Genomic DNA, 144,179 nt, shown 5'->3' with positions numbered 1-144,179 from the left:
GTACCAAAGACAGAAAGTTGACATCCCAGTTGCCTTACCAATAAACTCAATCCAAACCTGAGTGGAGACACAGCTAGTCACAGTATCCTAGAACACAGATCCAGAATGAGGGACGCAAACGGAAGCAGCTCCAAACTAATAACCTCTGGATGATCTAGTTAGAATATAGACAATGGCAACAAGGCATCTCTACCAGCCATTCTAGCTTTTCTTCCCATATAATACTCCATCTCCCAACTCCTTTTCTTTTCACTGATTATCACCCATGCCTGAAACACTCTTACTTCTTCATCTTTGCTTTCTGACTTTCCTGGCTTCCTTAAAATTGATGTCAAATCCTGCTTTCTTCAAGATTTTCTTGCTTCCTCTTCCCATGCCCCTCACACCCACATTACTAGGACTTTCCCTCTGAGATCACCTCTGATTTACACTGTAAATATTTACCATGTACATGGTTATGTGCATATGCACATATGTCACACCACATTACACCATGAGGATCCTGTTTGTGCCTTTCTCTGTATCTCCAGCACAGGAATTGGAATGTAGTAAATGCTTAATAAATGCTTGCTGATAAAGTTGTTGATAATAATGATGAGGTCATGTAAGAACAGGTAAATCAGGTAGATTTAGGACACAATGGTTCTCTTATACCCTCTGAATAATTGATGAATTTACTTTATCTTTCCATAAAAAATATTACTATCACATTTATTCAAGAGAAAGCAAAATGACAGAAAGAAGGAGGGGCAGGGGATATTGGGGTAAGATGAGCAAATAAGGAGAATAAGATACAGTCTTATATAATAAAAAGAACACTGGACTTAGAATTAATTTGAATCCTACCCATATCATTTACTGGTCATGTGACTTTGGGTAAATCCATTTACTCTTTCCAGCCTCATTTTTCTCATTTCCTAATTTGGAAAATAATATGCACACTACTCACCTCATTGAGCTGTTGTGAACAAAATACTGTTTTAAAACACTTTAAAGAGCTATAGAAATGGCTGTTGGTTTGTTTTTTAAGATAGAGTTTGTGAAATGATATGGCCTGGTTGCAAGAGCTATGAGCTGTTAGGGTTACGTTTATTTATAGTTACTTGTCTACAAATAGTACAAAAGACTTTTGTAAACCTTCACTCATAGTTAGGGATCACCAGCAGTAACATCAATAACAAATAGGAGGGGGGCAGAGCCAAGATGACGACAAGAACGGATCGTGTCTTAGGCGCTCTCTCATAAAACTCATAAGCTAAGGACTCTAAATTTTTGAGAGACAGAATCCACAGAGGGACTCAGTGAAGCAGTTCTCCTACTCAAGGTAACCTGGAAAAGAGCTGAAAGGCTCTTCTCCCTGAGGTTAGAAGGGGGACCCACCACAGGGGTGGCCCGCCAGAGCAAAAGAACTTCAGCCTCCCGGCTGACAGCAGCTGGGGAGTTTCCTGAGCTACACTCCTGGGAAGCACAGGGCACAAATTGGGGGAAGGGGGGAGGACCTCTACCAGAGCAAGCACTTGAAGCCCAGCACAGCAAGAAGCCTGGCCAGCACAGCTTCACAGTTCCAGTAAACAGAAGCAGGTGGAGCCAGTAAGCAGGAGCCCCCAGGGCATAAGCCCATTGAGTTGAGGGAGGGGAGTGAAGAGAGACAGACTGCCGAGCTCTGTCCTCTGCCCCTGGAACAGGACTCTGGGGCTCTGAACACATTCAGATCCTGATCACAGTCTAGGCCCCCCATAGAACAGCAGGGCCTCCCCCTTCAGCCCCATAGCAGAGAGGGGTCCATATGGTTATTCACAGACCAGGAGAGAGGACAGAGCCTCACACACTGAGACCATTGTGGGAGTGTCCCAAAAGCTCAGGAAGCACCCCAAACACAGGCTCAGGCTGGGAAAATGAGCAAGCAGAGAAACAAGAGGAACACCATTGAGAAATATTTTGCATATGAGCCCAAGAAGGATCAAAATACTAAGTCTGAAGATGAGGAAACACAAGCTCCTGCATCTAAAGACTCCAAGAAAAACATAAATTGGGCTCAGGCTATGACAGAGCTCAAAAAAGACTGAAAATCAAATGAGGGAATTAGAAGAAAAACTGGGAAAAGAAAGGAGAGAGATGCAGGAAAAACATGAAAATGAAATCAGCAGCCTAGTCAAGGAAATCCAGAAGAATGCTGAAGAAAATAGCATGCTAAAAACCAGCTTAGGTCAAATGGATAAAATAGTTCAAAAAGTTATTGAGGAGAAGAATGCTTTAAAAAGCAAAGTTGGCCAGATGGAAAAAAAGATAAGAAAACTCTCTGAGGAGAACAAATCCTTCAGACAAAGAATAGAATTCAGGGAGACTGATGAATTTAACAGAAATCAGGAATCAATACTTCAAAACCAAAAAATGAAAAATTAGAAGAAAAAAATGTGAAATATCTCATTGAAAAAACAACTGATATGGAAAACAGACTTAGGAAAGATAATTTAAAAATTATTGGAATACCTGAAAGTCATGATCAGGAAAAAAGCCTTGACATCATTTTCAAAGAATTACTACAGGAAAATTGCCCTGATATTCTAGAAGCAGAGGGCAAAATAGAAATGGAGAGAATCCACCAATCCCCCAGAGAAAGAGATCCCAAAAAACCAACCCCTAGGAATATTACAGCCAAGTTCCAGAACTCCCAAGTCAAAGAGAAAATATTACAAGCAGCCAGAAGGACACAGTTCAAATATCGTGAAACTGCAGTCAGGATCTCACAGGACTTAGCAGCAACTACATTAAAAGCTCGTAGGGCTTGGAATATAATTTACTGGAAGGCAAAAGAGCTTAGAACGCAGCCAAGAATGAACTACCCAGCAAGGCTGAATGTCCTCTTCCAGGGAAAAAGATGGACTTTCAATGAACCGGGGAATTTCAAATGTTCCTGTTGGAATGGCCAGAAATGAACAGATGGTTTGATCTTCAAATATAGGACACAGGTGAAGTATAGAGATTGGAGGAGAGGGGGAAAATATGAGGGACTTCATGATGAACTGCATGTATTCCTGCATAGAAAAATGACACTGATAATAGTCATATTAACCTTCTCAGTCAATAAAGCAGGTAGAAAGAGCTTTTATAGTTGAAGCACTAAAGAAAGCTGAGTTTGAAGATAAAATATGGTGAAAATGGAGTCAAAAGAAAAAAGGGAAATGTAATGGGAGAAAGAAAAAGGAGAGGGGAATAGGCCAAGATATTTCATATAATAAGATTTTTCTTTATTATAATGAGCTATTGCAATGATATGGAAGGGGGGAAGGCAAGGGGGAATGAGGAAATCTTCGCTGTCATCAGAGGTGGTTAGGAGAGGAAACAGCATATATACTCAATGGGGTATAGGCATCTGGAGTAAGAAGGAGGGGGGGACAGGGGGAAGGGGGGGGATGTGAGTGATGGAGGAGAGGATGGACCATGGCGGGAAAGTGGTCAGATATAACACATTTTCTTTTTTACTTCTTGCAAAGGGCTGGGATTGGATGGACTGTACAGGACCATAGAGCCAGGTGGATGATGGGCCTAAGAGGTGGTATGGGGGCTCGGGGCCTCTTGGCCCCAGGACCAGAGATCTGTCTGCTGCGCCACTCAGCTACTCTACAGCAGAGTCAGAATGAAAAGGAGAGAGAAAATATAGTACAGGGTAGTGGAGAAATATGAAAGGAGGGAGTTGCAATCAGCAATAGCAGCGATGGAAAAATATGGAAGTAACTATTGTGATGGACTTATCATAAAGAATGTGACCCACCTGCAACAGAGTTGCTGGTGTTGGAACAAAGACTCAAGCACAATTTTAATTATTATTATTATTTTGGGGCCTGGGGCCGCATAGCAGGGTGATTGTTGGGTGTCTGAGGCCAGATTTGGATCCAGGTGCTCCTGGCTCAAGGGCCAGTGTTCTGTCCGCCACCCAGCCAGCCCTACTATTATTACTATTTTATTTTATTTTGGGTCTTTTTTTATTTTTTTATTTTTGTTTTTGCAGGGCAGTGGGGTTTGGGTGGCTTGCATGTCACACAGCTGGGTGATTGTTGGGTGTATGGGGCGGATGTGGGCTCAGGTGCTCATGGCTCCAGGGCTGGTGCTCTGTCCATTGCGCCACCTGGCCATACCTACAATTATTACTATTATTTTTTTTATTTTAATTTTTGTCTCCCCTTTACTTTATCGCTTAAGTGAGTCTATATTAATGGGGGAGGGGGTATTTCGTTTACTCTTAAACAAGAATATTTTATTAATGTATAAAAAAACATTTGTATAAAATGAGAATAAATATTAAATAAAAAAGTGGAAATTACAAAAAAAATATAACCAATAGGAGGCCTCAGAAGGTATACCTAAGTCTTTTGTTAGACTTCCATCTCTACCATGTAGTTCACCATAGTGCATGGATCAGTTTCAGGAGGTCCATGAACTTGGATGAAAAAAAAATACATCTTTATTTCACTATGATAGTTTCCTTTGCCTTCTTACATATTTTATGTATTTAATAACATTATGAGAAGGGGTCCACAGTCTTCACCAGACCTCCAATATGTCACAAAAAAAGTTAAGAATCTCATATAAGAAGTTGCATAGCCTTCAAAGTTTGCTGAACTAAGAAGCCCAAAGATCCTCTGAAGTAAGCTTTACAGTAGCAGTTAAAAGGCATCTTTTCCCAATGAGGTAGAGTTAAATTATCAACTAGTATACAATTCCTCAGGAGTTTTCCCTAACTGCAAACCAATGCTAGTCTCCAAATCTTGACATGAACATCAAGTCCAGGTTCTTTGCTCCTTCCTTATCAATGCTGGTCCTATATGAACCAGGTATTTGAACCTTTTTAAAAAACACCAACAACAAAAACCACTTACTAGACTTTACCTGTTTGGGTTATTCTATTTCACCTAGGAAAGTGAAGCTGGTGACTTTGCACAATCCTATCTCTCCTAAATCCAAGACATCACATTCCTGTTGTCATTGATTTTAAAAACAACAACAAGGTGTGGCTAGGTGGCATGGTGGAAAGAGCACCAGGAGTCAGGAGTACCTGAGTTCAAATCCGACCTCAGACACTTAATGATTACCTAGTTGTGTGGCCTTGGGCAAGCCACTTAAGCCCATTGCCTTGCAAAAACCTAAAAAAAACCAAAAAAACAAATAATTTCGCCTGGAATCCCACCTGTTTCCATCATCCCTGACTTCCTCTTCTTTTTGTATTTCCCTTAAAAATAACAAAAAAACAAACAAACATTAAACTAGTTTGCTTTACTTTCTCTCTGTTGATTCCCGCTTTGTGCTGTGTTCAGTCTTATGGTTTCTGCCATTCCTTGAACTGTGCCTTGGAACCTCCAACCTCATTTAAACTACATTAAGGCACCTCTGCCATTAGGGCTTAATAAATTCTTATTGTCTTAACTTTTATTTTAAAACAGTACTAATTCCCTTAGCATTCCCTTAAAAGGTCACTTTCTAATTCATTAATTGTTCTTTTTCTCTCCCTTGGCTAACTAAAATTTCTCTAAAACTTATGGACACAAATACCCAAGCCAGATGTAGAAGAATCTGCCCAAAGCTAGGGAGGTTAATTCTGGAATCTCTTATGATATTCTTTCTTAAAACTAATAATAAAAAATTTAATGATAAATAATTAATAAATGCTTGCTGATAAAGTTGTTGATAATAATCTTTTCTTTTTGACTATTTTTCAAATTAACAACAGTTTGCAATGGACTGTTCAAAGTTTGTTTAACATTGAACTTAAAACATATAAAGATTTATAACATATAATAAAAATAAAAAAAGTTTCTTCCTTCAAGAACTTTAAAATAGAGAGGAACAAATGTACATTCAACATCAGTCTTTATAGATAAGTACAATAAGGGTACACTTATATCTTATAGTTGGAATAAATTCTACTAGTCTAGCTTAATCATTTTACAAATGAAGAAATTGAAGTCCAAAGAAATGAAATGACTTTTCCAATAATAACTAATTAAGAAAGAAATATTTGCCAGGAATTGAGATGGGGAAGTAGAAAGTGATTGGTAGTCATCAGAGAAATAGTTCTGGATTGGATGAGCCTATAAACTTCCATTATTATTTAAGGGAGAGGTGTGGCTTGGCAAAAATAGGGAAGATTTTTCCTTTTTAGAAAATTAAGATGACTCAAAAACTCACAAATAAAAGAGAGTTAGTCAGCAAGTTGGAAAACTTGACTTGAAATTCAAACACATTCATTAACTATCTAATGGACCCAGGGTACTTAGGGATGAAAACCAACATAATCCTTGTCCTCAAATAGTTTACAGTCTAATGAGGAAAAAGAGACGTACACAAAAAAACAAGACTTAGTTTAGAGTATCATAAAATATTACACTTATTTTGTTCAAAGAAACTCTAGGGTAATTATCTAAAAATAGTGGCCAGGGACATGATGGGACTTGAAAGTGTGCACACTGGTTGAGGCTACAGGGCCTGGAAATCTATACCAATCTGTGTCCTTTATCTGCTCTCAGTTTTTGCGTTAGCTTCATCACTCTGGAGTCACCTGTTTTCTTAAGCTCCTCAGTGCTTTATTCGAAAACCCCTCAGATTATCAAAGAACAAACAGACCTTTAGCTTTAGTCTCAAGTATCCCTTTACCAAAGGGGAAATAAGGGAAGTGTTCTAATTGGACAGTGTATTGAAACTCTGATCAATGTAATAACCAATCATGATTCCAAAATACCAACAATGAAGCATGCAACTTACTTTGATAGAGAAGTGATTGATACTTAGATGCAGGAGACACATATTTTTGAATATGGCCAATGGAGACGTTTGCTTTGTTTCATTGTGTATATTTGTTATAAAAGTTTTCTTTTTCTGTCCACACTTCCCCTTTCCTACCCCACCCCTTTCCTTCAGTCATGTTAGTAGGAGAAAGAGAAAATAAATGCCTATTAATCATTCTGATCAAAAGATGAACCCAGATCCCTCTTGACTGCAAAGATAGTTCTCTTTCTATCATCACATCTGTGGGATCATGGGTGGAATAGGAAAGGCTCATGGATGAAATTTTAATTGAGTTTGATCTTGAAAGGAAAAAAATTATTTCAACAGACAGATGGCAAGGAAATCTGTTTTAGGTATTGGTGAAGATGTGTTCAAATGCATGAGGACTGGATGAGGGCAGAGAAAGATCAAGGAATGATAGCAGTTGGTTCAGTTGCATGGAACATAATGGTAGATGAGAAGTGGAAGAAGCTGGAATTGGGAAAATCAGTTTAAAGGAGATAGTATTCCAAGGGAAGGATAATAAGGATCTGAACTAGGGTGGCAGCAATGGGATTGAAAAGGAAGCAGAATTGATGGGACTTGGCAATTAACTGGAACTATCTGAAGCCTTTCCTAATTCTCCTTAGTACTACAGTCTCACTGCTTTCAGTCCAAGATTATCTTCAGTTCATCCTTGGTTATATCTTACTACTTGTTTGCATATAGTCTCTCCCATTAGACTGTGAGGTCCTTGAGAGAAGGAACTGGGTTTTTTTTACAATCTTTCAATGTATTCTCAGGACTTAATGCCTGGCCAAAAGTAGGTGCTTATTGGTTTAGAAAGGGAGGAAATGAGTAATCTTTAGATTATAGTGACTGAAGAGAACAGATAGATAAATGAGATCAGTTGAGTCATTGGACTGGGTCTATTAATACAGATCACAATTTCTCTAGCATTTTAGTGGATAACTTTCTTGAGTTGTGATGGGAAAAAAATAATCTGGTGGCTAGCCTTCTAAGATGATGATTCCAAATTTAGGCAATAAATAATAATAATTGGGTAAAAATAATACTTTATAATAATTAAGTAATTAATAATAGCAATAATATTTTATAGCACTTTAATTTACAAAATCCTTCACAAATATTATTTCATTTCATTCTCACATCAACTACAGAAGAAGGAAGTCTTCAGCCAAATGATATACCATATTTGAAAACCAATTAAGTAGAACCTGTCAGAATAGCCAAATTAATTGTCACAAAGTCCATGTATTTTTAGCATAATTGCTCAAACTTTTACTGAAAGTCTATTTACTTTTATTTTATACAAGTTAATATCAATGTATAATAGATCTAGTGTTGCAAAGGATCTCAGAGGACATATAGTCATTCCCTCTCATTTTAAACTAGAGGAAACTAAAGTCCAAGGAGGTTATGTGATTTGTCCAAAGGTTTGAACTCTTGTTCTCTTTACTATATCTAAGTTACCTATTTTCTAAGGGGAGAAAAAGAAAAAATAATTATTTTATTAATATTATTGCTATTAACTGTGTTAAGCATTTTGCAAATATTATTTCATTTGATCCTCACAACAACCCTAGTAGTTTAATGCTATGACCCTATTTTACAGTTGAGGAAATTGAGAGAGAGCCAGCAGTTAAGTGATTTGCCCAAGATCACTAAGGTTGGAGTTTAATCTCAGGTAATGTTGATTCCAGGCCCAGTGCTCTATCCACTGAGCTACTAAGCTATCTCTAAGACCATACCAGAATAGAAGCAGTGAATTGGAAGGCCAGAAAGGCTGTCACAACAGACCTTACTGAAAGTAAAGGAGGAGAAAGAAAACCTATTTTTTTTTTAAATTGCTGTAAGAATTTACAAGCACAGCCATCTGGAACCATTTAATACAGAAGCCATTACTGTATTCTAGCACAAAACATTTCATATTCATAATGATGATCCTGAGTCACCAAGAAAAGTTTATATTATGTCCTAGATAAGCTAAAATGGCATGGGAATACCTTTGAAAAAAATAATAATAGCTCACATTTATACTGCACTTTGTTTGGCAAAGCACTTTGCATATCTGTTATCTCTACTGATTCTCAGAACAAACCTAAGTCAGTATAACATTTATTATAACCTCCCTTTTCAGAAAAGGAAACTGAGGCTCAGAGAGATAAAGTGATTTGCCTGTGCTTTGGTGGTACAGTGGATAGTCGAAGGAGAGAGTCAGGAAGACAAGTTCAAATTCAGCCTCATACTCATACTAGCTGTGTGATCCTGGGCAAGTTACTTTTAATCCTATTTGCCTCAGTTTCTACATCTGTAAAATCAGCTTTAGAAGGAAATGGTAAACCACTCCAAGATCCTAGAAAATCCAAAAAAGGGTCATGAATTCAGACAAGATTGAACAACAAACAGCATTAAAATGATATATGCATATATATATATTATATATTCATAATATGGATATTTATACATATTTACATAAATATATTTGTGTAAGTGTATGTATATTTTTGAACAGTGTCCTTTTTTCTTATGTTATTTGGACTTTTGGCAGCTATGATTTTTAACTTGCAAGGATGTCATAGCCCATGATGGATGATGGATATGTGTATAAATTACATGTGGCTTTTGGGATCATGGCCAATTGACTGAGAGTTTTCCGTTGCAGAATAAAGAGTGAGAGCCTTGGGCTAAAACTCAAGTCTGACCCAGGGAAACTTATTTTTATTGCCTCTATTACCTCTCACCTGCCTTCCTGAGAACTAAGGCTGCTATTAACAGAACTCAATTTTTAATAATCCACAAGGGCAAATGAGGCTTTCCTGAATGACTCATATTCCCTCTTCTCCAAACTTAGATTTGATAGCCTCCACTAAGTAGAGGAAAATGGAGTCGTCTGCCCAGGCCAGCTGTGTAAGCGTTATTAGGCAGCCGGAGGTCGGGAAGGAGATGGGACAGGCTTTCTTGGTTTGGGTGGAGTTTTACTTGCTAGCAGTCTTGGAGAGCCTCTTGTTAAAGCAGAGGTAGTAACTGGAAGGCTGCTGATGTGAAGCAGGGAGAGGAGAAATGAAAGAAAGAGAGAAATGAAAGAAAGGAGAGGTAGAAATGAAGCCTGATTGACCAGGGCTGCCAAACTCTATGACCAGGGGTGCAGTCCTGCTTGAAAATGTGCTAGAAATGGGGCTAGAAAAGTCATGTGGAGAGAACCCTGGAGCCCTGAAACTCTGAGTTTGGCTTTTTTTTGGAGCCAGCTGCTATGTCTCTCAACCACCTCACCCACCCTGGGTGCCCTCTATGTGAACTCTGAGGATTTCCCTCTTCCTTTAACTCCTCCTACCCCAAACCAGTCATTACTGACACGGGTAACTGGACCAGAGTTATACAGAATTTGGTGCTGGCTTATCTGGAAGGACTAACTCATCCACAAGTGTTTAAGGGTGAGTTTTCCGGGGGCTGGTGGTGCAGTGGATAGAGCACTGGCCCTGGAGTGAGGAGGACCTGAGTTCAAATGTGACCTCAGACACTTAATAATTACCTAGCTGTGTGGCCTTGGGCAAGCCACTTAACCCCATTGCCTTGCAAAGAGAGAGAGAGAGAGAGAGAGAGAGAGAGAGAGAGAGAGAGAGAGAGTTAGTTTATATCTGAAAGCCTTTGCCTACCCTTTATGCAAGTATGAGAAGAAAACAGGGAACAAAGAGAGCCAAAGGCAGTATTCCTATTCAGGATCTCAGACAGTCTCCCAGACCTCTAGATAGCAACGTAGTAATAAGAACTGATTAATAGATTGGCTTAAAAAAATAATAAAAGCTCAAGGGAATAAGTCCTAAAGAGGGTGCAGTATTTGCAGACTTGGATACAAAATTTGATATGTTCCTTTCTTTCTTCTTTCCTTCCTTTCTCCTTCCCTCCATCCACCCATTTTTCTTTCTTTATTTATGCTTTCCTTTATTTTTTCTTTCTTTTCTATTTCCTTCCTTCTTTTCCTTCCTCTCTTCTTTATTTCTCCTGTTTTCCTTTCTTTCTTCCTTGTTTTCCTTATTTCTTTTTTCCTTTCTTCTTTCTTATCTTTCTTTCTTCCTCCTTCCCTCCATCCATCCTTTTCTTTTTTCTTTCTGCCTTTTTTCTTTCTTCTTTTTCTTCCTACCCTATTTCCTTTCTTCTTTTCCTTCCTTATTTCCTTCTTTGTTTTCCTTCCCTTCTTCTTTCTTGTGTTCCTTCTTGCTTCCTTTCCTCCTTCCATCCCTTTTTCTTCCTGCCTTCCTTTCTTTTTTCTTCCTTCTATATTTCCTTCCTTCCTTTCTTCTTTATTTCTTCTTTGTTTTCCTTCCTTCCATATTTTCCATCCTTCGTTGCTTTTCTTTTTTCCTTTTTCTCTTCCTTCCTTTGTACCTTCCATTCTTCCTCCTTTCCTCCATCCATCTCTTTCTTTCTACCTCCCTTCTTTTCCTTATTTCATTTTTTCTTTCCTTCTTTCTTTTCTACCTTTCTCCTTTTCTCCCTTCTTTCTATTTATTATCTACTCTGTGCTAAACAAACCTTCGTAAGACCTATGCAATGATCCATGGACAAACATGACCTTGAAGAACAACTGAATTTGAAAAGCACTTATCATAAGACTAGTTATCTCAGATTATCCCAAGCATATTAGTGGGTGAAACTGTAGAAAGATGAACAAAAGATATGTTGGTATTTCTATGATTATCTTTTTAAAACTGAAATGTTTCATTTTAAACTTCATATTGAGCATCAGTGTAGTACAATAGGAAGATCACAGGATTTTGGAGTCAGGATGAATATAACCTTGATGAAGAGACATGAGCTTTTGGGCATATTTATCTCTATAAAATGAAGGAATGGGACTCTGGATGACCTCAAAGGTCCCTCTGGGCTCTAAAAAGTAATGATTTACATTTTAATTAATATCAAAGCAAAAATTAAAATAACTTCAGTAATTCCCTTTAGTTCTTTGGTAATCTGTCTTCATCAGTAGCCAGTTCACTGTGCTTGACCCTGCCACTACAGTACCTGTTGAATTGAGTAATAGAAATGGCACCTGAGAAAAGGAACTTGGAAAAAGTAATCTATGGGGCAGCTAGGTGCCACAGTGGAGCAACTCTAGAGTCAGGAGGACATGAGTTCAAAAATGGCCTCAGACACTTCACACTTACAGTGTGACCCTGGGCAATTTACTTGACCCCAAAGCCTCACAACAACAACAAAAAGTGCTTGGAATTAACCAGATATACATGTAGAAATTTGTAATGTTGGTCACAACATTTTAAATTACACGAATTTATCTTGAAAGCATATTAAAGAGGGAAAGATTTAAAATGATACAAAAGGAGGGCGGAGCCAAGATGGCAACAAGAAGGGATGGAGTCTTAGGAGCTCTCTGATAAAAAATCATAAGCTAAGGACTCTAACTAAACTTTCGAGAGGCAGAACCCACAAAGGGACCCAGTGAGGCAGTTCTCCTACTCAAGGTAACCTGGAAAAGAGCAGAAAGGCTCTGATCCCTGGGGTCGGAGGGGCAGCCTGCCAGAGGGGTGGCCCACCAGAGCCAAAGAACCTCAGCCTCCGGGAGGCAGCCCCAGGGCGCTGGGGGTCTCAGCTCACAGCAGCGGGGGAGTCTCCTGAGCTGCACCCCGAGGAGCACGGGGCACAAAGTGGGGGAACAGCGGGGGACCTCTGCCAGAGCAAGCACGTGAAGCCCAGCCCTCAGGGCACACAGTGAGCAGCTTGGTCTTTCCCCAGCCCTGATCCAGGAAACAGAAGCAGGCAGAGCCAGTAAGCAGGAGCCCCCAGGGCATGAGGCCATTGAGCTGAGGGAGGGAAGTGAAGAGAGACTGCAGAGCTCTGTCCTCTGCCCCTGGAACAGGACTCTGGGGCTCTGACCACATTCAGATCCTGACCACAGTCTAGGCCCCCCCAATAGAACAGCAGCCCACCCCCCACATCAGCCCCTTGGCAGAGGGGGGTGCTTATCGTCATTCACAGACCAGGAGGACAGGGCCGCACACACTGAGACCCTTGTGGGAGTGTCCCAAAAGCTCAAGAAACACCCCAAACCAGGCCCAGGCTGGGAAAATGAGCAAGTAGAGAAACAAAAAGAAGACTATTGAGAAATATTTTGCAAACGAGCCCAAGAAGGACCAAAATACTCAGTCTGAAGATGAGGAAGCACAAGCTCCTGCATCTAAAGACTCCAAGAAAAAACAGAAATTGGGCTCAGGCTATGACAGAGCTCAAAAAGGACTTTGAAAATCAAATGAGGGAGTTGGAAGAAAAACTGGGAAAAGAAAGGAGAGCGATGCAGGAAAAACATGAAAATGAAGTCAGAAGCTTAATCAAGGAAATCCAAAAAAATGCTGAAGAAAATAGCATGCTAAAACCAGCTTAGGTCAAATGGATAGAACAGTTCAAAAAGTTATTGAGGAGAAGAATGCTTTAAAAAGCAAAATTGGCCGGATGGAAAAAGAGATAAGAAAACTCTCTGAGGAGAACAAATCCTTCAGACAAAGAACAGAATTCAGGGAGACTGATGAATTTAACAGAAATCAGGAATCAATACTCCAAAACCAAAAAAATGAAAAATTAGAAGAAAATGTGAAATATCTCATTGAAAAAACAACTGATATGGAAAACAGACTTAGGAAAGATAATTTAAAAATTATTGGAATACCTGAAAGTCATGATCAGGAAAAGAGCCTTGACATCATTTTCAAAGAATTACTACAGGAAAATTGCCCTGATATTCTAGAAGCAGAGGGCAAAATAGAAATGGAGAGAATCCACCAATCCCCCAGAGAAAGAGATCCCAAAAAACCAACCCCTAGGAATATTACAGCCAAGTTCCAGAACTCCCAAGTCAAAGAGAAAATATTACAAGCAGCCAGAAGGACACAATTCAAATATCATGGAGCTGCAGTCAGGATTACACAGGACTTAGCAGCAGCTACATTGGAAGCTCGTAGGGCTTGGAATACAATATACCGGAAGGCAAGAGAGCTTAGAATGCAGCCAAGAATGAACTACCCAGCAAGGCTGAATGTCCTCTTCCAGGGAAAAATAATGGACTTTCAATGAACCAGGGGAATTTCAAAGGTTCCTTTTGGAATGGCCAGAGCTGAACAGAAGGTTTGATCTTCAGATACAGGACCCAGGTGAAGCATGGAGATTGGAGGAGAGGGGGGAAATATGAGGGACTTAAATGAGGATGAACTGCATGTATTCCTGCATAGAAAAATGACACTGATAATACTCATATGAAACTTCTCAGTTAAGAGAACAGGTAGAGAGAGCTTTTATAGTTGAAGCACAGGAGAAAGCTGAATTCGAAGATAAAATATGGTGTAAAAATGGAGTCAATAGGAAAAAAAGGGAAATGGAATGGGAGGAAAAGGAGAAGGGGAATAGTCCAAGATATTTCACATAAGATTTTTTTTTATTCCAATGAGCTATTGCAATGATATGGAAGGGGGAAGGCAAGGGCGAATGAGGGAAACTTTGCTCTCATCAGAGATGGCTAGAAGAGGAAACAGCAAATATACTCAATGGGGTATAGACATCTGGAGTAAGAAGGAGGGGGGAGCAGGGAGAAGGGGTGGGGATGTGAATAAAGGAGGAGAGGATGGACCATGGGGGGAGAGTGGCCAGACATAATGCATTTTCTTTCTTACTTCTTGCAAGGGGCTGGGAATGGAAGGCCTGCCCAGGACCACAGGGCCAGGTGGATTCTGGGCCTAAGGGGTGGTATGGGGGCTCAGGGCTTCTTGGCCCCGGGACCAGGGATCTGTCTGCTGCGCCACTCAGCTACCCTACAGCAGAGTCATAGTGAAAGGAGAGAGAAAATAGAGTACATGGTAGTGGAGAAATAAGAAAGGGGGGAGTTGCAATCAGCAATGGCAACGGTGGAAAAATATGGAAATAACTTTTGTGATGGATTTATCATAAAGAATGAGATCCACCCATGACAGAGTTGTGGTGTTGGAACAAAGACTCAAGCACATTTTTTGTTATGATTATTTGGGGGAGGGTGCAGGGCAAGTAGGGCTAGATGGCCTGCCTGGGGCCACATAACAGGGTGATCTTTGGGTGTCTGGGGCCGCTTTTGGACCCAGGTGCTCCTGGCTCAAGGACCAATGCTCTGTCTGTCACCCAGCCACCCCTACTATTATTACTATTTTATTTTATGTCTTTTTTTTCCTTCTTTTTGGTTTTTGCAGGGCAGTGGGGATCTGGTGGCTTGCATGTCACATGGCTGAGTGGTTATTGGGTTTACAAGGCTGGATATGGACTCGGGTGCTCGTGACTCCATGGCTGGTGCTTCGTCCATTGCACCACCTGACCATACCTACAATTATTACTATTATTTTTTTTATTTTAATTTTTTTTCTCTTGCCTTTACTTTTTCGCCCAAGCAAGTCTATCTATATTCAAGGGTGGAGGGGTATTTTGTTTACTTGTATACAAGTATATTTTATTAATGTAAAAAAAATCATTTGTACAAAGTGAGAATAAAAATAAATTTAAAAAAAAGAATCTTAAAAAAATAAATAAATAAAATGATACAAAAGAACCTAGATAATATTACCAAAATAAAGTGACAGTGAATATTGTCACAGATGACCCATATATCTTTTTTTTATCTCTTTAAGAGAATCTCTGTAGACTTTTAAGTTTATAACAATATTAAGTGAATTCTTTATGAGAAGGAAAGACACAGACTGTCACAAACTGCTATACCACACCAAATCTTCACAGTCAAAGTTGGCTAAGAGGCACAGAGAAATTGCTTTGTATTGTTTTGATTTCATAAAAAGTATGTGACTCTGTCAAACAAAATTCAGCCTTAAAGGACCTCCTTAAGCTGACTCCCATTTTTCTAAGATCAATACAACATTCCATAACAGATATAGCCATGGAGGTATCTTAAATCACCTATCTACCTCTACCAAGCCAGAAATATATGTCTCCTAAACATGTTCACCAGTATCATGGAGATTATGCTTTTATGGGAGTTCTTTTGTGTTTGGGTTTGATAAGCTGCCACTGAGGTCACTTCCAAATCTAAAATTGTGTGATTCTGCACATAGAAAAAATTAAATGTGGTCCCTTTTCTTCAAAGATTTTTACAATTTAGAAAAAGACAAGACTAACAAAAAAGACCTTTAATGGTCCCAGACAAACACCTAAAATTATGTTACAAATAAAAAGATGATCAGCAATGATGGTAGTAGTTCCCCACAAAGATGGGCAGTTAGAACTTTTTTTTTCCAAAAACATTCTCTTTTTTGGACAAAAATTTTACTTCAAAAAGGACAAAAGGGTGAAAAAATCTGTATTCTGGTTGGCTATCAACCACAAAGTATTTATTAATCTTATCTTAGTGGCTCTCATACCAATTTACTCAAGCACAATGATGCACCCCAAATTAACTGGCAATTGGTAGAATGTTGATATCCATTTTTCTCCCTTTCATCAGTGATTTATCATTATCTGGACAAAAAAATTTTAATTTCATATATGTTTAAGAGAAAGATAATTTGCTAATGTTGAGAAGGTTCGCCTTTAGGATTCTTTCAAATTTAAGACAGGTATATTGGGGCGGCTAGGTGGCATAGTAGATAAAGCACCGGCCCTGGAGTCAGGAGTACCTGGGTTCAAATCCGGTCTCAGACACTTAATAATTACCTAGCTGTGTGGCCTTGGGCAAGACACTTAACCCTGTTTGCCTTGCAAAAACCTAAAAAAAAATCTAAGACAGGTATATTGATCAGGCAGTTGCTACAGCCCTAATTCATTTCTCACTTCTTTGTCCAAGATTGGTGTTGCATCAGAGATAAATAAAAAATAAACATTTCTTTTCCTTCAGTCAAGCCAGTTTCCTTCCTGTTCTTTCCTGTATACATATTTCAATGTTTTGCTTGTTATCCTCTTTTCTACAAAGTTCCTTCCTTTCTACCCCTGCAAAACTTTTTTAATCTTCAAGGTTCAACTCAAGGATTACCTTCCCTATGAACTCAATAGTCTCCATCTTCTCTTGACATCAAAAACATTTAAATACATACTCTATTGTATAGTCAACTAGTTGTTTCATGAATATCTTTTCTTCCAAAATAGATTGTATGTTCTTCAAAGGCAAAGATTCATGTCATATTTTTTTTCTACCTGTAGAATCCTCTGGTATAGTGTGCATGATCACTAAAGACTTCTTGTTTAACAAATCCACTATGACTGCTTTGTAAGTATTTTGTCTATCTCTATATCTATCTAGCTATTTATCTATCAATATAGAGAGATATATTCATTCTGACTCCTCTGTTAGAATATAAAGTTGTTGAGTTTAAAGATAAGATAATTTCACTTTTGCCTAAATAACTTTTTGGAATAGTGCCTAGCGCATAGAAGTTGTTTAACAAATGTTTATTGACTGATTCACACACATACACACACACACACATACCCAAATAAATACATGTAAATATAAACATGGTGTACATTTGCACATGCCCAGGTCATCTAAAATGGGGCACCCATGTGGTAGATGCTAGGGACCTGCTTCTAGGAAATGGCATATACCACGTGGATGGGAGTAGCCACTATGTTGGGTGATCTGTGCATGTGTGAAGCAACACTTCACACAGTAATCGGTAGAATGAAGAGAAGGCATAAGAGTAGGAGTTAAACTGACAAGTTAGATTTCTTGGCCTTCAGTTTTCTCATCTATAATCTGTTACTGTTAATCCAAATTTCCTAGAAAAGGTAGGACTCTGTTTAAGACTGCCTCTAATCCTGAGGATCAGAAAGAAACATTTACTTACAGATGCACACAGTGAGTATATTTTACATTAGAGAAACATGCTCTGGGAACATTATGGGATATATTCACAATATCCTCTGACCCACCCTGATATTGGGCACCTCTCTTGGACTTCTCAATCCCCCCCCTCACTGATCTATCAATTAACAATTCTTCCCATTCTACTTCTACCTTAGTCAGGTTAAGTGACATAGGCTGTAGCAGTACCCCTGGAGGTGAGATCCTTTAAGAATGGAGAGATAAGGGTTTCCAACCATCCAGCAAATACACTTTTTTTTTTTCAGCAAATACTCTTTATGGATGCTTTCATGCTTCTCTTTTTTCAATACTAGCATTTAAATAAACAAAATATCTTGGGGTTCTTCCTACTCTTCTAAGGAGAAGGAAGACCACTAAAGGGAGAAGTTACTATGTAACACTGAGCACATCACTTGTCCATTTTGGGTCTTTTCTGTCTATAACATGAGCAACATAATACATTTAAGATTGTTCCATCTAGAAAAATAGGCATAATAAAACCCTTGATGTAAGGCAAAATAAATTTTTGTTTGTAAAACAATTTGGTTTGAAAAGTGTTCCAGCTGTATCCTGAGAAAGAATTGTGGAGTTTGAACAAAGACCAAAGACTATTACCTTTAATTTTTTAAAAAGTTATCTTATTGTGTAATTCTGCTATATCTCATACTGTAAGTTTCTTCCTTAAGGATATAATTTCTCTCTCATCACATTCAACTTAGATCAATGCATACTATGAGAATGATGTAAATACTAACAAACTGCCTTCTTTGGGGGGGGGGAAGCAAGATTGAGGGGAAAATTGTAAAACTCAAAATAATAAAACCTTTCTAAAATTAAAAAAGTAAAATAAGAAAAGTGTTCTAGGATACAAAGTATTTTTGTAAGATAGATACCTTGCCCTCATTCTGGTATCCTATCACTATGCCTATGTCCTTAGAATTGCCTTCATCTAGCTAGTACTGGAAATATCTTTATTTTTAAAGTATCTCTCTCCATGGTCTTGGATATGGATTCCTAAGTAGAAGAAACAGGTAGCATAACCACCCCAAAAAGTCTCTGCAATGTTTGATGAGCTCATTTAAAGGCAGGGATCCGGTTGAATAATAAAGGTATTTCTAGGAATAATTCTAGATTTTACTTGGACACATTGATAAACACTCTTGGATTTCAGTTTTCTCATCTGTAAAATACGAAGGTTGAACTAGACAATCTCTAAGGTCCCTTCTGTTATAACACAGTGGCTCTATAAAAATATCAGACTTCTCATGGAACAATCTTATTTTAGCATTCATATACATATATATATGTATATTCAGCTACTGTACAACTAGAAAGCACAAGAGAGAGAGAGAGAGAGAGTCAGAATCCATTTCACAGATGAGGAAACCAAAGTTGAGAGAAGGAATTTAGGCAAATGGAAAATTCTGTGTTCTATGTTACTCCTCATTCTTTGTGGCCAGGATGCTTGTAAGTTTTTTTTTCTTTTAGGACTGGACACTTGATCTCATTAGTATAGAGTACTCCTGGCGATGAATGTCCTTTCCTCTATCAAGGCAGATCAGCACTTCTCTGTAATTTAGAATGTTAGAGACTTGAGAGGTACTGAGATCATCAAACAGTGTGTGTAAAAGAGTGGACTTGAACCCCGGTCTCTCTTCTATACTGTACTGCTTGGAGTATTAGGGTTAAGTGGGATTAAAGTTACAACAAGAGATTAGTTTTATGACACTTGACTCAACATTACACCCCTCAGATAGTCAAAGATGACCAAAAAAAAAGAAAATATTTGTTCCAAAGAAGGTTGGGGAGATAGTCTTACTAATGCAGTGTTGGTGGAGCTGTGAATTAGTCTAACCACTTTGGAAAACAATTTGGAACTATAATCAAAAAGTCACTTAAACTACAAATACCATTTAGTCTAACAATACCACTCCTAGGCAGATCAAATAAAAAAAAAAACAAGTTCTCCTGTGTACAAAAGAATTTTTATCAGTATTTTGGATGCTCTAAAGAATGCAAAACAGGGCAGCTGGTGGCACAATGGATAGAACACCCAGCCCTGGAGTCAGGAGTACCTGAGTTCAAATCAGACCTCAGACACTTAATAATTACCTAGCTGTTTGGCCTTGGGCATGTCATTTGCCTTGCCAAAAAAAAAGAATGCAAAACAAAGTGGGAAACCATTATTTGGGAAATGGCTAAACAAATTCTGGTAAATAAATGTAATGAAATTTTGTTTCCCCTTAAAACATGATGAAAGTGATGACTTCAGAAAAACCTGAGATTTGTATGAATTGATACAGAATTAAATGAGCAAAAACAGGAGAACTATATATAGAATGGGAGGAGGAGTACAAGGAAGAGAAGAAATATTTACATGGTACCTACCACACACCAGACACTGTTAGGTATCTTTACCTCATTTATTCTCATTTAATAAAAAATAATGGTGATATTGTGAAGAAAATATCTCTAGACATCTTAAGAACTCTGATCAATACAATTGGCAGAAAGATAAGGTATTGGAGATGCAGAATAACACATTTTTAGACACAACCAAATATGTGTATGTTTTGCTTGTCTATACTTAATTGTTATGAGAGAGGTCAAATTGAGAGAATAGTGATAAGAGGTGGGGAAAAAAAAGAAAAGAACATAAATGTAAAAAAATATACAGAAGAGAGCAGAGGGAAACAAGTAGGACAATGTGGGTTCCTGCTGGACCCTGGTTTTCAGTTGTGTTCAACTCTTCATGAACCCATTTGGGGTTTTCTTGGCAAAGCTACTAGAGTGCTTTGCCTTTTCCTTCTGAAGCTCATTTTATAAATGAGGAAATTGAGATAAATAGAGCTAAGTTATTTACCCAGGATCACTTGAACTCAGGAAAAAGACTCTTCTGCCTCCAATACTAGAACTCTATCCACTGTGCCACTTAACTGACCCATGTATATACTACTGTATTTGATTTAATATGTACTTACATACTGAAAGATATATGAATTGAGTGAGGGTTTGGAGTCAGGAAAACCAGAATTCAAATTCATGCTCAGCTATGTGACTATGGATAAGTCACTTAACCACTACCTGCCTCAGTTTCCTATGGTAATAGCACCTGATTCCCAGGATTCTTGTGGGAACACAAGAAAATTTTAAAGTATTATAAAAATACTATTTATATATTCTATTGCTGAAGGACTGGACAATGAGTACTTAGTCCTTATAAGCATACACAGGAAGGACTGCTTTATACAATCTGCCATTTGTATTTTGGAACATGTGCAAGCATTCAATAGTAATTTCCTCTCTCCTTTTTTGTGGAGAAAAGGAGTGATTGGCCACTAAATTGAAATTGAGTGCATATATTCAAGAAACACTAGCCTGTCAAGCTCTATGTCTCTTTTTCCTGCCTTCAGGAAAGTTATTAAATGCCTACATATTCTTTGAAGTTTAAGTGGGGTGAGGATGGAGTGAGGTAATTGCATCAGTCAGCCCTCACTGAACATCCTTAAAAGGATTGGACTTGATTGACTCATGGTTTCTCATACCAATAAGTACATAAACAAATAAATGTATGAATGAATAACTAAATAAATTGAAGGAGAAATGAATAAATAAAGAATAAATTACATATATATATACACACATACATATAGGCCTCAGACACTTAATAATTACCTAGCTGTGTGGCCTTGGGCAAGCCACTTAACCCCATTGCCTTGAAAAATATAAAATATTAAATAAATAAATAAATAGATTATATATATATATATATATACATATGTATATAGATAGATAGATAGATAGATAGATAGATAGATAGATAGATAGATAGATATACAAATAAATAAAAGTTATCCACTCTGTGTTCAGGGATAAGATATGATCCTGCAACATAAATTTTTCCCTTGACTCTACTTTTGGTAGTTTGGAATTGCTTCTCATGCTTATATATCTATTATTTATGCATAATGGAAGCCCCTTGAAATAGATGGTATCTTTCCATTTCAAACTAGATTTAGGATATAGCCCTCTATTGTGTTTAATTATCATGGTAAGGAGATAACCCTGTGTTTTCTAAAACTATACAAGTGGAATCCAAGTTTTAGCACATGTAACAGTTAAAAAAGACTTCTAGTTTGGGTCTTGATGATTGACTTCATGTATGCATGTGTGCCTGCATGTGTGCATGTGTGTGTTTGGGGGAGTATAAAAACTAATCCATCTCATTATATTTGTATCTAATGGAATTGTTGGGAACAAGGCACTTTGTTTAACCTTAAAGCACTATATAAACATGAGGTAGTATTATATTGTTAATTATATATATATAATACAGTATGAAACTGACATGGCATTAATTACATAATTAAATATAATTATATACTTTGATAATTCAAGGATCTGTAATTTTGTTGATGTAAGTACTTCTCTCCATTAACACACCTTACAGCCTCAGACTTCCTCTACCCCTTATAATTTAGAAGATGGTCTTTGATCATTTCTCTAGCTAAAAATAATTCAGCACCATGTTAAGCCTCCCTGAACTTAGCTAGGCTAGTCCTTGGAATGTAGGCAAGGCAGTTAATCAAAGGGCTCATACTCAGTCTTTCCATCTTGGTAGAATCCACCTGCACTGCATTCTTTTAGCTCTTTTAAGATGAATAAACAAATGAATAAACAGATCAGCACCATATAAATTGAAGAACTGGAGATAATAATCTGTAATTGGGATAATCAGAGGAACCCTCCCCCCCTTCCCTCTCATCTACTTTAGATGGAGAACTCCCTATGAACATTTCTGCTGATCAGCCTCTTCCAGGGGGCCTTCGATCAGAATAATAAGTAGTGTTTATTTAGCCCTTTGAGGTGGGCAAAGTACTTTACAAATATTATCTCATTGTATCTTTACTTCAAATCTTAGAAGTAGGTGTTATTCACATTTTACAGTTGGTGGAAAGAATTTAAATGCCCAGAGTCATAACTAGAAAAGGTCTGAGGTCACATCTGAAATCAGGTCTTATTGATTCAGATACACCTATCTGATTAAAGGACATGTAAAATCAGAGGCCTTAAGTTGATCCTCATGTATCTCTTCCCCTCCTCCACACGGTGGGACAAATATTACATCAAAGAAGTTAGCCTGCTGAGTTAGGAAGAACAGCCCAATAAGTAGACTTTGTTCCCCCTAGTTTTTTAACATTTTTACTTAATATTTTGAGTTCCAAATTCTGACTTTACCACCTCTCCCCTCCTTTCTCCCTGAGATAAGCAATCAGACAGAGGTTTTACACGTGCAATTATGTAAAACATTTCCATATTAGTCATTTTGTACAAGTCAACTCTAATAAAAGAAAAAAAATCAAAAGTGAAAAATAGCTTGCCTTCAGTTTGTATAAAAGCAATATTAGGTCTTTCTCTAGAGGCAGTATGTTTCATGATTAGTCCTCTAGAATTGTCTTAGATCATTTTATTATGGAAAATATCTAAGTCTTTCACAGTTCTGCATCATACAATATTGCTCTTACTGTATACAACATTCTCCTGATGCTACTCACTTCTCTTTGCATCAGTTAATATAAATCTTTCCAGGTTAGTTCAATATTATCCCATTACAATCACAGAGCACATCATGTTTAGCCATTCCCGGGTTGATAGGTATTCCTTTCATTTCGAATTTTTAGCCATCACAAAAATTGCTTTAATTTTTTTGTACAAATAGGTCCTTTTCTCTTTTTTTGGATGTCTTTGTAATATAGACTTAGAATATACACCACTTTTGTTGGGACTATAAGCCTCCGACCTCCTTTTATTTCATTTGGGAGAGGGTTGACAGGGTTTTCTTCCTTCTCATTCCCCTTTAAATATTTCTTTTGTATGGTTGCATAGCTTTCTAAAAGAAACTGTTAAATTCTTTTGGAGAGATTTTAGACAGAACCATGCCCGAGTTTAAAGAGGTTTTTACCTGGGGTGGGGGTGGGAGAGTTGGGGGGGGCAGTACACTGCAAGGAAATGAAATAAAGAGCCAAATACAATGAGTAAAAGAGGTCAGGCTTCTTCATGACTGAAACAAGAGTTTGAGTCTGTTAGAGAAGCCTGAACCATCTCTGAACCAATACTGTCTTATTTATTTGAGTTTAGTATTTCTACTAACAGTATTCATCCTCTTTCCTTTATGTCCTTAAATTGTAAAAACATCCCGTGGTAAATTTAAGTTTTTGACAAGGAAAGAAATTAAAAAGCCACCTTCTGAAAAGTCGTCTCTTCCAGTCCTCCTAAATCTTAGGGTCTTTCCTCTGTTGAATATCTCTAATATATCCTGTTTGTTTGTTATTGCCTCCATTAGGCTGTAAGCCCTTTAAAATAGCAGGATTTGGTTTTTGCTTTTCTTTGCAAGTCTGGTGCTCAATATAGTGTTTAGCACATACTAGGGCACTAATGTTGTTGATTTGAGGACTTAATATTACCATTGTTATGAGCCTTTGTTATCCCAATGAAAATTTTGTGCTAGCATTGATAATATCCCTTTAACAAGATTTAAATTTGACTTAGCCTTACTGCATGTTGCTTCCTCTGGTTAGATGGTAACTGGAATATTGTGTTTATGCCAGTTTCCTTATAATAACTACATTTTAGAAAGGATATTACTTGGCTGAAGAATGTGAGAGGACAAATAGAATGGTGAAGATCCTTGAGATCATGTCATAGAAGGATTCCTTAAAGGAACTGGAGATGTTTATCCTTGAAATGAGAAGAGTATGAAAGTAATTTTTGAGTATTTGAAAAGTTATGTAGAAAATAGACCTGTTCTGCTTGACCTGGGAGGCAGGATCAGAAACAATGGTTAGACATTTCAAAAAAAGTGAATTGAGGTTTGAAAAAAGGAAAATCTTTACAATTAAAGCTATCCCAATGGGGATCCCCCTTCACACCAATTTTTCAGGCAAAAGCTGGAAAACTTAATCTAGTGATGGAGGCATCCCAGTTAAGTATGTCTCGGATTATTAGAAGGCCCTTGATGTCCTTCCCAATTTAAATTCTGTAACACCATATTCATTGATTGACAATTTACTGAGTTTTATATATATATATATATATATATATATATATATATATATATATATATATATATGTAAATTTGATCTTTAAAATAAGGCTTCTATGGGGCAGGTAGGTGGTGCGGTGGATAGAGCACTGGCCCCAGAGTCAGGAAGATCTAAATTCAAATGTGACCTCAGACATGTAATAACAATCACCCAGCTGTGTGACGTTGGGCAAGTCACTCTTAACCCCATTGCCTTAATTAAAAAAATAAAATAAAAAATAATGAGGCTTTTCATTACAGAGGCTGGAGAAATTTCCTACCTTTTCAAAAAAAAATTAACATTGTCAATCGAGGTCCTTTAGCACCTGTTCTTCCTTGTTCTGCTTCTAACTGTAGCATGAATTCCTTTTCTTCTCACAGAATCTGGAAGGAATCAGTGATTCGTTTCCTTCAGGGAATAGACAAGAATTATAAATCTACACCATGACCCTGGATTCGATGAGTAAATCTCAGTTCTCTTTACACTTAGATGAGTCACTTGCCTGCTTTTTAACCATTCCAAATTCCCATTTTGGACTTTGGATCGATGGATAGACAGAACCTTCACTATATCTAGCTGAACCCAGATGCACCGCACTCCTCCTCAGTCATCTTCATGCATCGCCCTGTAAAGACGTTGAGGGCTCTCTTCTCATTCTCTTTCTCTTCTAATTCTGGATCTATAAACAGAAATCAAATAGAGTGCTACACAAACATGCCTCCCTGGACACCACTCTCCTTTATCACCGGTTGGAATGTAAAGTTAAAGAGAGAGAGAGGGAGAGAGAGAGGTTCTATTTTAATCCCTGCAGTTAGCATATAATAAGCTCTCCGTAATTTTTGTTTTGTTTTGCTCATTTGGGGTGCTCGGTTTCTAAGAGATCTCTGAACCCCCCCCCCTTCAAGCGCTTGGCCCTGGGAGACTTCCTCAAGGTCACAGACTTGGTCCGTAGCAGAGCCAGGACTAGAACCAAGGTGTCCATCACGGAGGCAGGCAACGTCTCGCAAGCAGCGGCATCTCCGGCCGGGGGGACTTGTTGCCTGCCCGCTGTTTGTTTACACTCTAGAACCCCCGTCTCCAGCGGGCTCTCTGCTCCTCCCCATCACGGCCGCAGCCTGGCCCCGGGCTGCTGAGAGCCGGGGAGGCCGGCGTCCGCACGGTGCGACCCCCGGCTCCGAGCGGGCCACAAGCGGAACGGGGCATGCTCCGTAGCCGGGCCAGTGGCCCTCGCCGGGCCCGGAGTCCACCCGCTCCGAGCCCTCCGCCGAGGTGGGCGTTCCCCGTCCTGGAATTTAGAACGCCGCGGCAGCCAATGGGAGCGAGCGGCTGGCGGGCTCGCAGCGTCATTGGAGGTGTTGCGAGGGTGAGGGTGTGCTAGCGCCGGGGGGAGCTGCGGCGGGTCGGTGCGGGTCACCCGAGAGGCCCCGTCGCTGCTTGCCGCCGCCGCCGCCGCCGCCGCCCGCCAGTGCCTGCGCTCGCGCCGCCGCCGCCGCCGCCGCGCCTCCAGCTCCCTTGCGTTACTTTTTTTGCAGCCCGAACAGGGGCCATTATGCCGAAGAGAAAGGTAAGCCTGGCCGCCCCGGGCTGATCCCTAAAGGGCCTTCCCCAAGCTTGGCCGGGGGGGCCCCGGGATCCCGGCGCCCGCACAAACGGCTTTGTGGGTGTCGGCGGCTGCCGCTGCCTGTTGCAGCTCTCCATCCTCCCGCTCCCCCTCCCGGCGCCTTCTCGGCGGGATCCACACTTTCTCCGCAGCGTGGGGGAGGAGGGCTCAGGCAGCCTTCACCCTCCGGGGGGGACCCCAGCACCGTCCTCCCCTCCCCCAGCGGCCCTCCCCGCAAACTCCCGGCTGGAGGGAGGGGGGGCAGAGGCAAACACACACACACCCACAAAGCGAGGCTCACATCCGGGGGGCGGGGGAGGATGGGCCCCTCCAGATGTGGGGGTGCTGGCCCGGCCGCGCGGCTGGAGCCAGGGGAAAGCCATGTTTAAAAATCAGCTGCGCCCTCCTCCCCTCCCCCTCCCCGCCGCTTATGTGACAGACCCGTATGTACGCGCCCGGCGTGTCAGGCGGGGCCCCCGCCCTCGGGGACGGGGCGAAGCTCCGGGGCGGCGCGGCCCCCGCAGCCCGGCTCTTTCCCGCCCTGCCCCGGGGTCGCCGGCGCTCCCTCCCCTCCCGGCCGTACTTTACTTTTCCCCCGGTGGGGCCCAGGCCGCCGCAGCCCCGCGTCCGGAGGGCAGGGATGCTGCCTCGCCAGGCGAGCGGGGCACCAGGGCAGCGGCGCGGAGGCGGCCCCGGGCCAGGGGCGGCCCGCGGGGACAAAGTTGAGAGTCTCGGCCCGCTTTGTCTGGTCCCCGGGCCAGGGGGGACCGTGGCGGATGCGGGCGCAGCGTCCGGACCTTCTTTGTGCGCGCACACACCAGGCGCGCAGACTGCGTGTCCATGGGCGTCCCGAAATCTGGCCCCGGCCCCGGCCCCGGGCTCCGGGCTCCGGGCCGGCCTCCGCAGCTCCCAGGAATCCAGGTCGGGTCCGACTCGCAGGGAACGGGACCGGAGGTGGACCACCCGTATCCCACCACCCAATGCCGTGGGGAGGGAGAGGGGCGCAAAAAGGCTGGAAACTACCTTTGAGTGTGTGTATATATATGTATTATAATATAATATAAGTTGATCCGAACTGGCAGAGGGAGGGAGTTTCCTCTTCGGACAGTTTCCAAATGGAATACAATCACCAATTCAGCCCCTATCTGTCCATCTTCATCCAGCCCTCCGGTGGTCTGTCACGTTGTAATCTTAGGTCTATGAGCGGAGAAGCGCCGGAATTCATTATCAAATTTAAGGGTCAAATTTGGAGCAGAAAAGAGCCATTTGACCAGAAGTGTCAAAATAGTCCGAGTAGTCCACAATTGGGCTCCCAACCAGATTGAATTGGAATTGGGAAATTGTTTCCATGGTATACATTGGGAATTGGGAAATACTTAAAAAATAAAATGAAACGCAGATAATGTTCATATGTGGTCTAAATCAATATGTGCTCTGCAAGGATCCTTATGTTCAGTTTAGTGACTCGGTTTCCATTTGAGTTTGATAATACATTTTAGTAGACGAGGAAACTGAGGCCATCGAGATTAAATAACTTTAGGGGCAGCTAGGTGGCCCAGTGAGTAGAAGAACATCAGCCCTGGAGTCAGGAGTACCTGGGTTCAAATCCAGTCTCAGACACTTAATAATTACCTAGCTGTGTGGCCTTGGGTAAGCCCCTTAACCCCATTCGCTTTGCAAAAAACAAAAAAGTAGAAAGAAAAGAGAGATTAAATAACTTTTCCAGGGTTACAAAGGCAGTGTAGCAAAAGCTGAGATTTGAACCCAGGTCCTCTGATTACAAAGCCAGCATTTATTCCATTTCACCAGAGCCCTCCCAAATATAATTTTTTAAATAATACAGAAATTTTGCTCTTAATCAGAAAGCTTCAGTGACTCTCTGTTGTTTTTAGGATAAAAGACAGACTCCTCCATTTTGCAATTTGAGTCCTTCACAATTTTGCTTCCTTTCTAGACCTTTTTACAATTGAACCCTCTTAAGGTTTTTCCCTTCTCCAACCAACTGGCCTATTTCTCAACCATGCCATTCCATCTCAGTCAAGCCATTTGACCAACAAGGCTTACTGTGAGGGCTTGCTATGTTCTAGGTGCTAGAAGTATATGTTCTAATGTGGGAAACATAACATAGAGATAAAAGATAAAGTGAGACTAGATCCATACTGTTTCAGATTTCAGAGAGAAAGGCACAAGGGATCCATCCAGGGCCTTCCATGCAAGGTGGGATTTGAGGTGAGTCTTGAAGGAGTTCAGGCAGGGAACTTAAATGGTGGAGGTGAGTGGGTATAGTTTTCCAGGTCTGGAGGACAAAGGCATGGGGATTGAAGATAAATTTTGTTATGTGAAGAATTTTGCTGGTTTGCGGAATGTGTATAAAGGAGTTAAGTGACTAGAAAAGTGGGAAAGATTTTCTATTCTGGACTCACTGGAGCTCTTTAAGTCCTTCCTGTTTCTATGGCTTTGTCCCATTGCTGAGCATACACTCCCTCATCTCCATAACCTAGAATTCCTAACTTGCTTCAGAGCTCAGCTCAAAGCGCTGTCTTCTCCATGATTTCCTGATTATTCTAGAGAAGTAAGAGCTTTCATCCTCACACACTTCTTAGGTGTTTGCCTTAAGACTTAGAAAATCTACCTTACAGCTTTTCATTGATTTGGACTTCTTTTATCTAATATTGCTTACATGTCGCTGTATCCTGGCAGTTTGTTCAGCTCTGAGGTAGCAAAGACAAAAATAAATTTAGCCCCTGTCCTCAAGGAACTTACATTCTAAAGGAGGAGTATGCATGTACAGAAGAATAAAAAGGAAAATTGAAAGAACAAAAATACCAACATTTGGGTAGATCTGGTTAAGTTTCAAGCATAGCTGGTACCTGAAAATCTTAAAGGAAGAAAAGGAATACTGAGAGGCAGAAGTAAAGAAGGGTAGTTCCCAAGCATAAAGAATGGTTTCTTTGAATGGACAGAGGAAGGAGCTAGAATATAGGTTTCAGGGAATGGCAGTAGAAAAGGGTCATAGCATTTCTAATGAGGGAAGCCTTATGAAGTAAGGCTAAGTAGCTGTGAATGAGATTGAGGAAGGACTAAAATACCAAATTATGGAGTTTGTTTTCTAGCCTACAGGCACTGATTAAATTATGTGCTAGTTATGTTAGTTAGTTATATGCTAATTTAGGAATATTTATTTTGGCATCTGTATGGAAGATAGATTAAACAAGATTATAAAAAGGGAGACCAAGTGAGACATGCATAGCATAAAGGATAAAGACTCGGGTTCAGTGATTTACTTAGGCATATCACTTGGCCTCTCCTTGTCTCATCTCATTTTCCTCAAAAACTGCAGAAAGGTGGGGGGGTGTATTGGATGAGCTCTAAAATGTCTTTCAGTTTTATATCTGTGATCCTAATTTGCCTTGCAAAAAAAAACCTAAAAAAAAAAGAGGGCTTATATGAGTAAAGAAAGTGGACAAATGTGTTGAGTAGATAGACCCAACAAAATTTAGCAATTAGTTGAAAATGGGGAGGGGGAGGAGATGAGGGAGGAGGAGGAGGAGAAAGAATGAAGATGATATGAAGGTTACCAACTTGGAGGATGAGAGGGTGTTGATTCCTTCAGTAGAATAGTAGAGTTAAGGGGCGTAAATTAAGAGTTTAATTTTGATCATGCTAAGTCTGAGTTGGCTACAGCACATCTAGGAAGAAAGGTCCAGCAACAACAATAATATACAAGGAGTTTTGGAGAAAGATTTAGTTCATTTGTTTAGTTAATTGAACCTATGAGAGCTAAAGATACTTCCAAAAGAGCTTGTTTAGGACTAAGAAGAGGTCTCTCTGAGAGAGACCTGTGTTAAAGGATAGCACAAGATCCTTGATTATTTATGGAAGAGGTCAGATGAGTAAGAGGAAAAGCAGAAAGAGAGAGTTGTCACAGAAAAACCAAGGTAAAAAGGCATACCTAAGAAGGGGTAGGGATGGCCATAAGTTTCAAAAGTTTCTAAGAGACATCAAAGAGCATAAATATCAAGAAAGGGATGACCAATTTAGCAGTAATGGGATTCTTGTAAGCTTCACAGTGAACATTTTTAGGTGAATTTGGGAACTTTAAGTGAGATTCCAAAGTATTGAGGTGTGTATGGGTGATGAAGAGATGGTAAGTATAAGCGGTGCTTTTTTAAGAGTTTGGCAGTAGAAGAGAAGAGGGATATAGCATGATATAGTGTAAGGAGATGATGGAATCAGACAGAGTTTTTCCTGTGTTTGCTTTTTTTTTTAGTGGATGGAATAGGCAGAAGCCATTCTTTTGATTGGGAGAGTTCAGAGATGAGAATGCAAGCTCCTAGAGGAGATGGGATCAAGGTTGAAAGACTGACATCCAGTCTCCGGCTTTCTCATTTTATAGATAAGGAAACAGGTCCTAGGAGTAAATGACTTACCCAAAGCAATATGTGACAAAAACCAGATTTGAACTCAGGTTTTCTGACTCCATTTTCAACTATATTTTATAGATAATGAAACTGGATCCAAGAATGATTAAGTGATTTTCCCAATTTCAAATAAGTAGTTAACTAATAGCTAAATTAGGATTCGATGACTCTTGTCCTAAGGCTATGAGCTCTACAATTTAAGATTCCCCCCCCTCCCCACAATCTTTCAGAAAAGCAAGATGTGACTCTAAATTCTACAAGCATTTATCAGATGTAAATCATGCACTCAACCGATCCTTGTATATGGCATCTTGGAGAGAAAAGAAATAAAGAGGTCCTTAATGTCAAATTGCTCATAGAATCATTCAGAATTTAAAGCTAATAGTAAACAGTATGGGCCACTATATGGTTGTATTCAATTGTGTATCATATTTTAAATACTTTTGACAGAATAGGGAAAAGGAGGTGGAACTTTAGTTAAGCCATGAAGGTTGGGTAAGATCAGGGTAATACCCAACTTGGAAAAAATGATAGATCTGAGTCAGTGGTACAAATGGATTTGAATTGTGGCTCAGCTCTCTGCTACCTATGTGGCTGTGGGGAAAAGCAGAAACTTCCCTATTCCTCAGTTGCTTCACACTCTTAAATAAAAAGGACTGGACTGGATGATCTTTTAAAATGACTTTATTTTTGATATATCTTCATTAATTTTTTGTTTTTACACTGCCTAGATTTTCCCCTAGAGAACCATCTCTGATAATAATTCAATTTTTAGATATTTTGAACTTGATAGAATAGAGAAGTTGTGTGAACCTATGGGTCTTTATTATATGTAGTTTTTTTAAAAAATGATTTTTGCAAGGCAGTGGAGTTAAGTGACTTGCCCAAGGTCACACAGCTAAGCAAGTATTAAAAGTCTGTGGTCAAATTTGAACTCAGGTCCTCCTGATTCCAAGACTAGTGCTCTATCCAGTGTGCCACCTAGCTGCCCCTATATAGCTTCTTTTTAAAAAAGGTATTAATTCAAAATTAGTTTAAAAGTTGTCCTGCTTGAGGTGGCTAGGTGGCGCAGTGGATAGAGCACCGGCCCTGGAGTGAAGAGTACCTGAGTTCAAATCCAGCTTCAGACACTTAATAATTATCTAGCTGTGTGGCTTTGGGCAAACCACTTAACCCCATTGCCTTGGGGGTAAAAATTGTCCTGCTTGTCTGTGACTTGCTCTGAACTTCCTTCTATTATTTTATGTGCATTTTTAAAATTCTTAAATGAGCTTTTTTCCCCTTTTGTCATCACTTGGCCCCAAGTGTCCCAAATTCCTCTCTCTCAATCTTTATAAAAAGAAAATTTTTCCTTGTAATAAATCAGTACAGTCAAGGGGGAAAAAAATCCACACATTCACCATGTCTAAATATGTATGACTCATATTACATTTTCAGTTTATTTCCTTGAGAAAGTGTGTTGCATGTTTGATCATTGGTCTTTTCTAATATTAATTAGCCATTACATTGATCAGAATCCCTCTCTTGAAAAATTACTTTTCTTTAAAATTTTATAATCATCACATAAATTGGTCTTCTCTGACTTCATTTTTCATTTCAACTTTCTCCAGATTTGTCCCTTTCATCATTTCTTACAATAAAATATTATTTTATTATATTCATATGCCATAATTAGTTCATCCATTTCCCTAGTTGATAGACACCTCCTTAAGTTTCCACTGGTTTGCCACAAGTACTGCTATAATATTCTTTCATATATTAATTTTTTTGTTTGATCTCTTTGGGATATATACCTAGTATTGGTATTCCTAAGTCAAAGGATATGCATGATTTAGAGATTTTTTTTGCAAGGTATGGTTCCAAATTACTTTTTTGTAATGGTTATGATAATTCACAGATCTAACAATGATTCGTTAGTGTACTTCTCCTCCTAACCTACTTCCCTCCTCTTCCCCAACAAACGTGATTTCCCTTTCATGTCATCCTTGCCAAGCTGATGGATGTAAGGTGGAACCAGTTTTCTTAATTTTCATTTCTCAATTATTTGTGATTTGAAGCTTTTGTTCCTGTGGTTGTTGCTAACTTGTATTTCTTCCCTTGACAACTACTTATTCCTATCCTTTTAACCATTTATCTTTTGGGGAATTGTCTTATTTGTATTAAATTCTCCTATACATCTTAAACATCAGACCTTTTAAGAGAATCTTGCTGTAAAGATTTTTTTCTTCCAGTTTTAATTGCATTGATTTTGTTTGTGCAGAAACTTTTCAATTTTATGTAATCAGAATTGTCCCATTTTCTTTCCTGTGATCCTTTCCAGACATTGTTTGCTCAAGAACTCTTCCCAGATTCATAATTATAAAAGAGATCACCTTTCCTGCTCCTATTTTTTTTTTGTATGTGATATAAAATTTGCCACATCTAAGTCATACCCATTTGGAGTATATTGTGGTGTTTGGTGTAAAATTTTGGCCTAATCCTAATTTTCTGCCAGTTGACTTTCCTGTTTTCTCAACTGTTGTTGTTGAGTTATTTTAATCATATCCAACTCTTTGTGACTCCTTTTAGAGTTTTCTTGGCAAAGATAGTGGAATGGTTTGCTGTTTTCGTCTCTAACTCATCTTACAGATGAGAAAGCTTGAGGCAGAAAGGGTTAAGTGACTTGTCTAGTATTATACAGCCAATATTTCAGACACTTGGACTCAGGAAGCTATGCCTTCCTCCCTCCAGATGGGGCACTCTACCCACTGTGTCACCTAGCTGTGCTATTTTTCTAGTCGTTTTGGCCAAATAATGAGTCTTATGCCAGGATCTATTCTTTGGGGATTTGTTGAAAGTTTTGCTATAATGTTTGTTAATTTCTGCAGCTTGTATTAACTAATATGTTTCCCTGACACAACTTCCCTATTTTTAATCAGAATCAAATCATTTTAATGATTATTTCTTTATAGTATAGTTTGATTTCTGATGCTACTAAGCCCCCTTCTTTCCAACATTTTTTCATTAATTCCCTTAAGATAATTTTTTTTTTAGGTTTTTGCAAGGCAAATGGGGTTAAGTGGCCTGCCCAAGGCCACACAGCTAGGTAATTATTAAGTGTTTGAGACCGGATTTGAACCCAGGTACTCCTGACTCCAGGACTGGTGCTTTATCCACTGCATCACCTAGCTGCCCCCTTAAGATGAATTTTATTGGGTTTTTTTAGCCTTACAAAATAATCCTTTAGCAGCTTGATTGTCATGCCATTGAATAAATGAATTAACTTAGGTAATATTATCATTTTTGTTATATTAGCATGGCCCAACCATGAGTGATTAATATCTCTTTGATTTATTTCTGTCAAGAGTGTTATATATTCATAGTTTCTGTTTATTTCTTGTTAAGTAGACTCCTAAATATTCGAGGTATTCTCTAGTTATTTTGAATAGAACTTTTTCTATCTCTTCTTGTTGGGTTTTGTTGGTAGTAGATAGAAAAAAAAGATTTATGTAGATTTATTTTCTATTTTGCTACTTTGCTGAAGTTACTATTTCTTTCAGTTAAATTTTAGCTCAATCTTCAGGGCTTACTAAGTAGCCTACACATCATCTTCAAAAAGAGATAATTTTATTTCTGTTTTGCCTATGCTCCTCTTATCTGCTTTATAATTGCCTTATTGCCATGGTTGGTATTTCTGGCACTACGTAAAAAAATATAAAGGCCACTATTGCCCTTCATCTTACTAAAAAAGTCTCATAATGTTTCTCCATAACACATAATTATGGTTCTTGATTATTGAAAAATACTATTTACTATGTTAAGGGAAAGTGTGTTTATTTCTAGAAATGGGTGTTGTATTTTTTAAAAGTTTTTTTCTGTACCTGTTGATATGATCATATAATTTTTATATTTTTATTAATATGAATGTTATGTTTAATTATCTTAATATTTAGACAGCCCTATATTCCTGGTATAGATCCAAACTCATCATAATATATAATCTTTTAGATATGTTACTATAGCTTTTTTGCTAATGTTAACTTTTGCAACAATAGCCATCAAAAAATTTTTGTTTAGTTATCAAGATTATATTTTTATCATTGAAAGATTTTGGTAGAATCATTCCCTGATTTTCCCACTTTTGCATACTGTGTAAGTAATATTGAAATTAATTATTCCATGAATGTTTAATAGAATTCATTTGTCAATCATCTTGTACATTTTTTCTCTTTGGAAAAAAATTATTGTTTGTTTGGTTTCCTTTTTTGAGAATGAGCTAAATTTTCTTTCTTCAGTTAACCTGAGTATAATCTTTTATTGATATTTTATGCTTTTTTTATCCATTTAGATTGTACAAGATATTTTCTAATAATTTCCTCTATTGCCTTTACAGTTGTTATGAATTTTTTCTAATCATATTTATCTGGCAATTTAATTTTCTTTTCTCTTTTTAAGCAGGCTAGCTCATTGTCTTTCTGTTTTAAAAAATAGTACCTAGTTTTATACATCAGTTCTTTTTTTTTTTTTTTTTCTTTTGCTTTCAATTTTGTTAATCTCTTTTATCTTCAGAATTTCTATTTTGGTATGTAGTAGAAGTTTCTCAATTTGTTGCTTTTTTTAGTTTTTTTGTAGTGCATGCTAAATTCATTGATCTGGTTCATTCTCTTTTGTTGATGAAAGGTTTTAGAAATACAGATTTTGTTCTTAGAACTGCTTTGGTTATATCCCAAAAATTTTAGTATGCCATCTAGTAATTTTGTCATTTTTTAATGAAATTATCTATTATTTGTATGATTTGTTCTTTGACTAATTCTTCTGGATTAAATTATTTGATTTCCATTTAATTTTGAATTCTTTCTTTCAAATATATTTTATTAATGATCACTTTTATAGCATCATAGCTGGTATACAATGTTTGATAATTTTTTTGTATTTATGTAGTTTTTATGTCCAAACACAGTCACTTTTAAAAATGTCATCGACAATATATATGTATATATATATATGCACTCATAGATAGATATAGCTATAGTTATATGCCTATACATATATATGCATATGCATGCAAATATTCACACAGATGTGCATATTTATATTATACACATAATTTATAAATATTCTTTCTATTAAAATTCAGTAACTGCAGAAATGTATAATCTAATTTTTCTAAAATTCAACTCAAATTCTGAATTTCTTTCTTATGTATTTTAATTAGATTTAGATAAATTGAAAGGATATTTTGAAGTCTCCAAACATTAGTTTTAATGTAATAAAATTTGAAAATTAAATTATTAAACTTGATGTAGTAATTCAACTCATTAAATAAATGTGAACATAAGTGCATATAGTGCATATACATTATTTATGTTACTTATCTATTGTTCCTTTAAACATAATATAATTTCTTTGTTTATCTCTTTTAATTTTTTTAAACTTTTTTTGGTCTGACATCATGGTTGCTACCTCTGAGTTTTTTAGTTCATCTGAAGTATCATAATCTTCCAAGCCATTATTTTAATCATGAGTCAATATGTTTTCAAATGGGTTTTTTACAACATCCTATTTTACATTCTACTTTTTTAATTTGTTCTGCTATACTTTTTTCATTTTATGAGTGAGTTTATCCCTTTCATGTTCTTGGTTATAGTTAGCCCTCCTTTCATTGTATCATTTTATATCCTGCCTCTTTACAAAGAAGTGGTGACAGGAGCTTGCTAAGTATTAGTGATCTGTAATTACCTATAATATGTAATCTGCTTTCTCTCCACAGCTCCTCTTCACTGTCCTTTTCTTGTGTTTCTCTTGTGACTATTATTTCCCCAATCTCCCTGTCCATATTAGTTTCCCTATGAAATTCAGTATATTTCTATATAAAATCATGAGGGCTGTGTGTGTGGGGAGGGGGTATATTCAACCCTCCTTTGTCTGATTGAGATAAAAGTTGGGCAATGTAATTCCCTTTTTTCCTTTTTCCTACTGTATTTCTTCCTTCCTCCTCTCTTTTTCCTTTTCAAGAATACCTGAAAAGAACGAAAGTATCCCCGGCCCTCTGTGACCTTTAAAGGAATACTGATTTTTCTCCCTTATTAGAATAGAAGCAATTAATCACCTAATTATTAATCTTTATTTATTTTTCTAGCTTTCTTGATTCTGGATATTCTTGTTTCAAAGTTTCTACTCAGATCTGATCTTTTCACCAGGAATTCTTAAAAGTCATCTTTTCCCATTAAATTTGAATTCCCTCCCCACTCTTAGATTAGACTTAGTCTTACAAGTTAAGTTATTCTTTGTTGTATATTAATGAACTTTTCTTTTTGGAATGTTGTATTCCAAGATTTTCTCTCCTAAAGCACCTGCTTTGTATAATCCTGAATCTGATTCCCTGGCTGCTTGAAATATTTATGAATTTTGGCTTAACTTCCCTAGGAAGAATCAGCATTTAAGTAGTTTATATTTATTTCTTTTTATTCTTATTTGGTGCTCTTTTTTGAATTTTTGACTAATAAACCATGATCTCACTATGCCTCTCCAATATTTAAACTATTGTTTTTTCAGTTGAGTTTTATTTTTCATGACCCCATTTGAGTTTTCTTGGCAAAGATATTGAAGTGCTTTGCCATTCTCATTTTTATCTCATTTTACAGATGAGGAACTGAGGCTTTAAGTGTCTGAGGCTGGATTTGAACTCAGGAAGAAGAATCTTGCTTCCAGACAAGATTCTGTTATCCAAACTAGAGGTCCTCATTCTGTCCACATTAGTCCAGAACAACTTAACTTTGTTTATTTTTTTCCCCTTTAATATGTTCTTTGGCGATTTTTCCCCCCATCATACTTTGACAAATAGAGGCTCTATTATTCTGGCTTAAATTCTAGAATCATAAAATTATACATTTAGAGCTAGAAGGGTCTTTAGAAGCCATTCATTTGAACCCCTCACCCCTTCCAACAGAATTCCAATCAAGACTGTATAGGGGGGCAGCTAGGTGACGTAGTGGATAAAGCACCAGCCCTGGAGTCAGGAGTACCTGGGTTCAAATCCGGTCTCAGACACTTAATACCTAGCTGTGTGGCCTTTGGGCAAGCCATTTAAGCCCGTTTGCCTTGCAAAAACCTAAAAAAAAAAAAAAAAAGACTGTGTAGGTAGTGTCCAGGCTGATTTTTGAATCCAGATCTTCATGTCATGAGGAAAATTGTGTGCTGTAGAAAATACTGCAACTAATTTGCAAAGAAGGTAACGCCCTGTTACAATACATGGGCTTCCTTACACAGATGTATTTACAGGTCCAGACCCTATCCTACATCCTCCTAATCTTGGACTTTATAAGCCCCTCAAGACTTTACTGAGACCTACAGGAATTGTTAAGATCCTTCCATAAATGCTGGAAACTTTCCCATAGGTTGATAGTAATTTATGTTCCTATAAATCAGAATTCTGGAAAATGCTTTGGTTTTGGTTTGTTGTTATTTTTCTTTTGCCAAAAGTCACCAAAGATGATGTTGCCTTATATTGTTTTGTCTATCACTTTGTATCATATTGACGATCTTATGTTTTGTTCTTTCAGCTCTCATTTGAGTTTGGATCTCTCTCCCTATGAATATGCTATTCTTAGTTATCTTAATCGAAAAGATTATTGTTCTTGATGGAACATTTCTGAAACCCACACTTCAGGAGACAATGAGTGATGACTAGCTTTTCATACTCTCTGAATACCTTTTATTCTGGGTCTGTGAGGTTTAAGTGATTATCAGCCCTAGTATTTATTTGCTAATACAAATAGAAGTAGGGAATGTGCATGCTCTGGTGGTGACTGGACTAGAAAGGGTCTGGGGAAACTTGTGTGTTCAGATAACAAAAGCTGAACAATGAAGTGTTGAGTTCTAGACTCTTCTAGACAGACATTTATGAATGCCTGTTGTATTTTCTTCTAGTCATGGGAGCATGTACAAAAATCTAACTGCTGGGGTGAGCAACATAAAGCTCTCTTGTACTTCTTGCTTCCCAGCCCAACTCTACCCCCCTCCCCTTTATTTATAGAACAATCAGACTTTTCTAATGTAGCTGATCATGAATGATTGGATGAAGTCATATACATAATCAGAGAGATTTTAAATGAAAATAATGAGAAAACACTTAATAACTTTAAATATAAAACAAATTATTTTAATCAATTCAACAAATATCTATTAAGTACCTACCACATACAAGCTTTTGTGCTAAATGCTTAGGAACACAAACCCAATCCTTGCCTGCAAAGAGAAGCAAAAGGCTATAGTGAATAAATTTTGATATTGAAATTTGGCCCATGTGCTTGAACTGAAATAATTTGGACCCTTGGAGCTTTTATAGTGAATATTGCCCTGTTTTAGTCATTAAGCAACAATGATATATGTAGTACCAGATTAGACCTATAAGATGCCTTCTCCTATTTAAAGTTTTGAGATACAAAAATAAAAAAACATGAAACAGTTCTTCCTGCCAGGAACATATAGTCTAAACTGTGGGTCCAAATGTGTCCACAGTGCTGTATATCCTGCGTGTGTGTGGGTGTGTCTCACACACCCACACCCACACACACACACACACACACACACACACAAACCACAAGGCAGATTTTGGTACATCAGCTGTCCATTGCCTGCTAAATAATATCTCATACTTTTTTGTCTGGATTTCAAATCATTTGTAATCTAGTCCTGACCTATTTATATGGCTTCATTCTTTGCCCATACAAATTTTATCTACTCCAGTCAGGCTGTTTCATTGTCCTCCACAGGATTGTTGATAGAAAGTCAGAAGGACCTTCAAGGCCATTGAGCCTAACACTATTGTTTAAAGAATGGGGTAAGAGTGAGGGAGGGGAAGAAAACTAAAATTTTAAGGGTCTGCTATGTCAGTCATTTTGCTAAATTCTTTACAAATATCATTGCATTAGATCGTCACAAAAACTCTGAAAGATAGAAGCTATTATGATTCCCATTTTGCAGTGGAGAAAACTATTGCAGCAATTAAGCAATCTGCCCAGGGTCATTGAACTTTTTAGTGTCTGAGGTCAAATTTGAACTTGAGTCTTAGGAATTCTATTGCCCTACCTTCTATTCACTAATGAAGCCTATTAAAGTTAAATGTCTTCTCTTGGTCACACAGTATCTGTAGTGGGATTTGAACCCAGGACTTCCAGTGGCTTTTCCACTATAACATCATTGTAGTTTTTATCACATAGTTCCCCATTTCTTCCTTGCTATTTCAGAATCCTGTCAATACATGTATCAAGACTCAGCTCAAGCTTTACTATTTCCATGAAGCTTTGTTTGAGAAATCCATTCCTCTTAACTGTGGGAGAGCATCTGTCTTCCACTGGTGGCTTTTAGCAAATCCTGTTTTGTGTTTTAGTTGTTTGTATGTGCTTATATTTCTTGCTTCCCTAAGAAGGTTTTAAGCTCCTAAAGAAGAGGAACTATGACTTTATGTCCCACAGAGTAACTAACACAGTGTAAAAATTGAACTCTCTAATATATATTATTTTTAAGTGAAGAGTAGAAAACCAGAGTGATTCAAAAATAATTTCATATTTTATATATAAAATGACTCAGGAATCTTAGAACAGTATTAGGCTATAAAAATGATACTAAGACTTTGGGAGTCCGTCTATATTAGTAGTTATTACTTGCCATTTGTATCTCTCTGGTATCAATATAAAATATGTATATACTTTTATCCTTATGGGTTTTTTTCAGTATAGGGAATTCCCATTGTGGGCATCCCCTCTGATGCAGATCACCACTCATTTGAAAATCATAGTCTTGTAGCATTACTTAAGAACTTGCTCATGTTCTGACAGAAAGTATCTGATTAGAGCTGATGATTCCCATCTCATACAAGTGGTGTGAACACTTGTGTTGATTTTTATGACTGGTAGTCCTAATGAGTCTAAGTAGTACAGGGGTTGGGGAGGTAAACAATGAAGGGAGCTGTGTGGGTAGATAGTAAGTTTTGGGAGAGGGAGAGGAATTTGGGAGGCAAAGAGAAGGGAAGGGGAACAGAATGAACAGGTTGTAATAAGAAAAGAGATAAGAGACCTTGAGTTATTCCACCTTGAGTTCGACGAATAAAAAGAATAAGAAATAAGAATTTACATTTTAAAAAGGCAAAAAATCCTTTTTATCATAATACAAATAAGAGCACATTTTCAGCTTCTATGATAAAATGAATGGGAATCAAGCTAGTTAAATATTAGCTGGTTGGCAACCTTAGTAAGAAATGACAGTGAAAATAATTTAGTTCATTTGTCTAAAATTTTGCCTTTACAAAAGTACAGATATTTGATATTGACTTCAGTACTTACAATAGCAAGATATCTAAATATACATCTATTTACTGATTCTAATTCCAGGTCCATGTTATATGCTATATAGTAAGACCACCTCATGATTTTTGGGTGCCATAGTAAATTCACAGAATTGGATTGGAGATAATAAGATAAACATTTTTATTTTGTTGAGTAGTAAGATTCTGGTACCTTTAAATTAAGATTTTTTTTTTAAATAGGACTACCTATATTAGGAGCTTCTTCTGAATTTGTTGAGCCAAATCAGTATAATCAATCAGTTTTTAATGTGGTATGTCTAGGATATTTGTTTCTGTCTTCAATTCAGTGTGTATTTCTACCTGTGTCCTAATTTCTGGTTTTTCTACAAATTTACATTATCCAGGAGCATTATAAACTACTCTTTAGCCTCTATTAATTGAATTTCCCTCCTTAAAGAGTGAATATGTATGTACCTATGTATGTATGTAATGAAGGTTGAGTAGTACCAGGGGTGGGGAGGCAAAAAATAAAGGGGGGGGTGTAGGTGGGTATTAAGTTTTCATATAAACATATATATATGTATATAATTAAAAACAGATGTCAAAGATTTCAGAAATTAGCAGATTGATAAGGAAAGTAGGTGGTGGTAGTAGGAATGAGAATAATATGTATTTATTGTGCTTGGATATCATTCAAGAAATGATGACCTGGAGTTAGGGAAAACTGAGTTCGAATCTGGTCTCCATGTATGTATGACCCTGAGTAAGTCACTTTACTTTTGCCTCAATTTCTTCATCTATAAAATGGGCAACAATAGCACTTACCTCCTAGGTTTATTTTAACAATTAAATAATACAAGTTTGGAAAGGACTTTGCAAACTTTGAAATGCTTTATAAAACACTTTTGACCATGACAGCCTGTCTAACAAAGAAACTTTTAAAAGTTTCCCTCTATCTTGTGTTGACCCCTATAGTTTCTACAAAGGTGGTGGCAAATTGCCAGGAAAAAAGGAACAGAATGTCCTGAGTATCTTTAATTTGATTGCTGATACTTAACATGAGATCTTCATTTAGTGGATGTATTTCTGGAGGAGTTGAATCATTCTAATCTAATATATACATTCTTTCTATTAAAAAAAACCAGGGGGGCGGCTAGGTGGCGTAGTGGATAAAGCACTGGCCCTGGAGTCAGGAGTACCTGGGTTCAAATCCCGTCTCAGACACTTAATAATTACCTAGCTGTGTGCCCTTGGGCAAGCCACTTAACCCCATTTGCCTTGCCAAAAAAAAAAAAGGCAGGAAAAAAATGTTGCAACTCAGTAGGATAGGTCACTAATCCCCATTAAAGAGGCAGAGAATGGAGTTGCCTTTTTTGTATATCCAAAGGCAATAAGGAACATTATTTCAGAGAAAATGTATTATCTTATATTTTAGTACTGATCATAAATATTTGCAAAGTGATCACCATGAAACTAATTGCAACTTGTATACCAATATCAGTTGCTGAGGATAAAGAAGTAGAGAAATTCAGTGAAGAACTTTGTAAGACCTTCTAATTTGAATCAATTCATTCTGCAGTATTCAAAGGTGTTTAAAAATGAAGAGCGTAGGAAAGGAAAAAGAAATGTGTAGATTGTAAAGATGTGTAGATTGTAAAGAAGCCTCATGCCTTTATATCATTTCTTTTTTTTTTTAGGTTTTTTTTGCAGGGCAAATGGGGTTAAGTGGCTTGCCCAAGGCCACACAGCTAGGTAATTATTAAATGTCGTAGACCGGATTTGCACCCAGGTACTCCTGACTCCAGGGCGGGAGCTTTATCTACTGCTCCACCTAGCTGCCCCTCATGCCTTTATATCATGTATGTTTTCTTAGAGAAAAGAATTAAGTTTTGGATGTATTGAACACCAAATAACATTGCAAAAAAATAAAATAGCTCATATTTTGATGAGAAAAGATTTGCTTACTGATAAGGGAGTCACCTCTGAATCAGTTGTCTGTGCATAATCAGACCTCTGACTCACAGTAAAGATCATAATTAGTAAACATTCAAGGAGAAAGAATAAGAAAAAGATAGGGTGTAGAGTTGAAACAACTCAGTCCTTAACTACTTTATAAGTTATCAACTAAGGTAAATGTACATCAGAAATTATATTGACACGATCATGATAATTTTATACAGAAGCTAAATCTAGTGCTATAATAAAGAGGTCAAAATAATCCCAAAGGGCCTTAGTCAACAAACATTTGACTTATTTGCCAAATAAAGAAAGATGTTTGCCAAAGGGAACACTAGGTTAGAATATAAATGTATATATAGAATAAAAATAGAAAAGTTGGTGATTTTTTGTTTTGTTTTTGTTTACCATCAAGGACAGTGTAGCCACTACACAGAGACTCAATATAATACAGATGTGCTTGTAAGAAAGGTATAAAAGTAAAATGAAAAAGAGGATAGGAATTATAGGCATGTTGAGACATATGAATATAGAGAGAAAATTTGTGCTGAGGAGAGTGAGAAAGGATTGACATGCAAGTTACTGGAAGGAAATTAAGATACAGAGCTTGGAACAGGTTTGTATACTTATTAATACTCTTCAGAATGGAAGCCTAGAAAACAACAAAACCCCTGCCTTTTTTCTGGTCTGTACAAAATCTTTATTTGAGTCTTCTCTGTATGAATCAAAGGCATATCTGATAAGGGTAGCAGTAAAAAACAAGTTTTCTCAGGATAAAAGGAGACATTTTATAAAGTGCTTTGTAAACCCTATAGCACTATATAAATTCTGTCATCAAACAGTATTAAATAGTGGCTCATAATTTTACCAGTTTACAATTGATTAAAGGGTTGATTATATATATTTCTTTGCTGAGAGAAAGGTGAGGCTAGAATGAAATTGGAGAATTCAGGAGAGAGGAGGTTTGGAAAGGCTTCTGTGGGAAGGAAGGAAACAATCATTCATTAGTGCCAAGAATTGTTTAGCGCTGTATATATATCTCATTCAATCCTGCACTAACCCTGGAAGGAGGGAGCTGTTATTAAGATCCCCATTTTATAGGTTCAGAAACTGAGGCATAGAATAAATGAAGAGGCTGGATTTTAACTCCTGTTCTCCTGCCTCCAAGCCCTAGTACATTGTACCACCAAGCTACTACCTCAGCAGTAGGGCATGTGAGTGTGAGATAACGAGATGATTGGAAGGGATTACTGTATGGTATGAAAGAGCCAGTAAAGATGAAATTAAAAATTTAACCCTGTCATCAGGATTGTAAAATTTCTAACAGCTGGAGGAAGAGAAAAGGTAAATGGTAGGCTCAACAATGTGGTTACAGTGGAAGGTTCTATAAAGTTCCAGAATAACTTTTACCTAAATATTTTTGTAATATGTATTAGCAGCTTTGCCAACGCCATATATAGAAAGTTCTGGAGAATTGGCTTCGTTCTTAGGAAAGTATATTAAATTTGTTATGTATTTAAAAGGAAAAGCAAGTTGTGAATAATAGAGATTCATAATTTCACATATGCAGTTAATCTATTTCTTTTCTGCTTTGTACATGGAAATAATCATTTTCTTTGGTATTTGTTCAATTCATAATTAAAAAAATAAAGGAGGGGGATAATGTGAGAAAAGGAAAATATAGTAAAGTTCTAGAATTAGAAATTAAATTTAGTAATATTTTCTTCAAAAAGTATTTTCCAGTATCAGATATTAAATATATTAATAATTGTAAAATGTTGGAACTGACATGGACCTCAGAGGTCTAACCCCTTTATTTTGAGGATATGAAAATTGAAAGTTAGATAGATGTTAAGTAAGTATCTTTTCTTGAATCATTCTGCTGAAGAAAAACCACACATAGAACTTGGATAAGGACAAGCAGTATATGCAAGTTTATAAAGAAATTAATTCTATGTACTAAAACTATTAATTATTATTAACCTAATAATTTAAAACTTAATATATTAGTTGAGAATTATTGATAATGAATGTATTCATTAAAATTATTAAGAAGTAATATGATCTGAGGAAGAAAACTAGAGTGGGAGGGAGAAAGATTCTGTGCATAACTCTACCACTTAATATACATATTGAATAAATTTATCGCTGTGGGCCTCAGTCTTCTCATCTGTCAGTGGGGACAGTAAGGTCCTGCCTCCCACACAAAGTTGTTGTGAGAAAACTGAGATAATATCAGTGAAAGTACTATGGAATTGTTAGGTGTTAGATAAATATAAGCAATATCTATTGGTGGTTGTGTTTAGAATTTCATGTAGCTGATTTTATCTTTTAATGACTGCCAACAATTCCTCCTTTCTGAAATTCTTAGACTACCTTGGTTTCTGTGTCATCATAGAATTAATGGGAGATAGGGCTAAAAGGAATCAACTCACTTCACTTTCTTGGCATTTGTACTTCAGATACTTTGGTGAGAAGGGCAGTTTGATTGCCATGAGACTCAAAATTCAGATGGATCTCTGCTCTCACAGATTTATCCTCTAGCTTTCAAAGTATCCTTGCCTGCCAGTCTGTGTGACCCTTACTCATAAGTGCTACTCAGATTCCCTCCAATGTCGAAGGTCTTCCTTAATTTATCAAGATATTCTTTGCAACTCCAGTTCTTAGTATAGTGTCTGGCCTGTAATAAGCATTTAATAAGTGCTTGTTTGATTGATTGATCTCAAGGAAATCAATAGTCATGTGGCCAGTCAGATTATTATTATTTTCACTATAACATTCATTTAAAGATATCAGCACCATTCTTGAAATGCTCAGTTGAATTTTGCATATACCTTTTGGCTCAAGGGCCTTCTCACCCAGGCTCTGGGTTCACATGAACCAGATTCAATCCTTCAGTCACAGAGAGCTGATCAGTTTCTCTCTTATGCAGTTTTTTGCTGCTGCCCAATAGTTTTACTCCAAAGAAAACTCCTAAATAAAATTTAGGAATAGTTTATGTCTATATCTTCAAAAAAGATCAGTTTCTCTCTTATGCAGTTTTTTGCTGCTGCCCAATAGTTTTACTCCAAAGAAAACTCCTAAATAAAATTTAGGAATAGTTTATGTCTATATCTTCAAAAAAAGGGAATAACAACAACCCTCACTCTTATATTCAGTATACAGGATGAATGTTAGACTTTATATTCCCATCATAGAAAAATGTATAAAACAGATAAAGAAACAAAGCACTTAAAATAGCTCATTTAATTCTCCCAACTAAGTAAAGAAACTTTGGAACTGCTGATCAAATGTTCCCCATTTACTCTGGACCTGAGCCATATAAGCAATTCAAGTTGGTTTTTGCTCTCTAAGTAAAACACTACACAGGAATCATGGGGACATGGTTCTTTCTCCAAGGAATACACTGTATGAGAAAAAAGTCTCCTCTCTTCTCTCTTACTCTTTCTCCCCTTCTCTTCCCCCACACCCAGAATGGTACCTGAACTCAATTTTCAAATATGGGGGCTACCCAGATGCTTCCCAAGAACTCCCCTCCTCCAGTTTGAAGGCTAGATTCCAGGATCATTTTGCCTCAGAAATTCAAAATATTCTCCCTTTCCCCCAACCCCATACATATGGTAACTTGAGATTCTATAACAGTGTCTTTGAATTTTCCTCTCAAGAATTTTGTATTTTGATCTGTTGTGCGAAAGAATGGGGAAATATTCCTCCTTACTGTCCTACTGCATTCCTTATCCTCATCTCTCCAAACTACACCAGCTGTACTGCAGAAAGTAATGTGGTCATGTTCAAAGGCAGTAGGGAAGAAATAGTAGATAGGAAGTATTTAAAAATTCAAGAGGATAGGAGAATCTTTGAGGTTGCAGTCTCCCAGAGAAGAAGGGATCAATCTGAACAGAAGGAGAAAGCTTGTCTCATCAGAGACCTGCGTAAAGGAATGGAGAGTGGTGGATGATGGCATGGTGTTTTCCTCTTCATGTTTGACCTTATATTATGAAACTTCAACAAAAATTTTGATATACCCTCAATTCCCTAACTCTCCAATACTTCAACCTCCTTAAATATTGTGACCTACTTCTACCATCCAGTTGGATCTAGACCCTCAATTCAGCCAGGCAGTTCTTTCATTCCTCCCTAATTGATTCCTTGTCTTATACCTCACTGAAACTATTCTGAACATTTTTTTAAGCTGTGTACCCAACCTTTTACCTGATTAAGAAAATTGAGGCCATTCATCATGAGTGCCCTCTTCTCCCATTCTGTACATCTCAAAACCTCTTTATATGATCCCCCATTTCTCTCCTCCTTTCTACCAGTCTCTGACGATAAAGTAACTTTTCGTCTCCTTTCCATCTCCTGCAGGTATACTTGAACTCACCCCCTTCTGTCTTCTTGAACAAGTTGCAATCTCTCTCTCTCTCTCTCTCTCTCTCTCTCTCTCTCTTTCTTTATCACATCTTCAGCATACTCATATCTACTGGTTTTCTTTTCTGTTGTCTTCAAACAGTTCTTCACTGTTTTTTAAAAAAACAAAACCACTTTTGACTAGACCCTTCCATCCCCTTATGCTTGTCTTACTGTATTTCTCCTTCCCTTTCTCAATCAAATGCCTTGACCTTATAACTTGAACAAAACTCCTCTTTCCTAACTTAGCAATAATATTTTTAATTTTAATTCTTAATTTATAAACCAAACAAGCATTTCCATAACACACTAGAATAACAAAAAGATAATTATGCATGAAATTGCAAATCTGTTATATGTAACTTGCAATACCTTTTAAATATGTAATAAATTTTTCATGTAAATTTCTTTTTTTCTCCCCTTTCCTGCCCTAGAGATGGCTACATCAGACAATTAACATTTATATATATGTATGTATATATGTATATGTTATATACATATATATAAATTATTCCATACTTCTGTTTTTCAATTCTTTCTCTGGACACAGATAGCATCATACTTCAAATATTAATGACTTAGTTACTTGAAAGTTGTTTTTAATAATCTTTTAAATGCTAAATCAGATGGTATTTTCTTTTCTTAGACTTTGTTTTTCCCCACATATCTGCTCCATTTAACACTCTTGACCACCTTCTCCTTTTGGATATTCTCTCTTCTTAGGTTTTCCTGACAGTACTCTCTGAGTTTTCTTCCTTCCCCTCTATTTTCTCTTCTTCAGTGTTCTTTGCTGGATTAACATCTATATCATACTGCTAAATGAGTATTTCCCAAGGTCCTGTCCAAGGCACTTTTCTCCCTCTACACACTCTCTCAGCAACCTCATTAGCATCTAAGCAACCCTCTTCATCTGTGTCCAGTGTCTCACAGATGTACCTATGTAGCCCCAGTCTCTCTTCTAAGCTCCAGGCTACATTCACCAATTTCCTATAGAAAATTTCTTACTAGATGTCTGGGAGATATTTCAAACTCAACATGTCCAGAACTGCACTCCCTCTTCCTCAGTTCCTCCTTTTCCAAACTTCCTTACTTCTGTTCATAACCTTGGCATTATCCTTGTCTCCTCATCCGTCATCACCCCCTATGTATAATCTGTTGCCAAATCGTACATACAAATCTTCCTGCATAACTTCTTTCACATTCAGTCCTTTTTCTCTACTCATATATATAGCTACTTTTTAGTTCAATTTCTCAGTACTTCTCACCCAGTTTATTGCCACAACTTGCTAATTGGTCTTCCTGATTCAAATTTCTCCCCGCTTCCCCATCCTCCACCTAAGCTGCCAAAATAATTTTCTTTAAGCACAAATCTCATCATGTCATTCTCCTAATCATTCAATCTCAGTGGCTCCTTATTGCCTTTGGGATCAAATATTAACCTCTATCTAGATTTTAAAATCCTTCATATCCTGGCCCTAGCCTATTTTTCTAGCCTTATCGGTCATTATTTTTCCTCCTGTACTCTGTGATCTGACCATACTGGACTTTTCTCTCTGTTCCTCACACACAGATACTCAGTCATCTCCCATTTCTGCTTTTGTACTGGTCTGTTTCTTGCCTGGAATGCCCTTCCTCATTATCTTCAGTTCATAAAATCCCTCTTCTCACTGTAGATGCAGCCTAAGTTTCTGTTCAGAGGTTTTCCTGACCAGCTTCCTTCCCCCCACCTCCGCTGCCAGTGCCTTTCTTTCCAAATTATTTTGTATTTAACTATTTTCTATTTATTTGAATTTTTTTCTTTGTTCTTAATTCTGTAAATATTTTTATATACTTGTCATCTACCCCATTACATTGGAAGCTTCTTATGATTGTAAACAGTGATTCATTCTTTACCTTTAACATAGTACATGGCACAGAGTAGCTTCTGATTGCCTGATTGAATGGTTGGTTGATTGATTGATTGATTGATTGATTGAAGTCATTAAGAGAAAAGGGTACCCTAAAGATCCTGAGCAAGCCAGTGAAAATTTCTTACATCCATCAGAAATACTCTTATGGTTCTACAAAGGTCCATGCTCTGTAATCTTCTCAGGCTGATTGAGGAATTAACAAAATTGTTCTGGGTACTCCCTAATCATCCATCACTCCACTTAGATGCAGATTAGTGAGATCTGACAGATTCTACTTCTGCCCATTAGAACCTGTGTAATTTTGGGTAAATACTTTCACCTCTTGGCCTCAGTTTACTTATCTGTAAAATGAGGAAATTGTACTATATGACCTCTACTTAAGCTCTAAAATCCTATGAAAGAAGTCATAGAGACCAGTTTCCCTGAACTACCAATAGATAGTTAATATCAGTGGCAAGTACAAGCTAGATACAGGTTTGGCAACTTTTCCAAAGAAGAGATTAAGTTATACCTAGGGCATTCCAGGTGCCTATTAAAGTTTTTTTGGAATGATTGCTAATTTTAATGTCTCAGCACTTTTAAGTTGATGCCCTGAATTTACCTGGCAAATCTTCATTTATTCCCTCCCTGGTGAGAAAGAGTTAGGGTAAGAGTCAAAGGCTTTTCTTCTTAGTCCATTATTAAAAAAGCAAATCCTTCTTCTAAATTTTTCTCCTTCATTAAGCCCTTATTTCTTTCTTTACTACTTCCCCTCAAATCAGGGCTAGGGGAAACAAGGTAGGCACTTTAAATATATTATTTAATATTTTCATGTATTTTAATGACATATTTCACTGTCCATAGCACACTATTGCCACAATTGAGAGCCCCTCTAAAGTACACAAATGCCTGATTTCAACTCAGATCATCTTTATCCTTTTTATTAAAAAAAAATCTTTATGCTTATCCTTTTACTGCAACTGTGAATAAATATCATTTAATTGAGTGATTCATTAAATAAATATTTATTAGACATCTAAAATGGCTACTTCCTGAATTAGAAACTGGAGAAAATACAAGTAATGACAGTAGCTTACACTTGTATAGGCTTTAAGATTCACAAAACATTTTACCTCCATCTCATTTAATCTTCACAATACCCCTGTGAGCTGCAAGCCATTGTTGTTGAGTTATGTCTGATTCTTCATGGTCCTGTGAACCATACTGTCCATGTGCTTTTCTCAGCAAAGATACTGGAGCCGTTTGCCAGTGACTTGCCCCCATAGTCACACAAGCCAATGAATGAGAGTCTAGATTTGAACTCAGGTCTTTCTAACTCCAGGGCCAGTTCTCTAGTCACTGAACCACCTTGCTGCCTTCTTCATGCCATTAATAAGCTTGTTATACAGATGACAAAACTGAAGTTTGAAGGATTTTAGGCACTAGTTCAGGGTCACACAGAACATATCTGAAGTAGAATTTGAATCCAGATCGTTTTGACAATAACTCGAGCACAAGTTTCTACCTTGTACCAGATACTTTCTTAGACACCATAACTACAAATATAAAAGTAAAAGTAAAATAGTTCCTGCCTTTAAGGAACTTACATTCTATGGGGGGTGGGGGTGGTAGAAGAGCTTTACCTTTTGTGGGCAATGACTCTTGAGCTGAAACCTGAAGGGATAGAGACATTCCAGTAGGTAGAAATGAGTCCAGGAAGATCATTCTAAGAATGGAGGACAGTTTATACACTAGGTAAATACTAGACTACTAAACCTAGAGTCAGGAAGACGTGAGTTCAAATTCTACCTCAGACACTTAGTAGCTGTGTGACCTTGAGCAATTTACTTCACTTCCCTTACCTGTAAAGTGGAGATGATATTAGTAATTACCTCCCAGGGACATTAGAATCAGATGAGATAGTAATTCTGATATACTTAGAAAACAGTACCTACCACAAAGTAAATGCTAGATAAATGTTTATTGTTTATTATTTATTATTATTATTATTATTATTATTATGCTTATTACATAAAGGTAGAGTCAGGCAATGGCATATAGCATAAGGAAAGCAACAAGTAGACCATTTTGATTGTAATAACTTTTTTTCTTTCTGTTTTATTTCATTTTCAGTTCTAAATTGTCTTTCTCCTCCACTCATTGAGAAGGCAAGAAATATAAGCTCCATTTCAGATATGAAGTCATGCAAAATATATTTCTGCATATTATCCTGTCATCTTCAAAGAATCATAGTTTTGTTTCCTGCTGTCTATGATTATTCCTTCTATTTCTTTTTTCTTATTATCATAACTACTATGTCTAGTAATTGAATATCATTTTTGAATCTAGTATACTGAATCACCATTATTGATTAATAATGGTGATAATAGATATTCTTGCTTCACTCCAATATTTTTGGAAAGGTTTCTAGCTTATCCCCATTAAAGATAGTGCTTACTCTTAATTTTATATAGATACTATTTAACATTTTAAGAAAATGAAATATTTATGTTCTAAGATAACAAGTAAACTTTCTAATCACCAAATCCAAAGGCTTTTATTTTTTCATACTGTACTGACTACTGACCACCTTCTTCTTTCCTTCCAGGTTTGTTCATCCAATAACCATTTAAGTAACTAGTGGTTTTTCTAATATGATACCCCCTTCTTAGACTCCTGTTGATTCTCTTTCCTCCTCTTGTTTTTTACTAAGAGTGGGGATTCCTCAAGGCTCTTATTTCTCAGTATCCAAGAACTGTTGGATTCTTAAGACCCAGAGTCTAGGTCTGAGGACTATACAACTAAAACGTAGCATTTCTTATTCCCCAGTGCTCCCTGGAATTTTGAATTTCTCTGCCCTAGGAATCAGTATACATTATAGAACATCTTTCAGGTCAGATTATGATTGGAGCAGTACCTAAGCCATTCTGGAGGAATCTAGAAAGACTCTTTCTAATATGTTATTTGCTGGTCCCTGGGGTCGAAAAGAAAATAAGGAAGGGAAAAATTAGAGAGGAAGATCTTTGTACTAAAGCTGTGGAAACAGAAGTAAACAAAATAAGTGACTTGCCCAGAGTCATATTGCCAGTTAGTGGCTAACTGTTGGATTTGTACTTAGATCTTCCTAACTCAGCATCACTAGCTGCTTCAAGAAAAGACAAGAAGGGGGAAAAGCTAGTCTATTATGTGATTTTTTTCCCCCCAGGAAGCCCATACTGAAAGCCAGAAGGGATAAGAAAATTTAATTTTTTCTTTCTTGTAGCCCTGCTCAAGACTGTTGCTCACAGTCTCCCTTGCAAGGAAAAAGAGATCACCATGACAATGTTTTCAGACTACTAGAGGCATCCCATTGCCATTCCTTAATCTTCTCTAGTTTTATCCGCTCTAAGGAAGAAAGTTTTTGATTTTGTTTAAAATAAGGATGCATGCCAACATTTAATCATTAAGGTATCCAATCTGCTCCCTCTTCTTCCCTAAAAAAGAGAAAAGTTGCCATGTGGTATAACAACTTCATTTGTAGATTTATTTTAAGGTTTGCAAAGTACTTTTCTCATAATGATCCTCTAAGGTATAGCATTTATTTATTTATTAAGCACTTACTATAAGACAGACACTATTCTAAACTCTGAGCCCCTCCATGCACAAAATTTCCCCACAAAAATCATGCAATACAGTTATTTAAGAAGGCTGAATTAGGTGACTTATGGCTCCTTTTGGCTTTAAATCTTAATCTTGTGATTTCAAAAAAATCCCACTTTACCCACTAGTTTGCAGAGGCTCAGAAAAGTTAAATGACTAGCTTGAGTTACCTAAGTGATAAATATTAGAATTAGAACTTGAACCTTTACATTGCCTCAGGATAAAATCAGCCTCCTATGTTTGGCATTTAAAATCTTTAAAATCTAACTCTTGTCTTGCACTCCAAATTTACTCCATGTCATGCACACTACACTCTAGGCAAACTGACCTGTTTGCTGTTCTTTGATCTTGTCCTTCCATTCGTCTTTTCTTTGCTTTTGTACAGTCAGTCTTCCATACCTGGAATTCCCTCCCTTTTAATAGTTGCCTTTTATAATCTCTGGCTCCCTTTGAGATTTAGCTCGTGCCATTTTGTGTAGGAATCCTTTTCTTAGATGCTTAAAATTATCAAGTTTATATGTATTTGATGCCTCCCAGTAGAATGTGCTCCTTGAGACCAAATACTGTTTTTCATTTAATCTTTGTAAACCAAGTTCCTTACATATAGTAGGGTATTGCACCCAGGTTTTCCTGATTCTAAATCTAGTACTTTATAAACTTATTTCTCTGGCTTTTAACATTTTATCAATGAGCCCAGCCATGTTTCACTTCCCTTTGGCTTCAGTTCTCTCCAAACACTCTCATCCTTCACCTCTACTACCATATTGCAATCATAAGAAACCTCCTGCCCCAGGATCACTATTTTAGAAAGAACTCCACCCATACTTCACTTTACTCCTAAAATATTGAATGAAAATAAGAGCAGCTCTTCCTTTTCTTCTCTTTCTCATTACCCCCATCATCCTATCCATTCCAAATAGCTGTTCTAGCCCTTTTTTCCTTTTCTTTTCTTTTCCCGTTTAACTTTTTAAAAATTCTTTTTTCTTAGATGATCATGCCATAGTTTTGTATTGGTCTGTTACCTGTTCTTGTTACTATAAGACTTTTTAATAGTGGAACATCAGGCAATGAATTACCTCTGTTTACATCCCAGTCTCTCCAGAGAACTCTTCTACTTCTATCTTGTGAAAAAGACAAAAACAAAATTCTTGAAACCTTCTCATTCTCCTTTGACTAAGTAGAATATTAGCCCTTGTGATCCTCTCCCATTATCCCAGCTCTTTGAAATTTGATCTTCAGAGATAAGGTGTTATGAGATTATGTCTGGCTTTATTTTTCCACTTTAAATTATAATAATAATAATAATAATAAGCATTTATATGGTGTTTTAAGGATTCCAAAGTGCTTTGTATCTGTTCAGTTTGTTTCCCTCGGCAGTTTTGTAGATATTTTTTATGACTTATCATGATTAAAAAATTCATCACCCAGGGTTCACCTCTCTAGGTCTTAGCTGTGGGATAATCTAGTGATGAGCCCTCTAGTTCAGACCCATACTTGGGGCTTTTCCAGCTTGGTAGGACCTTAGAGCTTTCACTGGCTAGCATGGTTTTCAAGAACGTAGGGTCATGTTCATCTAATAATGAGGCATCTCCAAGGAGGACTTCAGTGGAGGGAGAAGTAAGATTCTTTTGTCAGTGCCATCAAATCAAACTATATAGCTTTGGTTATAAGGAGATTTTGGCAGATTGGCATAGGGAGAGGGTCTGCTAACTTTCTTGGTTAGCAACTCTAGATACAGAGTTGTAACTTGAAGGGAGAGTAAAGCTATTCATTACATTGTTCCCCAAAACCTACAGATTCCAGATATCAACTGTGTTATTTTATATCCCTTATATAAGAGGGTAGCTGTTTTATTTTACTTTGTTTTACTTTTCACAGCACAATGTGTTTTTTCTACCTGCAAAGGATCACTCTTCTTGAAAAGTAAATAAACTATTAGGCCCCACAGGGACTGATGTTAAACTGAGGTCCTCACCATAGCCAAGGGCTTTCTAGAGAGGTTGCACTAGATGCTTGTTTGTTGATAGGTTAATGTGTTGTAACTGAGGTAGCTACTTCTTTTAACCTTCATCTTAGATATCATAAAAGAAATGCAGTAAACTCTGTTATCTCTCACATTTTTCATTGTGGAAAGGAATAGGAGAGAGCATGTTTTAGTGGAAAGAACACTGAACTTGAAGGCAGGAGAAACCCAACTTCACAGCCTAATTCTTAAACCGTGGTAATTTGCAAATCAATGAATTTGAACTAAACCTCAGTTTCCTCATTTGTAAAGTTGAGATATCTGTTAAGCCTATTTCTGAAGGTTATTGTGAGGAAAGATTTCATAAATCCTTAAAGGACTAGATAAATGTGTTGTTTTTGTACAACATGAGCAATATAAGAATTTGTTTTGCTTGACTATGAATATTTGTTGCAATGATTTCATTTTTCTTTTTTTCATTGGGGGTGATGATTTGAGAAAAAATAAGTGTTTTGTAATTGAGAAAATAAAATAAAATTATTTTGCATAGAATGATCATAAAACTAGAGCCTTTCTTAAGTCCTATCTCATCTATTTTTATGAATGAGAAAATTGAGACTCAATTAGGTGAGGTACCTTATCTAAGGTCACAAGTGAACTCAACCTTTGGTAGAATTGAGATTTAAACCCTGGTCCTCAGCCTCTTAATTCAGTACCATAAATATTTTCCATTTTACCATGCCATCCTGGGTTAGAACACAGAAGAATATATTTAGTGCTCAAATTATTTTGGCCATAACTCATAGTCTTAAAGATGATGATACAGTGCCTCTGGGCCATCATTACGAAAATAGTTACCATTGCACTTTGGATGTATAGAAATACTTCTTAATAAAGCAGTATAGTCGGTAGCTACTTAGTTTTATAGTTGCAACTGTCTGTAAGGAATTAACTAATTAACATTCATTTTAAAATGCTTCTTTAAGAAATGTTGCTGTCGTCTATTTTTTTTCTGCCAGTAACTTGTGTTCAGTTCATAGTAAACACTGTCATGCTAACCTATCACTAATCCATCAACCAGAAGGAAATTGCAAATGTTACCAGCATCAGTGTTATGGGGAAAAAAATCACCTGCTGCTTCTTTAAATGCATGTCAGTTACTAGATACCAAGTTTTAAAATTGGGTGGATTGAAGGATAGGAATAGAGGCTCAGTCACTATGCAGCAGCACAGTGGTACATGGTGACGGTGACGGTGAACTGTCCAATCAGTCAACAGTCAATCTGGATATATTGAATGCTTATTATATGTCACTGGCACTGTGCTGGGCACTGGAGGTACAAAGACAAAAATGAACAGTTCCTGCCCTCAAGGAGCTTACAAGAAACAACATGTGCCCATAGAAATATATTCTATAAATAAGTTCAAGGTAGTTTAGGGAAGGAGAGTGCATAGCAGTGGGGGGGGGGGGGGCAGATTTCAGGAAAGATTTCTTATAGAATATTATGGTAAATGGCCTAAGGATGACACTAATGAACTATGTTAGCTGTTGGGACCACACAGACAAAAATGAAACAGCCCTGTTCTTAAGAAGCTTTTGTTTTATTGTAGGCAACAGTATTTATATAAATATGGAACTAGGCCTGGACCTATAATTTCATTAGTAAAGGGAACCTCTGAATGCAAAGACTTTTACAAGTGCAGCTCAGCACTTTTTTAAAAATGGCTTTAAAAAAGATAGCTTAAAGTCTTAGAGAGTTAGCTCAAGCACTGAAAGGGTAACTTCTCCAGCATCACATGATCAGGAAGAGACAGGATTTGAACCTAGAACTTCTTAGCTCTGGGGCCATTTTCCTATTTGCCCTGCCACAGCTGCCTCTCATACAGAAATATGTATAAAATAAATATTAGGTTTTATTGGAGGTAGAGGAATCAGCAGATGGGAAAATCAGAGAAGATTGCCTGTAGAATATGACAAACTGGAAGGAAATGAGGGATTCAGAGAGGCAGAGGTGAAGGGACTTGGGGGAGTAGGGATGTAAAAGTATTTTAGGCATGTTCCAGTCTATGCAGAGCTATAGAAATAATGAAGTATCATGGGTGTGGAACATTAATAAGACCAGTTTGATTGGACTCTTGAGTGTAGAAGGGAATGTACTATCAGACTGGAGGTGGAAACATTAGACAACAGTTTGTATTTCCTCCTATTTTCTCTCTGGGTGACCTAATCAGTTCCCATGGGTTTAGCTCTCATCTTTATGTAGATAACTCAGATCTCTATATCAAGCTCTAGACTATTCTCCTTCACCAATTTCCTATTAGACATTTCAAACAGGAGGCATCTCAAATTCGATACATCCCAAACTGAAATCATTATTTTAAGAGGAAGTCTGAGATATGAGGGTAAGGAGAGAACATATTCTGGGCATGTGGGATTCATGATAAATGTCAGTCAGGCAACCCAAGGGGACTCTTCTTACCTTGTATATAACTTCAATTGGAAATAATCTTGGAATAATGATACTGGCCTACAGAGACCCCTTCACTGAGGACACTTGTCTTCTACAGGTGTCCCCCAACATAGGACCCTGTGTATCCAAGCAGCCTACCACCTACCCCCTCTGTAATAACATTTGGGGGTCATTCCTATGAGGTTATCCCTGATGGCAGGGCCAATGCAGATGTAGCATGATGCAGTTGGCCCTAAACCAAGAAATCCCTATTGAAGCTCTGTCTAAATACTATGCTTGGGGGTCTGCCCAGGAGCTCTTCAGTTAGTCCCTCCTCCTCTTTGACAATTGATACTACAGTTGCTTCTACAGCTTTGAAGTTGACTTTCTTCCATAACTAAATCTATTCTTCACACAAAACCATGATCTGAGCTCATTCTTTGGTCCTGAGACCCCTGGATACTAACTTTCTTCCTAAAACAATTTGACCAGCCTAAGACCCTGGCTTCCTGATCCGGATCCTCCCCCTCAAATGACCCATATCAACCGGGCCTGGTTTCTGGGGAACCTACAAACCTATCTAGTTGTTGACTTCACAGACCCTGCTCTAAAATTATGACTTCCTTTCTTCATAGTCTTGAGTAATTCCAATTTTCTTCTACTTCCTATTCTCTATACAGAACAAGCTTCCTTCTCTTCCTCTCAACTCTTAGCTATAGCAAAAGACAGATGTTATTCATTCATTCATTCTTTGAATGAGCCAAGTACCTGGCTCCTAGTAGGCATTTAATAATTTTTTTTATTTATTGCTCCAATAAATAACCTTTCCCTCAACCAGCCTAGATAGATTACTTCCCAGTCATCAGAAATATTCCTCTTGCATCCCACCCCAACCTGTTCTAACTGAAATTCTAGCACTGAGGGGTTTCTTATTTGAGTTAAGTGAGACTTTGATGATCCCCTGGTAACTTGCAATTACCCTGGGAGGTGAAGTCCATTAATCCACTATTAACTGCAGTGATTGGCTGGCAGTCATGTGGAGCAAGTCTCTTCTATAGCAATTAGCAAGGAATAACAGAATAAAGACGGATGGGGGTGGTGATAAAAAGCCCAAGTCCTCCTGTTTGGTGAACAATGTGCAGGTATTGGGAACCAAGACAAAGTAAGGACCCTATTTCCCATCTCCTCCTTCTCTGGCTCCCTAAGCTCTTCCTATTTATACTTCTTTTTTTTTTAGTTTTTTTTGCAAGGCGATGGGGTTAAGTGGCTTGCCCAAGGCCACACAGCTAGGTAATTATTTAAGTGTCTGAGGCTGGATTTGAACCCAGGTACTCCTGACTCCAGGGCCGGTGCTTTATCCACTGCGCCACCTAGCTGCCCCATACTATTTTTTAAAGACAATAGAATATACTTTCTTGGAGGATGAAAAAAAAATCTTCAGAGGCACAGTCCTCCTTCCAGGCTCTCAGTTTCATAGCCATGGTATCATTTTTGTCTCCTCGTTTTGCCTCATCTCTCTCATTTAACTGTTCTATCAAACCCCTGCTATCTATTCACACAGCTGCCTTAGATTAAGTCTTGATCATTTCTCACCTACTTTATTTTTTGAATAGTTTTTCTAATTACATGTAAAATAATTTTAAAATCAGTTTTAAAAACTTTGTAATTTCAAATTCTTTCCCTCTCTCCCTTCCATTCTTCTTCCCTGAAAGTGCAAGTCATTTGATACAGTTTTGACATGTTCTATCACACAAAATATATTTCCATATTAGTCATGTTGTCTCTCTTTATTACAAGTTTCCTAACTAGCCTCTTTGTCTCAAGACTCTTCCAGTTCCATCCATTTTCCACATAGCTTCCAAAATGATTTGACCAGGTCTCTCCCCTTCTCAGTTAATTCCAATGGCTTCCTGGAATTCCCAGTTGATTATAGAATCAACTATTAATTCCTTTAAATTTTTAAAACCCTTCACAATCCAGCAGCAGCCTATTGACTATTATTCTCTTAATACTCTGCATTCTGGCCACAGTGACTTTGTTACACACACACACACACACACACACACACACACACACACACACACACACACCAGTCCTTTGCAGTGGCTATCCCAGATGCTTAGTATGATCCCTGTTCACCTTCACCTCAGAATTCCTCTCTTCCTTCAAGATGCAGCTCAGGCCTCACCTTCTTCCATAAGAAGCCTTTCCTGATCACTTCAACTGCTAGTGTCCATCTTCTCAAACTATCTTGTATTTAGTTTATATTTTTTTGCATTTATTCTCTTTATATCACTTCTATTCATACTTAAGATGTCCTTTTTATCTCCCCCAATGTAGTGTAAGCTCTTAGGGAGTGGGGATAGTTTCATTACATTTGTATTCCCTAATACCTAGCACATATAGTAAGCCCTTTAAAAATGGTAGTTGATTTGATTTCATCCTGGCCATTGGAGTTTATTAAGAGATGATGACTTTCTGCTCCAAATTCAGCTTAGAGTTGTGTATCTGACTTTGCTAACAGAGCTCACTCCCTGCTCTTTTTAGAGCCATGATCTGTGAAAGTATACAGGGGCATCATGAACGGTGTCCCATTCAGCTGAGCTAACCAGTTATAGCACATGATCTCTGAAAAAGAAATTCTTGTACTATTAGAGTTTGTGATTTACAAGAGATATACATAAAGCTATGAGAAATAAAGATATGGGTTGCTATATAAACATGAAGTGAATGACTACTGATACATTCTTATTATGTATACAGGTATTGATAAAAGTGCATAGTAAAATTTTATTTTTTGAATCATGAAGACTTTGGGAAATATTGGGCAGGAGAAAGATATGGGATATCACTACTAGCCAGAAAAGACTTCATGGAAGAAGTTTTTTGAAGGAGGAAGGGAGACTGGTTGAGCTGAGGGAAAAGGAGGGTATTCCTAGAGTTTCCTAGCATAAGAGAAATTGTTCTGATTTGTTAGTGAAGTCAACAGAACTTGAAAACAGGCTTGAATGGGGTTAAGTGGACAGATATAGTACATGTTTATTTCAAAGCAAAGGATTAGGATCATGGATCTGGTACAAAGATAAATAGAAAGTCTTTAGTGTCATCATCAATTCGTCTCCATTAAACATCTCTAGGATTTCAAGCTATTGTACTTAGTGCTGGTCTGCTTACTGTGTATATTCTTGTGTAATAGGGATTTTGAGGATTGATTGACATTCTTGAATTGTAGTTCAACTCTAAGGAATGATAGCCCCTCTGAAATAGAGATCCCAGACAAACCTTGATACTCTAGCAAACCTTGATAGAGCTCTGTTCTGTATACTACAGGTCTGAGCTCCTTTATACTCAGAGGCTGAAGCCCTAGAGCAGTACTATTGTTTCAGAGTTCTAGGGAAAATCTAGGATTGGTTTACTGGTGTTGCCATTTTTTAGTCGTTTTTAGTCATATCTGTTTCTGACCCCATTGAGGGTTTTCTTGGCAAAGGTACTGGAGTGGTTTGCCATGTCCTTTTCCACCTCATTTTCAAATAGCCAATCAAGTTAAATGACCTGCCCAGAGTCACGTAGCTAGTAAGTGTCTGAGGTCAGAGTTCTATTCATGGAGAGGAGATTTCCTGACTCCAGACACAGCACTGTATCTCCTGTCCCATACAACTGTCCTGTTTCTGTATTATTATGTAGAAGCCCCCATCAATAAACTTCTTAATAAAAGTCAGACAGTAAACCTAATTAACTTTTAAATGAGACATTTATTGAGATAATAGAGTAAGAAAGTTAGTACAAACATTCCCATCCCAAAAGCATGGACACATTCTTCACGAGAAAAGTGTGTTTATGCTTAAAACTGCAATATTAGTGATGCACATATATGGCAAGGGAGTAACTTACAAATGCTGTCTTTTTTATGGACTCAGTCTTTCTTGAACTCACAATTAGCATTCTTTGGTGCAAGGAGCCTTGCCCTTAAAGCTGCTTCCCCTCTCCACTGTGTCTCTCTTCAGAGATTTATATGTTGCTGCCTACTGGTCCAGTCTTTGATCCTAACTGATGTATTCTTTGCCAATGGTGTGGCCTCTTTAATGTCATTGTCAGTAGTTGGAATAGTGGGGAGAGTGAAAATCTCTCCTCTCAAAAATGATTTCCTTTAGGCATTTGACTTTAACTCAGCTGCTTGAACTTCTTATAGCTCCCATAGGCTCAAAACTGTTGGAATTTCTCCAGTCATTCGAAGCAGCTAGGTGGTGCAATGGATAGAGAACTAACCTTGAGGTTAGGGGAAAGGGAATTGGAATCCTGCCTCAGACACTGGAGACCTACTAGTTGTGGGACTTTGGGTAAGTCCCTTAACCCTGACTGCCTCACATCTAGGGCCATCTCCAGTCGTCCTAGTTCACATATAACCACTGGATCCAGATGACTCTGGAGGAGAAAATGAGACTGGTGACTTAGCCCAGCATTCAAATTCAGTTCCGTGTGTTTGGTTGTGGCATCACCTCCCAGATGTCATGGTCTTCTTTGATAATAAAAGACAAAAAAAAATATCCAATTATTCAAGGCCCTCAGAGCCATGATTAACTTGTTTGGTTAGAAAATTAGCAGTTCCCTTCTTGATCCAATCAAAAAGATCACACATGATAAATATTGTGATTACACATTTAAAACTTCATCCTGTTTGATTGAATTGATTTATTCGATCTTTGATTCAATTGAAGCAATAACATAAATTGATGAAAGGAGTAAAGGAAGATCACAAATTCCTCCCTCATGCTTATATCTTCCCCTTTAACCTTTCCTGTCACTCTTTCCTGCTGATTTAAAATCATATTATTCTAGCAAAGGTTTTTCTAAGTAGAATATAGTTAGTCCTTGCCATGGGTGGAGCAGCTAAAGTCACAAATGATTATTGTAATTGATTGGAGGTAAAAACAAGGGAGAATATAATCAGCAGTCCCGTGTCTATGTCTCTCAGTTTTCCTCTATTGTCACTCTGAATCTTTTTTTCATTTACCTATGTGCTCACACACATACACACATACATAGACAAACATGCTTTGGTGAGGTGTGGGCAGTGGACTTCTGACTGCAGAGGTAGGTAAGATGAGCAAGCTGTGGCCATCATAACTTCCTAAGCCTTCTTTCTCTGGACTATAGTTAAATGTTTCAACTTGGAAAAAGGGGAAATCCTTTCTGTCACTTACTAGACATATCCCTCTTCTGTCTCCTTCAGTTTCTCCCTTGAAACATTGATAAATTGATGAAGAAAAAGAAGAAATATTAGAAAGTCTAGATTCTTTATTATCTTTATTGTATAAATGGGAGTATGAGGATCTTAAAATGAACAATACTGCTTAGGCTTGATATGTTCTATTTGCTCTATTCAGTCATGTCCAACTCTTTATAATTCCATTTATGGTTTTCCTAACAAAGATACTGGAGTGATTTGCCATTTCCTTCCCCAGCTCCATTTCCAGAGGAGGAAATTGAGGCAAGTAAGGTGTAGTGACTTGTCCAGCATATTTATTAGTTTTAAGCATCTGATCCCAGATTTGAACTCAGGAAGATGGATCTTCCTGATGATCCCTCTATTACATCACCCTTCTATTAAATCTTTCTATTACATCACCCTTGAGTTGGAGCTAGAATTCAGTTACTCTCATAATTCCTTTGTCCATGACCAGACCTGTGATTTTATTGGTATAGGGAGCTCCTGAGTAGGAAAATTCCTCAACAGTGAAGTTTGGTAGCTATTGTCTAATTTATAATAAAATTGCCTGGGAAACAGAGCTTAAGTGGCTTTTTCAGCTAATATGTGTAAAAAAGTAGGACATGAATACAAATCTTTGTAGATAGTATGTGTCAGAGGCAGGACCTGAACACATCTCTTAACATTTTTTTTGCTTGTTTTGTTTTTGTTACTTTTTAACACTTTTGATATCCCTTCTCTATCTATCTGCTCTTAGGAATCAGGATAAGTATAAAAAGGAAAACTGGAAGAATTGGATATATGAGAACATATATGTGCTTACTAAATTTTTTTTTCCAGAATGTGTATTGAGTTAATCTTACTCAGAAAATTCTAGTAGTTTGTATATACTGAAATCTTATGTTTCCTTACTTAAAGAAAAGTAACTTACAATAAAATAATTTTTATTTCAGTCTCCCGAGGGTGCTGAGGGCAAAGATGCAGCTAAAGTAACTAAACAAGAGGTAAGTTTATCTTTCACACACCATGTTCAATTATTTGAATTGGCAATTTCAAAGATGTCCCTTACTAGATGAAGTAGATTAATGATAGCATATTGGTTGATGGTACATCAAGTAGAGATAAATGGGCACAGGTATGCTGGTAAATGTTTAACAGCCAACTCTTCAACAGATACATATAACACATTTTTAAGTGTAATCCACATTATTAATATTTTCTCCATCACTTTCTTATGTCTAAATAATAAGCAAAATAATAATTCAAGTCCTGGTTTTTGTAATGTTTGCCAATTTCCAAGTTGTAAATGCTCACACTGAAAATGTAAAAAATAGCTTTCAGAAGCCAGTATTAGCTGGCCCCAGCATGCTCCCTATAAGAAAAGTCCTATTTTCGAGACTTGCTTTACTTTTGTGATCTCTAGACAGTAAAGTTTAGTGGGGACTTCAATATGACAATAATAACGAGTGTTAGCATTTATATAGTTACTGCAATGTAATAGGTACTGTGTTAAGCATTTTGCAGATATCTCATTTGATCCTCACAACATCCCTCAGTGGTAGGTGCTGTTGTTATTCTCATTTTATTGTTGAGGAAAATGAGGCAAAAAAAGGTGTTAAGTAAGATCCTCTGCATAACAAAACTAGTAAGAGTCAGAGGTCAGATTTAAACTCAAGTCACCTGAACTTCAGGCCCAGCAATCCACATCCACTGTGTCTCTAGCGCAGATCTATATGATGAGCTTTCTACTTTTATTTGGTATGCCTGCTTACCACTCCACTCCCTATTATGTTGAAAGAGGGTATTAGGATTTCCTTCTGTGCAAGAAGAAAACATAATAGAAAAATTCTTCAGGGAGGAAAAACCAACTTTTCTGCTGCAAGAAAATGGGAAAGAAGTGAAATTACTCTTTTAAGGCTTTTTATATTTGCCCAAGGGCATGCACATCTGAATTGAAAAACCATATAAAGTCATAAAGTAATGGAAATACTCAGTTTATAAATGGGAAAGATTCAGTGTTTAGGCCTGCTGGATAGGAAACATTCCCAAAAAGCTTGCCATCAAGATAAATGTCTCTGAATTAGAGGGAAAATATAGAGTCAAATCTAAATCAGTTTTGAATCAAATAATGCTTGAACTTAAACTTCATGGGGGGGAGGTCACATTTTTTAATTTCCTGGAAAATCAATAGATAAGACTGAAGCAGTGAATCAGATTATAATCATGGAAAAAAATTTATCTGTTGCTAGTTACCATAGCGTTATATCAAATGTGGAAAAAAAACAAAGTTCCTGCCCTTGAATGTAGCACCTAATAAGACTGAGACAAAAAGCACCAGATAGCTAAAGACAAGCCCATCCTAAATAGACTTCATAGGCTTACATAAAAACTTGTACTCATAAACACATATTTTTGAATATTCATATTTGAGTTAAAGGAAAAGAAATGAGTTAATGATGGTGAGCTTTTTATGAGTTAGTCTCAATATAAATATAACTGCCTGAACAGTTAAACTCCTACAACTTGTTCCAAGAAATTGTAGTTTCTCTATATCACTGATAATTAGAGAAATGAAAATTTAAATAACTCCAAGGTTCCATCTCATACCCATCAGATTAGCTAAGATGACAAAAAGGAAAATGATAAATGCTGGAGGGACTATGGGCAAACAGGTACATTGATGAACTATGTGGTGGAGTTGTGTCTAACCATTGTAGAAAGGAATTCGAAACTAGGCCTAAAAAGCTATTAAACTGTGCCCCTGTACCTGCCACTATTTTTTAAAAAAGGACCCATATATACACCAAAATATTTATAGCTTCAGATTGGAAATTCAGGGAAGGATATGTAACCATCAATTCGTGAATGGCCAAGCAAGTAAATATGATAGTATTTATTGTGCTATTTGGACATGGCCAATGTAGGGAATTTGTTTGGTTTGATTATACATTTTTGTAACTGAGCTTTTGAGTTTTTGTTTGCTTGGTTTTTGCTTTCTCAGTGGGAGGGTAAGGAAGGTAGGATGAAGAGAACATGAATCTTCATTTGAAAGTAAAATTTAATTTTAAAAATAGAAATGATGGAGAAGATGGTTTCAGGAAAACCTGGAAAGACTAGTATAAACTATGCTGAAATGACCAGAACCAAGAGAACTATATGATAACAACAGTATTGTAAAGAAAATCAGCTTTGAAAGACTTGGAAACTCTGATTACCACCTTCTTAAAGAGAGATGATAGGAATCAGAGTATAGGTTGAGACAATTTTTTTTAGATAGCCAATGGAGAAATTTGTTTTAACTCTACAGTTTTGTAATAGTGTGTTGGTTTTTCTTGCTTTCTTAAGGTGTAGAGGGAGAGGAAGTTTCGTTTTTTGATTTGAAAAGTAAATTTTTTTACAAGTTTAAAGAAATTAAAGTATTAAAGATTCAGAAAAGGAAAGGAATTCAAAGCTCATCTAATTCAACTTCCTTGTTCTTCTAAATGAGAGAACTGACTCCGAGAGAGTCTGAGTGACTTAGATCACATTTGATTGTTCATCAAGGACCTCTGTGACCAGCCCCCTATGAATCTCTAATAGTAATAGAATTGTGTAGTTATTTTATTCACCTATTCAGTTGTTCACAAAACATTTAATAAAAAATACCAGGCTAGCCACTTGTCCTTAGGCTGTTCTAATTGTGCTCCATCAAAAATGAGGTTACTATAATAATAATCATCATCAATAATTATAAACTACAGAATATTAACAAAACACAGAGCCCATCAGTTAATAGCCAATAGCCAAACAAACTGTTATGGAAAAAACTAACTCCCTTATCAAAGAGAAGGAAAAGAATCAACCTATCCATAACATATGATGATGAAAGGCAGCTAGGTAGTGCAGTAGATAAAGTGCTGAGCCAAAAGTCAGGAAGATTTATCTTTGTTGGTTCCAATCTGGCCTCAAACACTTACTAGCTATGTGACCCTGGGCAAGTTGCTTAACCCTGTTTGCCTCAATTCCTCATCTGTACAATGATCTGGAGAAGGAAATGGCAAACTATTCCAATATCCAAGAAAACCCAAATGCAGTTGCAAGGAGTCAGACATGAAGTACTGAACAATAAAACCTATATGACAAAACGTTAGAAACTTGCCGATATTTACAAATCAAGTAGATAACACTTCTCTGAATGGGGTAATAAAATCTGACAGCATGTACTAACTTCTTAGATTTATCACATTGAATTGAAAATCATTTGCCTCCAGATGGAGCTCATGAAATTGCTAAGATCCAAAAGTGGAATGTAAAGACTTTCCATATTTGATATCTATATGAATTTTACCAATTATTTATTAGTAAAGGAAGTGTTAAACAAATGATCTTACAGATTTTTTGTACAGAAATGAAAGGGTTTAATGAGGGAAATTTAGGGATCAAGTCAAGAAATTATGGAACATTACTCTGTTATCCCCTAAGGATCTTGGATTTAGCAGATCATTGTATATTATCCAAGGAAAGAGTGAAACTGTATAACATCACTGTAGACTGATGAGTAGAATAATACTTAAGAAGTAAACTTTCCTGGACCAACAGATGGCAATTCCATATTCCAATATAGACTTCAAAATATCCTTGAGAACTCAACTAATAAACCACTGGAGCCAGAACATTCATTTTTAAAAATTATATGTAGTTTTCATTTTTAAAATAAAACTTCATTGCTATTTTTTTATATTACCTTCATTTTTCATTGTATTCCTTTCTCCCTACTCCTAAAGACTTTATAATAAAAAAATTTTTTAAAGAGAAAAAAAGGAAGTTCAGCAAAACTAACCAATCAGGGCGGCTAGGTGGCGTAGTGAATAAAGCACCAGCCTTGGAGTCAGGAGTACCTGGGTTCAAATCCAGTCTCAGACACTTAATAATTACCTAGCTGTGTGGCCTTGGGCAAGCCACTTAACCCCATTTGCCTTGCAACATCCTAAAAAAAAAAAAATAACCAATCAATGCAACTAGTCTGACATAGGACTTGTTCCACATCCATAAGGCTACTTACCTACAAATATATCTAGGAGGTAGTTTCTCATGTGTCTTTGGGACAAAGCATAGTCATAATTACTTCACATTCATCATTCAGTTTTGATTACTGTTTTCTTTCCATTGACATTGTAGTTAAATAGATTGCACATTTATTAAGAACTTACTGGGCACTGTGAGAAACTCTGGGAATACAAATAGAGGCAAGAAATGACATCCCTACAGTCAACTGAGGGAAGATGACATATAAAAGGAAGCTGAAAAAAATAGGGAAAGCTTTTGGAAATAGTGGTCAGGGTAGGTGTTAATCAGGAATTCAGTCTTAGGGTAGAGGATAGCAGGACAGCTAGTGTGAAAAAGAAACATCATCATCCTTTATGTGTTTTATTAACCTGGTTTGTTCACTTTGTATCAATTCATATATCTTTATATCCTTCATGTTGTTCATTTCTCATAGCATAGTAATATATTCTGTGACATTCACAAACTATAGTCTGTTTAGTCATTCCCTGGTCAGTGGGAACCTACTTTGTGTCATACTCTTTATTACTATAAAAAAAATGACCTATTAATATTTGGTATATCTAAGTAATTTCTTTTTTTTAATCCTTGGCTTCCTTGTGGTAGGAATTCTGAGTGAAAGAGTATAGATATTTCAGTTACTTTCTTAGAAAAATTCCCAATTGCTTTCCAGCTTAAAGTAGAGCATTACTATCATAAAGACCTAACTGTTGCCCACAATCATCCAGATAAAATATTGACCCATAAATGTTTAAGAATGTTTTAAATAGATTTCACCATACCCAATGTTATTAATCTCTGAACAATACAAAAGGAAGGGAATAGAGACTAGGGCTATGATTCTTTGATATGGAAAACTTCTACAAGAGAAATTTCCTCTATGAATGCATGTCTTCTGCAAGCTATATTCTTAGAGAATTGTAAAGAGCCCTGAAATGCTAATTGATTTCCCCAGAGGTACACAGACAATACATGTGAGAACTGAGACTTGAATACAGGTCTTTATGACTCTGAAACTAGTTTCTATTTACTAATACATTCTACCTCTCATGAAAAAAGAAAAAATTTCTAAATACAGAGATATAACAAAAGAAATAAGAATGATATGAGAGTAGGCTAAAGTAATGCACTCAATATCCTCAACATTCTATCTTATCAGATGCTTTTAGTGCGCTCAAAGAGTTTGTTTTCAAAGACTTTTATTTAATTGCAAAAAGAAATTATTTTTTCCAATTGTGCATGGACTGCATATAAAAGATAAAATAGCAGCATAGTTATTTGTCCCCGTGAATTACTCCATTTTGGGGAGAAATGAGGAATGAAATTATAATATAACAAAAATAATTGCACACATGATTTCATTTGAGTCTTACAGCAACCATATGGGGTATGTACTATTATTTCCGTTTTACAGATAAGAAAACTGAGGTTTAGAGAGGTTAAGGGACTTTCCAGGGTCACAGGAGTAAGTGAAACTGGATTCAAAGCCAGTTCTTCTGATTCCAAGTTCAACACTCTATTCATAGCTCTGTAACATTCCTGATAAGTAGTCATCCTGCTTTTGCTGGAAGACCCATAGTTAGGGAGAACACACTTCCTCTAAAGGCATTCCACTTTTGGGTAGCTCTCATCATTAGGAAGTTTTTCCTGACATCAAGCCTATTTCATTTCAGCATCCTCTCATTGCTCCTAGTTCTGCCCTATGAAGTCTTTCAAATCAATTTTGCCTATGTTAAAAAGAAAAGGTCAAATTCACTTAAAAGACTATAAATATTGTGTTGCTGATCATGGTTCTGGAAGAAGCATTAAAGTTTTTAAACTCATCCCCAAATTAAGTAAAAGAATAGTTAATGCTGTGATTTCCCTGAAAAAAGCTCAAAAATTTAAGCCACCAGGCAGATCTCCAAAAGCAGCAGCAGATGACAGTGTGAGCATTCCAAAGGGGGCAACTGAGATCAAGACTGTGTCTGCCTGTTATGAGCAAGACTGATTTGAAAAGTAGAAAAGTCACTCAGAAAGCCATTTTTCATCTACACAATGCTAAACAACTGGTTTCACTGTTTTTTTAATTCTATTCATCTGTAGTGTATTTTAGTTCCTTGAATTGGTCAGTTGTTACGGCATTGAATATAGTCATTGCCTGTACATAGGGAGATCTTCCACCATGAATTCCTTGGGATTTGAATAGTGGCATTGCTAGGATAAGTATATTCCCAATGACCTTCATAATAAATATTCATAAACAGATGATTTTGATTTGGTTCCAAATACAGGTTCATGAATTGGGGTCCCATTTATTCCAACTGTCATGAATTCTCTTCACCCACTATAATTAGCCAATCTCTCAGCTAACTAACACTTATTAAATGCTTACTTTATGCCATTGTGCTAAGCACTAGGAATACCAAGAAAGGCCACCCCCCCCAAAAGAAGTCCCTGCTCTGAAGGAGCTCACAGTCCAAAGAGTCCAGGATGTCAAGACTATCTATTTTCTGCTGACTTTGTGATAGATTCATCACAGTCAACTCTTCTTAGTGTTCTTTTTATCCATAGATGATTGGCACCTCAGCAGGGCAGCTTGGCACACAGATTTCTCCAGGGAGTACTCACAGGACAAGAAAAATACACTAATGTATAAGGAGAGGCACATAGGAATATCCAAATCCCAAAACTATATTACTCTATTGTCATGAGGTACCTTGTCTCCCCTCTCTCTTAATTACCATCAAGTTTTACTTACACACACACACACACACACACACACACACACACACACACACACACACGCACACAGAATAATGAAGACTTAGTTTTATTTTAAATTTTTAAGTATATTTTTCTTTTTTTATTGAACAAAAATGTATTATCTCCCTTTCCTTCCTATCTCTTTCTTTTACAAATAAGGAAACTGAGTTTCCCAGTTTTAAAAACAACTACTAAAAAAGAAAAAAAAATGAAGCCTTGTAACAAATAAGTATAATTAGGCAAAATAGATTTAGCTGTTGCCCATGTGAAAAAAAAATCTGGCTCATTCTACACCAGGTTCATTACCTCTTTTTCAGGAAATAGCATGCTTCATCATCAGCCTTCTGAAATTGTGGTTGGTCATTGCATTGAACAGAATTCTTAAAATCCTTGATTGTTGGTTTTGAAACTCTAGCAATGGAAACCTTGTTTCTCCCTGCATTTTTGTACTAGTGAAAAGCAACTTCAACATGGGAAAAGAAGATGGTACCCCCACCCCTTGGGCCTTGGCCAGTCTCAGCTTCCACCTCCAAAAACTCAACTACAGTGGTTCAAATTTTACTTGGAAGCAAATAGAAAATCAACCCATACCGAGAACCAGAAATTAAGAGATCGTCTTGTTTACTGGACGAATTCTCTATAATCCATAGAAATCAAACCTAGTAGCAACAAATACTATAAAATGGAAATTCACTGAAATTTTAAAATGTTGACATTCATTGAACATTTGGTATATTTTAATTGACACCTATAACAGCCAAACTACAATACTATGAAAGACAATGGAAACCCTTGGATGTTTATCACAATATATCTTCCCTTTGTGGCTAACACACTGAAAATATGAGTTCATATATTAAGCACTATCTGTGGGAACTTTGAAGGTACCTCCTATAGATTTCAACTTAACATAATCAATTAATCAACGGTTATTTAGAATGGTTTCTATATTTATAGGACCCTGCTAGCACTGAAGTTTGAGTACAGACCCTGGAACCAGGAAGATTTGAGTTCATATCCAGCCTTAGATGCTAACTATATGACCTTGGGCAAATCATTTAACCCCTATTGCTTCCCCCCAAAAATTATAGGTAATAGTGATATTTTTTTTTCTGCAAGGCAATGGGGTTAAGTGGCTTTCCCAAGGCCACACAGCTAGGTAAGTGTTTGAGGCCAGATTTGAATTCAGATCCTCCTGACTTCAGGGCCACTGAACCACCTAGCTGCCCCAGTAATAATGATTTCGTTAAGAACTGTCTGGAAGAGGGGTGGCTAGGTGGCGCAGTGGATAAAGCACCAGCCCTGGAGTCAGGAGTACCTGGGTTCAAATCTGGACTCAGACACTTAATAATTACCTAGCTGTGTGGCCTTGGGCAAGCCACTTAACCCCGTTTGCCTTGCAAAAACCTAAAAAAATTTAAAAAAAAAGAACTGTCTGGAAGGACCAAAATTTAAGAATACCTCAAAAATTCAATTAAATTTTTGTATCTGTTGATGTACTTGATCCTTCTAGTATTTTAACCTATTCTCAAGACTTTCCTGATCTAAGAAAATGTTGATGACAAACAAAAATTTTAATTGATGACTTAGGTATTTTGAACTCCTCATGCCCCCCCCAACCCCACCTTTTCAGAATATTAGAAATATCTGATTAACATTAGGGAGAAACTCTCCCTAAGTTAATTTACCTTTTCAGTTTCATTCCAGTCAAACTACCAAAAAATTAATTCATGGAACTAGAAAAGATATACCAATTCATCTGGAAGTAAAAAAAAAAAAAGGTCAAAAATATCAAAGGAATCAGTGAAAAAAATTAAGGAAAGTACCCCCAACAATTCCAGATTTTGAATTATATTACAGAGTGGTAATCACTAAACAATATGGTACTGACTAAGAAACAGAGTGGTAGATGAGTGGAATAGATTAGGAGCACAATATACAATAGTAAATGACCATAATTTTGGGGGAAAGCACTCAACTTTTTTTTTTTAGGTTTTTTGCAAGGCAAACGGGGTTAAGTGGCTTGCCCAAGGCCACACAGCTAGGTAATTATTAAGTGTCTGAGACCGGATTTGAACCCAGGTACTCCTGACTCCTGGGCCGGTGCTTTATCCACTATGCCACCTAGCCAGCCCTAGAACTCAACTTTTGACAAAAATTTGCTGGTAAAATTAGAAAGCAATTCAGCAGAAACTATTGAACAACATCTCACACCTTATACTACAATAAGTTCAAAAAGCATAAAGGATTTAGACATAAAGGGGTTATATTATTAAGGAAATAGGTACTTGTCAAATCTATGGACATGAGAAGACTTCATGACAAAAGACAATGAGGACAAATACATATATATATATATTAAATAAAATAAATCAATATATAAAAAATCAATTCTACTACATTAAATTTAAAAAAATTTACACAAACAAAACTAATGTAGTTAGAATTAGAAGGAAAACAGGGAACCAGGCAGAATTGTTCGAGACAAGTTTCTCTCTGATGAAGGCTTGATTACTCAAATACATAGAGAACTGAATCAAATAAGAGCCATTCTCCAGTTAATCAGTAGTCAAGTTTTCAGAAGAAATCAAAGCTAATAATTGAAACATGAAAAAAATACTCTAAATCACTACTAAAAATGCAAATTAAACAACTCTTTAGATACCACCTTACATCTGTCATATTGGCTAACATAACAAAAGGAAAATGACACATGTTAGAAGTAATGTAGAAAAATTGGGATTAATGTCCACTATTAGTAGTTATGAATTAGTATAGCTATTCTGAAGAGCAATTTGGAACTATGCCCAAGTGTCTATAAAACTGTATACCCTTTGATCCAACAAGACCTCTAGTAGACCCAAACCCAAAAGAGATTAAGGAAAAGGGAAATGGACCAATTTGTACAAAAATATTTATAGCCAATCTTTTTGTGACAGCAAAGAATTGTTAATTGATAGGATGCCTGTCTATTGGGGAATGAATTTGAACAAGTTGTGGTATATGATTTTTGGGAATGTTATTTAATATAAGAAATGATTAATAGTATGATCTCAGAAAAATCTGGATTTACATGAACTGATGCCAAGTGAAGTGAGCAGAAACTGGAGAACACTGTATGCAGTAATAGCAACATTGAAAGAACAATCAACTGTGAAAGACTTGTACTCTGATCAATTTAATGATCCAAGACAATTTTGATGAAACATGCTGTCCACTCTAAAGAGAGCTGATAAACTCTGTGGACTGAAGTACAATTTATAACTTGATTATTTTTGCTTTTATTAACAACATGACTTAAGGAGTGACTAGGTGGTGCAGTGGATAGAGCACCAGCCCTGTAGTCAGGAGTACCTGAGTTCAAATCCAACCTCAGACACTTAATAATTACCTAGCTGTGTGGCCTTGATCAAGCCACATAACCCCGTTTGCCTTGCAAAAAAAAAAAACTAAAAAAAAGACCAACATGGCTAGTATGGAAGTATGTTTTACTTGAATTTCACATTTATAATTGATATCTTATTGCCTTCTGGATAAGGCAGAGAAGGACTAGAAGAAGTGAGTTTTGAACTCAAAATATTTTTTAAATGAATGTTAAAAATAAAAAAATTTATTTTTAATCTAATGTTAAGAAGAGGAAAAATCTTACATGGTTATTATGTTTTGTATCAGATAATCTAATTGTTTATCGGGTCATAGACTTAGACCTAAAAGAGACTTTACAAATCATCAAATCCAACCCCTACATTTTATAGATGAGATAACTGAATCCCAAAGAAGTAAGATGACTTGCCCAAGGTCACATACAGAAGAAGTGGAGAACCACAGAGCCTTTAGTTTCAAATACTGATTCCCCTTCAACCTTCTAAAGCTGACAGCTTCTAAGGACTAGAGCTTTTCAGAGAACAGATTTTTACATAGTTGTAAACATACATACATATATACATAACATAAATATATATATACATATAAACCTACATACATACAAATATATGGATACATAGATTTATACACATATACTTGCCAGCTATAAATCAAAAGACTTCTCACAGTCTCTAATATTTGCATATTAAAGAAAGTTCCTGTATGATAATTATGAGAAGAAAGCTGATAAAACATTCTTTTCTGAAGATTGATCTCAGGAGGATGATAAATTTTGAGCAGTGACAATTAAGATTTTTTTAGTAATTGAAAGATTGGCTTTATAGATAATACAGTCAAACTAAAATGCTTTCTCATTTTCATGTTCCAGACCTGTTTTATATTTTGAATTCTTCTAATATCTTTGAATTGTTAGAAGCTAGTAAGTTCAGTGGATCAGTAGGAGAAGTCAACCTCTGCAGAAAAATGCTTCAATGTGAATATCTCTCTAGAGCCCTTGCAGGACTGTCTTATGTTATCTTTCTATATAAATTGGTCATTGTGTCACTTAGTAAGGTGATAAGGACAACAGCACTCACAATCTATTAATCCGTTTTCACTTGACAGATCTTCAATCTATGTAAAACCAGGGTAACATAAGAAGCAATGAATATGAGGAATTCTATTAAATTTAACCTATTATTAAATATCTTTTATGACAGATACTACTAGAAAAACTAAAATGAAACCATAATTATCGTCATGGAATTCTCCTAAGAGAAACAATATGTGTACAAATTAATAAATATAAACTAATTGGATTGTGGGGAAAGTATTAACTTTTAAGAGAATTAGGAATTAGGGGCGGCTAGGTGGCGCAGTGGATAAAGCACTGGCCTTGGAGTCAGGAGTACCTGGGTTCAAATCCGACTTCAGGCGCTTAATAATTACCTAGCCATGTGGCCTTGGGCAAGCCACTTAACCCCATTTCCTTGCAAAATCTAGAGAGAGAGAGAGAGAGAGAGAGAGAAACAGGAATTAAAGAAGCATAAGAATACTTGTATTCAGTGGTGCAGAGTTAAAAAAAAATCAGAACCTAGAGAATAATAATGCACAATGCCTGCAATAATGTAAATGATAACACCACTAAAATCAGTTGACATGATGGAGAAATGCTAAGGAAATACACCTTCAGTAGTCTTTTGTTGAAATTTACTGGAATTGTTAGAACAATGAAGAGTTCATTGACAGAGGGAAGTGGTTCATTAAGGGAGAATGAATGTGGTTTTAAAATGAAAGATATCAATAAAACTTTTTAAAGGACTAGATGGCTGACTGGAAAGGGTTAAAAATAATGGTGGAAATGTTGGGCCCATTTTCTAGCTCCAAGGTTTTATGATGCTCCAAAATTCACATTTGCACCTAAAATTATAAACATTTTCCATTAGTATTGTTTGATTGCATTTCTATTTTGCATAGATTAAAACTTTTCATCTCACGTAGGTCCTATAGTTCTACTAGTCATATTTCTGTAGGTGAGGTTTTGAACTCATCCAATATAGTTTACATGAAGCTATTGTTGATGATAACACAAAAATTTCAGCTTATTACATTACTGTTATTAACACAGACTGTGACTATCAAATAGCTTCATCAATTTTTTCATTCAGAATCTTTCCTGGTTAACTTTTTGCTGATGAAGTCATCTCATGTTCAGTTTAACTTGAAGGGTCATTTCAGTTCCACAAATATTCAGCACTTCCTGCTCCTCAATCACTACCATCCTGTCTTTATTAGATTGTAAACTCCTTGAGGGATAGGTAATGTACCTTTAAAAAAAAAAGTTTCACCAGCATCCACCACATTATCATGTACAGAGTTTTAATGCATCTTTCACAGTTTTAAAGACAGTAAATGACCCATTACAGAAGTGCACATTAGTCCTGAATCAGTTTCCTGATTATAGTCAGATCCTTAATTTGTTAAAACCAAGATAAAAATGAGTAAAAAACTAAAAGATTAGATATGAGAAAAAAAGCATATGGTTGGTAATTAAAACATTTCAAATGTTTTAAATGTTTAAAAAATATTTAAACAAGCCATTGATGCTAGAATATGGGAAAGAATGTAAGTTAAAAACATCCACACCAATTATAATATTTTCATACCCAAGTTTAATTGATATGATTAAGTAGCCATAACAAGGATAACAAAAGAGTTTAAAAACTGGCATAGTAAGGGGCGGCTAGGTGGCGTAGTGGATAAAGCACTGGCCCTGGAGTCAGGAGTACCTGGGTTCAAATCCAGTCTCAGATACTTAATAATTACCTAGCTGTGTGGCCTTGGGCAAGCCACTTAACCCTGTTTGCCTTGCAAAAACCTAAAAAAAAAAACCTGCCATAGTCAATAAGCATTTAACTAATTTGGAAAGCAGAAAAATATAGTAAGAAGGAATTTGTTAAGCTCCTACTAGATGTTGGGCTCTAAGCTAATTACTTTATGAAATACTTGATCTCATTTGATCCTCACAAGAACCAGTAGCAATGGAGAATCTAAAACTCCTTTGTCAAATCTTTCAGAGAAGGGTGGTGAAAGAGTATGATTAATACTGCTTCATAAGACATTAAGAAACCATGGAAAGAAAAGCCAATTTAAAGAAAACTTACTTAGCATGAGATCCAGTTAAGGAAAATCTATTTAAGAGTAAATTAGAATAACAAGCAAGCAAAAGGTAGAAAAGATCTACAAAGATTTTTGTAATACACTTTTCATACCATCAAGGACAATGGAGCAACCAAACATGAATTCTACCATCACTGAGGTTTTTTGTACTTACAAAGATAGCAATAGAACTGTAGGGAACAAAGTTGGAAAAACAAGCAAACAGAAAAGGATTAGGCTGGAGTAAAGAAAACAGTGAACCATGAAAATATTAATTTTCTAGATATTCATTATACTCCCTATGTCCCCCTCCTCCTAAGTGAGAAAGAACGTAACTAGCCATCTCCCTCATTTTATAGGTGAGGAAACTAAATTCATGTGACTTTTCCAATGTAATACAGATAGAAAATGGCAAGAATAGGATTTGAACTAAGATTTTCTTGGTTCCAAATTCACTTTGCACTGTTCTACTACTTTGTACTACCTACTTTTATGCCTATTTTCTCATCTACATAAACATTTTAGTAAATAATCTACATCTGAATGGAGGCAACTTTGATGAGAGTATTAGAAGGGAAAAGGAACCTTTTTCAACTAATATTCCACTGTAGACCCCATAGGGGTCTAGATCTGAAAGACATCTCAGAGGCCATCTAGGCCAATCCCTTTATTTTAGGAATGAGGAAACTGAAGCCCAAGGAAATTAAATTATTTGACCATGATCATTGATGTATTAAGCATCAAAGATATCTTTACTATGACATAATTGACTAAAAAGTATAGACACAAATTCTACTGAGCTTATTGTTGACTATAAAAAACAGAAACATGACAATAGAGTAAAACTAGATGTCTCCTATGAATACTCAAAATTATGTGAGATTTCCTGAAAGATCTAAGAGAGATTACCTTGCCTGATCACTAATATTAGATATATGATAAAATTAGGAGACATCACCATTATGTTCAAGATTCAATCTAGAATTCAAGTAAAAAAGGGAATCTCTGTGGATGTTGAGATCCTGCAGATTTGGGTTCTTGTGTGAATAAAATTTCAGAACCTCCTGGATGAGATCCATAACTTCTCAAAAAGAGATTTGACCTATACCATCCACCTAGGAAGAAAAGAACTAAAAGAATCAAGGATGCATAATGTTCACACTATGACCTTTGCCAAACTGTAGGACATGTCCTATAAGTAGGTCTGCATGTTTGTAATTATATATAAATAGATAGGTGACAAACTTATTATTGCAAATACACAAGACAGTGAGTTGGAATTGGACATAAGAGCAGACTATATTGCTTTTGAGAAATTCCAAAATTCTTTTAATGACTCCACACTTCTCCTTTGAAACAAAGGCTTATTTTATTAAAATCAGTAATCTTCCCCTGTGAGTTTGGCTGAAACATAAGACACTACAGTCTGGAGAACTGAAAATAGGTATCATTGAGAACATGTCATAAATAGCCTCTCACCCGAGTTCTATGCCCTTATCACCAACTGCCTATTGGTTGTTTCAAACTAAATGTTCTGTAACCATAGCAAACACATCTCCAAAGCAGAATTCATCATTTTTCTCCCCAAACCCACCCTTCTTTTGAAATACCTTATTAATATTGAGAGTATTACTGTCCTTCCAGTTACTCAGGATTGCAAGCTTAATATCATCACTGACTACTCATTCTTACTTCTCCTTCACATCTGTTACTAAACTTCAATCTTGTATTGGTCCGTTTCTTGTCATTCACACAGAAACCACTATCATTCAGGTCTTCCTCACCTATCACCTATATACTACAATAGCCTTCTATCTAGTCTCCAGAAATCAAGTTTCTCCCCATTCAAACTGGATGTCTCATGTCAGAATGTCCAAAACAATATTTTTTCTTCTCAATTTTACAGTTACACTCTAGAATATATCCATTCTCTCAGTCACCAGGTTTGTGACCTTGGTGTCAAAAAATCACTATCACTCCACATATCTAATCATTTGCCCAATATTGTTATTTCTACCTTTACAACATCTCTTTTTGTCCCAATTTCTCCACTCGGCTTCCTCCCTAGTTCCAGCCCTAATTCCTCTCTTTGAACTATTACAATAACTTTCTAATATTATCTCCCTTCATCAGTCCATCCTTCACACAGCTGCCAGGTTGATTTTCCTAAATCATCTGTTCTGATTTAGTTTTGTCCCTGTAATTCTCCCCACATATTCAATAAAATATGGAAACTTCCTTTCATTTATCAAATAAAAATTCCTTTTGACACTTTTAAGTTTTTCACTTAAGTTTAAGTTTCATCCTACCTTTCCAGTCTTCTTGTACATCACTACTTTCCCTGTCATCCAGCCATACTTGCCCACTTGCTATTTTTCACATACTTTATCTTCCCTTTCTGGGCCTTTCTATTGATTTAACTATCTCCCATGCATAAAAGTCACTTTCCTCACTTCCATCTCTTAGAATCCCTAGTTTCCTCTGAGACTCACTTCAAACACCACCTTCTATGTAAATCCTTAAATGATCCCTCCAACTGCTAGTACCCACTCCTTCCAAACTAGCTTCCTTCAAGATTCTGCTGATCTTCAACAAGAGGACCTCAGTCCTTTCCCCAGCTACTAGTACCTTCCCCCTTAAGGTTTTCTTATAGAATCTAGTCTATGTAGAAATTTTATATTCCTATACATGTACATGTTGTTTTCTTTTTCTTCTCCTCCTCCTCTTTGTTCTTCAAAAATTGACACAATTTGCTCCTTCTTTTCCTAAAAAAGCTGAGGCAATTTACTTATGTCCTATACAATTTTCATTTTTTGATTTCTTGAAATATAGCTCTGAAAAGCAGGCTTAAAACATTTATTTAAATGGAGCTACTTGACTAGACGTTTAAACACAAATCATTTTCTGGCTTTCATTGAATAGCCAGTGATAGATTCATTCCACATCTATATGGTAAATTGTTTATGTACTGATGGCTTAAAATAAGTGTAAGTAGGAATTACTTTCTATTATGACCAGAAATTCTGGGAGTCCTCCCTTCCCAGGCTGTTGTCTTTGGGATGGTAAATTGGGTCACCTCTTGTCTCAGTTCTTACCTACTTCTTAGTCATCAGATGGACCTGACCTCAGACAAGCTGAGACCTGAGAAAGACCTTAATTAAAAAGCTCAAAGTTACCTACTGCATCCTGGGCCAGAGCCACAGCCAGTTATTTTGACCTTTATTTTCTTGTTGGTTGAATGAATATGCTGTAATTCATTATAGGAATTCTATTAGTGAAGCATACCTTCCTCCTCTAAGCAACTATTGAACTTCTGGGATTTAAAATTCGTTTCCTACTTTTTACATCATCCTCCTGGCCCTTTCCTACTTTATCTTCTTATACCTAACACCCCTCCCAACACTTTGTAGATCATCTATGTAATCCATGTTAATTTTTTGAGAACTCTACCCAATCTTCCATCTCCATGTCTTCACTTTGCCTATCCCCCATGACTAGAATGCTCTGTCCCCTCACCTTCACCTCTTAGATTGTCTGCTTCCTTCAGGTTATTGCTTAAATTACACTTTCTGCAGAAGGTCTTTCCTGGTCTTCCCAGCCCCTCCCAGTTGCTGATTCCTTCCCCTTAAAGGATACTTTCATATCTTCTTTCTATATGTTGTAAATACCTAAATATTTGTGTTATCTCACCCCAAGTAGAATATGTGTTTAATTTTACTCTTATTATGATTTTAAAATGGATACATAATTCCTCTCCTAGTTGATGTGACTGCTACAGTAAGACTTTCATGGTGGCATCCTACTTTGCAGTATTTTAATGGTGGCCAGGAACTGTTTTTTCCCACTTTTTTGTATCCCTAGCATTCCAGTTCCTGACCCATCATAACCACTTAATAAATGTTTATTAATTGGCTGTTGATTGACTATAGGTGTGGAGTATTGTGTGTGTTGTTAAGACATGACCAGTGTCTTTCTTTTTTCTTAGTTGTTTTAAGCACAGCTAAGACTGGGGATACAAGGAAAGGAAAAGACAGTCTCTGCTCTGTGTGCTAAGTTGCTATCTTTCCCATCAACTTGCAATTTTCCTCAATGAATGCTCGGAGCTCTGGAGCTGGAGTCAGTGAGAACTGAGTTCAAATTTGTTGCCTGATACTTAGTAATTATGTGTCCTTGGGCAAGATACTTACTTCATTTCTGTCTTTTAGTTCCCTCATTTGAAAAATGAAGATAGAAATAGTCCCTTACCTCCTAGGATAATGATGAAGATCAAACGAGATAATATTTATAAAGTGCTGACCCATAAAAAGGACTTAATAAATTAAATACTTTAACAAATTAGCATTAATAAATACTTGTTTCCTTTTTCCTTATGATTTCTATTCTTCAATTTATCAAGTATTGAACTATTATGCTCAACAGTTTCTGGTTCTTTTATATAGTCTTGATAATTTTTCAAATCTTGTTTAAAGCCAGTATTAATTCATTTTAATAATTGTTACTTCATAATGTAGTTTGAAATTTTGTGATGCTGAGCCACTTTCTTGCCATTATTTTTTTCTCAGGATTCTTGACCTTTATTCCACCAAATGAATTTTAGCATTATTCCATCTAATTCTATACAGTACCCTCTTGACAGTTTGATTGATATAATACTAAATCCAGAGGTTAATTTACATAATATCACCATTTTTATTATATCTGTATGGCCCAACCATGAAAAATGACTATCTCTCCAATGATTTATCTTCTTTTATTTTGCAAAGGATGTTTTGTAATTGTTTATAGAATAACATGACTGATCTGTAAATCACATGTCTGTTGTTTACATGTGCTTTTGAAGATGTTTAGTGGGGTAGGAGAACTATTTTCTTAAATGGTTTAAATGTTCTCCTTCCTAACCTGTTTATTGCATTAATTCGTACTCTCCCTAAAGAAAAAACTAACTACATAAATCTCCCTCTCTAAATGGGCACAAAAACAAAATTAGTAGAATATGAATTTTAGGCTGTAGTTGTGATTGTATGGCTATTGAATGGTCCAGGTGAGCATAGTCCCTCTACCAAAGCAGATAAGCCACTGTCTTCTTTATAGTCTTAAAGTGTTACTTAGGGCACAGAAATCTTAAATTCTTTGCTCAGGGCCATACAGCTTATATCACAAATGAGACTTCAATCTAGATTTTCCTGACTGTGAGGCCTACTCTCTATCTATTTTGCTGTTTTCCTCTCATTCTGACGTCCCTATCCAAATGAGCAGAAATTCCATATTAAGTCAATTCAACAAACACATATTAAACATCTTATAAGTTATTAGGGTTACAGAGGCAAAAAATGAAACTAATAAGTGAATATAATGAAACTTCTAAGAAGCTTATAATTTATGGGAAGAAGACAATCTGTACACAGAAAGTAAATACAGTTCAGATTTCAAGATGGAGAGAGTACTAAGCATTGGGAGAATCAATCAATCTCAGTAGGTATTAATGAAGCATCTACCACAAGCTAGGCACCATGCACCAAATACTAGGGTTATAAAAGGAGTGAAATTTCTGTATACCTTCTTGTTTATCTGTGTACATATACAAAAATAGATGCTTTGAGATTAAGGGGGATCAGCAAAGATATATGTATGTAGAAGGTAATGCTTGAACTGAACTATGAAGGAATTTAGAGTTTCTAAGAGGACAGGGATGAAGACCTGATTCCAGGCCTGAGGGACACAGCAGAGACATAATAGTTTTTCATGTATAAGAAGCAGTAAGATCAGTTTGGCTGAACCAAAGAATGTGTTTTAAAGATAGTGATGTGTATTAAAGCCTAACAAGGTAGCTAGGGGTCAGATTGTGAAGGACTTTGGATGCCAAATAGGAGTTTGGTCTTCAAGTTCAATTAGGAGTCTTTGAAATTTATTGAGTAGAGGTGTGATGTGATTAAGTGTGGGCTTTAGGTGAAAATCACTGTCATTGGTGACTAAAATAAAATGGACTAGAGAGCATCAATGAGGTTACCTAGAGAAACAACAAAGAGAACTGTAACACAAAAACTTTGAGGAGAGGTGGTCAGGAATGTTAGGTGCTACAGAGACATTTAAAAGGATGAAGAAAAAATCTATCAGACTTGGCCATTAGAAAATCATTGGTAATTTGCAAAAAGTAGAGAAGTGAATGAAAGGAGAGGATGTGAAAGCAACTGACTACAGTGTAGACAGTTTTTTCTAGATTTTTGTTGCTTTGTCCTTCATTCTCAAAGAAGACCATGACATCAGAGAATTGATGCTATGATAAAAGATGAATTGGATTTAAGTGAGGAGGGACTGTCTCACTTTCTTCTCCAGTACCATCTGGATCAAGGCCAAATATAAATCAGGATAACTGAAATGGTCCTGGATTCCAGGCAATCTTCTAGGTGTTTAACTGTGAAAGGAATGATAGTAAAGGACAAAAACTTGAAAGAATAGTAGGATGTAGTGAGGATTTTTGACATTGGGGAAGATTTGGATGTTTGTAGGCTGTGAAGAAGGAATCTATATATAGTAAGATTGAACATTTGAGAGAGCAGGAATGAGGGATAATGTAAAGGGATTCTGAGATATGGAAAAGAAAGTTCATATTAAATGGCTTCTTGTTTTTTCAGGAAGGTACAAGATGAGGTCTGATACTCTTAAGAGTCAGTTTAGATGCTCCTATGGGTAGTTTGAGGAGAAAATAGACTTTATGAAGAAGATAACGATAGAACTAAACCTTAAAAGGAAGCAAGTTATTTTAGTCATTCTGTAAGACCAAAGTGAGAAAGGAACGCATTCCAGAAATGAGGGTCAGCTGATACAAAGGCATGGAATAGAATACACTTCCTTATTGTTTCAAGCTTCCATCCCTACACCTCATCTCACATTGCTTTGTAAGCCGTCCCCTTGGAGTTTGCATTGCCATGGTTTTGTCATTATAGGATCTCACCTTCCTCTCATACTCCACGATGGTATAAGCTCTTTCAAGGTTGAACTGTAACATCTCTTTGCATCCCCTTACTATTGTCTCTACTCCTGTTGCCCACCACCCACGCAACTGAATTTGCCTCAGGCAAGAATTCTTAACACTACATGTGACTCTGTATGAAAGGAAGTAATATAAGATTTCTGGAAATTTGAATGACAGACAGATTGTGGAAGACTTCAAATGACAAACTGAGAAGCTTGTACTTTAGCTCAAGGCCAATAGAGAACTACTGAAGGTGATTGAATCAGTAATATGTCACTCTAACATGCAACTTGTTAACTTCTTAAAGAAAAACTACAACTTTAAAAAAAAATTGCTCAATATCCTCATCAATTCTCTGTGAAAGTATAGTTAACAAAAATGGAATTCCAACTCATCTAGTCCTCTACAAATATTTGCATTTGTTTCTATGAAACAAGTTTGTTCTTTTATTAACTGGTTTGTTCCTTTTAAAGAAATAGAATGACAGTGGAGAGCTGTTTTTTATTTTATTTTTATTTATATATTTTGCTTTTATGTCACCATTTCTAACTGTCTTCCTGTGCAGTGAACTTATCCCTTATAATAAAAATTTTGAAAAGAATCATATCAATACATCAATCAAATCAATATATACAATATTCCATACCCATTGTCCCCCACCTCTGCAAAGAGAAGAGGAAGATGAGAACTAGTTTTTGTAAGAGTACTTCATTTGTTTTGCACTGTTATCTCAGATTATCAACCATATTTTATGGCAAAAATCTTAAATTTCTTTTCTTTCCCTAACTTTACCCTTGAGAGACACAGACTTGTTTGTTCTAGCAGTATTATATATGCTGTTTTTCATAATTGCTTTTGAATTATCTCTAATACATGAAGAACTTGAAACTTAAAATTCTAAAAGGAGACTCCTTCCATCAATACCTCTGCTTGGTTTGGACTCCAAGGAAATATGCCCCTGAGTTGTCCCTGGGCCTGTCACCTACTCTGCCCCTTCCCTCTCTAGCTTCCTTTTGTATTTTCTCTTTCCCCCTTTAGACTATTATTTTCTTGTAGACTGTTACTGTTTTTCTGTTCCTTATTTATATATTTATATACTTATATAAATATATATTTATATTATTTTATATACCCTGATTATATTATTATTATTATTATTTATTGACATTGTACAATAAGGTCCTAGAGTCAGGAAACCTTATTTTCTAAATATATGACTTTGACCAGTTCTCTTATCTGCTTTGGGCTTCATTTTCCTCATCAACGAAATGGGTATCATAATATCTGCCCTATCTATCTCATTAAGTTGATATTATAGAAATAATGTAGATCATTATGCAAAGGTAGGTTTTTATTATTATGAAATATATAGATATAATAGATAGGAAAGTGAGAGTTAGTGAAATTTTTTTTTGTTTTGGTTGATATAATGCAACTCAAATATTTCTGTTTTCTTTGTAGCCCACAAGACGGTCTGCAAGATTGTCAGCTGTAAGTATTTTATAAAACCCCTTGGGGTAGTCCCTGTGGGCACATGGTCCCCCATTCCAGAGCAAGTCAGTGACGTTGCTGTTGAAAGGAATGGTAAGGTGATGTTTCCCTTGCTTCCTTTTCACTCTGTTAAGATTAACTAGTGTCATTAACTAGGCTCAGTCATGTTTCACCGGTGCCATCAATCAATCTGTAGACATTTATTAAACACCTACTATGTGGCAGACTCTATGCTAAAGACTGAGGATATAAAAAGAAGCGAAAGACAGTCCTTGCCCTTAAGGAGCTTACAATTTAATGGAGCAAACTAAAATAGTTTCACAGTGTCAAAGGCACCAATGAAATGTGACAGTATAGAATTGTACAAGATAAGTAAACAGCCAAAACTAAAGAAACGTATTATATTTCTCTTGGCATCTAGGTCCTATTTAAGATATAGAAATAGTGATAATATTCATTGTTAAGAGAAATTCTAGGAATGGTCTGGAGAGTGCCTCATCCAGCTTGAAAGCCAGTGACCAAGGGGTTTGGTAACAAATAGAGTTCCCCAACCCAACTATACATTTACATGTCCTAATGTGCACCAGATTGGAGAGAAAGGCTGACCTTAACTGGGGATGGAAATCTGTGGTAGGAGATCACTGCTGGAGTTCTCTGTGATCCACAGTCTGATCCTGCTATAACTCATTCTCTCCTACCTTCACTGCAGTTTCAATATCATTCCTACCACTAGACCCCCCCCAGAATTAACATCAGAGGTTCAAGGGGCCAAAACTAAAATAGGGCCTGGGCAGAGGTAGCTAGAATAATGGAATATATAGAGACTGAAAATGGGAAGGGTTTGGTTCTATACTGCTCTGCCAACTAGCATATCATTTTAATTTAGTGGATTAAAGAGCTCATCAATTTTATTGATCTGTATAGTGAGAGTCATAGAAGGTCAGGGGTTCTTAGCCTGGGAAGGGGGAAGTGTGGGAACTTCAGAAAAAATATTTTGATAACTATTTTAATTTAATTGGTTTCCTACATAATCCTTAAATATTTTATTTTATGCATTTAATAGCATTCTGAGAAAGGGTCTGTATATGCTTCACCAGACTGATAAAGGGGTATCTTACACAAAAGATTAAGAATCATTGGATCAGGTGATTTCTAAGGTTCCTGGTAGCTCTTTTTTATTATACTGAGAAAAGTCTGGAAGGATCCTTGAAATATATAAAGTAGGGGCAAGCAGGAGGGTCTATGAACAGCTGGAGGTAAGTGAAAGACTATTCAGTCCTGGGGACTATGCTGGTTTTGACCCTCTGGGGCTTTCACATCTAGAGACCCATATTTATTTCTGTTCTTATCCAGCAGGACCTGCAATAGGCGGTGGGCACCGATCAGAAAATGTTTTAGGACCAAATTGAAACTGCTCTTAGAGTATGAGTTTGAAAATGTTCTGTGTGTCCCAGATTAACTAGTCACTCTGAAAAAGAGTGAAAGGCAACCAGGCAGAATGAATAGAGGACTGGGCTTAGCAGTTAGAAAGTGTTGGGTTTGAGTCCTTTTTTGACACATACTATTTGTATAATCTTAACACAGGCAAACCATATATGTACAGTGGAAAAAACAAGTTTCCACACCAGAAATTCTCCCAATAGAAAAAATAACAGACCTGTACCCCCCCCCAAAAAATAATAAAGGGATGTATGTTAGCAGAACCATTAGAGAGCAAAATGAAGATTAGGGAAAAGGAATGGGTTTGAAGTGGAGAATCAGGAAAAGAGCAGCAAGATTTCTATTAGTCATTATATTAAAATGCATCATTTCTGCCTTTGTGCTGGGTGAGAGAAGAGGTTCGGGGCATAATTTTCCCTTTTTCATACACCCTTAGCAAAGATTCAAAAAATGAAGTCTATACTATCTTCAGATTAAAAACATAACACAGCAAACTATTCTATTTGTTGACTCCATAGTTAGTTTTATCTGTAGATTTTTATGTCTTATTTAAAGTAAATAAATAATGAGGCTTTCAGGTGATTAGGAATCAACAGCATATGCACATACTCATGCATGAGTGTAGAACATATACTTCTCCCTCTCCCTGAGATATACTTAGACAGAACTTCATCTTTGGGGTCACCAGGTCACCCTTGTACATTCCCATTGAATTGACCCTTGAAAACTGAGTCTAGGTATGATATCATTTACAGAAAATATTAGATGAGTTGAGTATGTCTGGAATCCTCTAAAGTACAAAATGTATGGACTTGGGAGCTCCTTCCCCTTCTTACTTAATGTTCTGCTTTTGAGGATGGGCACATGGAATCCTCTTCCTGATGCCCAGTTCTACACATTCATTCTGTCTCTGCATGCTTGAGGCTTGGTGTCTTTGGTGAAAATATTCTTGGCTATTCAAGGCCCATTTTTTGGCTGGTAGATTACTTTAGAAATCTGAGCTCCTCTAAACTTGAATTGTCTATAGTTTTTCACTGCTTACTTTGGAGAATGAAGCCAGGTGGGTACCTGAAATCCATGTTGCCTGGAAATGTTGAGAGAGGGGCTTAAATACATTTTGTATATAATATGATATGATATGACAAATTATATTATATACGTATATTTTATATGTTATGTAATTTTATTATGCAGATGAAGAAGTTGATGGATCTAGACAGGCTTTGAGGTCCATAGATAAACTGTCTGAGATTACACAGCTAGTTAGGCAGAACAGTCTATACTCCATGACCCTTTCTACTATCCTGCCCAAACCCTATTGGAGTTTCTCCCTTTCTCCCTTTGCCTGAGGCCAATTCTGGGGTATAGTGGCAGGATTGATTTTCATACTATATTCTTTCATAGTCAACGAGAATTAGGGGTTGAAAATACCATCCTTCCAATGACCTCAGTATGCCTATTTTGTCTCTAAGCCAAAAAAGCATCTGGGGAAACTGCCAATGGCAGTGCCTTCTTGGAAGAAGATGGAGCAGCAGAACTAGCAGGAGTTTATTAATGGAAATCTTTAAAGGACTAAAAGAGAAAAGAAAGTAAAGAAAGCTTGTGTCATTTCTTCCAGTGAGCTTTTTCTTGACTATCTTAATTAAGAGATGATGTTTCTATACAGTATCATGTTAGTACAGTTGGTGTGGTACGATGTAGATTGGCTCCTTTTCTGTACATTATAGCCTTAAGTTGTCTGGGACAATTAAGAAGGTAAGTCAAAGGCAAGACTTGAACCCTAGGTGTCCTGGACTCCAAGGTTAGCTGCTACTGCTGCAGATATTTATTTAACATTTTAAGGTTTGCTGAATGATTTACATGTTATCTCTTGAATTTCACAGCATCCCTAGGAGGTAGATCCTATTATTATTCCAACTTTACAGTTGAGGAAACTGAGGCAGCCAGAAGTTAAGTGATTGCCCAGGGAGCACAGTCAGTAAGTGTCTTGAGACAGAATTTGAACTCAGGTCTTGATGCTTTCAAGTCCAGTGCTCTATCATGATGCCTCCTAGCTCTCTATTTCCTTTATACCCTGCTGCCTCTCACATTAGTACATTAATATCACTAATATAAAGAATTGTATCATCATCAGGTGGGGCTTACTGTGATAGAGATAGGGGTTAGATTGAAGTATTTGACCTGATATTTCAGGTGAACTAACTCGGGATGAATGTAGATATATGCTTCATCTATGACACTATTTAGAAATAATTTTGAAATATTTCATAAGCAACCTTCTTTCTTACTGACTAGGCTTTGCTTAAGATTTCATTATGATCTCAGAAGTTATAGATAAGTCTAACCTGACCACTCAATCAGACTTCAGGCCCTTAACTAGGCATTTCCCTTGATTTTAAGTATATGTGACATCACATTAACTAATGTGCTATGATAAAAAGAAATATAGAAGAACCCTAAGATAGCAAGATTAGACATGTGCCCAAAGAACTATTCTGAATGGTGGTGCATAGTTAACTTTTACATCGCAACTGAAGTGCATCTAATTGGAATAGAGTCCAAAATAACAGTGGTTCTCAAAGTCTTTCTAATACTTCCCCTACTTAGAATAGGACAAAACACTTTAAAGATAAATCAGATTTCCGCTGAGCCTGGTTTGGACCACTGGTTAGAGGTCTCTTCTAACCAGTTCCATGTGAAACAGGTGTTTGGAGCACTTAGACTAAGAGCTATCATGTTACAGACCTTAGGAGGTCAAAGAATGTATCATCTACTTTTCTGCATTCTTTTGTGCATTATAGTGGCAAAGAGATTCAGTATTTTTTAAAGTATTTGCATGATTAAAAATGTCTTTGCAGAAACCTGCGCCACCAAAACCTGAACCAAAACCAAGAAAAACCACTAAGGTAAGATATGGCTATTTTTTTCCTTCTAGATTGGCAGAGGTGGGTATTTTTAAATAAATGCATAAATAATAATCCTCTCTTTAATTCTATTTCCTGGGAAAGGTCAGGCTGAGTTGTTGCCAAATGAACTAGCGAGAACACTGTCATTTCTGATTAGAGATGTCCTCAAAAAATTAATTTGTGGAGTTTGTGGTCTACAAAGAGGGCATTTTTCTCTTAAGTGAAGTGGAAACAGGAGGGCTCACTATGCTTTTGGGCATCCAGCTTTGCCAAGGCAGGTGCTCTGAGAGCCATTCTGGCAGAGGACCTAGTTTAAATATGCTTCATTTCAAACCTAGAGGAGCTGAATGGTCTCTGAGGATTCTGTTGGCAACAAGCTGGATGACCCAAGAGCCACATAGCCTTGCATGTAACTGATAGGAAATTGGCCTATGCAGGTGCATGAGCTGAAAAAGGCCTTTTTTGTGCTATGCCAATTCTAGCCTTCATTGTTGGCTCACAGTTTGGTGTTTTGTTGTGTTGTTATTTGATTTTTTCCCTAGCATGGTATAGTAGGGGAAAGCATTGATGTTTAGAATCAAAACACCTCCCATCTGAATCCTGACTCTGCTATTTATTGCCTGTATGACCTTGGACTAATCCCTAAACCTGAGTTCTCTAAAAATGAGGGGGTTGGTACTAGATGATCTCTGAGGTCCCTTCCTGCTCTGAATTCTGTGATCTTGTGAATTGTCAATGTCCCAGAATTCCAGGTGAATTTTTGAAGCAGCAAAAATTCCTGGTGCTTGATCTTAAAAATAGCATCTTTTCACCTGTGTTCTTAAATTCCATCCTTTGCTGCCTGCCTCACATTTCACCCTGTGCACTATTTAATTGAAATTAATGGCTTAACCATCTGTGGTGACCCTTCTCTCTATCCGCTCCCCAAACCACTTTTCCAAATTTTTTTTTTCTATCAAATTCCCGGGCTACAGTGAGACAATGTCTTGACCCTTTTGTCAGATACTCAGTGTTCTTTGTGCTAAGTAGCATTCATTCCAAGCATCAGTGGAATACACTATCCATCAAGGAGAGCAAGTAAATGAGTGAAATTATTGTCCTTTCAGAAAAAAAGGAAAAGTATTCCTGATAAGTCAATCTGCACTACATTTTCTAAGCAGTGATTTTTTGGGGATAGAGGAACTGTGAATTGAATGCTGTCCCCTGGAGTTAGGAAGACCTGTGTTTTAAGTCTTGTCTCTGACACTGATTGTGTGACCCTGAGTACTCACTTGGGCCTCAGACAAGTCCCTAGGAATTTTCAACTAAATTATATTTATCAATCATTTCCTAAGCACCTACTAGCGTTGACCATTGTGTTAGTTACTGTGCCAACAAAAGCAAAAACAAACCATTTCCTACCTCAAAGAATTTATACTTTCTTGTGGGGAGAGGGAAGAAAAATGTAATTTTTTTTTACCTTATGGGTAAAAGGGAGTCATAAAAATTAAAGTAATTTCAAAGTGAAGAAGCTCTAACAAGGAAGGGCAGCAGGAAAGACTTCTGAAAGGAACCTGAGCTTCAGGGGGATCCTAAGAGGCTCCAGATATGAGGACAAAACCAAGTCAGATTTAGATTAGTGTTTGTACCAGTGAAAAGAGTTTCCATGCTGGAAGAGAAAACCACAACTCCTTTTAGCGCATTTTATCTATGAAGCTCAGAGTCACAGGACAAAGTTGTTTTGTCTTTTTTTTAATCTAACGAAAGGCTTTCAGTGGATATTAATAAACAGCAGTCATAGCAGCCACCTCATGAAAATCTTTACAACTGTGGCTCCTCAAGGTTTTTGAGGACACTAAATTGACATTAACTGATGTCCCATTGACTCCCTAACTTCCTGTGTTCTGATCCTCTCTATTAGAAGGAACCTGGAACAAAGGCTAACAAAGGCGCTAAAGGGAAGAAGGATGAGAAGCAGGAATCTGGAAAGGAAGGTACTACACCGTCTGAAAATGGTGAAACTAAAGCCGAAGAGGTACTTTCTGTCAATGCCTCCCGCTGATTGACTCAGTGCATTTTCAAATTGATTCAGGAATCCGAGCCATTGATAGCATGTTCATAATGTTTCTCTTTATTGCCCATGATGTTATTGCAGATTCGCATCTATCGCTCAACTGTTAGTGTTTCAACATCCCGAGGTGCCCCACCCAGCACACTGTCAGTAAAGGGGCAGATTGAAACAGTGAAAGTTAAGGGTACGGTAGAGAATGTCTGCCTGTGTGCAGTGGCTAGAATCAGATAGTAGTGTGCTGCTTTTCATTATGAACAGTGGAAGCTTGCAGGTAAGGAAGGCTTCTGTGGCTTTCTGAAAAGCAGAGACTGATAAACAAAGAGAAGTGTGTTTGCGGGTATGTATGCCTGTCTTGTCTGTGGAGCACCTACAATGGACATAGGCTTTGCAGTGGAGCTGCTTAAGAAGGGATGCTTTAAAAAATAAAAGCCAATGTTGTGTCAGTGGGGGTGGCTATCTGTCTGGGTTCTGAGTCCAGTTAGTAACCGCCTTCTCTTTTTGTTTTGTTTTTTTTTCCTTTCCTTTCCACAGGCACGGAAAACTGAATCTGTAGGTGACAAGGGAGAATGAATTATCACGAAAATTGGGGGTGGATTTTATGTACCTCTCGGGACAACTTTTAAAAGATATTTTTATCAAGTATTTTGTAATGCTAATTTTCTAGGACTACAATAGGCAGCATATTAAAAAATGTATATCATTGAATATTTTCCCTTCTCATAACAATGCTTTTTGGAAGCCCCCATCACTTCCCCTGACCCCCAAAGTAATATGAACATCAGTTGAATATTGGAAGCCGTGTGTAAAATTGGATCAGCATTCCATGCACTTGCTTTGAAAATTAGTCCTGTGCAGACGGTGGTGTTTTTACTGTGCATATTTGAATTTTTCATGCAGTTTTTTCTAGAGCAATAATCAGTGGTGCTTTTGTACTTAGGTTTTATGTGATTTTAATGAAACATGGATACTTGTGGCCACCTGCTGACTATTTTTGGTTCTTTTAATGGTTTAAAATAAAAGGTTTTCCTGCCTGCAAAATTTGAGCTTTTTGGTCTGCGTCTCTAAATATAGAGTGTCTTGTTTCTATTTTAATTGATACAGAATATATTAGATGTTCTAGGAATTTCTGTGATCTCTGCACTGGCATTGCCTCTAATAAGTAAAATAGTTTTCATTTATTAATTTCTTAGTTTTCTAAAAATTACATCTTTTGTACTGAAAAATCACTTCCAGGTAGGTGTAAATACAAAAAGAATGACAATTAAAACACATGCTCCAGAAAAGGTGATGGCTAAGCTAGATATAAATCAGTTAACACTTCTGAAAGAAATTATTTATGTTGTAACCTGGAGCAAATTGTGACAGGAAGGGGGGAAGTTTATTAGGCCAAATAAATAAGGAATCATACATAAAGTCCCCTGCCCCCCCCCCCCCCAGAAAATCTGCCAGTCAGCACTATGACCATAGTATCCAGAAACTGCGAGTATAACCCATACCATAATGCTTCATTGCTGGGAATCTGTTTAAATAAAGAAAAGAGGATTTTTTTTTTTGGTTCTCTTTTTATGGTAAAAAGGACCTAAGTTAAAAAAAAATGTAATTTTTACCTTGCTGTATAAATTACTAATAGAGAACAAAATCATTTTAGTTTTTTGTCAAATTATATCAAACCAAGCTAAGAAAAAATCCCATTCTCATTTTCAAACATCTTTTTTGTGACTAGTCATAATTCATAATAATAGCTCACATTAACAATAAATATGAGATACATGCTACACATATGATGATCACTATTTTTAGATGAGGAAACTGAACCTAGTAGCAGTTAAGTGATTAGTAACCCAGGTCAATAAACATATAAGCCCTGAATGACAAGAGATGATATTTCTTAGAGGATTGGTTTTTTTGACTGATCTAAAAGGATAAAAATTCCCCTTCCAAAGGTTTTTGGGAAGTGGAGGAGGGTATGGCTTAAAATCAAATCTGACTCAAGAGCCCACCATTGGCTTCCAGATAAAGAAATATTTAAAGGATCCAGTTTCATCTCCACTCCCAAGACATAATGGACCCTCTTGGTAAGTTGCTGTGGCCAAAAAGATGTATTACCTTGTGTCTGAACTTGCAAGGATAAAGTGTACCAAACTTAACTAGGCTGACCCTTGGACAAGTCTTGACAATTTGGTCATCATTGGGACTTGCCCTCGAAGCCTTGAAGAACTCAGTCACCTCCCCATGACAGTGAGGTCTACAGTAAGAATTTGAAGTGCTGTTAACATCAATTAAGTAATTTCCTTCAACAATGGTAAATTCCAATCTATCCATACCTGCCCACCCTGTGCAGCTCTTGTGCAGGTTCTTCCACAGGAATTCCAACCAACATGCTATAAAGGCCATTCTTTACTTTCTTCTGACATCATGAATGTACTAGTAAAGTACTCTGGTGCCCATTGGTCATATCATTAGATATAAAAGTTCCTTAGATGGAAGATGTAGACAACCCTTACATGTCTGTCCACATAGAATTCAAGGCAGCTTCCTCATCTCAGCATCCCTTTGATCTTTACTATTAATTATGATCGTTGGTAATATTGTTTGAGTTAGTTTACCAAGCTTGCAATATTCAAAAGTATTGTGTGTGGTATCACAAATATTTTTAATCTGTATTCACAAACTTACATGAATAGAGAGCTTTAAATCTGTTAAAACGCTAACATCTTATTTGAGCCTCACAGCTTTGAAAAATGGATTCTATCATATGCATTTTACAGATGAGAAAGTTGAGGCTCAGTGAGGTAATACAGGAACTGCCTAGGATTGGATTTGAACCCTGGTCTTCCCTCCACTCTATCCAATTTTTTTCACATTCATTCCTTACAAGAAACTTGCTTAAACCCTACCACAGATTTCTCTTTAAAAACAGCTAAGTGGTTTATTGCTTAAAGTACTGAGACAGGAAGACCTGAGTTCAGATTTGCCTTCAGACTCTTACTGTGACAAGTCACTTCACCTCTATTTGCCTCAGTTTCCTCAGATGTAAAATGGACATAATATTATCACCTACTTCCCAGATTGTTTGGAAGTTCAGTAAGATAATTTTTTTTTTAAATTAGGAGCATTGGGGCGGCTAGGTGGCACTAGATAGAACACTAGCCCTGGAGTCAGGAGTACCTGAGTTCAAATCCAGCCTCAAACACTTAATAATTGTCTAGCTTTGTGGCCTTGGGCAAGCTACTTAACCTCATTGCGTTGCAAAAAAAAAAAATTAGGGGCAGCTAGGTGGCACCGTGGATAGAGCACTGGCATTGGAGTCAGGAATACTTCAAGTTTAAATCCGGCCTCAGACACTTAATAGTTACCTTGGGCAAGTCACTTAACCCCATTACCTTGCAAACAAAAAACAAAAAAAAACGTAAATCTTAAATACTAGCTGTTTTGGTATATTCAGATGAGGATTGACTAAGAAAGGGACACCACTGTTTTTTTTTTACCCAAATAGTCCTTCATCCCCAGATTCTTAGAAACCAGAAAGATACTGGATACAAACTTCATTCAGAGATGATTATTGTAGTCACAGGAAAACAGAATTTCCACTGTAGGGAGCTAGCTGAAGCACTGAGAGAAGGTAAGTGGAATCATTTGTTGTGTTTCAATCAATTTGCTGAGATCTAGGAAAGACCTTGGCTTAAAAAGACCAAGATGTCCCACTACATCCAGGGCCATCTCAAGTAGTTCTGTTTCATATCTAGTGACTGGACCAGATGGCTCTGGGGAAGAAAGTGAGGCTGATGACTCTGCCCAGCCCCACTTAAATCCAATTCACTTGATGTCCTGGTCCTCTTCGAGAATGAAGGACAAATGACAACATCATCTGCAAGTAACAAAGCTGCCATCCTGAAGTTCAATATTAAATATTCAATATTAAAAAATCCCAGATTTGAGAAACTGTCCCCTTTCTCCCCGACCACTAAGGGGCGCTGAGTTAGTGTGCATTCCAGTCAAATTAGATCAAGGTGCTACAATATTGCTTTGTCTTAAAGATATGGAAGCCTTCACAAACCTGAAACACTTTTTAACGTTTTAATAATAATAATAATATAATAATAGTAACTGACTCTGTTGCCCTTTCAGGTTTGCAAAGAGCTTTGTAGGCATTATTGGATCCTCACAACCATGTGATTTATTTAGATACATTTATGTCCCCATTTTAAGGTGAAAAATAGAGATCAAGAAACTTAGAAGATCCTACACACAACCAATAATTGTTGAAGAAGAATTTAAAGAACATAAGTGACTGCTTATCTTTATTGAATATCAAGGAACAAATGGCTATTAGTGAAAATCCTTACACCTGTTCTCATTTTCCTTTTTCTTGTTCATTCCTATGATTTTGAAGAAGCGTGATAGGAGTTGATTTCTCATTGACAGTATAGACAAATGTTTCTCTATATTCTACAGAACTCGTGTAATGGATACTACAAAGGAAAAAAGTTATAGCAATGATGAACATATAACACAACAGTCCATTTTATTTGTATTAAACAATTGTGTGTGTGTGTGTATACAACCAGGATAGAAAATCATTAGAAACTATCATCAATATCAGGTAAGATAAAAGTTGATTTCTTATTGATCTAGAATCCATCCTTAAAGATGATGCCTGAGAGCAGCTAGTGATGCAGTAGATGTGGATAGAGCACCAACCCTGGAGTCAGGAGGACTTGAGTTCAAATTCTGCCTCAGACACTGAATATTCAGTTTTTGTGTTACCCTGGGCAAATTACTTAACCCCATTTATTGCCTTATAAGAAAAGAAAAGATGATACCCTTACGTATTTTCATATAGATAAACATATATATATATTACCTATAATGATGGATTATATATATACATACATACATATACAATATTTATACATATAGAAATAATATACACTGTACAAACATAGAAAAAAGAAAAACCAATTAAAATTTTTTTCAGTTGATCCATGATTAAATCATGATTTGAAGCTGGCTGGGTGTTCTGTCAAATCAAATTGGGAATCTATTCATAAAAGCTCACTCTTGTGCAGCATTCTAGATTGTTGCTTTATATTTTAACAGTGTACTGCAGATAATCTCTTTTGTTATTTCTATTTATTATCATAAAAAAATTAGTTGCTGCTTCAGTTTCCTCATTTGTAAAATGAGAAAAAATAACACCTACTTCCCAGAGTTTCCCCAGAGGCATGGAGTTGGAAAGACCTGTGCTTAGTTAGCACCGGGGCTGGTTTACTGATTTCAACTCTTTTTTCAGACAGTATTTTAAGCCTGGGCAATAGTTTAACCTCTTTGTGCCTTAACCTGTTTTCCAGGGATCTCAGTACTAAATAATAAATTGATATCTGCATTAATGGTGAGAGTTGTGAATTCTGATGAAATCACAGGTCTTTTAAATATTTTTATACCAACTTCTATTGTAGCAATTAGTTAAAACTAAGGAATTTGAAGATGCAATCAAATGCATCAATAAACAAAATTTTTATGTTAAGACAAGAAACTCATTAGTATGAAACAGTAAAAAGAGTGCGGAGTTCCTTGACAGCAGGGACCATGTACTTTATTTCCCCAGCACTTATCACAGGACATGGCACTCAGTAGGCACCTAATAAATGATTATTGACTGAATGAATTTGGGCAAAAGTATTGAATTTGAATTCTGGACCTGCTATAGTAGTACTTATTCATTTGCAAACGACCTCTAGATTACAATTTCCTCACCTTTAAATGAAGGGGTTATAAGCCCTTTGAACCAATTGAATACCAAACCCTAAGTAAAAAAAAAATCTATTAAGGCCCTTGTTACTTCCACTTTGGGTTTGTTTCTAAAAATCTTGAACCTGTTGTGTGATTCTGTTGCCTAAGCATTTATTAAGTGCCTATTGTGTGTACAGCTCTGTGCCACAAATGATGCCAGTTGTTGATACCTTACAAAAATAGCTGTAATATAGATTAAGCATGTTAGGGAGGTACAGAACAAGGTAAGGATAGTTTCCCTATCAATAAGGAAATTGTCATGAGGGAGGTAGCTTATGAGTTGGATTTTAAAGGATTGCTAGAAAGATTCTAAACATAGAAAAGTATAAACAAAGACAGGAAATGGGGGATGAGGACTTGTTCCCTGTTAAGAAGGTGGAATTCAAGAAAGAAGGACTATGAGATAAAGCTGGCAGTGGAGAGTTTGGCCAGATTGTGGAGGACCTTGAATGGTAAGCAGAAATTTAACTACTCAGACAATAGAGAGCAGAGGAGATTTTTAAACCAAAGAATGGCATATAGTTATTCACTTCACTGGACAGACTTTTAAAGATCTCATCTTCTACAGGGGGGAGACAACTTTCAAATAATTGTATATATGAAGTATAGATGGGAAGTAATCTCTGAAGGCAGGCACAGAGGGTGAGGAGAGGAGACTAAGAAAAATCTCTTGTAAAAAGTATGATTGGAGCTGTCTTGAAGCCAGGAAGCAGAAGTGAGGAAGAGCATCCCAAGAATAAAAAGACAATCAGTTCAAATAAATGAAGAGTGGAGATGGAATGTTGCATTTGAGAAACTTGACAGCTGGCACCATTGACATTAATGAATGTGAAGGGGCATTAGGTGTAAGAAGACTAGAAAAGTGGAAAGGGACCAAATTTTAAAAGAGGATTTTGTGTTTGATCCTACAAATAGAGAAGCATTGGAGCTTATTGAGTAGAAAGTGACCTAGTCAGATCTGCTCTTTTTGGAAGACCTTTGGCAGCTGAGAGGAGAATAGACTAGAGTCTTAAAGCAGGGAGAAGGCTATTGCAGTAGCCCAAGTGTGAGACGATGAGGGCCCGCACTATAGTGACAACTGTGTGGGTAGAGAAAATGGGTACATATTATAGGTATGATGAAGGTAGAAAACAGCAAGAAATTGGATCTGCTTGATGGGAGAGAGTGAGGTGTAATTGATGACATCGTGGGTATAAGACTTTAACTTAAAAGATGATGGTGAGAAAAAAACACCAACATCTGAAATAGTTTTAAAAAGAAATTTATTAGGTCATTTGGCAGAAGAGAGTGATCCTGGAAAGAAGGTATGGCCCTCCAAGCTCTGGAAAGTTTATATAAGATTTGGACAAGAGTACCCTGAAAACAAATCACATTAAACAATTAGGTAATTTTGTTTAGAGAGTAACTTGGAAACAAGGGAGTTTGATATGGATATCAGTAAATAGAAACATTTAGTAAAATTTGCATAAAAGACATAATACAAGTTTGAGCAGATTCAAAATAAAACCTGGGCAAGGGAACCCAACACAAGAATGTTTTGAGTGGGTCAGGACCTGGTTGGGGGGGGGGGGGGGGTCAAGATTCCTTGTCATCTCTGACATTCCTGGAGTGTCGCTGAGGTCAGAGTATCATTCTGGGTTCAAACAAACCTCTAGTCACAAAAAGGTTTAAATAATTTTGATAAAAGATAAATAGTAATCCATAGTGTCTTCACCATAATAAGCAATCTGGGAGAAGAGAAAGATAATGAGTTCTACTTTGGACATGTTTGAGTTTGACATCTCATTTGAAACATTCAGTAGCTGATGATGCAAAATTGGAGAGAGGTTAGAACTGGAGAAACAGCATTAGAGATGTTCATTGAACCCTTGGGAGTTAATAATATTAGAAGGGAAAGAGAATAAAGCCCAGGATAAATCTGTGGGTGGAGAACACCCACAGTTAGTAAGGCATGACCTGAATGAACATCCATCAAAGAATACTGAGGAGTGCTCAGACTGACGAGACCCAGAAAAGTGTAGTATCTCAAAAACCTAGAAAGAAGCATGTAGAGAAGAGGTTGATATATAATATAGGTTTTAGGGAAGTCAAGATCAAGAAAGAACTTTGGAGAGAGCAATCTTCCTAGAATAGCGAGTTCAGAAACCAGATAGATTATTCAGAAGAGTGAAAGGAGAGGAGGCACAGAAAACTTTTTCAAATTTAGCCAGGGGCAGGGATAGCAGGACATCCAGATCTATGGATGAGGAATTAGGAAAGTGAATAAAGGGCTAAATATAATTGTACCATATTTTTGTGAACAAACTCTACTGAAAGGATCTAAGTCTGAATTTACTAGTGGACAAGGACTGAACCTCAGAATCTAATTAGATTCTGAATAGATCTATATTAACTCTTAGATTAACGAAGTGAGCTCTGCTTTCCAGCTGCAAACTGGTGGGGCTACAGGTAGAAAAAGAAGAGGTAGAGTAATTTTGCCTTTTTGGCTCTCAGTTTTCCCATCTGTAGAAATGAGAATGTTATCTTAATTAGCTGCTAAATTCCCATTCGGTCCTAATCTATGATTATGTTTCTAGGTGGGGAGTGTGTGCTGGGATATTAATAGAGCTTGGTAGCTGTTTACCTATGAGAGCTGAGGAAGAAGTAAGTATCAAATAACACAAAAATTTTGAAAATCAGAACATGGATGAATGGAAGTTTCTGTGCCTGAAATAGGATGAGCAGTTTTAGAAAGAAAAAGAAGCTTAAAACATCTTAAATTTGAGAAGCTAATGGGACATTCATACGGAGATGTCTTCCAGGCAGTGGCAAATGTAATTCTGCAACCCAGACAAGAGGTCAGGGCTAGACATAAAAATATGGGAGCCATCTGCATAGATATTTGATTGAACCTAATGGGAATAATGAAATTGCCAAGGAAAATAGGGAGAGAAGGCCAAAGACAAACCCTTGGGAAACACCCACTAAGGAATCAAGAACAGTACAAGCAGTCAGTGAAGGAAACAGGGAGTAATAATGGTAAGATAGTATGATATCTCTCAAGCCAAGAAAAGAAAAAGCATTCAAAAGAAGAGGATTGGTCAACACTAGAAAATACTGCAAAGAAATCAAGATGAAAAAAAAACTTTGGATTTGGACATTAAGTGAGCTATAAGAAAGTAGTTCCAGGATATGGGGGAAAAGAGCTGACGAGGAGGAAGGATAGATGGATTTTTCAGTAAGTGTAGCAGTAGACAGGTAAGATAGTAGCTGCATGGGGGAAAAGGGCAAGAAAAGTGGTGGGGTTTTTTAAGTTGTAGGATAGTACCTTGCTGTCCAAGTGTATTCACCCTTCTGTGAAGGTGAAGTGCAGTGTCCCCAGGGGTTATCCTTCTCTCCAATTTCAACACAGGGTGCTCCAGGGTAATACCAAGCTCTCTGGCTTTTAAAGTTAGCTATCCACAGTTATCCGCCCCCCCTTTTATAAGTAGCAATGTTTATCAACATAATTAACATGACTTAAAAATTATTCTATCTGACTTTGACTCAGCATCCACTGAAGAACTCAACCTCCATTCCTTTTCATTCATTTACACAAGAATGGCAGTGCTTTTACTCATAAGAAAATTTTAAAAAGTGGGGGAGGACCATTGGATCACAGATTTATATTTGCACATTACCTCAGCAGCTATCCTCCTCATTTTACATTTGAGGAAACAAGACTGGGGAGGTTAGTGTCTTGTCCAAGTCACATAAGTAGTGAATATTGGGGAATAAAACCAAATTCATTATGCAACCATAATACTCATCTCTTTCCCACCTATAACTCCTTCTAAGCCCAAGTAGCCCCCCAAAAAATCCTTTGAAGGCAAGCCTAAAAGCTAGGAATTTTAAAAAGGTGCACCTAGGGCACTCAAATTCAAACATCCTTTAGGGTATCATAAAGAAGGGCACCAGCCTTCTACTGGTTTATCTGTAATTTTGCTGATTCTTCTAGACAAATCCATTCCCTACCTCAACTCTTGCTGCTAGAAATTCTTGGCTATTACCCTTTAATTCTGCTTCTATCCTTGGGGCATAGCTTTGCTATCTGAGTCTATGCCAGTAATAATTTTGTATCCTCCTTTCCCCTCTTCTTGAAAAGTTCAAGCTGTACCAGGTCCTTCCTTACTTTCCAAAGTTGTATCCTGCTCCCTCCACCAAGGAAGTCCCTTTTCAAATGCTTCTGTCCTGAAGCTTAGTAAACCCAATTTCAGGGTTCATTATATAGAATTCTCTCTCCCCAGCTTCTGTAGTTGTTTTTATTGAGTAGGGAAGATCTAGGAAGAGTCAGAAGAAGAGCAAGAGTTTCATCAAAGTCAAGCAGAACTGGGGACAGCTAGGTGGTGGTGCAGTAGACAGAGCCCTGGAGTCAATCTCAGTCACTTATTTAGCTGTGTGACCTTGGACAAGTCACTTTACCCTATTTCCTAGCAAAACAAAAACCAAAAAACAGTAGGAGACTAAGCAAAATGCTGGAAGTGCTGAGTAAGGAAATGGTTTAAGGAAAGAGAAAATTTGGGATATTCACTGTGGCCTGTATTATAAGGACTCATTAAGAGTAGTTATCAGATTAATATTTATATATATTTATATGACTATAGTAAAAATATGTTGGTACTTTAAAACAAAATATATATTTGTAAAGAATACTTGCATTTTCAAAGAAAAAAATGTGATGAATTGTAGTTTCCTCAAATAATGGAAAGAGGAACACAAAAATTATAGAGCAAGGAATACTGTTGTTTCCAGTTACAAAACCCAGCTGGTAGGAAAAAATAACATTCTTCTTCCTAAGTGACTAGTTTGTAATGTTGTTAAATCTGGAATGAAATTGATCTAAAAATACAAGTTTTGCTTTTTAAAAAATTCAGCTTGTTCTACAAGAGTTTCATCAATATTTTGTTTGTTGCTAACAGTTCCCCACTGCAAAAAGTATGAGAAGCAGTAATCTATGTGATTTCTTATATTCTAGACTTAATGATTGAATAATGTTAACATTCCTAGGAACCCATAAGCCTGTGGAGGGCAACTCTCACTGGGTTCATGCATGTGTCTCATGCATCATTTTCCGATTTTAAATAAAGGGAATAGTGAAATTTAGTTGTCTATTACAGAATATAGTTAGGAAGAATGTGTTCTTTAATGCACAAGAAAGAACCAAGGCCAACAGTTGTTATTATTGGCACATACAACTGAATACATGGCTTACAAAAAAAATCCATGAATAAGAATACTGACTATTCTCATAATCAACAAAAAAAGAATGGATAATCATTATTCTAACTAATACAGATTTTAGCATGAGACATTTGTATAACAATAGTAATGTTTTTAAAAAATTGCTCTCAAACATAGTAGCAAATATATATATAGTATTTTAAATTTTGTAAAGTATTTTTCAAATATGATCTCATTTTATCCTCACAACAATCCTGGGAGGGATTATTTCCATTTTACCAAAGAAGAAATTGAGACAAAGGTTAAATGAGTCAATCCAGGTTACACAACTATCAAGTATTTGAGGCTAGATTTGAATTTAGATCTTCCTGATTCCAAGCCTATTGCTTTATCCACTGTGGCTATCTACTATGGATTGTTTTCAAACTGGCTCCTTTTTCTCTTAATTGGTAACAGAATTACATCCCCACCAAGTACTGCCCTGAGCTACCTATATTCCCTTTTGTCTACTGTCTTTAATTTTTATTGATTGTCACAAGTATGAACTTGTGATGATACTAAAGATCTTAGGACACTGAAAGGTCTGAGATAGTTGGGAGGTGTTGAAGGAGCCTCTAGAAGAGACCTAGGCTAATAGTTAAATATATAGTCTCTACAGATATTTAGGGACCTGAATATGTTATATAATTAGCAAATAAGTGCTTATTTTAAACAGAGACTCCCTCTTCATAAAGCTATACATAACTATAAAAAGAAGCTACATGACATGAAAAGTCTGCTGGATTTGCAATCTAGGAATCCAAATTCAAATCCTGTCTTTGTTATTTAAAATACTTCTAGTGTGAATTTTTACAAGATCTATAGTCTCTTTGTAGATCAGTTTCTTCACCTATAAAATGAAGGGGTTCAATTAGAAGATAAATCCCAATAGAATGGACAATATGAAGCAATCTGGCATGCTTCTCACTCTTAGCATCTGTGGAAACATGATCAAGTCTCTTAAACACTGTCATCTGTAAAATGAGGATGATAATTTTTCTAATACCTATTTCTCAGAGTTATAGTAAAGTTCAAATGAGAAAAATGACACACTTTTTAAATCTTAAAACATTATATAAATGTCAAATATGTCAAACTTAATTCTAAAGTCATTTCTGGAAGAAAAAACAAAACTATAAATAAATAAATTACAATAAAACAGCCTATCAGGCACTTAATTTAAATAGGAAACAACTTCCCTTTAGATAAAATTGGATTTCTGCTGTGTGGTAAGAAATGATGAGCTGACTAATTTTAGGAAAAAAAAAACTTGTGTGATAATGAAAAATGAAAAAAGTGGCACCAAGAAAACACATACAATAACAATATTGTTTGAAGAATAATTGTGAATAACCAAGATATTCTGAGAATTATAGATACTTAAATCAACTACAAAGCACCCATAAAAAAAAGATTTTATCCACCTTCAGAGAAAGAACTGGTAAGTATAACTATGCACAGTATAGTTTTATATATATTTATAAATCTGTATCAAATGATGACCTCTAGTTCAGGGTGGGAAAGAAGGAAGAAAGGCATAAAATATATGAAAAAATAAATCAAAATTTTAAAAATGTATGATCAAACCAACATGTAGTGTTATGAACACTAGAATGAAAACTAAACAACAAATGGATAGTCTACATTCTCCATTGGTATCCCTGCCATCACAATGTTAGGTGACTTCAAGGAAGGTCTCCAGCATATTGAGTAAATCCTATGGATATAAACTTAGGGGATAATAATGTTTGTCCTTCATTTTTGAAGAAGACTACGATTTCACAGAGATGATGCCATGACAAGCACATGAATTGGATTTGAGTGAGGGCCTGTGCCTCACTTTTTCCTCTGGAGTCATCTGGGTCCAGGGACCATATATATGAATCAGGATGACTGGAGAGGACCCTGGATATGAGGCAATTAGGTTAAGTGACTTGCCCAAGGTCACACAGCTAGAAAGTGCCTGAGGTTGATTCAAATGCTAGTCCTCCTGACTCCAAGGCCAATACTTTATCTGCTACACCACCTAGCACTCCAACCTTAGGGGATGGTCAAGCATGAATGAGTTTTTGTGGAAATACACACACTGAGGAGATCACTGATCCCCTGGGCTATAGAATCCATTAAATGGCTTTATAATCCTCAAGAAAATACAATTTGTGTTTGGAGATTATTAGATATCCGCATCTTGATTGTAATCATTTTTAATTACTCTGTATCACTGGAAAGCAACTGATCTTAAATTATATGATTTTATAATGCCTCAGTAAATAATGTGAGGAATAGAAAAGTTAACATAAGATAACAGAAAATCAGTTTTTTGATTAAAATAGACTTTTAGGTGCAGTAGATTATGAAGACTATTAATATTGACCATCATTAAGGTCACTTTTGTTATGCATGTAGATTAGTGGTATCCATGAGGCAATTTGGAAGGGAGTGCAAAAGAAGAGGGAAATATGTATTTATATAGCAATTGATACATGCCTTACAATGTACTAAGTGCTTTACAAATAATAGCAAATTTAATTCTCACAACTACCCTGCAAGATAGGTATTATTATTATTCCTATTTTGTTGAGGAAGCTGAGGCAGAGTGAGATTCAGAGATTTGTCCAGAGTCATTTTGCTAGTAAATAATGAGGCCATATTTGAACTTGGGTCTTCTGACCCTAGGTCCAGGGTTCTATCTATTGCTTTCTAGCAGCCTAGCTTTTTTAATGGGAGAGAAATGTGTTTTGGTCAGCTCAAAAACTGAGCATGTTATCCCTTGGTTTATTTTCATTATATAATTCCTTGATTCTTTCTTACTTTGAAGTTTGCCCCAAGGGAATAAATTGAATTGGGATTCTTTGTAACTGAAATCTTGGGCCAGGAAGGTTGGCATCTCAGGCTATTTCTCTTGCCAAGGCTTTGAGAGTCTGTCCCTAGTCCAAAAGCTGACAGGACCTTCCTTGCATGCTGTTCTGAAAGAAATGAATGAGACTACTCTGCAACAGATTTTTGCCTTTGTAGACCCTTAACTGGCCTAATTAGTATTGTGGATTCCCAATGTGAAAGCCAAAATGGGCAGCATTGCAAAAGAGCACTGCAGGTGGAAACCAATGTGGCACCATAGATCAAGAAGTAAGAGTGTTTATTTAGCTGATACAGTAAACTCCAGGAAAAGGACATTTTGAAAGTGAAAGTAAAAAAAGATTGCAGAAAAACTGCTGGGCAGTACAAGAATATGCTTAGCTCCATAACAAAGTCAATTTTTGAACCTTTGGGCAGTCAAAAATTTTATTTGCACTGAAAAAATAATACAAATCTAAGAGAGGCAAAGTATTATATTCAGTTATGCTTTGGAATTCCAAATAGAATAGAATGTTAGAAGACCAGGTCAGCTCCCCCCCCCCCTTCATTGCAGACAGAGCAAGAGATAATGGTCTTTTTTTTCCAGTGGCAAAAAGGAAATAGGCTGGTAAATGAACTTCAAGACAAGAGGACAAAGATTTGACAGGCTTTGAAAATAGGATATGTAGCCCTTTGACCAGAATGTTTCAGTCAAAGTTTGAGGTGGTAGTTTGGAAAGTTATTATAACTATTAAAGTGTTTGATTCCTGGAAGAGTGGTTATACCATCTAATAATTAGGGGAAAGAAATGTATTGAATCTTGGCTTTTTTATTTCCTACCTGTGTAACCTGAGTACTTAATAGCTCAAGGCCTCAGTTTCTTCACCTGTAAAATGAGTAAATTGGGCTCAGTGATCTTCCTTATAACTCTAAATTCATGATGTTACTATCTCCTTGATTGGTTATTTTATGCAATGCCCCACAGGAATTGGGGGATGACCTCTAGGGAAAAGGATGGATTCGTGGGATGAGCAATGAGTGGGGGGTGTTGTTATTTTTTTAGTCATGTATGACTCCTTATATTCCCATTTGGGTTTTTTTTTTTAGCAAAGATACTGAAGTTATTTGCCATTTCCTTCTCCAGCTCATTTTACAGATGAGAAAACTAAGGCAGACAGGGGTTAAGTGATATTTGCCCAGGATCTCACAGCTATTAAGTATCTGAAGCCACATTTGAGTCAGGAAAATTGGTCTTCCTTGACTCCAAGCCCACTGTGCCATCAACTTTTCCCAAGAACAGGAGTAGAAAACTGCAAAGACACCTGGAAGAAATTTTTAGTTGCTTCAGTAGATGGCCTCCTGAGGTCTGATCACCTGTTTTAAAACCATAGAAAATGTGGCTAATGGCATAGCTAATTGCTAGGCAGTGTTTTAAGTACAAATCAACTATGAACACATTTCTTACCAAGTGAATGGTGATCTAAACCTGATGGGTGTGTCCTGACAGCAGATTGTGGTCATCTTCAGAAGGAAATGAATTTTCAGTAAAGGAAAAAAAAAAGAAATGTGAATTATTAGCTATAGTGAGATACTTTTTTGAGTACACAGATCTCTTAGGAAGCAGTTCAGAGATACCCTGCTATGAGATGTATATGTTTGCTTAAAGACATTTATGTGTGTGTGTGTGTGTGTGTGTGGATGAACAAGTATTTTAGCATTTTATTTTTCCCATTCTATATAAAAACAATTTTTAACATTTGTTTTTAAACCTTTGAAGTTTCAAATTCTCTTCCTTCCTTCCCTCCCCAATCCTGTCATTCTCATTGAGAAGGCAAGCAATTTGATATACGTTATACATATGTAGTCTTGCAAAACATTTTCATAATAGTTATATTATGAAAGAAAATAGAGATAAAAACCCCTCAAGAAAAATATAGTTTAAAAAGTATGCTTCATTAAGTATTCAGACATCATGAGTTTTTCCTCTGGGGAAGGATAGCATTTTTCATCATAAGTCCTTCAGAGATGTCTTGGGTCACAGTATTGCTGAGAAAAGCTGTAATTCACATGATCTTCTTACAAAAATGCTGCTACTTTGTACACAATATATTTCACTTTGCAGCAGGTCATATAAGTCTTTTCAGGTTTTTCTGAGAACATCCTGCTCATCAATTCTTACAGCAGAATACCATTCTATCAAAATCACATCACAATAAGTTCAACCATTCCCCCCAAAAAATGGAATCCCCTCAATTTCCAATTCTTTGCCACCAAAAAAGGAGTTGCTATAAATATTGTTTAACATATAGGCCCTTTTCTTTTTTTGTTTTTTATCTCTTTTGGGATATTGACCTTGAAGTAACATTGCTAGGTCAAAGGCCCCTTGGGCATAGTTCCAAACTGCTCTACAGAGTGGTTGAATCAGTGCACAGTTCCACTAACAGTGCATTAATATCTCATTTTCCCCCACCTATCCTCTAACATTTGTCACTTTCCTTTCCTTTTCTGTCCTATTAGTCAATCTAATAGGGATGATGTATTGACTCAGTATTGTTTTAATTTCTATTTCTCTAATCAATAGTAGAGAAAAAAATAAACATCTTTTGCATCCACTTATCCTTCTCCAAGGGAGACTTTAATTCTGCCTGCAGGAAAAATGGAAAGTTGGTGCCAGAGGCAACTCTACTCTCCTGGGGGTGGGGGGAGGTGTTAATTGGACTAGAATTATATTTATTTGTTTCATTAAATATTATTAGTCTGAGGAATGTGAGTTTTTAGTTCAAGCTAACTTCTGATCACTGTTGGGAAAGATGGAGGTGCCCAAGTTCTATAACTAAGACTTGATTCCTTTGTCTACAAATATTAGTTCCAGCAATTATCAATGAAAACTCAGTTAATTAAATCAGTAGCAAAATGGCAAAGAAAGTGTCTATGTGAGAATATATAACAGACAATAGAGAGTGAAAAAGGTCTGCCTTTGGGAGATGAAGTTACTCAGCTCAACCAAGAGAGTGTCCTAGATATTCCCCAAGAGGACATTACACTAAGTCTCTAGTGCAGTGAGTTGGGGTTAGGGACAATATGGAAGAGCCCAGAGAAAAAAATGTAATGGATAAAAAATAAAAACAAAATAAGAAAAAGACCATTGTTATTAAATTTTAATTTGCATGTATTGGAGTAATATGTAAGAAGACAGGAAAGACAAAAAGGGCCAGCTTACAAAGGGTTTAAAATGCCATTCAACTTTTGAAAAACTAACAGTATGTGATATACCAGATGTAAATTTTAAGAGAAATGGGCATTTATAACATTAATCTAACTGACAAATACAAAAGTCAGAGTCCAGACTTTATCAAGGAGAGGATAAAAGGATAGATACAGAGGGCCTTGGTACAAATGAGATGAGATCTCAGAGGGATGCCATGGGAGACTTGAGGAGAAAAGAGAAGATTTAGGACATCCATTTAGAGAGGAAATTAAAGAATAGAGAATGATTGACTTGCTGCAGTGTAAGAATCCAATTGAGATAAAACAACATATATGGGAAGATGGTGGGATGTTAGGATGCAAAATGTCCTATATCCCTTGCAAACACTACTTCAAGCCTTAGATATGAACCATTCTAGTAAGAAATAGGAAAAAAATCATATCTATATTACCCCCACCCAATCCAGGAATCTTCCAGAATCTTTCAGAGACCTTGGAATAAGTAAGGCCCACATCAAGGAAGAAGATCAGAGGGCAGAGTTCAGGCAGCCCTTGGAGCCTTTCAGTGAATCCAGAACTCTGCCACTATAGACAGCATGTAAGCCCAGCCCACTTACATTTATCTTCCTAATTTACTTTCTTTTCTGCTTCCCTCCTCTTCCTCTTTTTTCCTTTTTTCTTCTCTTGTCTTTCCCCATCTTTACTTATTCTCCTTTTCTCTCTTCCTTCCTTCCAACCCCTTTTCTGTTTCTTCCTAATTCTGATCCCAACCCTAATGGGTCAATGACTTGATCATACATAGATAATAGACAGGGATAACTCATGCCTGGCCCCTGTTAAAATATACTCTATTTTCTTTTTCTGTGATTTTTTTGATGTTCACCATAACATTTGGGAGGAAGTTATCTTGACCTAGAGTCATGATGAAGAGGCCAACAATGGTAGATTACACAGTAATGTCGTGCCTTTATATTTAGACCTCCCCATCACTGGTAAGCTGTCATCACAGGCTTCAGGCTAGCTTCCATATTAGATTCTGAGTCTTTGAGGTCAGTAAGAGAATGTGGAGTGGAGAAAGGAACAAACATTCATACAGTGTCTCTACTGTGTGGGAGACACTGTGCTTTTTACAAGTTTTATCTCATTTCATGATAACTATAATAAATTTTTGTTACATCCATCTGAAACTGGTTTTGGACCTTGGTGTTCATAGAATAAATTAAAATTCCAGCAGTAACATTTTACCAAAGCTGGAACCTTTTAAAAGATTATAACGATTATAATAGTATCAACAGGAGATCACAAAAGCTTAGGTTCTGGCAAGTTCTTGGTATGTGTTTTTACTTGAAAACAAAATTCAATGAATGAAATAGATTGAAACAACAAAGCCATATTCATCCGTATTCTGTTTCTTCCAAATCTGAGGTAATTTGGACACAATGGGGCAAAATTTACATTTGCCACATAAAAAAAGATTAATACAGTGTAAAAAGCCCAGGATTTAGAGTCAGAAGACAAAGGTTTGAATGGGAATTCTGCCTTTTACCAGCTATGTGACCTTCTATCATTTAAGTTCTATGAATCTCATTTTCCTTACCCATAAGTAAAAAAAAAAAAAAAAAGGAAAGAAGGAAGGGAAGGAGAAAAGGAGAGAAGGCAAGAAGGAATAAGCATTGTGATAGACACTATGCTTAGTGCTTTACAAATATTTTTGCATTTGATCCCCTCAGCAACCCTAAGAAGTAAGTGAGATTATTATTATACCTATTTTATAGCTGAGGAAGATGAGGCAAATTGAAGTTAAGTGATTTACATTACTTATTAGAGAAATACAAATTAAAGCATCTCCAAGATACCACCTCACACCTCTCAGACTGACCAATATGACCAGAAAGGACAATGATCAATGTTGGAAGGGTTGTGGGAAATCTGGGACACTAATACATTTTTGGTGAAGCTGTGAACTCATCCAACCTTTCTGGAGAGCAATTTGGAATTATGTCCAAAGGGCAACAAAAATGTGCATACTCTTTGATCCATCAATACCACTACTGGGGCTAAACCCTGAAGAGATTATGAAAAAGGGTAAAAACATCACTTGTACAAAAATATTCATAGCAGCCCTCTTTGTGGCAACAAAGAATTGGAAATTAAGTGAATGTCCTTCAATTGGGGAATGGCTTAACAAAGTGGTATATGTATGTCGTGGAACACTATTGCTCTATTAGAAACCAGGAGGGAAGCCTAGAAGGATTTGCATGAACTGAAGATAAGCAAGATGAGCAGAACCAGAAAAACATTGTATACCCTAACAGCAATATGGGAGTGATGATCAACCTTGATGGATTTGCTCATTCCATCAGTGTAATAACCAGGTACAATTTTGGGGTATCTGCAATGGAGAATAGCATCTGTATCCAGAGAAAGACTTGTGGAGTTTGAACAAAGAGCAAAGACTATTACCTACAATTTAGAAAAAAAGCCATTATCTTATGTAATTTTTCTATCTCTTATACTTTATTTTTCTTCCTTAAGGATATGATTTCTCTCTCATCACATTCAACTGAGATCAATGTATACCACAGAAACAATGCAAAGACTAACAGAATGCCTTCTGCAAAGGGTAGGGGGGAAGGAAGGAAGAACGGGGGGGGGGGGCATTGCAAAACTCAAAATAAATAAAATCTTTCCAAAAAAAAAGAAGTTAAGTGATTTGCTCACATAGCTAGCATGTGTCTAAGGTCAATTTAAGCTCTAGTCTTCCTGACCCCAATTTCAATGTTCTATACCATGTGCCACTTAGTTGCCCAGTGGATGAAATATCCTCTAAGTTCTCTCCAAGTTCTAAATTTTTGATACAAATTAATAGTGTAAACAAGATAGCAAGGAATGTGTTTAAAAGAAAAATTTCTGATAACATGATATCATAGTGAATAGAAAGTTGATCTCAGAGTCTAAAAGGCCTGGATTCAAGTTCTGTCCCTAACTCATGCTAGCTGTGTGATCCTGGGCAAGTCAATCAACTCTTTTTTTTTAATTATAAAGATTTTATTTATCTTGAGTTTTACAATTTTTCCCCTAATCTTATTTCCCTCCCCCCACCCCCACAGAAGGCAATTTGCCAGTCTTTACATTGTTTCCATGGTATACATTGATCCAAATTGAATGTGATGAGAGAGAAAACATATCCTTAAGAAACATCAAGTATAAGAGATAGCAAGATCAGACAATAAGATATCATTTTTTTTCTAAATTAAAGGTAATAGTCCTTAGTCTTTGTTCTAACTCCACAGTTGTTTCTCTGGATGCAGATGGTATTCTCCATTGCAGACAGCCCAAAATTGTCCCTGAGTCAATCTACTTCTTAATGCCTTCAGACCACTCTCAAAGAATGTTACCAAGTAGCTGCCTATTCAAATTGGTAGAGGGCATTTCCACACTGTATACCAATGAAAATATTGGTCTAATTCAAAAACAAAATAAAGAAAACTTTTGAGTATTTTGGAGCATCCATTTGCATGCAAATTATTTATATAACAAGTATAAATCATTTTTATCTGGCCACTAAAGTCTTCAAGTCCTAATTACTAATATATCAGTAAACGAGTCTTAGAAACTGTATTTGAAAAAAAAAATGTCATTGTCCTTAAGAATTCTGTGTAGGGCGTCTAGGTGACATAGTGGATAAAACACTGGCCTTGGAGTCAGGAGTACCTGGGTTCAAATCCAGTGTCAGACACTTAATAATTACCTAGCTGTGTGGCCTTGGGCAAGCCACTCAACCCTGTTTGCCTTGCAAAAAACTAAAAAAAAAAAAATTCTGTGTAGATTTACTTATTATTAATTCCAATGACTGTTCCCCACCCCACCCCCCGGCCCCAATTTGTTAGAGTTCTGGTATGAGCACATAACATAGTCAGTTGTCTATTTGAATTTGAAAGCATATGCAGTAATAAGTATGAGTCATATTGTATCAATTAATTACTTTTAAAAGGAAAGACAGAACACAAGTATTTTATGATGTTAATTGAACACATTCATATGGTTCCTCTAATAAACTTACATCAGCCTTTACACTCAAGGGTGGCATGAAACCACAACACATACAGGGCATAAATCATCCTCTGTCCACCCACAGTGATTTAAAATGAATTTTTATCTCTTGATTTTTTAAAAAAAAATCTGTAATAACACTTTGAGTTTAATCCTTGAATCATTCAATGTCAATTGAATAAACGTTCAATAGACAACCTATCTTTTATGAAAACATTTCTAGATGCTAGCATTTATATTAGTTATTCTAGAAAATATCTTTTTTTAATGTTCAGTCAAATGTGTAGATGTTATTGTTTATTGTCCAGATGGGAGGAACCTGACTATTGAATAGACAGCATTGTTGAGGAAGAAGGAAGAGAAGAGTGAGAAAGAAGAAGAGGAGGAGGAAGAGAAGGTCCTTGCCCTAAACTATTTTCCAAAAAGTAGATTTGCATTAATTTGCATATTCTCAAAAACATTCAATAGTAATATATTGGGTCATGTGATTCTAAGTATATAAAGGCCAGAATGTATCAGGATCACCACTTTAGCTAGCTTTTCTACACTTAAAGATTTCCTAAGGCAATGTAAAAATATTGTAAATTTCTAGGTCTCTACAAGTGTGGGAATAAAGAACCCCATTTCCTGCATCAATAAGGTATAGGACAGTCTTCATTTTCGCTGATAAAAAATTACTAAAAATAAAAAACCCTCAAAGACTTATAAACAATAGCCAATATAATTCATCTCTCTTTTCTATTGGGTTCTGTCTTCTACTGAGGTTTCTAAATAGATGTCTATTCTTTTTTTTAATTAATTTTTATTAAAGATATTATTTGAGTTTTACGTTTTTCCCCCAATCTTGCTTCCCTCCCCCCCACAGAAAGCACTCTGTCAGTCTTTACTTTGTTTCCATGTTGTTCCTTGGTCCAAATTGGGTGTGATGAGAGAGAAATCATATCCTTAAAGAGAAGTCTAAGAGGTGACAAGATCAGACAATAAGATATCTGGGTTTTTTTCCTAAATTAAAGGGAATAGTCCTTGCACTTTGTTCAAACTCCACAGCTCCTTATCTGGATACGGATGTCACTCTCCTTTGCAGACAGTCCAAAATTGTTCCTGATGATTGCACTGATGGAATGGGCGAGTCCTTCAAGGTTGAACATCATCCCCATGTTGCTGTACAGTGTTTTTCTGGTTCTGCTCATCTCACTCAGCATCAGTTCATGCAAATCCCCCCAGGCTTCCCTGAATTCTCATCCCTCCTGGTTTCTAATAGGACAATAGTGTTCCATGACATACATATACCACAGTTTGCTAAGCCATTCCCCAATTGAAGGACATTTACTTGATTTCCAATTCTTTGCCACCACAAACAAGGCTGCTATAAATGTTTTTGTACAAGTAATGCTTTTACCCTTTTTCATCATCTCTTCAGGGTACAGACCCAGTAGTGGTATTGCTGGATCAAAAGGTATGCACATTTTTGTTGCCCTTTGGGCATAGTTCCAAATAGCTCTCCAGAAGGGTTGGATGAGTTCACAGCTCCACCAACAGTGTAATAGTGTCCCAGATTTCCCACAACCCTAATGATTATTATCCTTCCTGGTCATATTGGCCAATCTGAGAGGTGTGAGGTGGTACCTCAGAGAAGCTTTAATTTGCATTTTTCTAATAATTAATGATTTAAAGCATTTTTTCATATGGCTATGGATTGCTTTGATCTCCTCATCTGTAAATTGCCTTTGCATATCCTTTGACCATTTGTCAATTGGGGAATGGCTTTTTGTTTTAAAAATATGACTCAGTTCTCTGTATATTTTAGAAATGAGTCCTTTGTCAGAATCATTAGTTGTAAGGACTGTTTCCCATTTTACTTCATTTCTTTTGATCTTGGTTACATTGGTTTTATCTGTGCAAAAGCTTTTTAATTTAATGTAATCAAAATCATCTAGTTTGTTTTTAGTGATGTTCTCCATCTCTTCCTTAGTCATAAACTGCTCCCCTTTCTATAGATCTGACAGGTAGACTGGTCCTTGATCTTCTAATTTGCTTATAATATTGTTTTTTATGTCTAAGTCCTGTAACCATTTGGATCTTATCTTGGTAAAGGGTGTGAGGTGTTGGTCTAATCTAAGTTTCTTCCATACTAACTTCCAATTATCCCAGCAATTTTTATCAAAGAGGGAGTTCTTATCCCAATGGCTGGACTAGATGTCTATTCTTGATAGTATTATTTTAATATAATGCTCACCTTGGAATTCACTTACCCAACTCACACTGGTACTGACCCATCACATTCCCACAGGGAGAGCTGCTGTTACTTTTAAAGTTCTAGGGAAAATGTGTAGGTGGCTATTGTCCTAAATACTTGTGCAAAAGTCCCCATCAGTATGGTTTTTATTAATAATCAATAAGTGAACTCAGTTCTCTAGGAAAGGCAAAACTCAGCATAGTAAAAACAGTAGTAATTAAAAATGTCTTCTAACATCAGGGCACAACCCTTTCAAATTATACTTAGAGTCCAGGAAGGGCATGATCTTAAAGTACATTGGTAGGTAGACCCTATGGTAGTAAATACACATGACCATGGCAACTCACAAATCCAGGGCTGAAACACTCTTTCTCCAGAGTATCCTCACAAGGTATGAGTACTCCCTATTGTCTTCTGGGCTGGCTTTTCATAGGGAACTACAACTTTTTAACCTCTGGCAGTTAACTCTCTGGACTTTTGAAGTTAAAAAGCAGTCTATTCCAATGCTCATTCATTTAAGAACAGGAAAGAATAAAGAGGTAAAGAATAGAAACCATGAGTTTTAGCTGGTGGGGAGAGGGCCTGAGTCCATTCTTCCCCCAAAGATTTAAACAAAATACAAAGTAAAGAACACATGTATTTCAGAAACAAATATATTATTTGCAATAATCGGGGGGGGGGGGGGGGGAAGAATTGCAGATTTGCTCCTAATCTCTAAGCTTTCTCTCCCATTCTCTTTTTAGGAAAATATTAAGAAATAGCTCAGTTCTCCTTCACACTTCTCAAGGCAAAGCCTTATTCTTCTTGACTTCTATCTTCCAGCATGGAAGAAAAACTCAGTATTCTATTTGCTTGGCACAAGTCTTTCAGAAGCAATTTGCTTTAAAGAGAAAATCAAAAAGTAGTCTTTGGGGCAGCTAGGTGGAGCAGTGGATAGAGCAGTGGATAGAGCACCGGCTCTGGAGTCAGGAGTACCTGAGTTCAAATCTGGCCTCAGACACTTAATAATTACCTAGCTGCATGGCCTTGGGCAAGTCATTTAACCCCACTTGCCTTGCAGGAAAAAAAAAAAAACAACTAAAAAAATAATAATAAAAAGGTGGTCTTTTACTCATCTTGTTAGAATTCTCTCTAGTCCATATCAATATCTATATAGAATTTATAGGATTCAAGAAACAAGGACAAAATTCCTTCATCAAAATTAAACAAAGTCACAAAGTTTAGGTTGAAATTTTTGATTCACTGAACAGAACAGTGGTAACTTAACTTTCAGCAAACCCTAGAGAATCATTTTCCTAAATCTATTCAATCTGATAAAGAGTAGGGAAGAGACACTACACTTAATTCAATTTACAAAAGGATTCTTGACCTTGCCAGTCATCACCCTATCTTGAGGTATATCAGAGTTCCTCCCTGAACTTTGACTTAGTTTCCCTTTAGGAATTTTGTTAGGGCTTTAACACAATTGTTGCGAAAACATTTCAAGCTAGAACAGACTCCCTGAAAATTTGCTTGAGGTACTGAAAAAGTTTATTTTATTCAGATTAGTCCAAAAGGAGACTAGAAGAATAATATTTCTCAATATTTTCTAAAAAGAGAATGGGAGAGAAGAGCTTAGAGCTTAAGAGCAAACTTGCAATGCTTCCACATTCCCCCATTATTGCAATAAGCATAAAGTAATCTCAAATATAAACTTTGCTCATTAATTTAAAATTTTCTCTCTCCATATGCTCCTCTTGCTCTTCAGAGTATTTGTATTTAGTATCAAAACACATTATTGTAGATCACTATAAATTGGAATTCTCTGTGTCTCACAGAGAATGCTAGAACAGAGTAAGATGAAGAGAATTATACCAGTTAATAGAGCAGTATATATACACTGCTTAGGTAGGGTTGGGACAATGTTTTCAATATATTACAGGCTATATCAGCTGGGATATAAGTGACTGAGCTTTTTGACTATCATAAATATTCAGATTAACTACAAAGGATATATGAAGGAAGATGCTATCTGCATCTGGGGGGGGAAGTATGTAAAGAATGGTTTATTTATAAATATACATAAATATGTCTAATGGTAACCATCTTAGGGTGAGAATACGAAGAAAAAGGGAGAAAAAGTTACATAATAACTACTATATATTTACTTTAAAGGAATAGCAATAAATGAATAAAATTTAATAAATAAAATAAATACAATTTTTAAAAAATAAGCTACTCCATGGGCAGGAACAAAGGCATATGATTCTAAATCATACATATTTTGGAAAATATAGAAATTTAAGTCCCAGATTCCTTAATTTGAATACCAGTTAAAAGATTTTTAAGGTTAGTAAATCAATTTCAGATCAGATTGGTCCAATTAAAGAGCATTTGGAAATTAAAAATAGCATTGCTCTGCTGTCTATAGATGGTATGATTTGCTTTGAATGTACTTATTATAAATTGGATATCCTCAGTTTTAATACAAATTTCTTCAATATAGTTATTGATCTGAAATATTTTTTGCAATTTATCACTGCTTTTGGGGTGACTGCAAAGGTCAGAAAGTTCACTGATATTCAATTCAATACCATATATCTGGTGTTATTTGAGCACCACTTACTATATGGGCTCCCCTCACTCTCCTTAATGTCATGTAAACTCTCCACCCCACATACATCTTCCTTAGGGTTCAGTCAAGACCTTGGGGTGGGGGGAGGGAAGTAAGATTAGGAGAAAATTATAAAACTCAAAATAAATAAAATCTTTAAATACAACAAAAAGAAAACTAATGCCATCTATTAGAAATAGGAGTACTATGTACTGTGAAGTAGCAAACACTGGAAATGCTGTGAAATGTCTTAAGCAAGCCTTCTGGGCTATGATCAAGGAAAAGAAGAAGCAGATGCTACCACTTATAAAAAATTTAAAAATATAAAAGGTACCTAACCAAAAAAAAAAGGAAAAAAAAAAAAACCTTGGAAGATGGGATCCAGTCTTCTTCCATGGGACCATAGATTTAAAAGGTATTAGGAGTAGCTGCATTGCCAGCTAGAGACTTTCACTAGGAAGACTTTAAATGGAAAGCAGTTTCCTTCCCATTTTTCTATTCTGAAGTGAGGTGACAAAAATGAGGTAAGGTATTGAAAGGGAAAGAAATTGTTGGGTTCCAGGAGAATCTAATCCCAATAATTTTTTTAAATTAAAGATAGTATTTGAGTTTTACAATTTTCCCTCCAATCTTACTTCCCTCCCCCCACCCCACCCCCACTGAAAGCAATCTGTCAGTCTTTACTTTGTTTCCATATTTGTACATTGATCCAAATGGAGTGTGATGAGAGAGAAATCATATCCTTAAGGAAGAGACAAAAAGTCTAAGAGATAACAAAATCAGACAATAAGATATCTTTTTTTTCTAATAATCCCAATAATTTTAAATAGAGTATACCATTGGTGATGTAAAAGAAGGTAATGCAGTAGATAGAGTGCAAGGCCGGGAGTCAGGAGGACTGAGTTAAAATTTGGCCTCAAACACTTACTAGCTAGGTAACCCTGAATAGAGCATTTAACCCTGTTTACCTTAGGTTCCTCATCTGTTAAATGAGCTGGAGTAAGAAATGGCATGCAGCTTCAGTATCTTTGTCAAGAAAACCCCAAATGGAGCCACAAAGAGTCAGACATGACTGAAACAACTGAACAATATACCATTGGTGAGGCAAGAAAACCAAATATAGGTAGGAAAATCCAAATAAAAAAAAAGCAAAAAGATACTAAAAGTAGTCATAAGAACTTAATATGCCACCCTTTTGTTCCTTAGATTTTAGGTCTGAAAGGGCATATCCTCCTCTCAAGCAGGAAAGGGTTAACCAGCAACATCACTCTTGTTACAACCTTGGGTTTTTTGGGGGGTGGGGGGTTAGTTTTTGCAAGGCAATGGAGTTAAATGACTTGCCCAAGATCACACAGCTGGTAATTATTAAATATCTGAGGTGAAGTTGAACTCAGGTCCTCCTGACTCCAAGGTTGGTGCTCTATCCACCATACCAGCTAGTTACCTCATAGTCTTAGTTTTTGATATGGTTGAAAGTTATTGTTTTTGTTTGTTTTTTAAACAATGTAAAAAATCTATGAATGAATAGATTTAGAAGTGAAAATTATATGGCATTAATATCAGTGTTGGGAGTCAATGGGAACTGTGGCATTTCAAAGCAGTCTTCCTTTGATGGACTATAACTGGATCCAGTCACCAGGTGGTAAAGACTGGCATGGTATAAATGGGGCTTTTGGAAGATGCCTTAAGGATTTGTGAATAGAAGACCTTAACACATTTCATTAATGTCTGACAACAATTCAATATAACATCATCAATCAAAATGAAATTTGCATGAAAAAGAATAAGAGATAAAGATGCCAGACTTCTCATAGGTCTTCCTATGAGTACTTCATGTGGACTAAAGCAAATTTTCCTATCTAGGATAGAGTTCATGGTCATGAGGACAAGGGGCAAAGTATCTGGCAATTTCATATTATTTTAAATATATATATATATATATATTTATATTAGCTAGACTAAAATTCAGCTAATCATTGTTTCCCTATTGCTCCCATTGCTTGAAGGTGGTTTAAGGAAATGGAAATTTCATTGAATTAGAAAAACTTCACAGGCTTCTTTCATTACCTGATCCATGCAATGAGTGCCTTTATTACTATCAATAAGCAGTGGTATCTCAAATAATAATATAAAGTCTTTTCATAACACTCATACTGTCTACTTTAATAGTAAGGTTAAGTATTAACCTATCCTTGAGTTTCTTTAACAGTAGGCTAAGCTTCTATTTGTCCAGAAAACATATATGCAAGAATACACGTGTAATATGTGTATAATGACAATATTAAATTAAAATCAACTTGAATATCAACAAGAGTATAGACTCTCCTTGTTTTGCTTGACTTTGCAACTTTATATACCTGACAGAAGAAGACAGGTACAGCACTAGTATAGTCTAGTAAAGGAAATCTGGAGTATATTAAGCAAGATCAGCAATCCTAACCCCTTTGCTCACAAGTGCCATCCCACCCAGTGTGTGACTAAAAGTGAAAAAACATCATCTTAGGAACAACCAGGAAGCCATTTGGGAATGCCATGTGTAATGTGGATGCATGCCTCTAGATCTATTTTTCAAGTTTGGAAATCTAAGCTTGTAAAAGGACAAAAACTTCTAAGTTAACTAGTGGGGACTAGGAAAGAGAAGAGTCAGCTAGATAGCAGAGTGGATAGAGGTTTGGGTCTCTCAGAAAGAACTCAGAAAGACCTGAGTTCAAATCTCAGTCTCAGATGTTTGCTAGCTTTATGAACCCAGACAAGTCCCCAAATCTCAATTTGCTTCAGTTTCTTGCAAAATGGAAATAACCTAACTCCTATAATTATTGTAAGGATCAAATGAGATACTTTTAAAATGCTTAACACATTGTCTGATAGTTGGTAGATGTTATCTAAAAGCACCAGCTAGGTGGTGAAGAATGTAGAGCACTAGGCTTGGAGTCAAGAAGACCCAAGTTCAAATCTGGCCTCAGATACTCACTACCTGTGTGTCCCTGGACAAGTCACTTAATCCACACTGATGCCTTAGTTTCCTCATCTGTGAAATAAGTTGTAGAAGGAAATGGCAAGCCATTCCAGTTTCTTTGCCAAGAAAACCCCAAATGGGGTCACAAAGAACCCAGACACAATTCAACAACAGCAATTACTATTAGTAAAAGGGAAAATATACATTGGCAAACCAGAGGTGGGGAGGGAAGGGTGGGAAGAAGAAACTGTATTCTTATCTGAGTTATTTGCACAAGTAACTTTATCATTCACAGCCTTGTGAGTAGCACACTTAAGAACTAGTTTCACTAAGCAGTTGCAAAACACTTAGGAGCATAGCTGTATAAGGTCTATTTTAATCTTGGGTGTCTGAAGTGTGAGAACCTTTCTGTTTCCATAGCTAATCATAATTATGCATTAATCAATCAATCAACAACATCAGACACTAGTTGTGGAACTCTCAGTCTCAGTTTCCTCATCTGTGAAAGGGACCCTATAATAGTACCTACTTTATAGCGTTGTTGTGAGCATCAAATGAGAGAACCAAGGTATTATACTTTGCACATCTTAAAGTCTTATATAATTGTGTGCTTGCTCACTATGCTGCTGCTGCTGCTGCATAATCAGTTTCAGGAACTGCACCAACTCCTCCCCAACCTACTATCTCAACCACCCACCCTGACACTCAAGACACACAAAAAAACAAAAGCAACTCCTGCCCTCAAGCAGTGTACATTTATAATCCAGCAGACAACATCTATAAATCAGAATAAACATGATAAATACAAAATAGATGTGAAAGTAAATTTAGAGGCAATTAGAAACTTAGAGGACCAAAAAAAGGCCTCCTGAAGAAGGGGATGCTTGACCTGAGTTTTAAAAGAATTTTAAGGGGCAGCTAGGTGGTGGAGTAGATAAAGCACTGGCCTTGGAGTCAGGAGTACCTGGGTTCAAATTCGGTCTCAGACAATAATTACCTAGCTGTGTGTGGCTTTAGGCAAGCCACGTAGCCCCATTTGCCTTGCAAAAAAAACAAAACAAAACCTTAAAGGATTTTAAAGCTTTTTTTAGTTTTAAAAAAATTTTAATTTTAAAAGTTTTAAAGATTCAAAATGTAAGCATAATGAAAATCAGTCTACACAGAAGAAGATTCAGGAGAGGTTAAAATACAGTGTTAAAAAAGGTAAACAATTCAGAAATGTGAGTAGAAAAAACATCTGGGCTCATATCTCAGATGCAAATTGAATTAGCAGCATGATAGGACCCAATAACAGTTCTTCAACAGGACAAGATCTGGATCTTTCCCAGAAACATCCTTAAGATTAATGGCAGGTTTAGTTAAGTCACCAGCAATAGAAACACAATCATGCATTCAATTTTAATCTTTTGAAGAAAGGTTGCTACAAGGAAAAGAACATGTGAACTAAGGTCTCTGAGAGCTTAAATAGAGAGCCACTGCAGAGAGGAGAGGGGAATATGCTGAGACCTTGAGTTAAGAGCTGTTATGTAATAGACTTGTCCTCAGAGGTTTAGATGAGGAAGGCAAAATCAAATCCTTCCTTCAATCAATATAAAGTAAAAGAATTAGCTTAATAGGGCTATCCTAGGACAAGTTTTTTCCTTTCTAACTAGATCGAGTTTAATAATAATGAATCCATTGTACTCTTCAGGTATTGATGTAGAAGCTCTAGGGTGGTTGATTGGTTTAGTTAAGTTTCGTCAGGGGCTTATAGAGGAATAAACTAGAACCCACTTATGACAGGAATGAGTCAATGCCCCAGAAATACAAATCTGAGAAAATGAAAATTGGGTGTAGAACCCTAAGAAGAGATTGTATGTTACAAGTATCATTCTTGAAATTTGTTTAGCCTAAGTAACAGGCCTTAGGCAGGCACAACTAGAGTTTTGCCCTTGAGACTTTGTGGGCAATTCTGGCCAGGGGAAGGTGAATAGAAAGTGCAAAGAATTAATCTTGCAAACTTCAAGTAAAGAAGACAAGAGAAGGCCTTCTTGACACACAATCATTGAGATTTACTTTTTCCTTCTAATTGTAGTGCTTTGTCTCCATTTTATGTAGTATATATCTTGATAGTATATATCTTGCTATTCTTCCTTCATTTTCTAAGAAGACCAAGAATTTGCCTGGGTGATGTCTTGACTAGTACATGAATTGGATTTAAGTAGAGCTAAGGTGCACAAAGTTGTCAACCCTGTTTCTTCTGGAGTCATCTAAGACCAGTGGCAAGACAAAAGTCAAGACTACTGGTGATGCCCTGGGATTTAGTGAATGACTTTGGTATCTAGATGTCTGACCAAACTCTAGGCTTGTAATGTTGACTGATATTTACAGGATGTGGGAGGTATGGCTAGTTAGCAATTTTTACTGAAAAGGGTCTGGAGTTTTCATGAAGTACAATCTCAATATGAATTAACTGGTTACCATGACAACTGAAAAAGCTAATTTGATTTTAGGATATGAAAACCAGTATCTGGGATTAGGAAGATGATAGTTATGGTGTATTTTGCCCTGGTCAGCCAAATCTAGAGTATTGTGTTCATTCATTTCATAGTATTATATAATAGGAGAAAGACTGAAAAACTTAAGAGCAACTATTTATATGATGAAGGACCTATAGATGATACCTTGGAGCAGTGGTCAGAGATCTGTGGTCAGAGATCCCTGGGTGTCTCCAAGACCTTTTCAGAAGGTATATAGGGTCAAAACTATTCCATAATAATATTAATATTTTTAATAATATTAATATATTTTCACTTTGGTAATCAGTGAGAGATATAACCCATATAAACAAAAGTTCTGGGATAGGGCAGAATCAAGGAGTCCTCAATAATTTTAAAAGTGTCCTGACATAAAAAAAAAAAATTGAGAACTGCTGCCTAAGAAAGCTGAGTGTAGGAATTGAGAACGTCTACCTTGGGAAAAAGAATTTTTGAGTGGAGGGAGAAAGACTTATAGATGTCTTAATGAATTTATGAGGTCTTTGATAGAATAAAAAATAAATTTGCTTGTCCCCACAGAGCAGAAATAGAACTAATGCATGAACATTGCAAAGAGGCAAATTTCAGTCAAAGTGAGGGGAAAAAATTCTTAACAATTAGTTATACAAAAGTGGAATGGTCTATCTGGGGGAGATGGTTGTATCCTCTTCACTGGAGGTCTTCAAAACAAAAACTGACAATAGTTGAGTTCGATTCTGTGCAGACACCTTTTTGCTCTTCTGGGTCACCTTGCCCAACAAAACCCCAAAAGACCATCGAGGACTCAATATAGAATGCAATATCCACTCATGGATACAATGCAACTAGCACAATGACAATTGTGACTTGGGTTGGTTAAATGAATGGACTCCAGAGGCCACAGGTTGGACACATCTGCCAATGTACAGGGTATGTTCTCCTTCAAGCTTACCTTGTATGCATGGTTTCAGAGACTCTTACCTTCTCAGATTCTGTGTGGGAGTGGAGAAAGCAGAGAGAAGAAAGAGAAAGGAATAATGATTTTTTTAAAAAAAAGATATATCAGCATATACTCTAGTTAGAGTAATAAGACAAGTTGCAATGTAATTAGTGCATGTATAAATGTATCTATTCAGTAAGCATTTATTAAAGCTGACTTTGTGTAAGCACTCTTTAGGAGTAGGTGTTGTAAGGATCAAGTAAGATAATGGAGATGATGAAGATAATGTTATATAAATGCCAGTGTTGTTGTTGTTGTTATTATTATTTTATTATTATTATTATTGTGGTTATTATTAGCATCCAGTCTCTAGGCCTCCATTCTGTTGATGATTTCATTATCTGAGCTTTTTACAAAGTACTCCTATTGAACTCAAGCAATGTTTACAAAGCAACTCAGTGGTATGTTAGTAAATATTTAATAACTGGGTTCTCTCTCTTTTTTTTAAGGTTTTTGCAAGGCAAACAGGGTTAAGTGGCTTGCCCAAGGCCACACAGCTAGGTAATTATTAAGTGTCTGAGACCACATTTGAACCCAGGTACTCCTGACTCTGGGGCCGGTGCTTTATCCACTATGCCACCTAGCCACCCCATATAACTGGGTTCTCTTGGAAAAATATATATACACACATTTTAACCTGCATTATCAATATTTTCTTAAGCCCATTATTGGTGTTTAGTCATTTTTTCATTCATGATCCTTTTTTGGGTTTTCTTAGCAAAGATCCTAAAGTAGTTTGCTATTTCCTTCTCCAGTTCATTTTACAGATGAGGAAACAGCATTAAATGACTTGTCCAGGATCACACAGTAATGTCTAAGGTCAGATATGAATTCAAGTTCTCCTGACTCTAGGAATGGCACTCTATCTATTCTATCACTTAACTGATCTTTCTTAAGCCTATACAATCAATAAAAACAATAAATCAAACCCTGCTCTCCAAGTTGTAAATGCTTATACTGAAAATTTAACACCTCTGGAAAGCCCATTAGAGTTGGTTTCTTTGCAAAGAATAATAATAGCTCAGATTTTTATGACTTTAATGCTTACTTAGGTTCTTTTATGGTGTATGGTAAAGAGCACTGGATTTGGAGTCAGAAGTCCTGGATTTGAATCCTGACTGTGCACCTCCTTGTTACCATTAGGACCTAGAACAAATCACTCTGTTAACATCTCTGAGATTCTGCTTATTCAATTGTCAGAGAGAAAAAGAGAGAGAGAGAGATGAACATATGATTTTCAAATTAATAATTCCTCAAACAACCCTGAAAATTAGACAGCACTGTTAAAAAGGAAAAAAAAAAGTAGCCTAAGCATCATTATTTCTGAGTTGTAGGTGTCAAATGAGGGATATAGACTGAGCCATCTCTAAAGGGCCTTCCAACTATTACCTCAGCATTGTCTTTCAAGAGATTCCAGTTCTTGAAGTTTGTCTTTTTCAACTTTGACTCCAAATGACTTTACTTCCATTCATGATGTGATCTATAATCTATCCTTCCTTTATTTTGGAAATTTTCATTTTAAAATAGGTATAGATATGAAATTTCTCCTTGCTTTTAAAAGAAAAATAATAAACTCTTAATGGTAGTAGATGCACATCCTATGAATTTATCCTGTTTTTTAGGCAGCTGGGTAGCTCAAATAGTAGATAGAGCCCTGGGCCAGGAATCCCAAAAACCTTCATAATAAATACTACCCATTATTTTCAAAGCTGCTATGTTTTTCTTTGCTTCCTTGTAGGTTTGCTTTTTTTTTTCTGCTCCACACTTTTTTACTTTATATTTTCCCCCTCCTTCCCCTACCCTAAAGAAGGCTACAATTAATCATGTATATAAATACATATATACAAATGCCTATAAACATACACATATAAGACTGTACTATACTCATTTCCACTTGTTCTCTCTCTCTCTCTCTCTCTCTCTCTCTCTCTCTCTCTCTCTCTCTCTCTTGCAAGGCAATGGGATTAAGTGATTTGCCTAAGATCACACAGCTAGGTAATTATTAAGTATCTGACGTCCGATTTGAACTCCGGTCCTCCTGACTCCAGGATCAGTGCTCTATCCACTGTGTCACCTAGTTGCCCCTTGACATCTGTTTCTCTGAAGGTGGATAGCATCTTCTTTCATAAGTCCAAGTCTTTCCATGTTTTTCTAAATCAACCAGTTCTTCATTTCCTATTCCACAGCAATATCCCAACCCATTCACATCATATCTGAGAGACTGTCTATCAAAGGTTTCTTCCAATTTTCTTCATTCCCTCTATTCTTGAATGCATAAGTTTTATTTATACCAGAAAAATCTTAATTTAAAATAATTGGAATTATTCATTCTATTCTTCAACAATGGTTTCAACTTTTAATATAGTAAAAGTCTGATACTGCTGAATCTGCTTCCTTTACATCTTTTTTCCTTGGTATCTTTGAAGTTTCTGACCTTTTGTTCTTCCAAATGAACTTTGTCATTATTTTTTCTACCTTAATAAGATAATTTTTAATTTTTAATAATCTAATTGGGATGGCTTTGAAAAATAGATTAGTTAGGTAAAATTGTCATACCCTTTATCATATCAACTTTACCTACCTTTGAACAATAAATATTACTTCAGTTATTTAGTTCTGATTTTATTTGTATAAAACTTCAGTTTTTTGTTCATATAGTTTCTATGTCTGTTTTGTTTTATAATGTCTAGTTATTTTAAATGGTCTAAAATAATATTGAGGGGTGGCGTAGTGGATAAAGCACCGGCCCTGGAATCAGGAGTACCTGGGTTCAAATCTGGTCTCAGACACAATTACCTAGCTGTGTGGCCTTGGGCAAGCCACTTAACCCCGTTTGCCTTGCAAAAAAAAAAAAAACTAAAAAAAATAATAATATTGAATAGTTGTGACATGTAATGTTGTTTTCCTATTTTCTTCTTTTGATTAAATCTATTTTAGCTTTAATTTTGACTGACATCATGATTACTCCTTTTGTATTTTTACTTAATAAATTCTCCTCCTGACCTTTATTTTATCTTTGTGTGAAGCTCTCATTTTTATAGCATTTTCTGAAAGCAACATAATTTGAATTCATATTTTAAATCTGCTATCAGTTTCTGTTTTACAGGTAAATTCATTCCATTCACATTATAGGCTATACTTGTGTATTTTCCTCACTATCCTTCTCACCCTGTTTCTATCTTTCCTCACGTCTCTGCTTTACTTCTATCTTCTCCCTTGCCTTCCTATTCCTTAACTTACCCACCACTCCAAGAGTACCTCCCTTATACTCTCCCACTCCCCTATACTTATGTCTTCTTTTCTCTGAAGTTAGAAGACTTTTATACCCTTCTAGATATATATATATGTATATATACATATAGTGTACCCTTTTTAACCCATTTCTGAAGAAAGTAGAATTCTAGCACTACTCACCCTCCTTCCTACTAGCTTCTTTTATATCATTTTTTTTCTTTTATGCCTCATTTGTATGAGATAATCACTCTTTTTTATTTCTCCCTACATTTTATTTTTTTTAGAGTCACCTCATCATACTCAGCTCAACCCAAGTCTTTCTTTCAAACTACCCAATTGGTCTTTAGTTTACCTTATAGTTCTCCTGCATGTTATATGTCAGTTTTTTTCCCTGAAGTTCTGCTGTTTTCGTCACAAATACTTGTTTTGGGGTTTTTTTTTTAATTCAGGTTCATACTTAACTTTGCTGAGTAAATTACCCTCGGTCATAGTTTCATCTCTTTTGCTCTATGAAATATAATATTCTAAGACCTATGATCCTTCAATATAGTAGCTCCTAGGTTTTGTGTAATACTCATTATAGCTCCATGAGATTTCAATTGTCTATTTCTTGTTTCTTAAAATAATTTCTCCTTAACCTGGATGCTTTGAAACTTGACTGTGATATTCTTATGTTTCCTCCTAGAATCTCTTTCAGGTGTTAATCAGTGGATTTTTCTATTTCTGCTTTATCTTCTTGTTCTAGAACTTAAGGACAATTTTCCTTGATAATATCTTGAAATTTTATCAAGATTCTATTTTTAGCATTCTTCAGAGAGTTTTACTATTCTTATATTATTTCTCCTTCAAGGAATTATTTTCTTAAGTTTTAGATTATCTATTGGTTAACTCTTTATTTTCATAATTTTCTAGATTTTCTTGGATTACTCTTATTTTTTTTAACTTTTCCTTGATCTCTATCATTTGATTTTTAAAGTCCTTTTTAAGATCTTCCAAGAACTCTTTTTGTGCATGGGATCATTTGAAGTTTTTCACTGCAATGAAAGTAGTTTTTTTTTTAGCTGATTATCTTCCTCTGAATCTGAACCCAAATCTTCTCTATCCCCCTAGTAACTAACTATGGTTAGGTTCTTTCCCTTTTTGCTTACTCATTTTTATTTTCTGTTGTTTTGTTTTAGCATCTATTAGTGTAGTCAAGTTGTTGTTCCAAGGTATGGAACCTTTACATAAGTAAGAATATACAATTAAATTCTGCAACAACAGCAGCCAGTAGGTGTAACTTTTTCTCTTTACTTTGAGTTGGGAAAACAAAATAGATTCATTTAGAATTCAAATTGAGTAGAGATTAAAAAAAATTTTAAAAAAAGCTTTTGGGCCCATGTTAGGACAGCCATTTCATTTGTGAAATGAAAGGAAGAATTAGATTTCTAATTGTGTTTATTCAGTATAGAAAATCTTCCAAAGATAAATGGTTAGTATTTTCTCCTAGCAAGAATTTCTTGTAATAAGAAATAATGTACACCTTTAGAATCCCAACAGTGACGCATCTTATTCGCCAGGACTTTATGTTTCTACCATAGCTCACTCTTCAGAATAGAGACTTTCTTGAATCCTGAGTACGTTTCCAGTGTTAACTAGTGAAAGATGAGAAATGTCTATGCACAGCTAATTTATTTGTGTGTTTGTTTGTAATACAGGAAACATTGGACAGAGAAAAATGTTATACCAAATTTCCTAGGTGTTGTTGTTGCCTACCCTGTGTTTGTCCGATTTCCATCCCACTGTTATCTAGATTAATTCCCATTGTTGGGTCACCTGGAATCTATACAATGAAAATTCTCTTACTAGAGGAAGAGATTAGCTCTCCCACCAGATATATTTTGATATTCAGATAAAGATCCTTGAAGTTGTTGCCCCAAAGGCAACTCCTTTCCCAAAACTCCACCCAAGAATAAACAAATTGTACTTTTTCCTTACAAGACCTGACATGCCCTTTTAGTTTTACAGGATTTCCTTAAGAGATCTAACCCTTTATAGTACTTAATTATTTAATTTCTTCACTTGTTACTTTAATAGCCATAGAAATATATAATAAGCTTTCGTGTCCCCATACTGCCTGGCTGTGTAGGGTGTGTTCAAGGAAGACTGGTATCTGGTGTGAGGGCTGCTTAACCCTTTTCAGAACTGCTTCCCACCTTTGATGGTCCCCTGGAGCCACCTAACTCTTACCTGTGATTCCAAGAAGCTGTAGCATACACAGCAGCAATACTCTGGTGAACCATTTTGGCAGGTGGGTTAAATCAGATTGAGGATAACTGAGAGAGTCTCAAACTCATTGGTGAGCTATGGGGGGAGGGGTGTGCACGTGAAGTCTTCCATTGGTGGAATGGGCAGATGAGAACACTTTATTCCACCAGCCATGAAGGTAGTTGAAGCAGGTGCTGTGGAGCAAATGCAAATATCAAAGATATCAAGGTCATTCACTGCATCTAGAGCCATCATCAGTTGTCTTGACTCTTGCCATGCTAGATCATGATGATTTTGAAAGAGTGAGTGTACTTCATGCAACTCCTACCTTACTTAAATCCAATTTACACATGCATCAAAAAACATTATCTACAATTTACTATTCCTCAAAGTCCTGTGATGACAGGCAAGTGATGAAACAGCATCCTTCACATAAGTGGCCCAGGTCATTGGGTCATTTCCCCACTGAATGCAGCAGTGCAGCCCTGTGGGTGACTGAGCAGTCTTTTATTTTTAGGTTTTTGCAATGCAATGGAGTTAAATGACTTGCCCAAGGCCCTACAGCTAAGTAATTATTAAGTGTCTGAGGCCAAATTTGAACTCAGGTCCTCCTGATTCTGGGACCAATGCTCTATCCACTGAGCCACCTAGCTGCCTTCTGAGCAGTCCTTTTAAGTATCACATTGCTTACTTCCTGATGTGAGAAAGGGTCTAAAAAATGTCCTAAAAATTGTCTGCTTATCCAGCCTTGGCCTGATTTCCATGGCAGATAGGGATCCCACAGAGTAGTCAAGGCACAAAAAAAATCTACAAAAACTTCTTCAAAGAAGATTCCATTCATCATCAGTGTATGGAACATGCACACTCTTATAGACAATACAAGATTCAATAGATCTGAAAGTCGAACAGCTCTTATTGACCTGAATGAAACAAGGTTGGCAAATGCAGGCCAGCTTACTGAAATTGGAAATGGGTATACATTTTTCTGGAATGGCTTCAGTGAAGGGGAGTGCCATGAATCGGGGGTAGGTTTTGCAATCAAAAATAATCTAGTCAACATTCTCGAATACCTACCAAAAGGAGTGTAGGACAGGCTCATGACAATGAGATTGCCACTTCCAGGAAAATGTCATGAGACCATAGTCCCACCATGAGGAACCCTGATGAAGTCAAAGAAAAATTTTATGAAGACCTGGAGACCCCACATCTAATGACCTTTTCATCACAAACATTGTCTTCTGTTTACCTTAACACAATAAAACTTTCTGGATGCACCCTCATAGCAAACATTGGCATCGAATAGACTATGTGATTGTACAGGATGTGAGAGTGACAAAAGCAATGTGTGGGACAAAATGCTGGACTGATCATATACTCATCCTCTCCAAGCTAAATATTCACATTTACCAATGTGGCAGCCCCAAGCAAAATGACTACTAGAAGTATTATTGTCAAGAGATTGGAGGGTCTCTTTGAATGGGAAGTCTGTTGTTAACTTGGAGAGAGACATCTGAGTCAATACACAGTTGGCAACAGTGGAGCAGAAAAAGACTGGGAAGCTTTCAGAGATCTGGTGTACAGCACTGTATTTGTTCATCTGGGTCAGCACACTTGCAGACATTGAGACTGGTTTGATGAAAATGGTGGGGAAATACAGGAGCTGTTAAATGAAAAACAAGATCTTCACAGGGTTTACCAGCAGTATAGTTCATCCAGAAGACAGCATTTAATTCCATCACAAGAAACATACAAGCAAAACTTAGAGAGATACAGGATTCTTGGCTCTGTAAAAAGGGCAGATGAAATTCAGTTTTATACAGATAATAACAAGCCAAAGTGCTTTTATGATGCCCTGAAGACTATTTATAGGCTAAAGACCTATGGTGCATCTCAATTGCTCAGTGCTCCACATTGATCAACTATAGGGATTTGATCTTAGAGAGATGGACTGAACAATTCCATAATATTCTTAACAGACCATCATCATTCAATGCAGATGCAATTGACCATTTGCCTCAAGTTAAAAACAATCAGTCCCTAGGTAAAGTTTCAACTGAAGAAGAGGTTTTGAATACCATTAGGCTCCTTTCAAGTGGCAAAGCACCTGATGCTGATTCTATTCCAGCAGAGATCTACAAGGTGTGGGATCCATTGTTCATCCAAAAACTAACTAAAATTTTCCAGGTTACACGGAATGAAGAAGTTATCCCCTGAGAATTCAAGGATGCCTCTGTCATCCATCTCTCTAAAGGTAAAGGGAATTTATCCTGTGGGAATTACAGGGGTAAGATTCTTGCCAGAGTCCTTCTCAATAGGTTGACCTGGAAGATGGTCACCTTCCTGAGAACCAGTGTGGCTTCAGGAAGGGTCAAGGAATAGACAATACTGTATTTGCTGTCCAACAACTCCAAGAAACTCCAAGAAAAATGCAGAAACAAAACAGAGGTCTGTATCCAACATTTATAGATCTGACCAAGGCCTTTAATACCATCAGTTGTGAGGGTTTATGGAAAATGATGTCAAAATTTGGTTGCCCAGAGAAGTTCATCAGTATTGTATATCAGTTTCATGCTTCCCTGAGTTCTGGATGGTGGAAGATGCTCTCAAGATTTTCAGTCACCCATGGAGTGAAACAAAGATGTATCCTTGCCCCCATGCTTTTTAGCATGATGTTTTCAGCCATGTTATCAAACGCCTTCACTGAGGTTGAACACCATGTCAAGGTCAGCTACCAAATTGAAGACAAATTCTTCAACTGAAAAGGTTACAAGTCAAGACCAAAATGGAAGGAGTGTTGGTGCAAGATTTTCTGTTTGCAGATGATTGTACACTCAGTGCAGCCGCTGAAGCTGAAATGCAACAAAGGTATGGATAGATTCTCTGCTATTAATTTTGATCTAACAAGTGACACCAAGAAAACACAGTTGCTCCATTAGCCAACACCATACCATCCATATGTCATGCCATCGATTACAGTAAATGGAGAAGTTTTGAGTACTGTGAACAAGTTCACTTACCTTGGCAGTGTTCTTTCCAGGGAGCTTTACTTTGATAATGAGGTTGACACACATCTCCAGAGCCAGCTCAGTATTTGGGAGACTCCAAAAGAAAGTGTTGAAGGAAAGAGGTATTAGACTAACTACCAAACTGAAGGTCTACAGAGACATTGTTCTGATCTCATTGCTATATGACTGTTAAACCTGGACCATCTTCAACGCCATGCCAGGAAACTGAATCACTTCCATTTAAATTGTCTTGGGAAGATTCTGAAGATTACCTGGTGAGGAAAGAGAGAAGACACTGAGGTCCTTTTTTTGTATTAAACTGCTTAGCTTTCCAACATTACTAAAGAGAATACAACTACAATTGGCTGGGCAGAATACCAGAAGTATGCTTGCCAAAAAGACTATTTTATGGAGAACTCACAAGGAGGGTCAGAAGAAGCGATACCAGGATGCTCCGAAGGTCTCTCTCAAGAGCTTTAGAATTGGTTGTACAGCAGGTGAGACTCTGGTACAAGACTTCCTGGCATGGAGTGCCCACATTGAACTGCTGTACTCAATACACAAGGCAGAACTGAAACAGCCCAAAGGAAACATGCCATACATAAATTTAGAGTAAGTAAGGTGTTCATATGGACTATTTGTGTCTGACTGTGGTAGAGCATTCTGAGCTCATGTTAATGTCACCAGAAAAGAGTTGGACACACTGTAGTTTGTCTGAAACATATAATATCATCATTCTGGTCCTCTTTGATAACAAAGATCAAGAACCAACCACCCTCCAAGTCAAGAATTTATGTGTGGAGTTCATTTCTGAATTGCTGATGAATCTAGCAGTCTTTCTTGCCTTCATCATGTTTATTTTCTTAAAGAAAACAGCATGGAATTTTTTGGTCAATTTGGCAAAAATAAGCAGGAGAAATGGATTTTTAGATGCTATCAGATACAAGGACCCCTAGATATCATAGACTTTTTTAGAAAAATAGGGTTATGAAGTTTTACAGCTATTCTATAGGGGTATAATTAAAAATCATCTGGTAAGTTAAAAACTTTAGAATGTTAAATAATTTCTTTTTTTTTTTAGGTTTTTGCAAGGCAATGGGGTTAAGTGGCTTGCCCAAGGCCACACAGCTAGGTAATCATTAAGTGTCTGAGGCTGAATTTGAACTCAGGTACTCCTGACTCCAGGGCTGGTGCTCTATCCCCTGTGCCACCTAGCCACCCCTTAAATAATTTCTAAGAAAAGAAATTGGGAAATTGAAATGGAGATTGAAATGTCTAATGATGTAAATTTCCTTCCTTTTACCCATCCTCTTTTCTTGTTTCACTCCCCCTCAATCTTACAAAGGACTATCTGTTGGGAAAAGGTGGATGCCTGTGGTTCCTCATGACTCAGGTCAACGTGTATATTAGTTAAAAATTAAAAGTGGATGATGTAGTACAAAGTCAAGGAAATGAGCCTTTTGGGTTACTATTTTTTTAATCCTTTCAATGAAATGTGGTCATAGGGGAGTCATTTAGTTGCAATACTTCAAGAACTTATAATTTTCTCATTGTGAGGGCTCCTTCCACAGATGCAGGTAGTAAACTTTCTATGATTGACTGAGCTAATGGTCCTTCAGAACTTGGTCTCTAAATTTTTTTGATCATGAATTTCTATCAAAAAGATTTTTGAATACTCATAGTCCAAAATATTTGTAAATGAAGTATATTTGCTAGTATACTAATAATTATGTACATTATGCAACTTACATAAAAACAGATGCTTTTCACAGATGAGATAAAAATAGAATAATTTGTTTTCAAGGTAGCAGGGAATCACTGGAATTTATACATGAGTTTATACACATACACACATATATATGTATATATGTATGTATGAAAACATATTTGACTGCTGAGTTGAGGATAGATCGGAATGGGGATAGCCTTAACACTAGGAGAAAAATTAGGAAGCTTTTATGGTACAGGTGAGAAGTGATGAGAGCCTAAAATAGGGTGGTAACTGTGGGTTCAGAAGAGAACAGATGAATGCTATTTAGAGAGAAATTATGAAATCTGCCAAATTGCTGGATGTGTACGGTGAGAGAGAATAAAGAGTCCATGATGATTCCAAAATTGAGAACCCAAATAACAGAAAAAAATGTTGTTCAGTAAGGTATGATATATCCTTCATGATCTCCCTTTTGGTGGGGGGGGCAGGAACAGCTGGAGTGGTTTTCCATTTCCTTCTCCAGCTCATTTGACTGATGAGGAAAAGAGGCAAATAGGGTTAAGTGACTTACCCAGGGTCACACAACTAATAAGTGTCTTTGGCCAGATTTAAACTCAGGAAGATGAGTATTTCTGACTTTAGACTGGGCACACTATCCACTGTGCCACCTAGCTACCAGACTAGAAAGATAGTAAAGGGAAATTCAGAAGAAGGGTGAGTTTGGGGAGGAAAGATAATGTAAACAGGTTTGTGATATAGATCACAACTGATTCCTCCTTGATCAGGATGCTACCACAACAAATGGAATGAGGAAATTTGAGAGGGATAGCTATGATTCATTTTGAGTGATGAAATCACCAAACTCTCTTACTCAGGGAGGTAAAAAAAAAAAATCTCAGGCTTTAATTCACATTTTGCACAAAAGTTTATAAGATATTGTAAAAAGTTCACAAGTTAAGTTCTTTGTAGAAGCATCAAAATAGAAAGTTTCAATAGTGCTATGAGTTAAAGGGCAAGAGAAACTAAGAGGCAGGAAACATTGATCCCTAATGAGAGACAGACAGACAGAGAAGCACGGAAAATCACATATTGGTTCTTTAACAAGGTAAAGAATGTGAGTTTCTAAGAAAATAGTAAGGTTAAACAAAAAGATACAATAACAAGCTGGAATATCACAGATAGTAAAAAAAAAAAGTTAAAAGGAAAGGGAAAGCAGCAAGACAGTGGCTGGGCATAGAACAATATGGACCTAGTTGCATGAAGGTGGGGGATCACATGGATCCAACATGGAGAAAGGGATTGGTCAAACTTTTATAGGAAGCCTAGCCTATCTCCTGTTTCTGGAGAAGTTGGGGGAGGGAGTCAAGGAGTGACCCACCTAGTTGGAATGGAAAGAGCCAGACAGGTGGAGGGAAGTCTGAAGGTTGCTATCTATTCTCTTGGTGAACTCACATTTGAGAAGAGGATTATACTAAACAGTGGAGTCAGAGGCCCACAGAAAATATCAGACAAGCATAGATAATAGTTCTTTACTATTATAGGAAAGGCTAGACAAATATTTCTCTAATATTTCTCCTTCAACAAGGATGCTATGAAGTTTAATCTATCTCATCCAAAAAGAAAGGTTGGGTGGGAGAGGAGGTCAGGGGTCTTATCAGTCATTGCCTAGGAACACAAGATCCACCTTACCATAGATGCCTATCTCAGTCATGAGGTTAGGGTGGAGGGTAAGAAAGTTGCCCAGCGATACTGAGAATGACTTGCCCAGGTTTGGCATATAGCCAGTGTGAGTCAGTGGAAAACTTGAACCAATATCTTCTTGTTTCTAAGAGTGGTCCTCAAACAGGAGTATGATGGAACCAACGCTAACTGTCTTGGAAGAGCCGATTGTTCAATTTTTAATGTGAAACATTTGCACCTAAGAAATTGAAAATCACTCCAAATCTGGGCTTGATTCAATGTTTTGTTAATTTCTAGACTTTTAAAAGTGTTAATGATGCAAATTAAGCTTAAAAGCGTGTGTGTATATTCTCCTCCTTTTATGCCTGTTAAACATTACATTACTTGAGCTCAGGAATATGAGATAGGAGACTGAGGGAATGAAGTCATCACAGGACTGAAGGTCTGATAACTATAGGATGATGATGATAATGATGACAATGATGATGACAATGACTATGATAACAATTATGAAATAATTTTATTTATTGAATGCTTTAAATTTGCAGTGTTTGAAATTCATTAGTTCATCTGAACCTCACAATACCTTTTCTCTCAATCTACTATACCAATGATGCTTGTCATCCTAGAAATATAGAAAATAGTATGTTAGTATAGGGAGTAAAAACAATTTTTAAGGATATTAAGGAATGGAGACTTCTAGTATAACTATTCTTCCTAGAAGTTTATCCATGAACAGAAAGGGAGAGAAAAAATGTTAGACTTAAGAGTAGTAGAGATAAGAAAAGGTCTGGGGGTTTTTGTTTTGGGGGGTTTTTTTTTTTGGTTTTTCTTTTAGGATGGACAAACCAAGCATGTTTGTTGAGAAAAGAGAGTCAGGAGAGCAAATACTAAACAAGAGAGCAAAATGAAAGAGGAAAGATGACTTTTGAATTTATTGAGCATTAAAACTTAGAGATCATCCTCCAACTCACTCATACACAGTCATTCCCCATCAAGGAGCAAGGTTCCAAGAGATAAGTAAACACAATGATTTCATATAAGTTCAGATGAATATATGACATCTATTCTTATAAATATCATGCTTTCCTAATTTCCACTTGTAAATTTAGGACATGTTTTACTGCAAATGGTATAATTTTACATTAAAACTTCACCTACATGCAGAACTATCTTTTGGGAAGGAGAAAGGTAACCTCATCTTCTGAGAAAGGTAGGAAAGAAGAAGACAGTTAATGATACAGAGAACTTTTGAGATATGAAAGAGGGGGAAATGAATGAACATCAATATTCTCAGTAAATTAGGAGATGAAGTTATCTGAAAATGGCATAGAGTTAAGGTTTGAGGAGAAAGGAGGCTTTTAAAATCACTACTACAAAGAATATGGTAAAAATTAAGTAAAAGTTTAATTAAGGGATTACCTAATGACATAGTTAAGGTTAGTTCCTCCAGTTTACCCAGTGACATGTTTTCAGAATGTCTTCTGTTCTCTAGCAACTATCTGCTGTTAGATAGTATAGGGAGTAGAAAAGTCCAGTGGTGGGTATTATCATCACTGAGGATTTGATTTGTTTAACAAGAACTGAGTAATGCTAGGAGCAGAGGAATTTAAGGGTGGAATCATTGAAATGATTAATTATGACATGAAGATTAAAGGGAGGGAGTGAAACTGGAACAGAGTAATTGGTGAACAGAGAGGGTTAAAAATAGGATGAAAACAAAAACTAAGTTCATATTTGAAGGTGTGAAAGAGGAGGAAGGACAAGAATTTGAGGTCAAAGAAGGGGATTTCATTTGGTGACAGTACTGGAGATGAAATAGGTATAGGCAATTTAAAAAAAGGGCAAAAGGAAGAAGGAGGCTACTGTTACAAGTCAGGAGTCAACAATCTTGTATGTCCCCAAGTAAGATTTTTTATATTATTAAATATTATTTAAAATATTTTAATATACCACAAAATATCTTAAACTACTATTATTTAAAATTTTTTTAATATTTTTAGCTCAGAAGTGTACAGAAGTCATCTGAAGTCTGTGGTTTACTGATCCCTACTCTTGGCAGATAGCAATAAGATAATTCGGTGGTTCAATGGACTGAATACTAGGACTGGAGTCAAGAAGAACTTGGTTCAAATCTGGCCTCAAACATCTTTTACCTGTTTGACCCTGATAAATCACTTAATCTCTGTTTATCTCAGTTTCCTCAACTGCAAATAAGAAAAATATCAGTGCTTATCTTGTGAGGATCAAATAAAATTACATGTAGTACTTGATGGGTCAGCTAGATGATGCCATGGATAGCATGTCAGACCTGGAGTAAGGAAGACATAAGATCAAATCTGGTCTCTGACACTTACTAGCTATGTGACCCTGGACTAGTCATTTCACTCTGTTTGTTTCATTCCCTCATTTGTAAAATGAACCGGAGAAGGAATTGGCCAATTATTCCAGTATCTTTACCAGGAAAATCCCAAATGAGGTCATGAACAGTGAGACATGACTGAAATGACACAAGAACAGCAACAACATGCTTAGTACATTGTCTGGTACATGGTAAGCACTATATGAATGCTTATTCCCAGTCCCCCATTGTCCCTAATGAGGTCAATAAGAGGGTGGTAGCCATGGGAACAGAGGAGAGGATATGAGAGACCTTTTATTCCTCACAACAATGTTTTTAAGCAAGTATTCCCAGGATTTCATAAAATGAAAGTAAGTCTCAGGTCAAGTGACTTGCTCATGGTTACACCACTAGGACTTTGGCTCAGGTTTTCTGACTCTGAGTCTGTTGTTCATTCTACTGTTCACATGGCCACTTTTACTTTTAGTGAGAGAATGTTGTGAATAGCTAATTTTCTGGGTAAAGCTAGAGCAATCCTGGGATCATGTCTTTCTTTGTTGTATGTATATGTATTCCTTTTATTCAATGGGCAAAGTGCTGTGCAAAACAGGCACTCTAATTCCAGAAAGGATCCTCAGGAGGAAAAACCAGGAAAGAAGCACTTAATTAAGAACAAAGGCAGAAATGATTCCTTTGGGAGAAGCTCCATAAAGGTATAACATATCAGCAAGGAAAAGGAATGGGTTGACTCTAAAACCATGTTTAAGCATGTTGAAATAGAAATGGTCTTTAACTAGTGCTGGAAGTTACCCATGTGAACAGTGGTGATAGATTTTCTCCTAATTCAGAATGGAATAATCTATTATGAAAGCCTTAATGTAAGGATTTAGAATTTGAGGTGGATATTATAAGTACCATCACCTTGGTTTTATAGTTAAAAACATAGAAGCTCAAAGAGACTGTCAGTCAATTTATCTCAAGATTTACTCATTCCTGTGTATCAATGCTAAGACTTGAACCCTGATCTACTGGATAAAAATCTACATTTTTAGATAAAAATCTACATTAAAAATTTACATTAAACCACAGCTGCCCTTAATTCATGAATTAAATCAATTTGCAACATTAGAGGTGTTTCTGGGGAAACATGAGGAACAACTAAATACTTGGGTCAGTTCAAGGAGTTTTGGCTAAAAGTGACAAGAATACAGTTATCTTTTCTTTGTTAGGACCTGAATTTTCATCTGTGTAGTCTGATCAAATAAATAAGTATTTCACTGTTGCCAACCTCTGTGCTTAGAGTTTTGAAAGTGAAGAACTTTCTACCAATACAAATGGCCACCTTCTCTGCAATGGTTAACCTTGGAGAATTGTCCAGGGTCCTGAAACAGAAAGTGATTTATTCCAGGTCAACAACACACCCAATGTGTCACAGGTCAAACTGATCCAAGGACATCTTCATTCAAGCCTTGTAGTTTGATATGTGAATGTAATCAGTAGATACATTTCTCCCCCAGTATTGAAATATTTAAGGATGCTATAAAAGGGGCTTAATGTCTTTGAATGGATTATTTTCTTCAGATCAATAGAGGTTAACAAAGAAAGTGATGCTTCCATTAGAATCAAATGTTACCAGTTAGAAAATCAAATATTTAAGCAACATTTATTAAATATCTACCACATGCCAGGAACTGTACTACACTCTGAGAATTCAAAGACAAAAATGAAAACGAACTGTCCTCAATGAGTTTACATTTATATGTGGGTTCATACAAGCACAGATAAAAACAAGATCATTTGAGGAGGAAAAGAACAGTAAGTCAGATAGTTAGAAAAGACCTTCTATAGCAAATGGTACCTGAATCGAGGCTTGAAGGAAATTAAGACTTTTAAGAGGTAGAGGTGAGGGGCGGCTAGGTGCTGCAGTGGATAAAGCACCGGCACTGGAGTCAGGAGTACCTGGGTTCAAATCCAGTCTCAGACACTTAATAATTACCTAGCTGTGTGGCCCTGAGCAAGCCACTTAACCCCATTTGCCTTGCAAAAAAAAAAAAGAGGTGGAGGTGAGAAAGGAACCTAGTCATTAATTTGTCCAGAAATTAAAGCTTTACCGTAAACAACTGATCCAATGAGTAATAGAAGAAAAGATTATTTATTTTCCCTTAACCTAGGTATAGCTCCACTTTCCATCTAGCTAAAGTAAAAGCAGGTAGGTCATCCTGCTTATTTAAACACTAAGTAAAGTTATGATCTTTTTGGTACTGCTTCCTAAATTCAGATTATAACCCATATTAATAAATATTTATTAAATGCCAACTATGTGCTAGGCTCTGTGTCAAGTACAAGGAATGCTAAGAAAAATAAGAGACAGTCTCTACTCTCAAAGACCTAACTGAAGAGTCTAATGAGGGAGGGGAGACACTATGCGAGCAACTATGTACACACAAGATGTATATATATATATATATATATATATATATATATATATATATATATATATATATATATATAGGATATCTATATATATATAGATATATATATATAGATATCCTATATATATATATATATATATATATATAGGATAAACTAAATAATCAGCAAAAGGAAGGCATTAGAATTAAGGGGGATTGGGAATGGCTTCCTGTAGAAGGTAGGATTTTACCTAGGTGGTGAAGAAAACTGGGGAAACCGGGGGGTAGAGATGAGACAAGGAATATTTCAAGAAAGGGACACAGTTGAAGAAAATGCCTTGAGTCCAAAAGTGAAGTGTCTTATTTAAGGAACAATAAGGAGCCAATGTTATTGAATCATAGAGTGGGGTAAGAGAGGGGAAAGGGTGAGGAAAGGTTAAGTATTTGACGGTTGAAAGGTGGGGTGAACAGATTTTAAAGGGTTCTGAATTTCACCTATTTAACCAAGACTAAATTGAGTACCTCTTCGAAAGACATTTTCAAGTATCTTCTTTCTACAAATCACCAATTATAACCATTCAGTACAAAATGCAAGGACTGCTACAATGCTGGGCAGGTTTTTGGCACATTTTCCAAGCTATATTCTGCTATTCATAGTGCCTTGCTTCAGTTCCTTTCATCAACCTAAGCTATATTTATATAACATCAAAATAACTAGGATATTTGAGCAACATATGTCTCTGGATTCACTATTTAGGCTACAGTTGGGCATTGATGACTTCTACCAAGTAACTTTTCAGTTCTTCCATTTTCTTATTTTGAATGATGAGTAGAGTAGGCTATGTCAATCCCAGGCCACCAAGTCAACAGTGAAGTCTTCTATTCATTTAAAAAACAATTCAAATGGCAAGACACCTACTGGTATATGGCACAGTATTCAGTGAAATACCAACTGAACTTACTTTTCCTCTCTTAAAATAGACAGGTTTTTATAATCCCATTCACATTTAGAGAGCAAAAATGGAGTTCATATCTTCATGGGAAGGTCCTACATCAAATCCCTTAGATATTTATCTGTGCTGTGACACCTCTCTTTGACTATTTTTTCATGGGTCTAAGTAGTGTTATCAAAATCATAACTAAGCAAATATCACCTTCTCCCAGGAGACACCCCCCCCCCAATTCCATCAAGGCATACATAAATAGTATGACATATCAAAAACCCTGGTTACCATGGCCAGCTCCTTTAACCCTCTTATCCCCATTCTCCATACATTTTGGAACACTTTTTTTCATAATTTAGATGACGTCCTAAACCCCAAACTAAAACAAAACAAAACAGAAACCCAACGCTGGTTCAATGCAGGATAAATCATAAAATCTTTTGAGCAGCCAGATTCTAGATAAAACACCTTTTAAACTTGTCAGATAACAGCCAATTGGCAACCCTACCTCTGAGGTCTTCCCATCTCCCCAGGCTTATAAAGGATTTGGTGGCCAGCATCCTAACTTCTCTTTCTGTCTAGCAATCTCTAAAACAAAAACACAGAGTTTTTAATGTGTACATAAGGCAAAGAGTCAGAGGATTAAATGAATAAACAGAGGGATAAAGGTAAAGAAAAGTCTTTACAAGTCTATGGTAGGGTTAATCCCTAATCTTCATTGAAATATACAGGATTAAGCCTGATGGTATCTTTCCTGATTCATCTGCCTCATTGTCAGCCATTCCCAAACCCCCAAAGCCAACCTCTATCCCCAAGACACAATTGTTGGCCCTTGTTGTATACTGATCCTGAGAGTTTCATTAACATCTCAGGATTCTCATTCAGTTTTTTTCATCTTCTAGTACAGAAACATCTGCTTCTTTGGAGGATTAGAAGGTGGGGATGAATCTCATTGTCTTTTCCTCCCAGGAAATTACTATTTATTATTTTAGCTTATGATATAAATTCCAGGAGGACTGGAAATATTTCTTATTTATCCTTGTATTTTTTCTCCAAAGTCTAACTCGGTATCCAGCACATAATTGTAACTTAATAAATATGTATTTAATTTGAATTTGGCTAATTGAATTCAGCTTATCCAAAGAAAATAATTTTCTCTGAGTTTACTGACACCTAACTGGCAGCTAGTTCCACTGGAAGAATGAAAGGATTTACATTCAGATTTTGTTCCATTGGAAGAATGAAAGGATTCACATTCAGATTTTGTTTCTGACATATACTATCTTTATGAACTCTGGCAAGTCACAACCTCCCCTGACCTCTGTAAAATGAGATAATTGAACTAGATGGCTTTCAAAATCCTTTCCAGTTCTAAATCTTGCTTCAATAATCCTAAAGTTATTAGCACTAAAAAAATTTTGGATTAGGAGGCAGTTAGGTGGCACATTGCCTAAAGTACCAGTCCTGGAATCAGAAGGACCTGAGTTCAAATGTGGCCTCAGACACATAGTATTTACCTTGCAAAACAAAAAAAAAAGAGTTTTGGATTAGATAGAAAATATAAATAATCATGATACTCACAGAAAGGAAGCAATATAACTTACTGGCCAGGTCAGCTAAACCAAACAATGATGTGACAGACATCATGACCAGATCATTAACATTCAGTCAGTTGGTCCACAAGCATTTATTGGGCACTAACTGTCTAAGAACTATCTGGGAATTCAAAGAAAGGCAAAAAATAGTCATAACTCTCAGAGTTCACATTCTAATAGGAAAGAGAGCATGCAAAAAGACCATGAAAATACATACATAAAAGATCTATGTAGGCCAAAATAAAGGCTAATCTCAAAGGTCTCTAACAGAAGGGGCCAGGTCATTCCATCTCTCTGGGTCTCAGTTTCTTCATCTATAAAACAGGGTAGTTGAATGAAATGACCTCTTCTAGCTTTAGAGTCTATGAATTGATGTTGGTCAAATTTGCAGGTTACTAAATTGTGAAACTGAGACTAGGGCTCTTTCTTTCTTGCTAATTGAAAATTAGAGCTTCCTTAGAGCCTAGCCCAATAGCCAAGATTTGATGCAAATAATGAAGTGGCATTAGACAGAAGGCTGCCTTATGGTAGGGATCCATTGTGTAGTCCCATACCTGTACAGAGCTCTGTTTTAACTTGTGTCTCTAAACTTTCAAGGAAATAGTGACTAAGCATTTAAAATCTATTTACCAGATAGATTACAGCCCAAGTTCCTGTCTGCCTTTCATATTCATGAAAAATCCAAAATCAAGTATGCTTTTTTGTAAGAGGTAAGTTTGGGGAGTATTGGTATGAAAATGTTCTGATACTCTTTGAAGTTTCTTTTCTAACTGCAAATACTGGAGATACAACATTAATTTCTACCTCAACCTGAAAGACATTTTTCCTTGTGAACCAATACAATTACCTAGAAAATAAGGAGAAAACTGTCCTAAGCATGGCTAATTGATGAGTAAATATTGTAATCAGAAATTTCTTGA

At 36.6% G+C, this 144,179-nt stretch overlaps 1 protein-coding gene across 4 annotated transcripts; it reads left to right on the top strand.

Moving 5' to 3' along the window:
• The first annotated feature begins 26,094 nt into the window (after positions 1 to 26,094).
• Positions 26,095 to 92,728, top strand: HMGN3 (high mobility group nucleosomal binding domain 3). Of its 4 annotated transcripts, XM_074237371.1 has the most exons (7): positions 27,076 to 27,220; positions 63,469 to 63,519; positions 85,260 to 85,289; positions 89,588 to 89,635; positions 91,536 to 91,649; positions 91,770 to 91,869; positions 92,217 to 92,728. In XM_074237371.1, exons 1-7 carry the CDS (start codon positions 27,140 to 27,142, stop codon positions 92,228 to 92,230), a joined length of 438 nt encoding a protein of 145 aa, XP_074093472.1. In that variant the 5' UTR covers positions 27,076 to 27,139; the 3' UTR covers positions 92,231 to 92,728. The 4 variants fall into 4 exon arrangements, with proteins under 4 accessions (XP_074093473.1, XP_074093474.1, XP_074093471.1 ...); XM_074237372.1 differs by lacking the exon at positions 27,076 to 27,220 and adding an exon at positions 26,095 to 26,263 and having other exon boundaries at positions 91,770 to 92,728; XM_074237373.1 differs by lacking the exon at positions 91,770 to 91,869 and having other exon boundaries at positions 26,885 to 27,220.
• Positions 92,729 to 144,179: the final 51,451 nt, after the last annotated feature.

This window comes from Macrotis lagotis, chromosome 5, assembly GCF_037893015.1.
Source record: "Macrotis lagotis isolate mMagLag1 chromosome 5, bilby.v1.9.chrom.fasta, whole genome shotgun sequence".
NCBI classification, from domain to species: domain Eukaryota; kingdom Metazoa; phylum Chordata; class Mammalia; order Peramelemorphia; family Peramelidae; genus Macrotis; species Macrotis lagotis.
Note: the sequence above shows the minus strand (reverse complement) of the source record. Positions and strands in the feature narration are given on the sequence as shown.

What these genes read in the sequence shown, in the direction of transcription:
- HMGN3 (XM_074237370.1), top strand. Translation starts at nt 27,140, where the DNA reads ATGGGCGTCCCGAAATCTGGCCCCGGCCCCGGCCCCGGGCTCCGGGCT. An exon ending in CTAAAGTAACTAAACAAGAG is followed by an intron (nt 63,520 to 85,259) that starts GTAAGTTTATCT and finishes TTTTCTTTGTAG; the next exon opens with CCCACAAGACGGTCTGCAAG. An exon ending in GTGAAACTAAAGCCGAAGAG is followed by an intron (nt 91,650 to 91,769) that starts GTACTTTCTGTC and finishes ATGTTATTGCAG; the next exon opens with ATTCGCATCTATCGCTCAAC.